Raw genomic sequence first — 144,179 nt, forward strand, 5'->3', positions numbered from 1 at the left:
CACTCCCAACCCCTAAAAGGGTAGCGGGCAATGGTTGTACTAGATCAGAAACCTTTACAGCTGTGCACAGAATAACTCCTCATAATTTAATCTTGATACTGTTAATGGTATAGGAAGGCATACAAGACGAACAAACGAATATTCATTTTTATACAAGGTGATTCCATGATGATGGTACAAACAAAGAGATGATAAAGAAAGGTAAATATATCAATCTTAGATAATGGACTATGGTCCGGAAACGACCGAGTCGAAAGTTACAAGTGAAAATCGTTCTGATACCTCTGATATTGGAATACATGTACCGGTACAGTCGTTGTTGAGATTGGAGGGTGGGGAACTACCACATGTAGTAGTATGGACGAAAACAAGGAAAAAATGTCATTAAACATGGGATCTGAAGTGTATATCTTAAGAGCTATGACATGTTATTTAGTAGAAAAGACGTGTTTCACAGTACCGATGATGGACAACTGCTCGTGGCGCTTAAGGTACGCATTGTATTATTTTCCTTGCTTTCCTCCATGCTCTCATCTCTGTAGGTTTCTTACAATACGACCTTAGCAACAATTGAACCGGTACATATATTCTACTGTCAAGGTATTTTAGCTTTAGACTTGGGTTCCTCACCTCAAATTGATACATGACCATTCTCCATTATCCCTGAACGTTTGTAACGTTATCACAGAACATCCTGTGTATTAGATAACACTGCACCTTACAGTACAACACACCGGCTGTCTTACCGCGCAGTGCTGTTTCTCGCGCACAGCTTATTACACGTAAAAAATAAAGACATTATGGTACTTGTAGCACAGTTGATTTAACTTTCAAATGCTATCCGGTAAACATCATAGGAAAGGTACGTATAACATAAGCAACGATGGACAGGAATTTAAAGTTTATCGAACTTTCAGTATTAAACTGAAATCATTATCTTGAGCTACCTGAAACAGTAACTGCGTTCTTTAACGCGACAGGTAGTAGCTGGCGGCATACTTTTCTGATACTGCTATCAGGTCCTTTATCCACGCCTTGTGTATTGAACGACAGCCGACTATAGCGACCCTTTTAATTACTGCCCCAAGCAGAGTCCGCCGCCGAGTACTACAGCAAAGATAAGGCCGCACTAAACGGAACTGCACGGCAGCAGACAGGGGCCGAAAGACGCGCCCCTATTTCGTACACCGTGTTTCAACTGCAGCGGTGCGACTAATACGTAGCAAATTTTGTATGTAAATCGTTCGGCAACCTCTGAGGAAAATGGACGAAAGTGACATGGATGTGATAATAATTTATTTATTGTGTGAGGAAAAAGACTATAAATCTATATACACTGAAGCGCCAAAGAAACTGGTATAGGCATGCTTATTCAAAGACAGAGAGATGTAAACAGGCAGAATACGGCACTGCGAACGGACACCCCGATACAAGACAATTGTTGGATCGGTTACTGCTGCTAAGATGGGAGCTTATCAAGACATAAGTGGGTATGAACTTTGTGTTATAGTCCGCGCACGAACGATTGGCCACAGCATCTCAGCGGTAGCGATGAAGTGACGATTTTCTCGCACGACCATTTCACGATTGTACCGTGAATATCAGGAATCCGGTAAAACATCAAATCGGTAAAACATCAAATCTCCGACATCGTTGCGGCCGGAAAAAGATCTTTCAACAACGGGCTCAAATTGTTCAAATAGCTCTGAGCACTACGGGACTTAACATCTGAGTTCATAAGTCCCCTAGAACTTAGAACTATTTAAACCTAACTAACCTAAGGACATCACACACATCCATGCCCGAGGCAGGATTCGAACTTGCGACCGTAACGGTCGCGCGGTTCCAGACTGAAGCGCCTGGAACCGCTCGGCCACACCGGACGGCCTGCAAGAACGGGACCAACGACGACTGAAGAGAATCGTTCAACGTGGCTGAAGTACAACCTTTCCGCAAGTTGCTGTAGATTTCAATGCTGGGCCATCAACTAGTGTCAGCGTGCGAAGCATTTAACGAAACATCATCGATGTGGGCTTTCGGAGCCGAAGGCCCACTTGTGTAACCTTTATGACTTCATGACACAAAGCTTTACGTCTTTACGTCTTACCTGGGTCTATCAACACCGACATTGGACTGTTGATGACTGGAAACATGTTGCCTGGTCGGACAAGTCTCGTTTCATATTGATCGAGCGGAAGGGTGTGTACGGGTATGGAGACAACCTCAGGAATCCATAGATCCTGCATGTAAGTAGGGTACTGTTCAAGCTGGTGGAGGCTCTGTAATGGCGTGGGGCGTGTGCAGTTGAAGTGATATGGGACCTCTGATACGCCTAGATACGACTCTGACAGGTGACGCGTACGTAAGCATCGTGCCTGGTCACCTGCATCCATTTATGTCCATTGTGCATTCCGACGGACTTGGACAGTTCCAGCAGGACAATGCGACACCCCACGCCTCCAGAATTATTACAGAGTGGCTCCAAGACAACTCTTCTGAGTTTAAACACTTCCGCTGGCCACCAAACTCCCCAGACTTGAACATTATTGAGAATATCTGGGAAGACTTGCAACGTGCTGTTCAGAAGAGATCTTCACCGCCTCGTACTCTTATGGCTTTATGGACAGCCCTGCAGGGCTCACGGTGTCAGTTCCCTCCAGCACTACTTCAGACATTTGTCGCGTCCGTGACACGTCATGTAGCGGCACTTCTGGACGCTCGTGGGGACCCTACACGATATTAGGCAGGTGTACCAGTTTCTTTGGCTCTGCAATGTATATGTAAACGTTGGATGAGCCTGGAAAGAACAGCCATGTGGTGATCTTTTCACAGTCAATTTTCATAATAAAACTGGAAACAAATACCTTGTATACCCTAAGCACGTAAGTTCGACTGCCTCATGTGATTGCTGAGATGAAGCTTTTATTTTAACAACCTATCTGATGAGACTTCATGATGGTACACAATTAGATGACCAATCAAAAATGTATACGGTTACAGACATAACAGAGCCCAAAAATTTTGGATTTACTATCGCACGATCTGTCTCAGTTTGGAACATATAGAGAAAGTGATTCATGCTACTTGTGTCTTGCACAATTTTCTCAGACACAATACAGACTGATGAGCTGATATAGGAAGCAGTTTCGTAACTAGTGCTAACCATCATCATAATCATCTCCTACCAAGGATTAGGTGTTGTAATCACCTCTTCCTGTCTCTACTATCCATCTATCCATCCAGCCATCCAGCCATCCATCCATCCATCCATCCATGCACTCATTACGAGGTCTGCCTAGTTCTCTCTTTCCAGTCGGCCGACAGTTCAGTACTTTTTTCTGGCAATCTATGTTCTTTCATTCTATGAACATGATCCTCCCATTTCCTTCTATTCTCTTCTACACTGTCATTAACTGAAAAGATTTTTAAATATGATCTTTTACTTTCATTCCTTATTTTATCCATGTTATTACAGCACCTTACGTATTCACAAAGTTCATTTCTGCTGCTTGTATACATGATTTTTTTGTTACTGTCCTTGAATCGGAACCATATACGAGAGTAGGTAAAGCCGTAACTTCGTAGAATTTCTTTTTTGTTTTTGTTTTTCTTCTTGTTTTTTCTTTTCAGAGTTGTTCCACTCGGTTCGCAGATATCTCGATATTTAATAATCTTCTTCTCAATGTCTTTTTCATCATTAAAACTAATATGACAGATAACTGAAGTGGGATACATCTTCTAAATTTTTTTCAGTTATCATTATTTTCGATCTGATTGGATTACTTCCTTTTAATACCATTATGTTTGTCTTATTTGCAGATATAATTAAGTTGTAATATACTGCGTTTTGGCTCAATCTGTATACTGTGCTTTCTAAATTAACTTTCTCTTTCCTGTATCCAGGTATGAGGTACAGTAAAAGATTATTTCCATCTCCTGCAAGGTAGTTTGTTATAGCAAAACTATCCAGTGAACGGTATATGTCGAAGAGAAAATTAGTAAAAAAATTCGTAGTAATCATGTAGTCATAAATAATAAAAACCTAATCGTCCGTTTCACAAAATAAAAAATGAAAATTCGCATGTATTCATACGTTACGTTTTCTCCCATTTTCTTGGTAATTTCTTTTCAAATGTTGCATTGTCTGGTACCTGCTAATCATGTAATGTTAATTTGTAATCCGTCGTCAGGCTACAAGTGGCCCATAGGAACCATCTGACCGCCGTGTCCTCCTCAGTTGAGGATGCAGATAGGAGGGGCGTGTGGCCAGCACACCGCACTCCCGGTCGTTAACGATGGTTTTCTTTGACCGGAGCCGCTACTATTCGGTCGAGTAGCTCCTCAGTTGGTATCACGAGGCTGAGTGCACCCCGAAAAATGACAACAGCGCATGGCGGCTGGATGGTCACCCATCCAAGTGCCGGCCACGCCCGACAGCGCTTAACTTCGGTGATCCCACGGGAACCGGTGTATCCACAGCGGCAAGGCCGTTGAACTTATGTTAATTTGAAGGTCATATAATTCTGGATATCCACTTGTCCTCGTCTAATGTCATTTTAGTAGACGGACTTTTGTTTCGCAAGTCAAAAGAGCTAAGATTTGAATAGCGAGCAGTGTCGCGACACTTTTTATATCTCACTAGCGGCAACGGAACTACGTGACACCGCATGGCGCGTAGTAGTTGTATGGATGCATGGTTACCGTCCTGTCGGACATTACAGAAGAATGGACACGACACATTCGTACAACTGATTCGCCTTTGATGGGCAATGAAACCATAACCTTCAGCGTCGATGCCCAGTACCGTTCAACCTCCGGCGGGAATCTAAAATTAGGTAAGATGTAGGACCAGGACGGGGACTGTGGATAGGTGGCGCACCGAGGTAGTCAGCGCAATTGCGAGTAACACTACGCCATTGCGTAGTAAGTAGGACATCGCGGGTTCGAAACACGGTACAGCGCGCATTTTCACTCGTCGCCGCTGTTTCCGTATAAATCCCCGATGCAACTGACATCAAAGGATCCTTCCCTTCCCATTTCCTGCTCCACCCCGCCCCCCCCCCTTTCCACATTCGATTTACATAATAAACCGTGTTAGTTGGCCAGTTAGTCAATTCTGCCTTATAATGCTGTGCCACGCAGTTCTGCTGCCGCATGATGAGTTCTGTCTCATTCTATTCCGTACAAACAATATTTGATCCCGTTGTTGTGGGCCGTTCTGCTGCAGCGCAGTTCCACTTGGCACGTATCAGCAAGACGACAATGGAGAGCTGTCCTACCGCTTACGACCTTGCGGCCAGCGAGTCCAATCATGGCGGCGTAGCGCCGCGTCAGCTGCGGTCAGTGGTGGCAACCTTCCAGCTACATAATTGCGCCCGCCGGCTCTTTTCCCCAATCAGAGCCAGGGCGGGATGCGGCCGGTGGTCGAAATTAGCCGGGCCTTCACGCTAGCACTGGCCGCTGCCCGCGCGGGACTTTGATTGCGAGCGCGTTCCTTCCGGCGGGGCGACGAGTCAAAGCAGCAGGTGGGGGCGGAAGGGGGGCGGCTGGCCGGCGAATTCCAATACTGCCGCCGTTCCGCGCTAGCCTCCCTTCTTTCGCGGAGGACGCCAAGCTTTAATTACGAAAAAAGAAATTGCCTTCGTAGAGCGCGCAGGTGACAATGGAGGGGTGGAATGCCGAAGTACTAAAGAATGACTCTTAACAACTTCGAATTGTTCCAGGTGCAGGACAGAGGGGGATGGAGGGGGAGAGAGAGAGAGAGAGAGAGAGAGAGAGAGAGAGAGAGAATGTTGGGGATGGAGAGCGTTACTTAGAGTAAAAGGGATTGGAGCAGCAGAAATAAGAGGGAAAAGGGATGAAATGAAAATTAGTAAAAATGATCAGAATAGAGGCCTCTGTTTTACCGTTTGCAATCTGTTGAAACGTTCACTGATTATTGTTCCCATATCGCTCATGCATACTTGTCTTCGAATCCTGATGATTGGTTAAATTTCCATTACCATTTACTCACTTGTAAATCCGCTTCAAAAAATCGATTTTTGTTATTCATCTTAAAACGATCCTTAAAGCTTTTTGAACAAAATAGTAGAAATTGAAATGGATATCGGGATGTTATTGAGAAGGCAAATTAAATATCTCTTGGTGTGCTGCCACACCCGTATTTCTGCTGCTTTTACACGTCGAACGTTGTCAGTAGATTCCCACTCGAGAAAGAGATACTGTACAATTGTTTCTCGAGTTGGAAACCCTCTTAGAAGATATGCTGTGCGATGGTTTTACGTGTTCCCTGGTATATTTTCGGTTTTCGAGCGTTGTTTTTGTTATAAACATTTCTGTACCTTGAGTTTATGCTATTCTTGAAAGTCGTTATGCCTCGAAAAATGTTTTGGCGGTTGAGTGTAGTTCTAGAGTTGCTAAGCAAATATTCTGGGTTCAGTATGAGGCAATTGCTGGTGGCATTTGGTGTCATCAGAGTGGCCAAAGCTGAAAAGTGGGTTCTTGAGGCAACTGAAGAGGCCAGAATAACAAGAAGAAACAAAGAAAGGAAGACAGGAACTGAGAAACACGTACACCGAGAGGATTGTGCAGCTGGAATGTATTAAGAACAACAAAGGTGTTCCATGGATAGAACACAACTCTGAAATGAATTTTCTTATAAATAAATTTTCTGATATGTTTATTTGAGCTAGGGGTTTGAAATTTTTTGGGATGTTTCTAGCTACTATTCGGGGTGAAGTAGAGTACAGACACGAATGTACACTAATAGAAAGAAAAATACATTCTGCTTCGTTATGGAAAAGTAACCTGAATTTTGTTTCTGAGGTGTAAATATTTGTAGAATAAAACTTCTGACAGAAATAATATGATGATAGTTTACTTTTTGGTTGGGCATATTGTAAATGTGTTCGTAAAATTTCAAGCATCTAAATAAAACATTTAATCAGTGCACAGATTCCAAGCATTAATCGGCAAATAGAACATGTAATTTACTGATATTCACAAAAAATGTAATAAAGCTAATATGTGATCTAGCGTGATTAGCTATAGACCAGTTGTTCAGCAACAAAAGTTCTGTTTACCTTTATTTTTTTTACTTAGAGCAACGAAAACTTTCTGAAAATAGTTATTATTTTTCCAGGCAAGTTACCTTAAGCACAGAAGATGATATTCTGAATCACTCCCACACAAGATAGCAATACTAATAGAGAATATTATCAATGATATCTATTCGCAAACCAGTGAAATTCTCCTAAAGTATCAGACGATTCATGTCAAAATGGTTCAAATGGCTCTGAGCACTATGGGACTCAACATCTATGGTCATAAGTCCCCTAGAACTTCGAGCTACTTAAACCTAACTAACCTAAGGACATCACACAACACCCAGTCATCACGAGGCAGAGAAAATCCCTGACCCCGCCGGGAATCACGATTCGTGTCCTGACTCAAAAATGCACTCGGCATCATCTCAACGATGCACGCAGCGCTGTCTGACGAATGTCTGTGGCACTAATAGTACGTGACGACAGTGATGGTACGTGATGTCGATGACAACGTTATATGATAAAACAGCAACAATGCTTGTATGCGTATGAAGATGAAAAGACCAAGAACTATGGAGACTTCGCATGCATGATGATTATGGCTATACCAACATAATTCTACATCTACATCTACATTTATACTCCGCAAGCCACCCAACGGTATGTGGCGGAGGGCACTGTCATTACCTCCCTTCCCTGTTCCAGTCGCGTATGGTTCGCGGGAAAAAAGACTGCCGGAAAGCCTCCGTGCGCGATCGAATCTTTCTAATTTTACATTCGTGATCTCCTCGGGAGGTATAAGTAAGGGGAAGCAATATGTTCGATACCTCATCCAGAAACGCACCCTCTCGAAACCTGGACAGCGAGCTACACCGCGATACAGAGCGCCTCTCTTGCAGAGTTTGCTAAACATCTCCGTAATGCTATCACGGTTATCAAATAACCCTGTGACGAAATGCGCCGCTCTTCTTTGGATCTTCTCTATCTCCTCTGTCAACTCCACATGGTACGGATCCCACACTGATGAGCAATACTCACGTATAGGTCGAACGAGTGTTTTGTAAGCCACCTCCTTGGTTGATGGACTACATTTTCTAAGGACTCTCCCAATGAGTTTCAATCTGGCACCCGCCTTATCAACAATTAATTTTATATGATCATTTCACTTCAAATCGTTCCGTACGCATACTCCCAGATATTTTACAGAAGTAACTGCTACCATTGTTTGTTCTGCTATCATATAATCATACAATAAAGGATCCTTCTTTCTATGTATTCGCAATACATTACATTTGTCTATGTTAACCCTTTGTTGCCTGACGGTACTTAAAAGTACCAGTAAGTTTTGACTCTAATTATTTTCTCGTGGTGCAGTTTCGTGATCTGAGAGCCTGTCGGTACGTAACAGTAACTCTGCTCTACTGTTTCATAAACGTTATTGTGCAATACATAGACCTCTCTGGCGGTCAGAGCTTGAAATTGTTTTTCGCGTGCTGCTGTGAAAACAGAAGATTGTATGTGCTTGTTTCCATGGTGTTGCCTGAATTTGTGCGCAGTTTATTGAAACTTCCGTTGAGTTTTCCATTGTATGTACTTCCCTTCTTTGTTTTTTTATAATAGTTTGAAGCATTACGTCACAAGTGAATGAGATAAAGTGGAAAATATAAGGCGGACTTATTAGTACCGTCAGGTTGTGCGAACACTTTGTTGCAGCAACAATGCGTTACCTCTCACTAGTTGTTCTGTCCAATTTTTCTCACACAGAAATCCGTAAATACATTTGCCTGTGGAACAATTAGAACAAACAGGAAAGGTTTGCCAGGGAATTTACCTAAAGAAAAATGTCTAAACCGTGGGGAATCAAATCACAGAGAGTCATCTTTAGACCTAACAGTATTTCAATGGAGGGAAAATAAAGTAGTGTATTTTGTGTCAAACTTCCATGGCACTGAACAGAGCGTAGTGACAAGGAAACAGAAAGATGGAACTAGTATGACTATACCGTGACCAGTTATTGTATGTGATTACAATAAACACATGGGTGGTGTGGATCATGCAGGCAGATTACGTTCAACTTATGGTCTTGACAGGCGATCAAAGAAATGGTGGCACCGTCTCGTCTGGGGAGCAATAGAAATTGCTTTTGTCAGTGCTTACGTCATTTTCAGTGATCTACATGGGGCACTGCCACTGCTGGAATTCAGGAGTGCTGTCGCACTAGGGCTAATGAATGAACAGCAAGTGCCAAATCTCAAAAAGAGAAACTCTGGTAAAGATGAAATAACTCCCCCAAAGAGAAGGAAGGATAAGTTTTCTGTTCCGAAGAATGTACGTCTTGGCAACCGAGAAAACCATTTTGAGGTGGTCATTTGTAAAAGAGGACGATGCGAAATGTGTGCGAAAAATAAAATTCAGTCGAGACCACATTCACAATGTAGTACATGTAAAGTGTATTTGTGCTGCAATGAGAAAAAGAACTGTTTCCTACAATTTCATGAGTTATCACTAAATATGTGATATGTATATACTGTCAAAAATGTATAGCTAAGTTACTATGTATTGTGAAGTTGCTCTAGAATAAATTTATGCGAAATTTAAAAAAAAATTCAGAAATATCATATTTCGGTTAATTAATTTTATAATGTAAAAATATTTAATATTTATGTGGAATAAGGTACAAGTTATAAAAATTGGAGCATTTTCCTGCGCATGTTGTGATTCTGTACATGGAGTCTGACGGTACTTCTAAGTACCAGGAGAGAAAAAAAGTTGTGAAAAATAAAATAAAATTTTACAAAAAATCCTACCGTCATTTGAGGCCACAATAGCATAAATTCCGCAAACAAAATGTTAAAAAGTAAATTTTTTCTTATGTCAGGAAACAAAGGGTTAAGGGCCAGTTGCCATTCCCTGCACCAAGTGCCTATGCGCTGCAGATATTCCTGCATTTCGCTGCAACTTTCTAATGCTGCAACTTCTGTGTATACTACAGCATCATCCGCGAAAAGCCGCAAGGAACTTCCGACACTATCTACTATGACGTGGATGAGAACGACAAAGCTGAGAGTGAAACTTAATGAGAATGAAGTTACTCATCGCCGTGTTCGTCGTCACCTTTACACATCAGGTTCTAATTGTTACGTACGCTGAGGTGACGGAAGCCATGGGGTAGCGATATGCACGGACACACATGGCGGTAGTATAGGCTACACAAGGTATAAAAGGGCAGTGCATTGTGGGAGCTGTAATTTGAACTCTGGTGAATGATGTGCAAAGTTTTCCGGCGTGATTATGGCCGCATGGCGGGAATTAATAGACTTTGAACGCGGAATGGTAGTTGAAGCAAGACTCATGGGACCTTTCCATTTCAGGAATCGTGAGGGAATTCATTACTACGAGTTCAATAGTGTCAAGAGCATTCCGAGAAAAGAAATCTTAGGCCTTACCTATAGGCAACGCTGTGTCCGACGGCATTCACTTAACGACCGAGAGCACCGCCGTTTGTGTAGAACTGTCAGTGCTAACAGACAAGCGACACTGCGTGAAACAACTGCAAAAATCGATGTGGTATGTACGACGAACGTATTTGTTGGGACAGTGCGAAATTTGGCGTTTGTGGGCCACGGCTACAGACGAGCGACGCGGGCGCTTTTGCGAACAGCACGACATCGATAGGAGCTTCTGTCTTGGACTCGTGACCATATCGGTTGGACCCAAGACGCCTGAAAAACGGCGGCTTGGTCAGATGAGTCCCCATTTCAATTCGTAAGAGCTGATGATAAGGTTCGAGTGTGGCGCAGACCTCACGAAGCCATGGGCCGAAGTTGTCAACAAGGCACTGTGCAAGTTGATGTTGGCTCTATAATGGTGTGAGCTGTGTTTGCGTGGATGGACTGGGTCCTCTAGTCCAACTGAACCGATCAATGACTTGCAGTTGTTATGATAGGCTACTTGGAGACCATTTGCAGCCACTTATGGACTACATGTCCCCAAACAACGATGGAATTTTTGTGGATGACAATGCGCCAATGCACTGGGCCGAAATGTTTCGCAACTTCTTTGAAAAACATGATTTGGCAACCCAGATCACCCAACATGAATTTCATCGAATATTTATGAGACATAGTCGGAGGACTGGGTGTTGTGTGATGTCCTTAGGTTAGTTAGGTTTAAGTAGTTCTAAGTTATAGGGGACTGATGACCATAGATGTTAAGTCCATAGTGCTCAGAGCCATATGAATCATTTGAACCATAGTCGGAGGTCAGTTCCTGCACAAAATTCTGCACTGACAACACCTTTGCAGTCATGGACAGCTATAGAAGCAGCATGGCTTAATATTTCTGAAGTTTCTGAGGGGACTTCCAACGACTTGTTGAGTACACGACACGTGGAATAGCTGCACTACGTCGGGCAAAGGAGGTCAGACATGATATTAGAAGGTATCCCCTGACTTTTGTCACCCCATTATATTCTAATACAAATTAGTCAGAGTTCCTCCACCTGGTTTTAAATCTCGGTATGTTTCTTCATCCTACTGGTTCATAATTGTATAATATTTCTGGCAGTCTGCCTTCCTCCATCCTTATAAAATAATCTTCCATTTCTTTCTATATTTTTTTTCATTTAGAGACAGAAATCCCAATACTGCTCATGTTTCTCTACATTGCTTTCCGTCTTGTCTATGCTTCTCTATGACAGAGAAATCTCGTTTCCACAGTCTGTATTCTTCTTCTTCTTCTTCTTCTTCTTCTTCTTCAGCATCATCATCATCTTCACGGAGTAGGCTTACAGCCCGAAGTTGTCTGTTTCTCGGTCATTGAACACCTCTCCTTCCTATTGGTTTATAAGTGCCTACTTGTTTACCCACTCTGTCTTCCACCATTCCGTTGAAATTATGTTTCCATTTTATGCAACCTTATTAAAATTCTTAGTGCGTCCTTTTTTATTTTTATCAAGGTTTCGCTACGATACATTACATCGTTGAGTAAGAGTACGCCGCGCGGGATTAGCCGAGGCGCTGCAGTCATGGACTGTGCGGCTGGTTTCGGCGGAGGTTCGAGTCCTCCCTCGGGCATGGGTGTGTGTCTTTGTCCTTAGGATAATTTAGGTTAAGTAGTGTGTAAGCTTAGGGACTGATGACCTTAGCAGTTAAGTCCCATAAGATTTCACACACATTTCAACATTATGAGTAATAGTACTTTGGAAAATTTCGTTGATTTCTTTTTCCTTGCTTTCCTTTGTAACGTCCGTGGTGAGTGTTAGCTTTGTATGCACGTCACCCGGCTAATTGGCAACGGAGAAGTACAATCGCAGCACGTTATACAATGAGGTGACAAAAGTCATGGGATACCTCCTCATACCGTGTAGGACCTCCTTTTTTCCAGTGTAGTGCAGCAGTTCGATGTGGTACTGACTCATCAAGTCGTTGGAAGTCCCCCGCACAAATATTGAGCCATGCTGCTTCTATAGCCGTTGATAATTGTGAAAGTGTTTCCGGTGCAAGAGTTTGTGCACGAACTCACGTCTCGATTATGATCCGTAAATGAACGACGGGGTTCATGTCGGGCAATCGCGGTGGCCAAGTCATTCGCTCCAACTGACCAGAATGTTCTTCAGACCATTCTCGAAAAATTGTGGCCCGGTGACATGGGGAATTGTTGTTTTGGAACGCGAAAGGCTGTAAATGTCTCCTAGTAGCCAAACACAACCATTCTCAGTCAATGATCGGTTCACTTGGACCAGAGCACCCAGTCCATACCATGTAAACGCAGCCCACACCATGGAGCCACCACCAGTTTGCAGAGTGTCATGTTGACAACTTCAGTCAATGGCATCGTGAGGTCTACGCCACATTCGAACCCTACCATCAGATCTTCCCAGCTGAAATTGGGACTCATCGGACCAGGCCACGGTTTTCCAGTCGTCTAGAGCCAGACCGATATGGTCACAAACCCAGGAGAGGCGTCGCAAGCGATGTCGTGCTGGTAGCAAAGGGACTCGGGTTGGACATCTGCTGCCATTGTCCATTAACACCAAATTTCGCCGCACTGTTATAACAGAGAGGTTCGTCCCACATTGGTTTCTGTGGTTCATGCAGTGTTGCTTATTGTTGAACATTGTACATGGTGAGAGGTAATGTCTGAAATTTGGTATTGTCGGCTCTGCCCTGACGTTGTAGAACTCGGAATACTTATGTGGTGTGCGTACTGTAAGACCTTCGGTACACACACCATCAGATTATTTCACTTGTCGCTCTAACGAAGTAGGCGAGTGTCAGAAATATGTCTCGTGGTCTTACTGTGGCGTGTTTATCTTCTGCCGTTAGGTCAGATGATAGAAATGCCACTTGCACACTTAGAGTAGCAGATTGACGGTGACTAACTTTACACAGAACTTGATTAATTTTCACACACTTTTTTAAAGTAATAAAAAGCATAGACATTAGGTAACTTGATTCTGGATGCTGTTTACAATTGACAATCTGAAGTTCCTTTGGTCTTGGTACGTTAATCTTATTCTCACATATCTCTGATACTTGACAAAGTGTATTCATTTATCTTCATGGCCATGTACAGGAATATGGTAATGACTAATCGGAGGTCTGTACACTCGTTATAATACCTCGTGCGTTCAGGTATCACTGCGCGAGTGTGATCTGCGAGGAGAAAAGGTTCTACATTAGCAGCAATCTCATTGGCTGAGTTACATGTTAATACGCGGATCGGCGTAAGCAGAATTTGGTCCGTCTCGAAGGCAGCGCCATCTCGTAGTGCGGAGACGGACAAGCGCTGCGCCTGCGCTGTTGTGCTTAGCGGGGCGCGCTCTAGTGGGAAAGTTGTGTACGCGCTGACTACGCGGAACTATGTTCACAACAATTTAATTCCTTAAAGATTTCCAAAATGGAATGTCCCAAGCGTCTAGTTACTTCTGTGTTCAGAGTTTTTTTAATTCCCCTTTAGGGTCCATAATCACGCCGTAAATCTTTCCATGTTAATCACCTGAACACAAATGACAGTTCCACCAATTCACTGTCCCTTCATACCTCGCCTACTAGGCACTACCACCATATCGCTTTACCACGAGTTTTGTCGCCTCAGTGTAGACTTTGGATGCGTTCCTATTTGCAGTACTCATTTCCTTAGGGGGTACGACGCGAACGAAGTGAGTAGCAGCCCGATCGACGGCAGACGTTACATTAGGCCAGACACGTGTTCTCCTTTAAAGTTGGACTTGTTGGCGAAGTTGAGCAGGAGGGACACGTGGGGGACAGCGGCTGAGCCCCCGGAAGCTGACACCCGCCGGCCTGCGGGGGCGGTGGCGCCCCGTGCTGCTGCTTCCTGGCCGGAGGGGACACCGGGTGGAGGAAAGGAAAGAACAGGGCGGAGTGCCGATAATCCGCACACGCTGCCTAGGGCCCCGCTGCCGCCGCCAATAACCTAAGGAGATTGCCGCATTCCGCTACGCTTCGCAGCGCACTGGCTTTCTCTGCTACCAGCCAGAGATTTTAACACGCTGTAGCCAGGTATGGGCTGCAGAGAGACTGTTAGTGCACGACAAATTGTGATAGCTTTTATCACGGCAGAAGCGTTACAACCCTGATTCCCTCTGTTACACACTGACATCTACACTATCTGATTAAAAGTTTCTGGACACCTGTTATTGGACATTAATACGAGGCGTGTCCACCACTCGTCTTTGTTACGGCTTCACCTCTGCTGGAAGCACTTTCAGTGACATATCTGAAGGTCTGGCAGCCCTTTCGTCCTTCAGAAAGGTGATAATGATGGACGCTGGTTCCCGGAAAGAAGGCATGCCCATGGTGTTCCATTGGGTTAAGGTCTGGAGTCAAGGCAGGCCAGTTCACTACAGGAATTTTATTATCCACAAACAGTTGCCTCACAGATGCTGCTTTGTGACAGGGTTAATTGCCATGCTCTTACATTCATCAGCTGTACGCAACACACAATACTTTCAAATATCTCCATATTCTTCCGCATTTAGCATTTTCTTAAGTGTGACAAGGGGGACCCAACATATAGCACGGGAAGCACAATCATACTGTAATACCACGTCCCCCGGCCTTCACTGTTGGTATTAAACATAAGGTTGTCAAGTTACCATGGACTATAGTATTGGTTACAAGTAAGTGTAGACTACGGTAGCATTTCTAGTAGGCTTGGTCGGTTAAGATCGTATCTGCATTACCTGTACGTTAAATATGTTACGAGGGCTGTTCGTAAAGTAAGGTCCGATCGGTCGCGAAATGGAAACCACAGTGAAACTCAAAAATTTTTTATTCGCAACGATTAGCCACACCTTCGAGCTACCTCTAAATAGTCTCCGTTCCAACTTAGACATCCGTCGTGGAGTTGTACAAACTTACCAGCGCCCTCGTCACATTGTCCCTGCAGAGTGCAGATGAGAATTGTCTTGAAGAAAGAAACGCAGCCCCTCCCGCCGGAAGTTCGAGTCCTCCCTCGGGCATGGGTGTGTGTGTTGTTCTTAGGATAAGTTAGTATAAGTAGTGTGTAAGTAGTGTGTAAGTCTAGGGAGCTATGACCTAAGCAGTTTGGTCCCTTTGGGATTCACACACAGCCGGCCACTGTGGCCGAGCTGTTCTAGGGGCTTCAGTCCGGAACCGCGCTGCTGCTACAGTCGCAGGTTCGAATCCTACCTCGGGCATGGATGTGTGTGATCTCCTTAGGTTAGTTAGGTTTAAGTAGTTCTAAGTCTAGGGGACTGATGACCTCAGATGTTAAGTCCCATAGTGCTTAGAGCCATTTTTTATTCACACACATTTGAACAATTTTTTTGAAAGAAACGAATGACATACGTTATGTGGGCTGCATAGATTCAAGCGAAATCCGTCACCAGTCCCCCATACTTGGCGGGAGACACTTTTGTTGTAGGCATCTCTTCGCGCTCACTGTGCCTCAGAACTGAATAAAGCGACGTGACGCGATCGACGTGCATACTAGACACACTTCCCAACACATCTGTGCAGAGATTCATTGGATTTCCACAGTGGTTTCCATTTCGCACCAAATCGGACCTTACTTTCCGAATACGGCTCGATCACTATGGACGTTACCTCATTTTCATCGCTTTGTTCGCACAAGCGATCAGTGTCTTACTACAGTACCCTGGAAACCGGAAGTTTCGAGTCGTCTAGAAACTGAGGACACGCAAAGCGCTGCATAACCTGCGAAACATTTTTGTTCTACTTAGTAATCCTCCTGCCTGTTACTTAAAAATAAACAGTATTTACAGCAAAACTAAAACTGCCAATGTTTAATTCAGTTTTTATTCGAAAATTGTTGATTTGTAACGTAAAATAAAGAGTTGTTTTCCACAAAAATTAGGTAACACTAAAAAAACCAAAAATAAAAACACATCAGAATCGCTTCAATACTTCGTCGAGCTTGTACGAAAATGTTTCTGTTATTCATAAACAGCTTTATCAGTCAATAATAAAACAAAGGCCGGCCCCGGTGGTCTAGCGGTTGTAGGCGCTCAGTCCGGAACCGCGAGGCTGCTACGGTCGCAGGTTCGGATCATGCCTCGGGCATGGATGTGTGTGATGTCCTTAGGTTAGTTAGGTTTAAGTAGTTCTAAGTCTAGGGGACTGATGACCGCAGATGTGAAGTCCCATAGTGCTCAGAGCCATTTGAAGCCTTTTGAAGCCATTTGAATAAAACAAAACTCTTGCCTTTGATCATGAAAAAAAAGCAATAGTAACATAGTTTTTACGTTTGTGCATGTGAACGTTTCTTGCATCGAAAGTAATTGCTTTGGTTGGATAAAACCGCAGAAACTACATGATCAGCTAATTTTTATTACTCATGTAACACTTGATGGAAAAGTACTCAACCATGTGCGGCTCTAGTTATGTGAAAAACAAACAAACACACAAAAAACAATCAGAAGTCGTCACTCCCAGTTTCTCTGTCACACATTCACTTATGTTCCTTTCCCTAGCATTAATACCGTTAATCCTACTATATACTATGTCGTTTATGTATTGTACAAAACGACGGAACCGCCGTTATGGTAGAGCGCAGCTCTAATCTCACGTGATGTTAGGTAACGTTCTGCATGCATTCGTCAAACCCAGACCATTCCGTCCGACTGCCACAGGGTATAAGCCGATTCATCACTCCGAATCACTTGTTTCCCATCATCCATTGTCCAGGGGCTTCGCTCTTTACACCACCTCGAGAGTCACTTAGCCCTGTCCACAGAAATGTGTGGCAGTTCGATAGTTGAACCCAATTCATTTTTAACTTCCTGCGCAGTCAATACGCTAGCCGAACTTCTTGTAGCGCTTTTGAACTCACGAGTGATTCTTTCGAATGATTGCATGCGACTTTGTTTTACAACTACCTTACCCAGTACTCGACGGTCCCTGTCCACCAGTACAGATGTCTGGTTGGCCTTGGTCCAGTTGTGATTGTTCCTTGGTATTTTTACTTCACAGTCACATTACGAAGACTTGAAGTGAGCGTCTTTAGAAGGGCTGAAATGTACAAGGGTGAGTCAAACGAAAACCTTAAATTTGTAATAACCAATCGAAATTTCGTGGCGTTATCCTGTACGCTGGTAAGCGTGCTACAAACAACGTGCAGAATGGCCTGTAGGTGGCAGCACAGTGTAGATGCACACATACCGTCACAGAATCAGTATAAAGATGGCCGCCCCACTTGAGACTTGCACCACCGAAGAACAGCGTTCTGTTATTCGGTTTTTGCGTAGTGAAGGTCTGAAACCTATTGAAATTCATCGACGAATGAAGGTTCAGTACGGTGATGCATGTTTGTCACAGCAGTGTGTCTACGAATGGAGTAGGAAGTTCACAAATGGTGTGACTTCAGTGGGAGATGCTCCTCGTCTAGGTCAGGCACAACGAGTTGTGACTCCACAGAACATTGCAGCAGTTGAAGCCATAGTGAAGGAAAACCGCCGAGTGACACTGCAGCATGTTTACAGATTAGTCTTTGGTCATCACACCACATTGTGCTTGATGTGCCCCACTTTCACAAAGTGTTTGTAAAATGGGTGCCACGGCAGCTGACTCCTGAAATGAGGGAACGACGTGTTGATGCTTGTGAAGAACTTCTTCGGAGCTTTGAACGAGAAGGTGATCGCTTCCTTGCAAGAATCGTTACTGAGGACGAAACCTGGTTTCACTTCCACCAACCGGAAACGAAGAGAGCGACAATGATTGGCGGCTTTCCTCATTACCAAAAAGAAAAAAAGTTTCGAACAGAACCATCAGCAGGGAAGGTTATGCTGACTCTCTTTTGGGACGAAAAATGCGTCATTTTGGAGCAGTACATGCCTAGAGGGACCACTGTCACCAGTGCATCACACACAGATCTCCTAAAAAATCATCTGCTGCCTGCAATCAAATCAAAGCGGCATGGATTGCTGTCAGCAGGTGTCCTTTTGCAACATGACAATGCAAGGCCCCACACTGCCCGTACAACAGTTGCAACAATCACAGACCTGCATTTTGAGTGTCTTCCTCATCAACCATACTCACCAGACCTTGCCCCGAGTGACTTCCATATGTTTGGACCACTCAAAGACGCAATGGGAAGAAAGAAGTTCTGTTCTGATGAAGAGGCACGCCACGCGGTCCATGAGCGGTTGCGCGGACTACCAAAAGAATTTTTTCCTAAAGGAATTTATGCACTTTGTAAACACTAGAGGACTTGTATTGAGCGTGGGGGAGATTATGTTGAAAAGTGATACAGCTCTGTACCACTTCTGCACAATAAACAATATTTTTAAAAAAATTTAAGGTTTTCATTTGACTCACCCTAGTACCTGATCGATTTATTCCTCAGGTGACATCCAATGACTACTCCACGACTGGGGTCACCTGACCGACACGTTCTGTTGTTTCTTCTCCCCACCTACTTTTATACTGGTGCGTCCGCCTTTCGTAACTTCTACTGATCAAGCTCCCTTTACATAGGGGTGTCCGGATACTTTTGATCACATTGTATATAACCACACTCTGCGAATCACCGTTAAGTGTTTACCGGTTGGGCTTTTTACTGTATTATACATTAGTACTTCGTCCAGTTCCATTCACACGTGTGGCATGGGAGGAATAAGTGATTACACTATTAATTACTAGATTTATTCTGCATGATTTCTACAACACAGACACAATGAAGCGTCAAAGAAACTGGTGTAAGAATACGTATTCAAATACAGATATATATACACTAACAGAATACGGCGCTGCGGTTAGCAATGCTATAATTTTCAATAGTAATATGCTGATTAAAATTCTTACAATTTAGATAATTATGTAACTGTAATGTGCAAACGTCTTCGGCATGTGCAAATAAACCAGTACATTAGATTCCACTGATGACAGGCGTGTGCGCGATACTGGTCCAACCTATTTCCAAGAAATTAACACTTCTTTTTAAAACTAATACTCAGGACGCAAATCTGTCTTTGACAATATACAGGGAGTTACAAAAAGGTACGGCGAAAATTTCAGGAAACATTCCTCACACACAAAGAAAGAAAATATGTTATGCGGACATGTGTCCGGAAACGCTTAATTTCCATGTTAGAGCTCATTTTAGTTTCGTCAGTATGTACTGTACTTCCTCGATTCGCCGCCAGTTGGCCCAATTGAAGGAAGGTAATGTTGACTTCGGTGCTTGTGTTGACATGCGTCTCATTGCTCTACAGTACTAGCATCAAGCACATCAGTACGAAGCATCAACAGGTTAGTGTTCATCACGAACGTGGTTTTGCAGTCAGTGCGATGTTTACAAATGCGGAGTTGGCAGATGCCCATTTGATGTATGGATTAGCACGGGGCAATAGCCGTGGCGCGGTGCGTTTGTATCGAGACAGATTTCCAGAACGAAGGTGTCCCGACAGGAAGACGTTCGAAGCAATTGATCGGCGTCTTAGGGAGCACGGAACATTCCAGCCTATGACTCGCGACTGGGGAAGACATAGAACGACGAGGGCACCTGCAATGGACGAGGCAATTCCTCGAGCAGTTGGCGACAACCCTAATGTCAGCGTCAGAGAAGTTGCTGCTGTACAAGGTAACGTTGACCACGTCACTGTATGGAGAGTGCTACGGGAGAACCAGTTGTTTCCGTACCATGTACACCGTGTGCAGGCACTATCAGCAGCTGATTGGCCTCCACGGGTACACTTCTGCGAATGGTTCATCCAACAATGTGTCAATCCTCATTTCAGTGCAAATTTTCTCTTTACGGATGAGGCTTCATTCCAACGTGATCAAATTGTAAATTTTCACAATCAATATGTGTGGGCTGACGAGAATCCGCACGCAATTGTGCAATCATCAAAACAGATTTTCTGTGAACGTTTGGGCAGGCATTGTTGGTGATGTCTTGATTGGACCTCATGTTCTTACACCTACGCTCAATGGAGCACGTTATCATGGTTTCATACGGGATACTCTACCTGTGCTGCTAGAACATGTGCCTTTACAAGTACGACACAACATGTGGTTCATGCATGATGGAGCTCCTGCACATTTCAGTCGAAGTGTTCGTAAGCTTCTCAACAACGGATTCGGTGACCGATGGATTGGTAGAGGCGGACCAATTCCATGGCCTCCACGCTCTCCTGACCTCAACCCTCTTGACTTTCATTTATGGTGGCATTTGAAAGCTCTTGTTTACGCAACCCCGGTACCAAATGTAGAGACTCTTCGTGCTCGTATTGTGGACGGCTGTGATACAATACGCCATTCTCCAGGGCTGCATCAGCGCATCAGGGATTCCATGCGACGGAGGGTGGATGAATACATCCTCGCTAACGGAGGACATTTTGAACATTTCCTGTAACAAAGTGTTTGAAGTCACCCTGGTACGTTCTGTTGCTGTGTGTTTCCATTCCGTGATTAATGTGATTTGAAAAAAAGTAATAAAATGAGCTCTAACATGGAAAGTAAGCGTTTCCGGACACATGTCCACATAACATATTTTCTTTCTTTGTGTGTGAGGAATGTTTCCTGAAAGTTTGGCCGTACCATTTTGTAACACCCTGTATAATTACAAGGTTTATCCTTCGTGGTTGATACAACGAAACACTTGCACGATTTAATTTTTGGCAATATTAGATCATTAAGAACACGCGCGACAATTTCAAAGCCGGCCGGGGTGGCCGAGCGGTTCTAGGTGCTACAGTCTGGAACCGCGAGACTGCTACGGTCGCAGGTTCGAATCCTGCCTCGGGCATGGATGTGTGTGATGTCCTTAGGTTAGTTAGGTTTAAGTAGTTCTAAGTTCTAGGGGACTGATGACCTCAGATGTTGAGTCCCATAGTGCTCAGAGCCATTTGAACCATTTTTGAACAATTTCAAGGCATTCAGTTGTAAGCTAATTCTCTCACAAAAGCAGTCAATGGTTTTATGCACTTTCCGACACGCAACATCAACAAATCAAGTTCAGATGAAATTGAAATTCGTGAATGATTCTGAAACAAGGTTCCAAAAAGGGAAGATAAGTTTACAATATTGAACATGTGTGGAGCATCAACTGTAGAATGGAATCTTCTTGAGGATAAGGTGAAATACAACCAGTCACCTGAATAAACCTTTCAATTTTGGAACTAACTGGCTGTATTTAACTTTATCCTCATGAAGATACGTAGCTGATAGCCAGCGCGATTAAGATTTGAAAGTAAACTTAGGCAATGTTACTGTTCCTGGCTTTTACAAATATGTACTTTCAGATATAAAAATAACAGAAAAGTCGAATATGAGCCGGCCGCGGTGGCCGAGAGGTTCTAGGCGCTTCAGTCCGGGACCGCGCGACTGTTACGGTCGCAGGTTCGAATCTTGCCTCGGGCGTGGATATGTGCAATGTTCTTAGGTTAGTTAGGTTTAAGTAGTTCTAAGTTCTAGGAGACTGATGACCTCAGATGTTAAGTCCCATAGTGCTCAGAGCCATTTTATTGAGAAGGAAAACTGTGTATTAAATATAGTGTTACTGACATTTATCTCATGCCAACTTCGAAGGAGTGATTTCCATAGTTATCGAATTTTATTGATGTATGACTATCAGTGGTATGGCTATGACGAAAGCAGAGAAAATTTATTAAGAATAGTATTTAAGATAAAGCACAAGGCGTGGTGACTCGCGAACATCGGAAGACTGTGCCAGCGCTTCGTTAGAAGATAGACGTATTGACCATCTGCTAAGATGGCGATGGTGCTGTAATGGCTGGGAGAGGATATCATCTTTGGGGGCTAAGACGACTAGATGACGCTGACATGAAGCCAGAATGTTCGAGAACCTTCTGGAAGAAGGTTTAGGAAGGCCTTAGGACAAATCAGGGAAAACATCTCTATGGGAGAAATTCTCACAGATGTCCCTGAAAAACCAGTATATACGAGCTTCGGACTCACTATACGAGTAGATTGACCTTTCAAATGCTCCTGCTGTAAATTTAAAAAATTTCCGACAACTATCCAGCAACAGTTATTATCTCGAGTTTTCTGTCAGCTATAAAGTATTGAGATTAGTTGAATGTGTCTCTAGTGTACTGCAACGAGTTATAGTTGGCATTCAGTATGTGTCAGAATAGAAAGAGGAACAAACTGTGTCTTACACTTGCCTCTCACTGTGGTTAACGTATTTGACAGACTATCGTCGGAACAAGTTGGAAGCAGAGCGGGAGTGGTAGAGTGTAATCGTTGATATGCAACGATATAAAGCCACTGTAAGACACCAACCCGAACAAAGGTGAACCGTTGGAAAATATGTTGTTCTGAATTTGGATCATAAAGTGTTTGATTTCTTATTCAGTTCCTACGGAGCCAACGAGTTCTCCTCTCCGTTCCAAAATCACCTCTGTTAAGCATCCTAGGGGACTTCCTCCCTCTCATTCCGTTAAAGGTAAATTAGCACACTTCAGCACACAATATCGTCAACGTCCTGGTTGCGTCACGCAGGCTACACCTTCATCCAAGTCGTGACGCGACATGTCTGCAGACAAAATATGAGAGGGAACTAAGTGAAAACGAGATATGGGTAAAAGGAGTTCTACATCTACATCCATACTCCGCAATCCACTATACGGTGCGTAGCGGAGGGTACCTCGTACCACAACTAGCATCTTCCTGTTCCACTCCCAAACAGAACGAGGGAAAAATGACTGCCTATATGCCTCTGTACGAGCCCTAATCTCTCTTATCTAATCTTTGGGGTCTTTCCGCGAAATATAAGTTGGCGGCAGTAAAATTGTACTGCAGTCAGCCTCAAATGCTGGTTCTCTAAATTTCCTCAGTAGCGATTCACGGAAAGAACGCCGCCTTCCCTCCAGACTCCCACCCGAGTTCCTGAAGCATTTCCGTAACACTCGCGTGATGATCAAACCTACCAGTAAAAAATCTAGCAGCCCGCCTCTGAATTGCTTCTATGTCCTCCCTCAATCCGACCTGATAGGGATCCCAAACGCTGGAACAGTACTCAAGAATAGGTCGTATTAGCGTTTTATAAGCGGTCTCCTTTACAGATGAACCACATCTTCCCAAAATTCTACCAGTGAACCGAAGACGACTATCCGCCTTCCCCACAACTGCCACTACATGCTTGTCCCACTTCATATCGCTCTGCAATGTTACGCCCAAAAATTTAATCGACGTGACTGTGTCAAGCGCTACACTACTAATGGAGTATTCAAACATTACGGGATTCTTTTTCCTATTAATCTGCATTGATGGTGTAATCTTTACTGTTTCAAAAGGTAATCGCCTTAACTGTTGATACATTGATGTCACTGTGAGGAAAGATTTCCAATGCCTTCATGGAAAAATTCTTGCAGTTGCTTGCGAAACCATGATTGTATCCCGGGGATACAGTTTTTCGTCCGAAGCAAATCGTCGGCCACGAATGTCTTTCGTCAAGACTCCAAAAATATGGATATAGCATGTGGAGAGATCAGCACTCTGTGGAGGATGTGTAAGGGCTTCCCAGCGAAACTTGTTCAATGTAGTCGAAACATCTTGGCTTTGCATCATGTGGGCCCGCCAACATGTTTCGAGTACGCTGCAGAAGTTTCGCTGGGAAGCCCTTACACATCCTCCATACAGTCCCGATATCTCCCCGTCATATTTCCATATTTTTTGAGCAATAAAGAAACACATTTGTGGCTGTAGATTTGCTTCGGACGAAGAGGTACATGCCTCTCTACAAACACATTTCCACAGGTAAACGAAAACATTTTTCTATGAAGGCATTGATCGTCTTCCCTCACAGTGGGATAAATGTATAGATTATGGCAAATACTTTTGAAATAATAAACAATTCACTTACTTTGTCCATGTGTCTAGTTTTCATTTGACTGTACCATATATACACCGAAACAGAAAAAGATAATACCAGATCTGTGACATGGCAGGATGAAAACAATTGTGCCATTGTTGTTGATTCTTTTCGTACTGGACCTCCAAATAATCAACTTTTTCACGAAAATTTAAGACTACTTTTCTTCCTGTGTGAAAGAATATTTTTTTTATGGTTAGTGCTATCCTAAAAAAAGCATCACAAGGCTTTTATAAATCTGGTCTCAAACCTTCATTTCGAATGCTGTTCAATACCCAGTTTTGAATGGAATTCACGCCACCCGTTGTCCCCGACGGAACCTGTAGCCATTCGTTCCTTCTGCTCTTTCATATACACTCTATGGAGTGGAGCAGTAATAAGACGCTGGATGCGCTTTAGAGAGTACCGTGGTTCTATATCCCGTCCCGCCATGCAGATTTAGCTTTTCGGTGATTTCCCTAAATCCCTTAAGATCAATGCAGGGATGCTTCCATTGCAGAGGACACAGCCGATTTCCTCCTCCATCCTTCCTAGTTGAAGCTTCTGTTTTCCATTCCTGATGAGCCCGTCGTCCAAGTGGCGTCAGACCATAATCTTCCTACCTTGACACTGCACCCAGTCAGGTGCGAGATGCTTCCACGAAGCGTGTGTATGCCAGCAGTAGTGCTCGGAAGTGCCATGCTTCAAAACCGGATGCGATTGCAGCTATGGCATATCATTCGTACCTGCAATGAAAAATTAAATACAGTGTAGTAAATCCCACTATCGAAGGGAACCAAATGGTTTTCAATACGCGATTACTTCTTAAGCAACAGATAAAAACTAAATATGATGAACTGCAACGCAGTAGTGGAAGTTACTTGCTCTAACCTGGTCGTTCGTTCGTTCATGAGCATTAAAGTGTTTGCCTGCATTTTACTCGAAACTGAATGTATTGTCTTCTGTTTTTCTTTAAAAAAAGTGTTTGACTATACTTCATTTCAATCTTTCCTTCCAAAATTTCCTCTCTTCCTTCATTTTCATTTAATATATTTTTTTACTAAGATACAAAAGTTTATAAAACACTAATATGAGAAAAAGTTGACAGGCTGAACTGTTTCTAGTTTGCAGCGGAATCTTTATTATATTTAGATTTTTGGAGGATTTCATTCAGTAGTTTGGAGGACCACATTTTAGGAGGAACAGGTGATACAGACATTTGACGTAGGGACGGTGTATATCATTTTAATCATTTCACTGCATCTAGCACAGCAGTCAATCGATCATTTGGCAACGGTTTTCCGTTTCTCATCTGGGAACGCATGTTATTAATTGTTATGAAACATACAGTCTCGCGTTGTTATAACGCATAACACCGTAATCAGCTGGTCAGATCGACGAATCTTATTTTTTATGATCATTCCACCCCCCCCCCCTCCCCCTGCAAAAAAGAATGTTGTTGATCTACGTAATCCATCACAATTAATCGGTTCCAGGGGAAATATTTTTTTCCTTGCAGTGTATGTTTAACGAAGTCTTCCCACAGGAATTAGTGGGTGGGGAGAGCGACTGGAATAAATTAATTATCGATCACACATTATTCCGCTCGTTCGTGCTAGGCGCCGACGTAACAACAACGCAATTGTGTTCGTCTGACGCGCTAGTGGGTTTCCAAACATTCGCCAGCCGTGGTGGCCAAGCGGTTCTAGGCGCTTCAGTCCGGAACCGCGCCACCACTACGGTCGCAGGTTCGAATCCTGCCTCGGGCATGGATGTGTGTGATGTCCTTAGGTTAGTTAGGTTTAAGTAGTTCTAGGGGACTGATGACCTCAGAAGTCCCATAGTGCTCAGAGCCCTTTGAACCATTTTGAACCAAACATTCGCTTGGCGACATGAACTACCTTCATCTGAAAGTTAGGAAGTCCGGAAGTGAGTACATTACCGGAACTAATGTCCTGTTACTAATCTTGTTTATGATCTCATTCTGCACATCTTCTCCGTATCGGTGATTTAATATCATGTAGTCCCATTCACTGCCTAACGTTTGGCATTCAAAACGCTCTAATTTTTCTTGTTCTTATTCTAGCCTCGATTACCGACTGCAAAGAATGATAGTTTTCATTTTGCATAATACGTCCTAAATGCGCTGTCTTTCTCTTCTTAATTGCACTGGGAAGTTCTCTGTCACTAGTAACTCGCTTGAAATCTGTTTCGTTTTTCATTCTCATATCTTCGGTATCTTCATACTCCGCAACTTGAAAGTTCGTTTTGTGATGGGATTTACTTTTCATGTCCAACTTTTTACTCCAAAGAGAAAATCTGACCAAACTTAACTTGTAACAAGATATGAACATATAATCAAGCTTACGTTAAGGACGCCTGTCTAACTTGTTCGATGAAGTGTTTTACTTATTTGTCAGATGCCCAATTCTTTCAATGGACATTGAACCGAATGTTAAGTTGCGAGATAAATTAGTCACGACCAATGAATGTGTCTTTTCATAATTGATATTTAGCCTCAATGATTTATTATTTTCTCCTGCTCTGTTAACAAGTTGTACGTCATGTATTTTATCAGCGATTATGACCATTAGCATCAGAATAGCGGATGGTGTTGGATCACTTCCAGTTTACCTTATCCCCCTTTTTCACATTATCCAAAGCATTTCGAGAAGTAGGTTTCCAAAGAATGTTGAATGAATCTGTAGACAGCACACAATATTACGTTACACTTCTCTTAGGTTCTGCAAATTTGGAAACCTCAGTATCTGATTTTACCTAAGCAATTCGGTTATGATATAAGTTTTCTATATGTGGGATACTCTTCTGACCCATACAAACTTTTTTTGAGGACTTGCACTAGTGTATGATGCTGCGCCTGACGCAGTAAATTATCATAGTCCATAAAGCATACGTCCACCTCCGAACCTGACAGATCACCGTTTCTGACAGCCGTGGGGATGACCTGGGTTAAGTTTCCGGTGCTGTCAAGGATAATTCCTTGGAGAAAAGACTGAAAACCGACGTAGTTAGGTTCATGATGACAACTGAGTAGCCGCTTGAATGAGAATATTGTAAGTGGAGACAGGTAAGCTGACAACTGCCACGAGACGTGTGTGCTAACCCCATGCCATTCGATACCGCATCCGAATGATACCATATGGCAGAGTACACTACTGCAGCTGTTAGGCGTCGCGCTCCTCCCCCCCCCCCCCTCCCAGGCGATGGTGTAAGAGACGCTGAAAGTAATAGATACGTTATGCTATTTCAGCAACAAAATAATTAGCAATGATTGAAGAACAGAGGATGTAAAATTCTGGCTGGCATTCCCTCTATGTGACGCAGAAAATGGCACCCATCTTTACTTTCGAGATTAATAGCCTTCTAATACATGCAGGCTTGGAGTTTAGAGCTGAATTAGCCCATATTTCTAAACGGAGTCTCCAAAACGGCAGCAAATGCATCGACTACGACTGCAGCGTCCAGTGTAACGTAGTGTCGCGTTCTTCTTCGCCGAACAGTACCTGCTGCCAGTTACTTAGTCCCAAATCCCGCCCAAACACTATGGTGAGCCTCCGCGTCTGGCACACTTCCGCCGCACGAATGTCCTTTTTTCCTGTCAGTTCCAGCACCTGGAACCACCACCAAGGAACATTAATTGGTCGTCTTCCACCCCCGGGTTTACATTAATAATTTAGATCCTCACGTGGTTCAGGACACAAAAAAATTAATAAATGGAAAGCACCAGTTTGCTTTTGTTCTACAATATTGTAGAACAAAAGCAAACTGGTGCTTTTCATTTATTATAATGTTGTTCTACCAAGAACCGACGGAAGATTCTGTTCATATGACAAAAAATATTAGTTACTTTCTTTGGTTAGTTGGTTGGAATGAAGACTAGAGGGACTAAACAGCAAGGTCATCAGTATACTTTCTTTGCCTTAGAAAATAGAATCTTATTGAGTTATGAATACAGTAGTATAAGAGGTTATGTAATAACCTAGAAGTTGTGTGTTTGAGTTTGCCTTTCAGGTTTTGCGCCAGTGACAGGTTTCTTGTCTGATCTTCGTCACGTTCGTGTCACTAATTCTTTGTTTGCTGCGTGAAAAACTCAAAGACGTACATCTTTGTGTCCTTGAACAGTATCAAGTAATACCTGGTAACTCTGTCAAACTATAACAGAAGTGTTACAAGTTGTTCGATATGATTCATTACTCCAAATCGCTCGTTTGCTGTGGAGCTGCTCGACCTTTGCACCCATTCTTTTTAACTCTTTGCTTTCCCCACACTCATTGTGAAGCTGGACTGCTCGTTGCACTTTGGAACTCAGAATTGATTCACTCCGCTGATTTTATGCGACATTTTACAACTACCTTCAACAATGCTCGACACCCCCTGTCCATTATCACATGAGGTCTGCTTTGTCTTGGTTTGGCCGTGATTGTTCCTCGCTCTTCCACTACACAACCACATGATCGGACAATCGAGTAGGTCGGCCTTATCAGATCTGAAATGCCCCGATGGATTTTTTGCTCAGGTGACATGAAGCGAATAGTCCACGTTCGAATTCACTAACCTCTCCTAACAGACCAATTCTGCTGTTACTGCTTGTCGTCAGAAAGAGCATCGGGAGAGCACCTACCAACAACATTGCCTTCTAACAATGCCGAACCTGTAGTAGAAACTGGAAAAGGCAAATAGAGAAAAGTAAGAATGAACCCTAAAAAGAAGAAAAAGTCAACACATCAGGAATTATTCCATTAAGCGCCATGTACACAGAGGTTTCGTAGCGTTATCTCCAATGATGCATAAAACGCTGCTGTATGAATATTTATCCCAGGCTGCAAGATGGTCTCGTGTCCATGCGATGCCTTCCTCTGGATCTCAGGTGGATTCTCCCGTCTTCTGCCTGCAGCCGCGGTTCCAGGCCTGCAGGCGTAATTGAGACGTTAGACCTCCGCAGTAAATCCACTAACGACTTTTCAATTTCCAGACGCGGAACGAGCAATCTCCGACGCACTGATAAATATTCATAGGCGGTAGTTGACACGCGAGGAATCGGGGATAGAGTTCACTGGCGAAGAAAAGAAAGGAAATGGAAGATGGCCGCTGACGATATTGCAAGTCCGAATTAAGAAAAAAAAAGTACTGCAGAAGGCGTACTACACATTTGCGATTTATGAAAGACGCAGACTCAGACGCATAACGGAAGGACGTTCAGAAAAGGAAGGCCCATCTTCGAAGCTGCTGAATGGAAAAAATTCACTCCAGATACTGGTGCAAATACGACTGAATTAGAAATATGGAAGAATTTTGTAGAGCTGCCATAACAATGCGGTGGTGACTTTAAAATATTGCGTCCATTATCACGAAGCACAACAAAGACTGACAGGGTAAGACAGGGATGTTGATTGTCCCTCGTACTTGTTAATCCGCACATTCAGAAAGTACTGCATCAATCAAGAGAGAGGCTACGGCAAACTCCTAAATAAATGTTGTACTAGAAGAATATTTTTGAATGTAGCGAGTTTCAGGTGGTACAAATGTCCGTTCTGGAACAGCACACTGACTACAGTCCATGCTGAATGCTGCGCAGTAGAATACGAGAATAAGACAGTTAGAAGGAAATGCCGACGCCAGCAGCACTCGAGCATCTAAATAATTGGATGGTGGCAGTTGAAAACTTGTGCGGGCCCGAGACTCGAACCCAGACCTCCTGCTCAAAACGAGCAGTCAGTTACCTTAACAGCTTCGGCTATCCAGACACTCTTCCTGTCCGACCGAAATTCTCAATTTACCTTACGCAAGTAGCGTCCACTATCAATTCACCTACTTGCTCGCAGCGAGCCCTGTATTCCAGCAAGAGGCTGGGGCCCTGTTGTTATCAAGGCAGTCACTTCTACAGTGTGTGTGAGTGGGTGGGGGGGGGGGGGGCGTATCTTCTGTTGGATATGACGGACAGACACATTTGTCTAGGTAACGCACACAAGTGATTAACACTGCAAGATCACAGGCTAATGGAAGTGCGAGATAAGCCAGTGGAAATATGAAATGCTAGTACATTAAAAACCTGTGTAATCACCAGACTATTGAATGAAAGCACGCAAACGTGCATACATTGTGTTGTACAGGTGCCGATTGTCAGTTTGTGGGATGGAGAGCCATGCATGCTGCACTTGGTCGGTCAATACAGGGACGGTTAATGCTGTTTTTGGATGACGCTGGAGCTGCCGTCCAATGATGTCCCACATGTGCTCGATTGGATATAGATCTGGTGATCGAGCAAGCGAAGGCAACATGTCGACACTCTGTAGCGTATGTTAAGTTACAACAACGGTATGTGTGCGAGCGTTATTCTGTTGAAAAACACCCTCTCGAGTGCCGTTCATGAATGGCAGCAAAACAGGTCGAATCACCAGACTGACGCACAAATTTGCAATCAGGGTACATGAGATAACCACAAGAGTGCTCCTTCTGTCAGAAGAAATCACATCCCAGGCCATAAATCTAGGTGTATGACCAATGTGTCAAGCACGTAGAAAGTTTTGTTGCAGGCCGTCAATTAGCCTTCTCTTTGCCACACGCGGCCATCACTGGCACCGAGGTAGAACCAAATTTCTTTGGAAAACACAATATACCTACGCCGTGCCCTCCGGTGAGCTCTCGATTGACACCACTGAAGTCGCAGATGGCGGTGGCTTGAGGTCAGTCGAATGCACACTCTAGGGCGTCTGGCACGGAGCTGTCTTTGACGTAACCGATTTGTAACAGCTGGTTGTGTCATTGTGGTGCCAAAAGCTACTCAAATTGCTACTGCAATTGCAGCACGATGCGCAGAGCCATATGAAGAAAACGCGATGGTTTTCCTTTGAAGCAGCACTACAAAGAACTGAAGAAATTTCAGGGCTGTGTGAGGCCATTAAGAAGAGGACAGACCTCTGCGTGAGGCACATTCTTAGACAAGGAACTCTCCTCTATAACGTACTGGAATATTTAGCAGAGGCTAAAAATGAACGTACTTCAGTCAAATAATGCAAAACTTTGGGTTTGGAAAATTTGTAGAAGTGAGAAGGACGGACAATGATCGTATTGCTTGTGAAGCTGTGGTCAATCAGTTGTAGGACAGTGAACTTAAAGATCGAACCAAAGTAACTGTGTAATTTTTTAGTTCATTTCGTACCTAATTACTGCAGTGCGGGCAATATCTGGTGATTATTTCATAAATTGTTGCTTCACACTCCGAATTAAGAATCCAAGCATCGACTACAAACATTATTGCTCGCTGCTCCCAGCTGTCCTAACTGAAATGATGTGCAACAATGAATCCTATTACTTCCTGGTCACCAGACAAAGTAGACACTGCATTTGTTTTTGTCCACTACTGGTGAAAGAGGTCTTCCTGACTTTTCCACGTATGGCGACTTCACTTTAGGACACCTAACTTCTTAGTAAACCAACAGAAGAAACGCTCGAATAGTTTCGCATTTAGTAAGGTGCAAATTCTGCAAATAAAATTTGTTTGCGCAACACAAAAAATATGGCTTAGAAGAGACGTTTATAGCTTTCATGTTTATTTGACTACGCTGCCAATCGGGTAGTTAGAATCATTGCGTAAATGATCAAATTAGCATTTTTTTTTTCGTACTGACGCAATTCAGTTTAAATGGAAAGTGAATAGGATTTTTTTTTCTTCTGACGTAGTTATGGAGATCAGTATTCCTTCTGAACTCCGATGTATTATTTATAAAAAACTTGCCAGCTGGAGTGGCCGTGCGGTTCTAGGCGCTACAGTCTGGAGCCGAGCGACCGCTCCGGTCGCAGGTTCGAATCCTGCCACGGGCATGGATATGTGTGATGTCCTTAGGTTAGGTAGGTTTAATTAGTTCTACGTTCTAGGCGACTGATGACCTCAGAAGTTAAGTCGCATAGTGCTCAGAGACATTTGAACCATTTGATTATAACAAACTTCAAAATGGCTCTGAGCACTATGGGACTTAACATCTATGGTCATCAGTTCCCTAGAACTTAGAACTAATTAAACCTAACTAACCTAAGGACATCACACACATCCATGCCCGAGGCAGGATTCGAACCTGCGACCGTAGCAGTCGCGCCGTTCCGGACTGAGCGCCTTAACCGCTAGACCACCGCGGCCGGCATAACAAACTTAATCATTTAAAATAAGTACTTCGAAAGTATAGTTAAAGTGCTAGCTCCTTTAACAGTTGTGTGCAAAACAGTTGCGAATGGCGATCACATATTTTTATGACACGCTATTGTTCAATGAAGGCCTTTTTTCTCAAAGACATACTGTGTCTGCTGATCTTGTCTATCTGTCCTTCACTAGGCTGTGGTCTAAGTTGCTTCTCATCACCATAAAGGGAGGGCTTCTATTTGACCCATAAACGGAATTTAAGCAACACTGTTAAAATCATGCACAAGGGGAAAATATTTTTTCATTCATTGTGATTTTTCAATTAATGTGCTAACGCCACGCCAGAGCACCGCATCAGCAATCAAGAAACGAGCACCGTAGAAAATTGGTACATCTTCTCCAAGTACACTGACGGAAGTAATCACACCACTAATAAGGAGTTGGTACGCGTGTTTCTACGTCTAAAAGATATTGCTTATTCACATTTCGCGCCAGTCACGTAAGAGTGGCTCTAGCAGCGCCACTAACAGGATGCAATTCGGGTTTGCTTTGTACAGACGCGGTAACAATCTTGAGCCTTAGTAACCTTTGAGACTGCACGTCGTGAGTAGATGTTGGACAAGAATGCATTGAAGGCGATAATGTCACCATTATCAACACCTCACTGAGTTTGAACGAGGTCATGGACACTCATTCTCATAAATTAAGGACAATGCTGATACGTGATGAAACAACGCTCTGGTGGACGGTCTGCGTTTTTAAATCACCTCAGGGTATGACCATCCGGTGCATTTGACCTGCGGTCGTCGCACGATGGCGCTGACAGCAGTCCACATACACAGAGTTGGTGCATGTCAGAGTACGGTGCAGCGAGTAAGTGAGCAGACGTTTTCAGACGTGTTAATAGTGACTGCGTGTTGAAAATGGCTAAAATAACACATATTAATGACGTTATGAGGGGTAAAATACGAGGGCGACTGGAGGCTGGTAAAACACAGCTAGTCGTAGCACGGACCCTCCATGTGCCACAAAGTGTGATCTCAAGATTATGACAACGATTCCAGCAGACAGGAAATGTGTCCAGGCGCTACAGTACGGGACGTCCACAGTGTACAACAGCACAAGAAGACTGATATCTCACATCTCACCATCAGTGCCCGCAGACGGCCACGGAGTACTGCAGGTAGCCTTGCTCTGGAACTTACCGCTGCCACTGGAACAGCTGTCTCCAGACACACGGTCTACAGACGGCTGAACAGACATGGTTTATTTGCCCGGAGGCGTGCAGGGTGCATTCCACTGACCCCTGGTCACAGGAGAGCCCTAAAGCTTGGTGTCAAGAACACAGTACATGGTCATTGGAACACTGGTCCTAGGTTATGTTCGCGGACGAGTCCAGGTATAGTCTGAACAGTGATTCTCGCCGGGTCTTCATCTGGCGTGAACCAGGAACCAGATACCAACCCCTTAATGTCCTCGAAAGGGACCTGTATGGAGGTCGTGGTTAGATGGTGTAGGGTGGGACTATGATTGGTGCGCGCACACCCCTGCATGTCTTTGACAGAGCAACTGTAACAGGTTAGGTTTATCGGGACGACATTTTGCACCAGTATGTCCACCTTTTCAGGGGTGTAGTGGGTCCCACCTTCCTCCTGATGGATGATGACGCACGGCCCCATCGAGTTCGTCTGGGGTGTTCTCGGTGGACGTATCGCTGCACGTCTTCAAACCCCTAGGACACTTCAGGAGCTCCGACAGGCACTGGTGCAAGAACGGGAGGCTATACCCCAGCAGCTGCTCGACCACCTGATCCAGGGTATGCCAACCCGTTGTGCGGCGTGTGTACGTGTGCATGGTGATCATATCCCATATTGATGTCGAGGTACATGCGTGGCGTTTTGTAGCACATGTGTTTCGGGACGGTTTTCTCAACTTATCACCAACGTGAACTTACAGACCTGTGTCGTGTGTGTTCCCAATGTTCCTATGCTATTAGCGCCATTTTTGCGTAGTGCCACGTTGTGTGGCACCACATTCTGCAATTATTCTTAATTTACGAGGATGAGAGTAGTTGAACGCCGGCCGGGGTGGCCGAGCGCTTCTAGGCACTACAGTCTGGAACCGCGCGACCGCTACGGTCGCAGGTTCGAATCCTGCCTGGGGCATGGATGTGTGTGATGTCCTTTGGTTAGATGGGTTTGAGTAGTTCTAAGTTCTAGGGGACTCATGACCTCAGAAGTTAAGTCCCATAGTGCTCAGAGCCATTTGAACCATTTGTAGTTGAACTACGAGAAGCTGGATGTTCCTTTTGCGATACTGCCGCAAAACTTGTCAGTAATGTAGCCGTTGCACAAGGGTGCTGGCAGTGGTGGTCACGAGAATGTAAGGTGGCAAGAAGACCACGCTCCGGATGTCCACGTGGCACTACCGAAAGGGAAGACCATCGTGTTCTGCGTATGGTTGTAGTGCATCGTACTGCATCTTCATTGGCAGTCTGACGAGCAGCTGGGTCCACAGTGACATACAAACCGTTACAAATCGGTTACTTCAAGGACAACTCCGAGCCAGACGCCCTGTAGTGTTTATTCCACTGACCTCAAACCACCGTCATTAGGACTTCACTGTTGTCAAGCAGGAGGTCATTGGAGGCGAGGTTGTACTGTGTTTCCCCATAAAAGCCATTTCTCCCTCGGTGCCGGTGATGGCTGCGTGTTGGTTAGGAGCAGCCCAGTTGAGGGCCTGCAACAAAACTGTCTGCGTGCTGGACATGCACCTAGATTTATGGTCTGGGAAGCAATTCGTATGACAGCAGGGACAGTCTCGTTGTAATCCAATGCACCATTACTGCAAGTCTGTACGTCAGTCTTCTGATTCCAGGAGGTGTTTTCCAACAGGATAACGCTCGCACACATACCGCTGTTGAAACCTAACCTGTTCTACAGTGTGTCTGTTGAACCACCAGATCTATCTCCAGACGGCACATGTGGGATATCATCGGACGACACCACCAGCGTCATCCACAAACAGCATAAACTGTCCCTGTTTAGGTCGACCAAGTACCGCAGGCATGGAATTCCACCCCACAAACTGACATCCGGCAGCTGTAAAAGACAATACACGCACGTCTACATGCTTTCGTTCGACATTCTGGCGGTTACACATGTTATTAATGTATCAACATTTCACATTTCCACTGGCTTATCTCACACTTATATGAACATGTGATCTTTCAATGTTTATCACTTGCATATGTTACCTAGACAAACGCATCCCCGAAATGTCGTTAGTCTACATTAATATTTTTTGGTGTCCTGAATTTTTTAATATCAGTGTATATATAATGATGTGATACTGGCTGTAAATTTCAATTTTTTTAAGGTAGTGAACATAAGGACACATGAGTTTTTGATGCTCAACGAAATGTTCCACTATAAAGTGTCTCTGTATAGCTCAATTGATGTGTTTGAATTTCATGACCGTCATGAGTGGCCGAGCGGTTCTAGGCGCTACAGTCAGGAACCGAGCGACCGCTACGGTCGCAGGTTCGAATCCTGCCTCGGGCATGGATGTGTGTGCCGTCCTTAGGTTAGTCAGGTTTAAGTAGTTCTAAGTTCTAGGCGACTGATGACAGAAGTTCAGTCCCATAGTGCTCAGAGCGATTGAAATTTCTTGTTTTGAGAAAAACAAACAATGAGTTGCCTCCTTCATCACTTTCCTCACCGCACCGTATGTGTCCACAGATAGTGTGGACAGCAGACGCGGTGGTCTAGCGGTTCTAGGCGCTCAGTCCGGAACCGCGCGACCGCTACGGTCGCAGGTTCGAATCCTGCCTCGGGCATGGATGTGTGTGATGTCCTTAGATTAGTTAGGATTAAGTAGTTCTAAGTTCTAGGGGACTAATGACCACAGATGTTGAGTCCCATAGTGCTCAGAGCCATTTGAACCATTTGACAGCAGACGTGGTTAGCGCTGTCAACCGCAGATTACAATGCTTCCGCTCTGTACTGGAGGTCATGGAAACTGTTCCACAGACAGGCACCAAAACACGACACACCACGGTCATTCAACCAATTCCAAACCAGCAGTTTGACAGTTCAGTGCTCGCACTCCGCTCAGTACAGTAGTCTGAAGACAACCATCCAACATAGCAGTCGCTACTAACAGAGTATTTGGAACCTGAAGAGCGTCTGCTGTCAATACCATCAGTTATATGAAAATATCGCCATCCTCTCTGCTGAGTGGTCAACGCTTCTGACCGTCATGAAACGGACCCTGGTTCGATTCCTGGCCAGGTCGAAGATTTTCTCAACTCGAAGAGGGGTGTTCTGTTGTCGTCCTCCTCCTGCTCCTCCTCATCATCATCATTGACAGACCAGCCGCCCATTGTGGCGTTCACTGAAAAAACTTTTAACTCGGCGGTCGAACTTCCCCAGGTGGGCATTCCAGGCCATCAATGGCATACGATCACATCATTTCATTTCACTGACTGTATCATAGATTGCCGAGATACAGCAAAATATATTTATATTTCACTATATTGGCTTTAGTACATCAAGTACCACGCATCAAATTGTGCTAAAGGTGTGTACCATTTTGTACCATACCCTTAATAAATGTAATGGAGGTCATTTTTATTTATTATTGCGTTGACACATTTCTGTTATATTGCGGCCCCGTAAAACATTTGTTTAACGATGTATACCATGGTGACACTCGATTTTGGAACCGATATTCATAGCATTTATTAAATAATATAACAAACAAATTACAAACTTACTTTAGACCTTTATTGTCAACCTTTAAGATTGTATTATTTTTTTAAGTAAAAGACTTGCACTAACAGGACGCTACACGACATTGACGGGAGGCCTTCACGGAGTGCAAAGGTGGTTGGTGTGAACACTGAACGCCACAATTTCAACCGAGAACAACATTTCGGAAACTGCCATTAAACTGATGGTACTATTTAACGTAAAATGTAGTGATATTTGAAAGAAATTGTTTTTAAGAAAATAGTGGCACTCTGAAGCAAGTCAAATTTTGGATAAAAAATCGTTATAAAAACTTGCTCTAAAAAGCGAAATTAAAATATATCGCAAAAATCCTAGGAACTACAGAAGAAAAAGCGCCGACTCACGAGGTACAGTAGGGTACAATGGAATTGCTTGTGTATTTTATAAGTTATAGCTTCCGCTGACTTTAAAAAACAACCGTTAAAAGCATCAGCTTTTATTTTTTTAACACTGAAATTGAACAGACTTTTAATCAGCAATGCCAGCGCCATACAGTTTCTCTTTTTTTCACCTATATCGAAACTTTCTCACTTTGACGCATCGATATCGAGTAACTGCCTGCCGCTAACCAATCCAAAAGTATTTTGCACAATTGGGATTATTTTCGAACCTTTTCTATCGGTATAAATACTTTGGTTTGTCATTTTCAAGCACTCGTATTTTACTTCGTATGAAAAATAGGCGAAATGAGAAGTTAAACAGACATGAGAGAAGGACGTGCTTTGACTGTTTACCATAAACTACTCATGTTACGAAGAGAAACCTTGTTGAGAATACTATTTTAATTGATACTAATCACCTATTTAATACCATTCGAAATCAGCAGAGCCTCGGTGACTACAGTATTATACACTCCTGGAAATGGAAAAAAGAACACATTGACACCGGTGTGTCAGACCCTCCATACTTGCTCCGGGCACTGCGAGAGGGCTGTACAAGCAATGATCACACGCACGGCACAGCGGACACACCAGGAACCGCGGTGTTGGCCGTCGAATGGCGCTAGCTGCGCAGCATTTGTGCACCGCCGCCGTCAGTGTCAGCCAGTTTGCCGTGGCATACGGAGCTCCATCGCAGTCTTTAACACTGGTAGCATGCCGTGACAGCGTGGACGTGAACCGTATGTGCAATTGACGGACTTTGAGCGAGGGCGTATAGTGGGCATGCGGGAGGCCGGGTGGACGTACCGCCGAATTGCTCAACACGTGGGGCGTGAGGTCTCCACAGTACATCGATGTTGTCGCCAGTGGTCGGCGGAAGGTGCACGTGCCCGTCGACCTGGGACCGGACCGCAGCGACGCACGGATGCACGCCAAGACCGTAGGATCCTACGCAGTGCCGTAGGGGACCGCACCGCCACTTCCCAGCAAATTAGGGACACTGTTGCTCCTGGGGTATCGGCGAGGACCATTCGCAACCGTCTGCATGAAGCTGGGCTACGGTCCCGCACACCGTTAGGCCGTCTTCCGCTCACGCCCCAACATCGTGCAGCCCGCCTCCAGTGGTGTCGCGACAGGCGTGAATGGAGGGACGAATGGAGACGTGTCGTCTTCAGCGATGAGAGTCGCTTCTGCCTTGGTGCCAATGATGGTCGTATGCGTGTTTGGCGCCGTGCAGGTGAGCGCCACAATCAGGACTGCATACGACCGAGGCACACAGGGCCAACACCCGGCATCATGGTGTGGGGAGCGATCTCCTACACTAGCCGTACACCACTGGTGATCGTCGAGGGGACACTGAATAGTGCACGGTACATCCAAACCGTCATCGAACCCATCGTTCTACCATTCCTAGACCGGCAAGGGAACTTGCTGTTCCAACAGGACAGTGCACGTCCGCATGTATCCCGTGCCACCCAACGTGCTCTAGAAGGTGTAAGTCAACTACCCTGGCCAGCAAGATCTCCGGATCTGTCCCCCATTGAGCATGTTTGGGACTGGATGAAGCGTCGTCTCACGCGGTCTGCACGTCCAGCACGAACGCTGGTCCAACTGAGGCGCCCGGTGGAAATGGCATGGCAAGCCGTTCCACAGGACTACATCCAGCATCTCTACGATCGTCTCCATGGGAGAATAGCAGCCTGCATTGCTGCGGAAGGTGGATATACACTGTACTAGTGCCGACATTGTGCATGCTCTGTTGCCTGTGTCTATGTGCCTGTGGTTCTGTCAGTGTGATCATGTGATGTATCTGACCCCAGGAATGTGTCAATAAAGTTTCCCCTTCCTGGGACAATGAATTCACGGTGTTCTTATTTCAATTTCCAGGAGTGTAGTATTACATCGGTTGCATTCGGACGCTCGGATGCACCAGACGACCTTGCGGTAAATAGTGGTTTTAGCATATTTTAACATTTATGACACACTTTATATGAATAAATCTTAAAAACAGACAGTTTAAGCCAATAAAAAATTAGGCTCAAAAAAAATTTCTACTCTGGCGTACTTCCTCAATCAGCGATCAGCTACCTTTAAGGAACTACACGATGGAAAACAATTTCTGCGAGCGTGTATGTTCGGATTGAACTAATAGTAGCATCCAATCACTGAATTCGCAATACACATGATTCGCGGCACTCCTCTATTGTTCACAAGAGCGCAGATTTCTTTCGACTCTCTCGAGCAGTACGGTAAAGTTAGGCGGCACGTATAACGACTTCTGCTTCGTGGTCCGTTAGGCCCTGAAGTGCAGCCAAAACCGCGTGGAGAGCGTTTGTCACACACGCACTTCGTCACATGACCTGCCATGTCCCGGTGCCCTGTTCGAGGGCAGCAAGCGTGAAATGGAGGCGACAAGTGTCATAACAGTGCCTACCATTCGCGGTCCGCTGCAGTTAGGCAGACGGCCAACGTGGGTGCGCCCACAAAACACACACACACACACACACACACACACACACACACACACACACACACACACATAAGTACGCACGCAAAGAGGTACGGTCCGCAGCATTGCAATTACTGCACTTCATTTAATAATGTCATTATATCTCAGCAAACAAAAGCATATACGAATGAGGCTTCCTTGACAGCTTATACGGGGTGAACCAGAATTCCAGCGCCGAACTTTCAGAGGCTGTTCACGAACACCAAAAAAATTCAAATGTGTGTGAACTCTTATGGGATTTAACTGCTAAGGTCATCAGTCCTTAAGCTTACACACTACTTAACCTAAATTATCCTACGGACAAACACACACACCCATGCCCAAGGGAGGACTCGAACCTCCGCCGGGACCAGCCGCACAGTCCATGACTGCAGCGCCTGAGACCGCTCGGCTAATACCGCGCGGCTCAGGAACACCTTCCGAGTATTTTGGTGTAAGTGACCGATGCCCACCGTCCGCTCCTTACGGATTTATTGAACTTCGTTTGCATTTTTTGCCCCAGTTAGCTCTGTATCTGTTTGGCACTGAAAACAGAGCACGACAATGAAAATGTCGGCGGTATGTGGCGTGTGCCTTGTTTCCCGTTTCTCACAGTACCTGGTGCTGAAAACAGTAATGCACTCAGTAAATTTTTGCCTTAAAGTTTTCATTCAGTAGTGTTCCGTTATGTCCTCGGTTTTGCTGTCAGACAGTGTTAGTTCTTCATTGACAGTGGTACACGGCAGTACTACGAAGAGGTCTACTGATGAAGAGGTGACTCCTATGCATCTCGTTTATGGATTCACTGAATACAATGGAAGAAAGCCACAAAGACGCAAAGTTGAGCTGTGCCAGCCACCACCGACGCAAACTACGATGCACAGCCTACGTAAAACCAAGTTTTGTGTTTTTTTTATGTATTTCGTCAGGAACGAAGTTAACTGGGTTAACAAATCGAATATGTTATAATTGCATTATTACGCTGTAACGTTCCGCCGGAGACCATGGATCCCTCATACCAAAATACTTAGAAGGTATTCTTGCGCAACACAAAGTTTGCCCGTCAAGTTGTGGTTTACCGTGTATGTGAATACTGCTGGACTGGACATTAAAAATTCAGCAACATGAAGACGATTGTAAAATACGTTAAACTAGCACAAAGTTTACTACATGCTTCGATATAAAAATGATTGGTAACAAAACTGTAGTTATTACTAATCTGTTTATTAATGTGAATGGCGGTGGGGGTAGGAAGTAGAATAATGAATGAATATTGTTATGTTTATTAACTGAATACAGGATATCGTGAGAACTGGAGTTGTACAGACAGTGAATTATTCTCTCAGGCGAATTTTGTAATGTACTACTAGCCAGTTTATGGGACTGGAAAAATAAACAATTTACAATAATTCTGTTGTTCAATGAGTGAATTGTAGGAAGGTATTTTGATATTCGAGGAGATTCTAAATTTCCTCATTTTGCAGTTTGTTCATAAAAGCCATAAAGCTGTGATTCGTCAAATGTAAAAGAGGTGGAATTGTGTGGTTTAATAGTAATATCGGATTGGCTATGAAGTATATCAATCAGACGACAGTACGTTAGTGAGTATTTTGTGGACTAAAGAACTGGCGTGCGAAGTCTACAGTTCAGTTTGGAGCTCAGTCATCATTATTATCGGATGTGAATATAAAGAGGTTTGAATAGATATGTCGCCGCCCGAAGTGGCCGTGCGGTTAAAGGCGCTGCAGTCTGGAACCGCAAGACCGCTACGGTCGCAGGTTCGAATCCTGCCTCGGGTATGGATGTTTGTGATGTCCTTAGGTTAGTTAGGTTTAACTAGTTCTAAGTTCTAGGGGACTAATGACCTCAGCAGTTGAGTCCCATAGTGCTCAGAGCCATTTGAACCATTTTGAATAGATATGTCAGTTTTCAGAATAATGATTAGAGTTTGATCGTGGAGTGCCACAAAGTGAATGTGTACTTGTGAGGAAGACGAACACGTGAAATCCTGATTTTAATATGTAAACTGTGAATTTTGAATAATCCGCGTGGCACATTATACAAGCCGCGCCCGCAAACAAAAAATTCGTACTGGTCAGATTGTGTAATATTTCAGCGAGCACTGCTGACGCAGAAATGTGTTTTGTAATGGGTTCGGTTAATTACTGTAATAAGGTTGTTATGAGTGTTTGTGATTACGTGTGAGTGTGCCGAAAGTATAACTTCAGATTTTGGAGCTGTTTTGTATGAAGCGAGGTTCAATATACTGAAGTTTTCACTAACTATTAATCGTTTAACAGATCAGGTAACGTGATACCAGCGAAACATTTGTTGCGCCCGTTCGACTTGCGTATTGCTACTGGTTCTACTGCAGCTTTTCCTGTAGAGACTGCAGAAGAAGAAACCACCACAGCGTGAGTGAACATTATTTATAGTAACTGTGAAGTTGGAAAGTGAGTTGTAAACTTAATCTAGCAACTGATACAATACCTCTAGCTACAACAGTGACTGAGTAAGCAAAAACTCTCATCGCCCCCTACAACTAGCTGAAGCCACAGTCAAGTGAACAGATATAAGAAATGTTGAGGTCTGATGAGGGCAGAATTCTGCCAGACAATGGACGTTGCTAAAGCCAATGCCACTGCTGAAGACATGGCGTAACGTTGCGTCGCAACGAAATTTTTCGAGGAAAACTCAAAAATTCAATCACGTAGTTGTGAAAAAGGATGTGGTGGAAAAGAAAGACAAAAGAGGTAGAAAAAGAGAGACAAGAAAAAAAGAGAGCGAAGAAAACAAGCAGCCTTAATTTTTCGGAAGAAATTCGACGCGGAGTGAAATAAGGAAATTAAAACGAGACCACGCCGCAGGAAGGAGGAAAGAAGTGTAAAATTCTGACGAAATCTTCATTGAATATGCTAACACAATTTATTTTCTGTGTTTCTTTTCCATTTGCTGCCCTCTGCGGCCGTAGCGGACCCTCAACCCACCCGCAATGCTCCTCCCGTGTTATTGTTAACCGTGCAACTCTCAGAGACTAATTAATGCTGATTCAATAAAACATCACGGCGAAGACTTAATCAAAGCCACGCTACACAGTATACATTTGTAAGAAACTAGACCCAATTTCAATATATTTGCATGATAGTCCGCATTAAATTGAATGTCAACAGTTGTGGCTACAAGTCATTGAATTAAGAGAGGAAAACATCTGGAGCTGGGATGAAAATTTAAAAAAACTCACAGCTTCTTTACTGGGAAACATCATACATAATGTAAAAACACGTTTAATACTCAGTGCAGTATTTCAAGATTTTGATTGTTGTTTGAATATGTAGGCATTACACTTGGCTTCTCACAACACTGAATAAAATGGCTTCGTTGGCATAAACTGACATTTACACAATATCCAATGCGTCTTCGTCTGCTATTATAAGTGTTTTAAGACTTTGTGTTAACAGAAATATTCTACAACTACATTCAAAATCTAGTTAAAGTATGTGCTAGAAGTGTGAATACCGTAACTGTAATAAAGGATGGGTGCAAAATACTGACATCAATTACTTAAAGAAGAATGGATAGACTGGTAGAAGGTGATTTCGGGTAAGCAGTTCGCTTGGACGACGGCGTAACTAGATACGACCATCGTGTAACAAGGAACGCGAATAGTGCGAACAGGTGACACGTATCCATTGAGACACTGTCTGTATGACCCTATGCTCATTGCAGTCGTAATTGACGATCTCGTTGTGTCAACATGGGAGTAGGAACGCGTGTTCGTCATCTGCTGCGGAGCCCCGTGATCAACAACACGCGTTGAACTGTTGCACCGAAACACATGTGCCGCCACCAGCACTGTACTTTATTGTCAGATCTACCACAGATCGCCTCCTGTCCCGGTTTAATGAGCAGGCAAGCATCCGAACTACACGTTCTATGATGAGGCTCGGACGTCGAAGGCCTTGATGACTACTCGTGGTTTCAGCATCCTTCAACCACTTTCCAAAGATGTCCACGTCAGCAGCATGCGAACAGCCAACCAGGTTCGCCATTTCCGAAATGGTCGTTCCCAGGCGCTGGGTCATTTGTGGAAGTATCTTACGTCAGTGGATTTCCTTTTTGCGGTCCGTATCGTCGCTAGAATGATCTTCATTCTTCACTGCATCACGTTCCCCCAACTCCACCAGGTGCTTTCAATGCCGCCGTGGGTAGTGGTCATTATGATGGACACTCCAAACTGTATACGCCGCAAACCACCTGGTGGTGTAAGGCGAAGGGTACTTTGTGTACCCCACTTTCGCTTCCCGCCTTTCTTGTTACAGTCGCGAATGGTTTGCGGAAAAAAATTCCCTAGCAGCTGAGTTTCCTCTCAGCAGGTCACATGCTGGATGTCGCACTATAACCTCACTTACGAACATAAGCACAGTTTCACGTTACGAAACTTTTTCTCCAAAATTTTCATATTCTTTGTGCTAATTGCTGTGCAGCTCTTTTTTTTTTGTCACTAGCCGGAAATATTTTACCGAAAACTGTGAATTAAAGTCGTCACTACTGTGTGTCCACTTTACGTCTCTTCCTACTTAGTTTGTTTACGTACATGTTTCCAACCTAACGAAGTATGTGTTGGAAACTAACTTCACTTCTGTTCTCTTTATATGTGTATGTGTGAGATCCATCTTTATACAAAAGACTCCCTGACAACCCCTTCCCAACCCCCCCCCCCCCACACACACATACACAGAGAGTGAGACGGAGATAGTAGAGAGGGGAGAACATGCATTAGTGTTCAGCATATACTTCGTTATGTTGGCAACATGTACATTAACGAACGAAACAGGATCAGGAGAAAAGTGAAGAAACTGTAACTACAACTTGAAATTACACTATTGGTTAAAATAGCTACAGCTAGTGGCAGAAAACTAGCAGCACAAGGAACATCAAACTTGTGAAGAAAAAAGGTCTTAACGAGAAAATGTGCTTATGCTTCGTAAGTGAAGTGCGACCTACAACATGTGACCAGATGAGGAGATACGCAGATGCCAGCCAAAACAGCCAAATACCCAAATAACTGTAAGTTGTCACTTACGTAAAAAATAAGACGAAGTGTTTTGTAATCTACAAATATCGAGAACCAAAAGAAAACTGTATCATTCAAGAATCCAAATATGATGCCTTAACGTAAAAGCCGAAATGCATCCGGAACAAATAAAATACACTACAGGAAGAAAAAGGTGTTTTTTGTTTACAAAACGAATACTCTCCCACTATTTGAGAGTGAGAACACTTATTGACTTCAAACAAACTTTAAAAATAACTTCAAACCCTTCCGAAAGGTTTGTCGCTGACCCCAATCACGGAATGACGGAAAGAAAGAAATTTACCGCTTACTACGTTTTCGCTCCACATGCCGTAAAACTTCAATATCAAATGTAACGTTTTTATTTATTACTTCTTTATTACAAACTGTACTCGCATGACATTTTGCAAACATTGTCTACATACACCACTGAATATACCTGCAAAATTGTATCACTATAGGACACACCGTTCAGGATATATGACGCCATAAACTATCAGATGCATGAAAAACTAGCTGTTCTTAAATCGAAGCTGCTTCAAACATGGGAGCTCGATTCTTTATGGAATCGGGAGTTTTGGCGGTGGGGATGGTGGTGAGGAAGAAACCCTCCGTTACTCGCGCGATAGTTCTTAGGAATGTTTTATTTAAATGTAAATACGAATAACACAATAAATACACAAATACAGTAAGGTATACACTAATTGATAAATCTTTTGGCAACTGTTCGTAAACAGCTCCAGTACCTCCCTGACAGCAGCCAACGCGTCATACCCATTGCGAACATCTCTTTCAAGAGAGAGACAGCTTATGTATCTGAAGTGCAACCTGAATCGTTTTCCACTCATGCATAAGTAGCCTCATTGAAGTCCGTTACCATTAGTGTTATTCCACAACTTTGATAAAACCTTTCTAGGACGTCGGAGAATTGCACACAGATATTACAAGCCAATGAGAACTTTGATCCCTGAAAAATTTGTTTGTTTAGCTTTCCTATACCTAGAACAGTTACTACGAAGTTCATTGATGTAACTATTAGTACATATTGCAATGCGGGTATTATACTTCCATTCAAAAATAACATTGTAGTATCTGTTTCTGTCTTTGTTATATGAGCTTCATTTCTGGGTCCGGTTAAGTACGTAAAAAAATTAAAAAGCCTTGTTCTAACATTGGTAGGATATTTGCTTTTCCTCCACTTAGTTATTCTACCTTTTTCTAAAGAAATCCGTTATTCTGAATTACTTCTTCCTGTGCTTAGTGTTCATCATTTTCTTACACTTCTTTTTCTATTCCGAAAAATGAACACTTTCATGTACCGGGTGATCAAAAAGTCAGTATAAATTTGAAGACTGAATAAATCACGGAATAATGTAGATAGAGAGGTACAAATTGAAACACATGCTTGGAATGACATGGGGTTTTATTAGAACCGAAAATGTCCGACAGATGGCACTTCATCTGATCAGAATAGCAATAATTCGCATAACAAAGTAAGACAAAGCAAAGATGATGTTCTTTACAGGAAATGCTCAATACGTCCACCATCATTTCTCAACAATAGCTGTAGTCGAGGAATAATGTTGTGACCAGCAGTGTAAAGCATGTCCAGAGTTATGGTGAGGCATTGGCATCGGATGTTGTCTTTCAGCATCCCTAGAGAGGTCGGTCGATCACTATACACTTGCGACTTCAGCTAACCCCAAACGCAATAATCGCACGGACTGAGGTCTGGGGGGCCAAGCATGACGAAAGTGGCGGCTGAGCAAACGATCATCACCAAACGACGCGTGCAAGAGATCTTTCACGCATCTAGCAAATGCCCTCCGCTTCACTAAATCGCCAGGTAACAATTCATGATGCCGATGTATTTTGTACTGATATAGTCGGAGGGTACGCCTCAGTGTCAACCAAATAGTAGTGTATGGAATGCCGGTGCGACGTGCGACTGCGCGAGCGCCGACTTCCTCGTGCATAGACTAACCCGCTACAGTCTTCATTTCTTCCTGAACTGTCTCAGCAGCATTACGCCTTGTGCTCGGTCGGCCACTACGGGGTCCATCGTCTAAACAACCGATGGCTTCGAACTTCGAAATCATTCTCGCCACAACTGCGTTTGTCAATGGACCTTTACCCGTTCGAATCCCCTTCCTACGGCGATAGGATCGCAGCGCTGAGCTAGAACATTCCCCATTCTGATAATACAGCTTCACTAAAAGCGCCTTTTCAGGTAACGTCAACATGCTGCAACTGCTGGCGCATCTGATTCTCTCTCTCTCATTATAGCTCCTTTTATACACGATTGTCATGCGCTGTCACTGACGTTTTGCTGTCCAGCGCCATCTGTCGAACATTTTGTGAACTTTGGTTTTTTCTTTTTGTTCTAATAAACCCCCATGTCATTCCAAGCATCTGTGTCAATTTTTACCTTTCTATTTACATTATTCCGTGGTTTATTAAGTTTTGGAATTTATACTGACTTTTTGATCACTCGGTACACAGTCCTCGTTCTGTGAGTCAGAAATATCACTCTCATGGTCTTCATCGCTCAGCTAATGAAACTATTCCAGCCATACATCAGGATCTCTGCTAAATTCTGTCCTGGGTCTTTTCACCTTTAACACTTATTCCACTAAGAGTATAGAGAATATTTACTTTTCGACGGTAAGTATTCTAGGTAAAAAGCAAATTGATTTGAATTAGTTCCGATATGCCTAAAATTACGTGCACGAAAGTCGTATTGAATGTAGGAAAACAGTATAGTAACATACACATATTTTGTTTCAGATTGTAACAGTAGAGCTCACACAGATGACCAGTGTCCTTCATGCTGTAATAATATGTCATAAACAGTGCAATCCTAGGTTTCTGAGAGCCAGTGATGGCTGAAGCTAACAGACGGAAAGTTAATTGAAAAGTACTGGAAATAGCACGAACTCAATCCAGCTCAGTCAGACAAAATAGAGCGAGAAAATCATGTGGATTGTTACGTCATATATATATATCAGGTGAATTTTTCTTTTGTTAGAGCATGATTCTTTCTCTCAGGGATATTATCTTTTCTTATCGCTTTTACTTACGTGCATAAGTAAATATGAAACGGGTTCTTGAAGGGCCGCTGTTACTCATGTACCAACGTTAGATTTTGGACGTGATGACTAAAATATAGTTGCCGTTATCTGAATTGAATGTAATTTTGTTAATTTCTATTTATTGATTGCAAAGCAAGGCTCAAGAGAATTTCGATTGTTGCCGTGGAGCGGCCAAGATAAAACTTACTGAACTCATGGAATCTGTATAATTTAAAAAATGAACTTTAACGTAAATTAATCATCTGTTGCAATTTAGAAAGGTTCTTACAACCAAATCTCTCGCATTTACGTTTACTGTTAACACACTGAAAAATAAATTAATACTTCGGCGTGTAATGGCCGACCAGAGGCTACATCGAAAGATGAGCTTCCCGCAGCGTAAATTACTGAATAAAAGGCTTATTAAAAATAATTAGCAGCTGCGATCATTTGAGGTGACAACTGTTACAAAGAAATTCATTTTGCAGTAACAATAATTAGTCTAGTTTAGCAGAATACCGAATAACTTACACAAAATATGTGTAACATCTTAATGGCTGCCTTCTGTATCGCGAAACAAAACAGTGTGGGTGCGCCATAAAGTGCGTCCTTCCTCCTCGGCCGTACGTACGCGTCTCTTTACGATCCTTTTTTATTTTCATAGACATGTTTTAAATAAATATGCTGCTTTTAAATTATCGCTGCATATCAGTTGTTTCAAGAAAATTAACTGTATCTTTTATACTAATTATGATAATAAAATACGTTAAATACGGTTTGCAAATAATTATTAGTTCACCCTTATCACTTCACAATATTGTTCACTGCTTACAACTGATGAAAATGTCAATATTTATGTGACGTACCGTCACAGGATGACAAGTGTAATCTGCGAGAGCAATAGAGGTTTATGTTATACTGATGTTCTCACATGCAAGTTACACCTTTTAAAGGACAGTGACCTTACAATCACCCACCGCTCTCAGGTACCGCCTTGTCGCCTTGTCACGTCTCGGAGCGCTTTACCGGTGAGTACTCCGATTACGAGGAGGATGGTCCTCCGCCTGCGTCGTGACATTTGACATGAGGGGACTTCAGTAGAATGGAAACGCGGAAGGGCACGTTAGAGATTGGAGGGAGAGCAGCTCGCGCCCGGAAAGGCGGGCTGTAAGCGGCTTGACACGAGACGGAGGTAGTCCGGCCGGGAAATCACCCCGAAGTGCACCTGCGCACCCTCTGGCTAGGGGGTGCGCTTCTTGCACTCAGGGAGGAAGGCGGGGGCGGCTGACCGGCCTAACAAGGAGTCCTTCCCGTATTACACTCTACCACTCACCTGTGAGGCAAGCTCGGCCACCCACACAGTCGGATAGATTACTTTGATGCTTGGACGAGTTCAGATCTTTCGCTTACGGGGTTGTTAATGCCCATACAAAATTTCTTGTTGGATCTGAGTTCTCAAGAATTTCAGTAAGTGGAGGAAGAGTAAAGAGAACAATAACGTCTGCTTAAGACTTTGTCATTCTATTAGAGACGAATAAGGACTTGGAAGATCAATCGAATGCAATGGATACTGCCTTGGAAAGTAGTAGTAGTAGTAGTAGTAGAAGAAGTAGATGATTTATTTATTTATGCATTTATTTTACCTCGCAAGGTTAGGGCCTTCAGGCCCTCTCTTACACCTAACCAGGCATACTCAGACTGAACGAATTTCAGTTTGTACAGAACATTATGGACATACCACGTGTTATACAGTATTAACGTTAAAGAAAAAAATAGAGATTATAACAGCAGTAGAAGTATAATTATAACAATCAAAAAATAGTTACAACAATCAAGAATAAGAATAATACGAGGGCTGTCCAGAAAGTAAGTTACGATCGGTCGGGAAATGGAAACGACTATGAAAATCCGATAAAGCTTTGCAAAGATGTGTTGGGCAGTGTCTCTAGTATGACTCTAGGTAGAATTATGCCGCTCTTTACATTCCTGTGCTCTTAGTGAGCGCGTAAATTTGTTTTAGAAAATAGTGTCTCCCGCCAAGTACGAGGGCCTGGTGAGAATTTTCGCCTGAAGCTATGCAACCAACATTACATAACTGTCGTGCGGTTTCTTCTTCAAGACAATTCTCAGCCTCATTCTGCAGGGGCAATGAAGACGTTCCTGCATCGTTTCAATTGGAAATGTTTGGTTACCCACAATACAGCCCGTAATTGTCTCCCACTGAGTTTCATGTCTGCTCAAACGAACTGCTGGCTATGAAGACAACATTTTGGCACAGACAACGAGCTTTAGGCCAGCGTAGAGAATTGGCGGAAAGCACTGGCGGCAGCCTTCTATGATGAGGGTATTGGAAAGTTGGTACAACGCTACGACGAATGTCGGAGGCAAAACGGCAGCTACGTAGAGAAGTAGCTGAAAGGTGTAACTAACTGTTACAAACGAAACATTTCTGATTTTCACTATGATTTTCATTTCGCGATCAATCGTAACTTACTTTCTGGACAGCCCTCGTAGTAATGACTATGTATATGAAAGTAAACATATTTTTCTTTTGTGAACGTCAGTCCTATTGTTAGTTGGGAATTTTCTCGTTATGTTCTTGCAGCTTGTGAGTTATTCACATCGAGCAGAGACATAAGACGATAGAACGGGGTGAAAGAGATATAGAAGAGGTAGCTAGGTTAGAGGAAGAGAAATAGAATGGTAAAATTCGAAGCTATGATGGAGAGGAGAAAGATAGAGATGAGAGGGGCACAACAGTGGTGGCTATACCGTCCCTAATATGTAAGTCTTGAGTTCCCTCTTGAATGATGAGTGGTTCTGGGTGAGACGCAGATCACAGGGTAGCGCGTTCCACAGTCGTATGGCTGAAATGGAGAATGACACGGAGAAAGATTTTGTGTTATGTATACGTACAGCCAAGATGCTAGATGTATCCAATCTGGTATTGTGGTTGTGGAATGATGATAGGTGTTTAATGTGAGAAGATAAATATTGGGGGCACCAGTGACTAAGAAATCGATGAAGTAAGCACATCGTGTGGAGATCACGTAGCTTATGTGGGCGTATCCAACCTAGCTGGGAGTATGAAGGACTGATATCATACAACCGTATATTGCACACGTACCTAACGCAAGCATTCTTCACTACCTCGAGGCATCTCGAATTTTCACTATTTGTGCCGTGTTAAACTACATCACAGCAGTAAAGATTAGGTAAAACTAGTGTTTGGAGTAATTTTTGCTTAACATGGGTTGGAAATATTTTTCTAAATTTTTGGATTGCATGTAGGGAGCAGAGCGATTTCTGGCAAGCTGTGACTGTTTCTTCTTCCCAGTTTAGGTGTTCATCCAAGATTATTCCAAGGTAGTTTTTTTTGGTATGGTAGTTGGGTACCATTGAGGAATATTTGGTGGACTGTTTCGCGGAAGTACCGGCTGATTAACTTTGGATGAGATAAAAGAATGACCTGGGATTTCTTGGGGTTTAGTTTCAGACCTAGGTTCTGTGATTATGATGATATTGTCTTTAGTCCGAAGATTGGTTTGATGCAATTCTCCATACTCGACTATCGTGTGCAAACCTCTTTCACTCTACATAATTACAGCAATCTACAACCATTTGGCCCTTCTTCTACGTCTATCTACATGACTCCTCTGCATTCACAAGTGAGTGCCTGTTAGATGGTTTATCGAACGACGTTTAAATTACTTCTCTACAGTTGCACTCACGAACAGCGCGATATTCCTGTGCGAACTCTGATTTCTCTTATTTTACATAATGATCATTTCTCCCTATGTAGGTGGGTGCCAACAAAATATTTTCACACTCTGAAGAGAAAGTTGATTGAAATTTCATGAGAAGATCCCGTCGCAGCGAAAACGCCTTTGCTTTAATGACTGCCACCACTGTGTATCATATCCGTGGCACTCTGTTCCCTATTTCGCGATAACACAAAACGAGCTGCCGTTCTCTGAAGTTTTTCGATGTACTCCACCAGTCCTATCAAATGCAGATCCCACATCGCACAGCACTACTCCAGAGGAGGGCGGACAAACTTAGCGTAAGCTGTATATGTAGTAGACCTGTTACATTTCCTAAGTATTTAGCCAATAAATCTCAGTCTTTGAGTTGCTTAACCCAAAACATTATCTATGAGGTCGTTCCAATTTAAGTTACTCGTAACGGTAATCCCTAAGTCTTTAGTTGAGTTTACAGCCTTTAGATTTGTGTGATTTATCATGTCGCTGAAATTTAGCGGAATCTCTTTAGTGCTCATGTGCGTAACCTCATACTTTCACTACTACTTCTGTTTTACTCGATGAGTTTCCATGTGTACGAGCCTTGGAGCGGCGCGCGGACCGTGACTAGGCGCCCGAGACCGGGCGGCTACCCCGCGCGGCAATTGACTGTTTCTTGATGCTTCAGTATTTGTCGTATCGCACAATCTCTGCCTTTTGTCAAATTATGCCAAAAACTTATTTTTCCCCGATCCTGTTCGATATCTCCCCTTCAGTTATTCGATATGCTCATCTAGCTTTCAGCATTCTTTTGTAGCAATGCATTACACACCTTTCACAAAATTCTATTCCCCTCATTTCAGAACCGCTTATTGTCTTCATTTCACTTCCCTACAACGCTACACTCAAGACAAATATCTTCAGAAAAGGTTTCCTAACACTTAAATTTATATTGCATATTAACAAATTCCTCTCTTTCAGCCGCCCGGTGTGGCCGAGCGGTTCTAGGCGCTTCAGTCTGAAACCGCGCGACCGCTACGGTCGCAGGTTCGAATCCTGCCTCGGGCATGGATGTGTGTGATGTCCTTAGGTTAGTTAGGTTCAAGTAGTTCTAAGTTCTAGGGGACTGATGACCTCAGATGTTATGTCCCATAGTGCTCAGAGTCATTTGAACAATTTGAACCTGTCTTTCAGAGATGCTTCCCTTGCTATAGCCAGTCTGCATTTTATATCATTTCTACTTCGGGTATCATCAATTATTTTGTTGCCCAGATAGAAAAATCATCTAGGCCTACTACTTTCACCAGTGTACAATTTCCTCATCTAATTTCCTTATAATGCCATTATTTAATTAGACTTCGCTCCATAACCCTTGTTTTGCTTTTGTTAATATTCATTTTATAACCTCCTATCAAGACACTATCCGTTCTGGTCAACTACTGTTGTAGATCCTTTATTGTGTCTGACGGAGTTACAATGTCAACAGCAACCACGAAGTTTTTATTTCTTCACCTTGAACTTTAATTCCCATTCCCAATTTCGCCTTGGTTTTTACTGACTATACAGATTGAATAACATCGAGTATAGGGTACAGCCATTTGTCACTCCATTCTCAACTACAGCCTTCATTTAACGCCCTTCCACATTTACAACTGCCGTCTGGTTTCTGTACAAGCTGTTGGTGTTTGGTTTTGTTCAGCCTAACTGGTAATGAAAGTTATAGAGTCAATATTCCCTGGTACGTTCCTTGCATTCTCCCTAATCCAAACCGATCTTACCTGAGGTTGGCTTCTTCCTGTCTTTGCAGTCCTTTGTAAATAATTCATGTCCACATTTTGTGCAGCAATTACTTGTTAAAATGGTTTGCTTTCTGGTTGATCGTGATACGAACAGCGTTGCTTATCTGACTAGTTGTTGCTTTGTTCTGTTAGATTCCTGATAGTCTTTGGAGGTATCGCCTGTGGACTTCTAGATTTTTGCCGTCCTTGGACAGTGACTTTGGTAGTATTTATTAGTTTTATTGTGGTACTAACTTTTAGATACTGATCACTGTTTCTTAATCTTGGTCGTCTTCATAATCTTGCAGTATGGGTAGTGGTACGGGGTACCTGCGCTCATGTCGAAGTCTTGTTTTGTAGCTGCTTATGGTACCTCGTACTAAATCAGTTTTATAGAACAGTCGCCGAGCTATTCCGTTGATTGTGGTTTTTAGTGGTGTTATGTCGATTCCTTCATGTAATGTAATTTTGGTTATGGAGATAGTCGCAAGCTCCAGTGTAGTATTGTCTTTTGCAAACATTGTAATGCTTCATCCTCCTTTGTCTGAATGTTGCATATGTGGTGTAGCCATACCTAAGTGGTGGTAGGATGACCGACTTGTGGAGTCGGCGGTTTTGTATCCCCGCGTAAATCTTAACTTAAGAAGAAGTGATTTAGTGCCGTTGTCAACTTTTCTCCTTTGTTTACGATGTATTCAGCATGTTTACCGGAAAAGAATTTGTGATCTGATGTTACTCGTGACGTATTGAGGTATTCTATGTATGGTTTCCACGGAGTTCTGATATTTTTGGTGGTAAGGATGTCTCGTAAAATAGTCTCCTCTTCTTACAATATGCTGCACTTGCTTTTTTTCTTCGTTTAGTGCGATTTTGCCCACCCGGTATCACTTGACAGTTTTATCAATTTGTCCTTTGAGATGATTTTTATTTCGAGTTTACTTGTTGTATTTTGGTAGTTTCATCTGCCAACTGCGCTAGATGGGAGCGGGAACTTCTCAGGTGCATGTCAGTGACGTGGGTTTTATATACAATGAGTGAAGGTGCAGATTCTTGCGGTGTTCGGCTGTCATTGCTTTGAGAAACGATCTTGTCCTTTGTTTGCCTTCTAGGAAAGTTCTATATTGCAAAAATATGATCCATTAATTTCATGTAGAATCCTAGCGTAGACGTTTGTCTCTCGTGTTTTGTCGTAGACGTGTTGCAGAACTAGGAAAATTGTTGCTGCGCAGCTAGTCTGTCGCACGGGTCATAGTTAGCTCCCTTCAGAGCCGTCACTCAGCAAGCAGTGAGTGACGGGGTCAGGTAGCGTGGAGAACAGAGTGACGAAAGTCTGCCAGTTCCAACACAGCTGGGCGTCGGCTGCTCTCACACACACACACACACACACACACACACACACACACAAGGGGTTAAGAGGCGACAGCGAAAGGCGACGCCGGCGCGCGGCGCCTGCCAGATATAGCAGCGCGAGGGCGACCGTGGAGGGGGTGGGTGGAGGAGGGGAAGTTAGTAGGGGGGGGGGGGCGGGGGCGACCTCGGCGCTGGATGAGTCACCACGCGGCGTGCAGATCGATGGCGCGCCGCGGCCGACACACCAGCGTCACCGCCGACGGAGTCTGCGAGCGCCGCTGCAGCGCCACCGACCACCGAATTTAATGAGTCGGCTCCGTAAGGCACCAACACACGCCAAACTCTCACGGCTATCTTTATTTCGTCGCTTAGAAGAGAACAGTAGAATTTTACCCGGTTCACATGAAGAAAATAATAATACAAAAAATGTGCCCCCTCCAATGTCCCCACAGCAAATACCCTCTACCACGCACCAATTAATCATTTTCAATCAAACCGTCCACATTCATTCTCTTTGGAAAAGTTATCTGATCTGATTTTCTCGTAATATATGCGGCGACAGCTCGTCGACGCCAAAATATTTTCTAGTGCGTTTATTCTTTGAAATAACAGAGATGCATATATGCATTCTTCATGGTTGTTAGAGTGGTAACTAGGACAGCTTCTGGAGTATCTGTTGAGGGATTGACGTGTTTCTGAGAGATGCATATTCTGCTTTTCTTCTCGTTAAAGCGAGCCAATTAACATTTGTGCCGCTAGCGGTTTGTTTTGAAGAGAAAGAGATTGTAAAAGGAAAATAATTAAGGCGTGGAATCACCGGAGATCTTGACATGTGATGGAGATGGATTTAATACACGATTTCCTCCATAAATAAGGTTTAAGACTCTTTTGTTCTGGAGTGAATGAACGAATGAGTTTTTTCTGAATCATTTGTTGATCAAGTTGGTCCTGTAATTAGTGGGGAAGTTTCAGCTGTGTCGAAGAGAGCCTGCAATCACTGAGTCTGTGTTAAATCGTCCAAAAATGCTTCGTACACATCTGGAATTCGCAAACTTTCGTAAAAGGAATAAATTGTCCAAACGATTGATTCTCCCGACCGACTGCAGTGTTTAACAGCAATAATAAATGTAAAGATCTCTTACAGCAAGCCAGCCGCTGATTACCAAGACGAAGGACTCCACCAAAGATTATATTTGGCTGATTCTTTTTATCACTATACCACGTAATAAAATCTTATATTAAAAACTATACATAGATAAAGGAGAGAAAGAGAGAGAGCGAATGAAAATAGAGATAATACTAATAATCCTCCATTAGTCTTTTTTCGCCTGTCTTATCACGGATCAGCCAAGAACTGGGAGGGCCTTACTTTACCGTATAGACTTGTGTGTGAAGGTGAAAGGATCTTAAAGACAACAGATAAACGTCTATACAGACAAGAAATTACACAGATAGCGGCTAGCTGCATTGATCATCTATTCTTAGATTAGAGAGACAGCAAGTTATTATTCGAACATTAAAATGTTAAACCCCCTTAGCAACTAACCAAAAGAATCTCCAAGAAAAAACCAGTATTAGTTAATGCCAAAATATGACATTGCTGAAAGTCCTATGTGCCTCAGAATTTCATGTTATGAACAGAACAGGTATGCATAGTTTGTTAGATACGTGAGTGGCTTTAATAGGTTTTAGTTAATAGAACGCAGTACATTGTCCTGGAGAGCGAGTGTTCATCGGAGACAAAATTATTCTCACAAGTGTACCAGGGAAATGTGATAGAGCGACTGTTCTTCTCTACATATGTAAACGTTCTGACAGATAAGATGACCAGACATCTTTCACTGTTTTCTAATGACGCTGTGGTGTATGTGAAAGTGTCGTCGTTGAGAGTAATAGGCTATAGAAAGACTGGTAAAATTTCCATTTGGCCTCATGACTGTCAGGCTGGTGTCAATGTGGAAAAATTGAAGTTAATGCAGAGATTTACTAAAAGCAAACCCGTTCTGTTTGACTACGGTATGTGTGGTATGAAGCTAGACAGTCTTTGGTTAACGTACCAAACCGATTTGAAACGAACGAAGAAGACGTTTCGCGGATTTCAGGGAAGGCAAATGGTCGATTTCGGCTTACTGGAGAATTTTAGGAAAGTTCGGTTCGCCTTTAAGAGAGACCGTTATAACACTAGTGCGACTCTTTCTTGAGTATTGATCCAGTGTTTGCGATCCCCATCAAGTCACACTAAAAGGAAGACTTCGAAGCAACATAGAGGCGGTCTGCTAGAACTGTTAACAGCAGCTTCCGTTAACACGTGAGTGTTCTGGAAATGCTCCGTGAACTCCAATGGAAATACCTGGAGGGAGAACTATACTTTTTCAACAGTGGTTCACGAAAAGAATATAAAGACCCGTAATTTGCAACAAAATGCAGAACGATTCTACTGCCGCATTTCATGTAAGGACCGCGGAAATAAGATAAGCGAAATCAGTGCTCTTACGGAACCCTGCAGGAAGTCTTTTCTCCTTCGCTCCATTTGGGAATGGAACAGGAAAGGAAATAACTATCCGGATAGCAAGTTGCCTTTCGTATTATAGTGGCTTGCGGAGTCGTGCAGCGGGTGGGCAAAAATGTGTAAACACCAAAACCACGACACATTGCCATACACAATATGGTGTAGGAAAACAGTTGGAATTCAAAATAGGTCCCAAAAAGTTGTTTGTGTGGCCATCATGCGCACCAAGCACAGAAATATTCGTTTTGTAAATAAAAACTGCCTTTTATTGCTGTAACGTATTTTATTTCTTCCGGACGCGTTTCGCCTTTTATTTTAAGGTATTTTAAAGGCGAAACGCGTCTCGAAGAAATAAAATACGAGGCGTGTTTTTTAAGTAAGTACCGTTTTGAAATTAAAAAAAAAACGTGCTAAGATATCTCAATAATTTTCTTTTTACATGAAAGCATGACCTTAATCTACTTTTCTACATAATTTCCGTCAATATTGAGGCACTTGTCATAACGTTGTACCAGTTTTTGAATACCCTCCTCTAACAAGTCTGCCGCCTGACTTGTTAATCACAGCATCACCACTGTTTTGACTTCGTCATCGTCTTGCAGACGCTGACCGCCCAAGTGTTTCTTCAAGATGAAACATGGGTGGCCTGTGTCACACCAGAATCAAAGCAACAGTCCATGGAATGGGGGCATTCAGATTCACCCAGAAAAGTGAAGTTCAAGCAAACAATTTCTGCCCGGAAAATCATGTGCACAGTTTTTTGGGACAGAAAAGGAGTATTGCTTGTGGAATTTCTGCCTCGTAATGAGACAATCAACGCAGCAGCTTACTGTAAGACACTGCACAATCTGCGCCATTCAATTCAGAAAAAAAGGCGTGGCAAGTTGAGCAAGGGCATCGTTTTGCTGCAAGACAATGCCCGTCCGCATGTGGCGAATCAGACCAAAGATCTCATTACATCTTTTCGATCGGAAACTCTAGATCATCCTCCATACAGCACCGATCTTGCGCCCAGTGATTACCACCTGCTCCTGCACTTGAAGAAGCACCAGGACGGTCAGCATCTTCACGACGAAGTCAAAAAAATGGTGATGCAGTGGTTAACAAGTCAGGCGGCAGACTTCTATGAAGAGGGTGCCTCAATATCGACGGAAATTATGTAGAAAAGTAGGTTAAGGTACAGGCTTTCATGTAAAAACAAAATTATTGAGACGCCTTTTTTTATTTTCAAAGCGGCACTTACTTAAAAAACACGCCTCGTATATTGCAGCAAGAAAAGGCTATTTTTTATTTACAAACGGAAAATAGGTTCCTGTTATCTCAGATTGGTATATAAAGGTCTGTATGGTTTTCAAGGAAATCTTGTAGAAGTCTTTCTGCAAAATAGTGACAACTTCAGACAAAGATAATCGGGGTGGATAGCGATCACACATCTTTCTCTCTAAATTAGAACACAAAGACTCAGTAATACTGAGATCTGGCGACTGTGGAAGAAAGATGCGACATTTGATCCATGGGCTCACAAACCCGATCCTAGACTATGAGATCTGTGTGAATAGGGGTCTTGTCATCTTGGAACACAGCGTCACCATTGAGGAGCAGTCGTTGTAGCAGGGGATGGACCTGAACAGCCAAAATGGTTACGTAAAACTTGGCAGTGATGTGACACACAGAGTAACGGAATATCACTATATGGTCGCCCAAATCATCACCGAACGTAAACGTAGCCATAAGTTGGAAATAGTGTGAAGCACGACTAATCTGAACAAATTACTCCCTTCCATTGCTCCATGGTCTAGGTTTTATGGCTTCGGTACCACGTTTCCTTGTTACCGGCGTGGTTTTGGAATTCCACGTCGCCCTGCCCTTCGTTGCTTACGCGTCTCCCTACGTGTTGTTTTGGTGCTCAGAGACTCCGCGAGTGCGACATTCATTTCTGCAGTGACTTCTGCAACTGTCGTCGTCGTCGTCGTCGTTTTCGTCACAATCATTTTCAGTGACTATCTCTCACGGTCACTCAACACACACTTTCGTTCGCGGTATGACTTAGCGGATGACGTTTCTCTACTTTCCCAGTATGTGACTTGGTGCCTCTGGAAACACCGAACACTTCAGCTACCGTACTTACGGAAAAAAAACCACCATACGAAAACAAACAATGTACCCAAGTAGGAAGTCACATAGCTACGACATAATGCGCTCACAACCGCACAGAACGCTGTTCTGATGACGAATGACACTTGCAACGTACTGAGGACGTTGCACAGGTTCTGATCGTAGCTAAACACAACAGTGAAACTTTCAAGCTCGGCTAGCACCTGCATAAATGTTCAAGCATGGATTTCTTGTAATGCTTTCATATTTTTGTTCAACCCTGTACCCGTAAACTAGCAATAATTTAATTACATAATTGTGTCCAATTTCTACATCCAGATGTAGACTGAATAATTAGAAGTAAGATACAGGCAGACCTTGAGGAAAATGTTGCATTCAGGAGACGACACGATTATGAACTCTATAAATGTACAAAGTAACACAGGCGCCACTAGCAGGAGAACTGTTTTCTACGGCATTACCCATATGAGTTCTACAAGGCCAATCTGTCTGACCTTCAGTTACTTTATCAATAGGAAAAAACAAGAAAGCGGGGTTACAGAGATGGAAAAAGAACTGTAAGGAGTTGGTATAACACTGGAGAATATCTACGAACGCAATCCGCTCGAGAAGAAACTTGAAGGACATCTCTGTTCCAAGGAAATCCAAACTTAAAAGATGGAAAATCATGGGCTGAAGTGCTGAAGGACCAGCATAGGAAACGAATACTGGAACACAGTGCTAAAGTTAGGGCCTAAGTGTACGGAAAATGAAAAATGCAGTAGAAGTAGTAGGGTCCGGAGGAGGACAATACGAAAAGAAATAGAAGGCGAAGAAGAAGGAGAAGAAGCAGAAAAAGAGGAGGAGTAGTGACAACACATCGGAATGGACAAGTTGCATATTTTACGAATAAGATTTTGTCAGCTGTCTGTGCTCTGGTCTTTATTTTCTATACGTATTTGGAAGGGAAATCTGCGTCATCAAGGTTTATAAGACTCACCTGCGGCCCTTGTCGTATCATGGTGACTCATAATTTGTAAGAATTTGTTTAATTGTTTGTCCATGATGAAAGTACCTTATGTTTTATAATTTTTTTTTGTTATACTCACATAGCCGGCCGGGGTGGCAGAGCGGTTCTAGGCGCTACAGTCTGCAACCGTGCGACTGATGACCTTAGAAGTTAAGTCCCATAGTGCTTAAAGCCATTTGAACCATTTTTTTTATTCACACTGTGGGGCGGCGAATAAGTTGTAAAATTTATTTTGCTGTATAAATGCTTGCAATACAAATGTTTGAATGTTGAATCAGTTTCAGGCTTTTAGAATGTTGTTAATGCTGTCTTTCGCCGTTCTCAACACTGGCTCTCTATTTACTTCTTAGCACCCAGAAAGTGATTTAACAAAACGTGAAGCCTGTAATTAGAGTTCCTAGTGCCCACTTCATCTGAGAATACCATTATAGCTGCAGCTTATAGCTCTGAGGAATTAGGAGATTGTCCGGGATTTCTAATCAAAAACGATTTTCCAAAATAGTTGAGTATATTCTGAAATTCACTGATAAAAAACACAAGTATCCCTACAACCTAACTAACAGAGCAGTTCAGAGTCTAATGCGCTGATGCAACTATAAATGTCCGAATTAAATGTTAAAAAGAATTCTCGCCATAATTTGATGAGAGTATTTCATCAAACGCCTCGCTAAATAATTGGTAGAATGTCTGTCCCGCGACGGCACGTGAAAATACGACAATACGCAAACTGAAGCTAGATAATGAAAATCATCCCAGAATTAATCCTTCACTTGAAATGATTTCATGGTTCCGCGTATCTCTAGTAACTTAATACGGCACCCGAGGCTGTTTGTAGCAGTGATACCGATGCGACGCGACTCCCGACACAGATGGCGCGTTATTCAGCGTCTGGAGAGAACTGGGGCCTTGCCTCCTCGCGCAGCGTTCCTATATACACCCCTGGAAATTGAAATAAGAACACCGTGAATTAATTGTCCCAGGAAGGGGAAACTTTATTGACACATTCCTGGGTTCAGATACATCACATGATCACACTGACAGAACCACAGGCACATATACACAGGCAACAGAGCATGCACAATGTCGGCACTAGTACAGTGTATATCCACCTTTCGCAGCAATGCAGGCTGCTATTCTCCCATGGAGACGATCGTAGAGATGCTGGATGTAGTCCTGTGGAACGGCTTGCCATGCCATTTCCACCTGGCGCCTCAGTTGGACCAGCGTTCGTGCTGGACGTGCAGACCGCGTGAGACGACGCTTCAACCAGTCCAAAACATGCTCAATGGGGGACAGATCCGGAGATCTTGCTGGCCAGGGTAGTTGACTTACACCTTCTAGAGCACGTTGGGTGGCACGGGATACATGCGGACGTGCATTGTCCTGTTGGAACAGCAAGTTCCCTTGCCGGTCTAGGAATGGTAGAACGATGGGTTCGATGACGGTTTGGATGTACCGTGCACTATTCAGTGTCCCCTCGACGATCACCAGTGGTGTACGGCCAGTGTAGGAGATCGCTCCCCACACCATGATGCCGGGTGTTGGCCCTGTGTGCCTCGGTCGTATGCAGTCCTGATTGTGGCGCTCACCTGCACGGCGCCAAACACGCATACGACCATCATTGGCACCAAGGCAGAAGCGACTCTCATCGCTGAAGACGACACGTCTCCATTCGTCCCTCCATTCACGCCTGTCGCGACACCACTGGAGGCGGGCTGCACGATGTTGGGGCGTGAGCGGAAGACGGCCTAACGGTGTGCGGGACCGTAGCCCAGCTTCATGGAGACGGTTGCGAATGGTCCTCGCCGATACCCCAGGAGCAACAGTGTCCCTAATTTGCTGGGAAGTGGCGGTGCGGTCCCCTACGGCACTGCGTAGGATCCTACGTTCTTGGCGTGCATCCGTGCGTCGCTGCGGTCCGGTCCCAGGTCGACGGGCACGTGCACCTTCCGCCAACCACTGGCAACAACATCGATGTACTGTGGAGACCTCACGCCCCACGTGTTGAGCAATTCGGCGGTACGTCCACCCGGCCTCCCGCATGCCCACTATACGCCCTCGCTCAAAGTCCGTCAACTGCACATACGGTTCACGTCCACGCTGTCGCGGCATGCTACCAGCGTTAAAGACTGCGATGGAGCTCCGTATGCCACGGCAAACTGGCTGACACTCCTCTGAAGATCGATCGGCTGAAATGGTCCCATGTATTGGCCACCAAGGTGCTCGGACCCAGATTGTAGTCTGTGGGGATGACTGGAAGGCGAACTCCACAAAGAAAAAGCAATCTCCAGAGGATAATTAATAATTCTGATTACGAATATTGCTTCCCTCGAGAAAGGACTCAAAGACCTCGACTACAGGTAATGCTGTCACGATAACTTAAACGTGTACTGTGGCCAGAAATAGAATTTATGTGTATCAACTTCGAACTTCATCATTTGGCTTTGCTTGAAACTGAATATATGTTTCTCTGCCCCATTGTAAGAACAGTGCCTCTACAAGCAGTTTAAAATGGACATTACTTATTCGGAATGTTGAATTAGTTTTAAAATACTGACAATTCTTTTTGAGACACCTTACATGCTTCGTACTGTTACTGTGTGCCTCGTGCTTGTAGTCACATTTTGCGGTAGCTGTAATCCACAGCCTCTTAGTACCTGAAAGGAAAAAGATGACCGGCAAGAAGTCGGGCTATAACTACCTACTCATGACTAGTTTCAATAATCTTATCGGTACGCAAAGGACAACATGCGCTATCAATACGCTAAAAAAAACGCCGTGCATAAAAACGTGATTTTTCTTTCGCTTATACCTCGTGTTCTATTGGTGATACAAAAATACGGTCAAGTGATTTGGATAGCCTTTGGGGTAGGGACCATTTGTATACCCAACAGAAGGATCGTCTTAATGTCACTATCCTACAGCACAGGAGCAAAATATGAATATTACACATTTCCTCCTGCTTAGGCAATTCGAGAGAATCGGTGGTTTCGTTTTGCATTTAATGTGGTCTACGGTGGGCCTTAAGGAGCTTATGAAAGCAACATTAGTTCATGGGCGGTTCCATAGGAAACTACACAAAAAAGCATTTTTTTACTATTTTTTCGTACCGCCACCGAGCCGCAAGTTCCAAGACGGTTATGCACAGTAAATAACTGAAATGTTTACGATATTTTCCTATGATCTAAATCTCTAACAACCTTGACAATTTTCTTCATATCTTTATCCCGTTTAGAGATTGGAAGTTATCCTACGTGTACATGCAAAATACGCACTTGAAGTCCGGTGTGAGGCGAGTAAGTAGAAATATGCTGCAAAGTACGTATGTCATTATCAGAGGGGTTCTGGGAACCCCATGTTCTTCTATGATGTGCATCCAGAATATTTGTGCACATGAAATCCGGTCTGAGGTGTTTTACCTATAAAGTTCTTTTCATGTCAGTGGCATGCCCTGCTGTAGCAGAGAAAAGGCGAATGTGTTCCTGTCTAAAGGACTCTGACTGGAAACTGGGAGATCAGCTACTTCATTCTACCTTCTTCATCACCCCCTTTAAAATTTTAGCATGCTAAACATATTTGGACTTCCAAATGAAGTTTTCACTCAGCGGAGGAGTGTGCGTTGATATGTAACATCCTGTGAGATTAAAACTGTGTGCCGGAACGAGACTCGAACTCGGGACCTTTGCCTTACGCCGGAGAGCTTCTGTGAAGTTTTGAAGATAGGAGACGCAGTACTGGCGGAATTGAAGCTGTGAGGACGGGTCGTGAGCCGTACTTGAGTAGCTCAGATGGTAGAGCAGTTGCCCCCGAAAGGCAAAGGTGCCGATTTCGAGTCTCGGTCCGGCACACAGTTTTAATCTGCCACGAAGTTTCATATTTGGACTTTTTATGCCGAGAGCGAAGTACATAATGGCAATGCGAGAGAAAGAGAAGGACACAGTGGTAGTGGAATATGGTTGGCAGTGACAGAACAGTGCTAGAAAAACAGTGAAGGAGACAGTGCTGTTGGGTGAAGAATAAAGAGAAGGAGAAAGTGGAAGTGGGTGAGAGCCAAAGGTAACTAGAGACAGAGTCTTTGACAATGACAACGAGGAAAAGGGAGCTGGAGATAGTGGGAAAAGACAGCAGCAGTAGGGAGGAATGATGATAGTAACAGTAAGAGAGAGAAAGATGTAGGTAGTGACACGACAGAACGAAGGAGCCCATGGCTGTGAACAGGAGACAATGACAGAGAGAAAGAAAGAGATAATGACAATGACGTAGGCTAAATGAGTGAATGAGAAAGGGCAACTGAGAGTGGACGGGTATGAGCGGGTCACAGCGATGGACTAACGGGTGTGTGAGCGTTACAGTTAGGTGAGCTTCTGCGTCTGTGGCAAGAATTTCATGTTAAAAAGAGAGCGAATATCTTCACATGCTGAAATTTTTGGGATAAATTTTGAAGGTGATGAGAAAGGTGGAATGATTGAGTTGTTACCCCACTTTTCAGTCAGTGTCTTAAAGCAGGAGCATATTAGCCTTTTTGTGCTCCGATGGGAGCATTTTCCCACTGGTCGTCGTATGTTCGACTTACTAAATCCAAATATTGATTCAGTTAGTGTACATAAACTACATAATTGACGACATCCAAAGACTTATACAGAAGTTAGGCAAAGAAACTTACATAATGAAATGATACTTGGGTTCCTAGGGTTGGCGTCGTAAGTATTTACAATGTGGCATGAAACAGACCCTCGTTAACAGAGCGTATCATAATACTGAAAAACGTGTAAGTAAATATAGATCCGCAGACAAGACGTTTGTGAGACTACTGTTGTGGTTACGAGCCGCCACTTACTTGAGTATGGTAATTTTCTCTAATAAGTGCAAATGCATAAATGGAAACTTTTCGGTTAAATTCCCTCAAACTGGGTTCATATTTCAACCATGATATGTCTGCAGGCGTCTGCTTAGCGAAGAAGGTGAAACAAGTAAGGACGTCTCTGCTGTGCACCACCTCTTAATACCTTGCATTCTCCCTCCGTGAAATGTCTGCACAAGTTTTCGCGCTGAGTGGAGAGGATTAACCAACCACTGATATCCTTTTCTCTAATTACAGACCTCGTTACATATTCTCTGGCTGTTCCAGCTCTCTTGCATTCCTATTTGCATTTGTTCTGCTGCTGACAACCTTTCTTGCTGTTACCAAATGAGGCCCCATAGTGGCTATTTACTGCACTTGCATTTTGGATAGCAGCAGTTCAAATTCCCGTCCAGCCATCCGGATGTAAGTTAAAAGTTTCGAGTGTCTGGCATCGTTTCGCAAATTCCGCTTTGCGAGTACTATCTATAGCAGACCGCTTCGGGGAAAGATATGAGCTGCGAATTACTGACTGTGATTACCGCCTGTCATTGGTCTCGTGGGCAGTGTGTAGTGTCCATGTGCCTTCTTCGCTGGGACGCTAAAACTCTTCTTGCACACTATTCATTGGACCTGGGAGGGACTTGCTATCTTCGTGTCACGGGCACACTTTACACGGTGGGATCCGGCATGCTTCATGCTTAAATTCGGGCTATTCATTTATCATATGAGGCTTCTTGCTTTTAGTAGTTCCCTTGAGAGCTTAAGGATGAATAACCGTGCTGTGATACCTCTTTTGAGATCCCAGGTAGGGTAGACAACAGCTTCATTTCACTAGCAACTTTTAGTTAAGGATCGTATGGGTGGTGAGATCCAAGCCACCCTCTAATACCCATATTAGTCTCACGCTCATACAGACGCCTTCAAAATATCAAACTGCCAACCAGACAAATGAAAGCTATACTTTGCAGATCATCGACCTGACTTCTGCGTTTTTTGACGATTCATGCGCAGTTACTTGTGTTCGTAGTTAGTGTCCACGTAGTACGGTCACTCTTTTATTTTACAAGTGAATCATTCTGTCACCCATGAGAGCGCCTTCACAGCGCAAAGAAACTGTGATTCTTCTTTTGCAACATAATGACACTATGTTGGGGCATATAGCCCACCTGCATGACAGGACAGCACCGCGGGTAGCCGAAACTAGAAATCGTAGGGGTCACGGCGGTGAGAACCAATCTCTTTCTCTCTCTCTCTCTCTCTCTCTCTCTCTCTCTCTCTCTCTTTCTTTCTTCCCTCAGAGGAAACACCAACGCCAGCCGCTATCGGGTATCGAAATAATTCGATGGTGAAAGTTTAGAATTTGTGCAGGACCGACACTAGATCCCCGATCTCTCTCTCTATCCTTTCAGACCATGTTTTTCCGTCTACAGCCGATTGTTTCATTTCTTGGCTTGTGCACAGCAGGTACTTTTGTATCCACCCTTTACGTCTCCAATAGAAGCTGTCCTGTAGCAGCTCCATCTTGAACTATTACATATGTTTCCAATCTTAGCCATTTTTGTATGTAGTGAACGATTATTTCGTTTTCAAATTGTGGTTAACTTTGTCTCTATAGTGCTCGTTTTTCGCATGAATTTGATACAGAAAACTGTCCTGTTCGTGTTAATACCCTGTATTGCGATAATAGTTAAATTCATGTATTTATTTTCATAATTATTGTGAGCTTTCCTTTTGACACCACTGCGGCTGTAAGGGCAACACGAGTAGCTGTAATAGGTGGTTATAATTCCAGTTCCACACGATATAGTATAGGAGAATAAAGTAAGACGAAATACTGTTATACCTTTTGGAAGGGATTTCTTTTGATGTGGACTCAGACTTATAGCAGCATTGAAAGCGGATATGATGTGTTAGCTGAAGACAGTTACCTCGATTTTCGAACGAAAAAATCATTGCATTATTTGAGAGAGTGAGAGAAAAGATCCATTAGCAAAAAAATGTAAAACTGTTGTTCCAGTTGAAAAACAGAAGCAAAAAATCTACCAACATATGGCACCTCAAGGCACTGTGTACGCCGTAGCACAAAGAAGGAACACCATGGAAGCCGATAGAAGTGTGCTCTCGGTGAAGTGCGTAACTGCAGAAAGGAACTGCACTTTACCTTATCTCCAAAAGTGACGACATATCACGCACAGTGGCTCCATCTGAAACCACCCAGTATGTGTTTAGTTAATGTATGTAACACTTACTTCTCACATTGCTCTGTTCTATCATAAAAACAAGAAAATTCAAAAATATTTATTCTTAATATTTTTAGTCTGAAAGGGCTAACGCCATCAATTGTGTTGAACGCCTCGGTCATCCGGACACGCTTCCTGCCCGCCCCAAATTCTCAACTTGTCACGCGCTAGTAGTGTCGACTGCCCATTCGCCTACTTGCTCGCACCAAGTCCTGTATTCCCCCAAGAGGCTCGGTCCCTGACGTACATCTGCACTGCAGTTATCAAGGCAGACATTCATGCAGATTTACAGATTTTCTAGTTCTCTCTCTCTCTCTCCCCCCTCTCCTTCTCTCTCTCCCCCTTCTCCTCTCTCTCTCTCTCTCTCTCTCTCTCTCTCTCTCTCTCTCTCTCTCTCTCCCCCCCCTTCTCCTCTCTCTCTCTCTCTCTCTCTCTCTCTCTCTCTCTCTCTCTCTCTCTCTCTCTCTCACACACACACACACACACACACACACACACACACACACACACAAAATTATACAACAGTTCCGATTGACTGACAGGCGGTAGCCACACGGACCCTTCGAGGGGCAGCCTGCACATATCTATTTGCTTCCACCCTACCACATACTCTCAAACAGCATATTCTTTCACTGGAGAGGTCACGCCGTCAGTGCCAGGCAATATGAGCCAACGCACATAGAGACCGCCACGTTACGAAGCCAACCTCTAGCTGCCTGCCAACCACCAGAAAGCAGCACTGCGACTTTGGACTCACAGAACACTGCCATAAAAACTCTGGTATTCACTGGCTTATTATCGTATTAGTGGTCCTTTTCCGGACATAGATGTAACATTCAGTGAACTTCTTTAGTTGCGGATAGCTAATTGAAGCTCATCACAGACTTCTTACATGTAAATAACAGGCAGTTTACTATGCCAACAAGAATTTTACTTTCGTCGAATTATTGGCAAGTCACAGAGCACTGTGAAGTGTTATTTTATGTCTTTTACAATAAATGTTTCCTTGTTCCTCGTCTATCTGGTAGTGAATTCTTGCTTACCGAGCTCTAGTCAGGACACTTCATAAACATGTATAACTATCTTCTTGCAACAACTACTTTTCATATAAACAATGGCCTCATTAGCACACATCCGGGACCACTCGTATTTCACCACAGTGCGTCTTTTATTTTAAGGAAAATTCCTTTTTTAGCTTAATAAGGCAAGATGGGGATTGGGCATCCACTCACCAGCCACGTAAGCTACGTGTTTAGTTTCCTGTCTTTCACGATCTAGTCCTGTACTGCAGCCTCCTGTGAGCTTAGACACGAAAGATTAATGATACAGACTGCACAAACGTGTGTATTGCACGGGTTTATACCTATATGGGAACCATAATCTTCACAGAGGTTTAGTGTTGTGCAAATCTGACTGAACAAAGTTGTGTGTTTCCTCGTATGGTCACAAGGCTATTAAACGATGTTTACGGAAGTATCGAATTAGATTTGTTTTCATAGGAGTGCTTCCACATGCCGGGATTTAGCATAAATAGACAGAAAGCTTTAAAAGTTTTCCATGATTTCCGTAAATCGTTCAAGCTGCAAGGTTTCTTCGAAGTGGATAGCCTCTTCTGTTGCTCATCCTACCTCAATTCGAGACTGTGGCGCATCTAATGTCATCGTCATGAACAGGACGTTTTACCTCCACCTTCCTTTTTTTTCCTTTTTGATATTTTCGCCACGCTGTTCTTCTTGCGCAATGTGGCTGGGGCATTTGAAGTCTGCTGTCTTCACAGGTCAAACACATTTCAAAATTCCCACTATACATTTTGGTCTTCTGGATCGGTACATGCCAAATCCTGTTTGTAACTGCCATCATACAGCGTTGCATTGCATCCAAGTTAAATGTTTGTTTATCTATGGTGGCTACAAAACTGGAAATGATGGAACGATTAAAATTCACTTATTTATTATAGACACAACTCGTTCAACTCTTATGAGGAATTTCAATATACAATACACAAGTTCACTGATACTCAGTTGGATGCCAAGCCAAAAAAAGTTAGAAGTTCCAAACAAAGCAAGCTATTTATCCCCAACTTCTAAGTCTGATTTAGGAGCAACACCTTACGGAGCGTCGTCCAGTCTGTAAACACACGTAGACAGCAACAGATAAATTCTTCATTTGTGTGACCATATTGTCCATAGACGCTTTACAATTCTGGAGGGTAGTTCCTTTCTGTCACTGCAACTTGTCCGATTCTGTTTTCGTACACGTGATGTGATGAACCTTTTGAATTTCTTACTTTTATGTTTTCGTTTTCTTTAAAGGCAAAGAGAAAAGGTGAAGCGGTAGCCCAGCGTAGAGCCTGTGCCTACCGTCATGTACGAGGGCTATCCACAAAGTACATTACATTTTGGAATTAAAAATAAATAAAGCATTGGAAAAAATTGTTATTATATACAGATGAAAGCCACACTTAAATACTACTTTTCTACATAGTTGCCATTTAAATTAAGGCACTTATCGTAGCGATGGACGAGCTTGGAAATTCCTTCGTCGTAAAATTCGGCCGCCTGCGCCTTCAACCAAGTGGTTACCTCTTCTTTTGGGACAGAAAAGGTGCGATTTTTGTGGACTTCCTGGAATGAGGCACTACAATAAACTCTCAAAGGTATTGCCAAACTCTGCACAACCTCAGAAGAGCAATACAAAACAAGCGCAGGGGAAAGTTGGGCTCAGAGATCTTGCTGATTCGCGACAACACCCGGGCCCACACGGCAAATGCCACTCGTGAAGTTCTCGAATCTTTTAAGTGGGAGTTGTTTCCTCATCCGCCGTACAGTCCCGACCTGGCACCGAGCGACTTCCACTTATTCCCAGCAATGAAGAAGTGGTTGGCTATGCAGCGTTTTGATGACGACGCACAGCTTCAAGAACAGGTAACCACGTGGTTGAAGGCGCAGGCGGCCGAATTTTACGACGAAGGAATTTCCAAGCTCGTCCATCTCTACGATAAGTGCCTTAATTTAAATGGCAACTATGTAGAGAAGTAGTATTTAATGTGGCTTTCATCTGTATATAATTAAAAAAATTTTGAATTCTTTATTTATTTTTAATTCCAAAAAGTAATGTACTTTGTGGATAGCCCTCGTATTTTTTATTTTCAGATGTTTAAAAACATAAGACGTTTTTCCTGTTCCTCAGTAAGAGGAAGGACTTGCTCTCTGCTGGTGAAGGGAGGTAGACGCAAGTTACCCAAGAGCGTAATCGTAGGCCGCCATTTTGGGCGATGTGAATAAGTGAAGAGTATGTATTTTCTATGTGCATCGAACAGAAAAATATAGTATTATTTTATTAACTGAAAGATTGCATGAGTTATTATTCCAAGTAGTAATGTGATAAGAAGAACTGAAGCTCACCTGTGTACTTAGGAAAATTTACGAAGATCCGATTAACGCAACATGGACACGGTCAAGATTTTGTAGGTAGATACGGCGATCGGGCATAATATTATTAATTGGTAAGCATAAATATACCACAAGAGAAAGACTATCTACGTGGAACTAATATGAAAGGATTATTTACCCGTTTCCACGCATAGCCCAGCTTATTGTGCTTGTCCGAGTGCCGAAAAATTAATCTCATTAATCCAATTTATTAAAAAATATTTCTTATTACTATTAATAACTTTTTTATTGTGTTATAGCGACCAGTCTAAGGAAGTATTGTGGCGACTTTGGCGCCACCTGCATCGACATTGTCGCTGTTTATCCAAGTGTTGCCTTCCGCAAGCCGGATGGTAAAGATGTTTATATGATGGTGACATCTGCCGAATAAGCAACCTGGCAGTGTTCTGTGTGAGGGCATAAGCCTGAGGATACAGGAAAGTCTTCATAACAAATACAGACTCGTTTAAGAAATTTATTGCCATTATTAAGAATTGCCGAGGAGAGTGATAACACATTGTCAGCTTCTACATCTACATCGAGATCTACATTCACACTCCGCAAGCCACCACATGGTGCACGGCGAAGAGCACCTAATAACGCTGCTACATCCTTCCTCTCCGGTACTATTCGCAAATGAAACGAGGGAAATGCGACTGTACATAGAGCTTTGTATAAGCCCCAATTTTGTATATGCTGTTTTGTACTTCTTATGCGAAATTTGCGTTGGCGGTAGTAGAATCGTTCTGCAGTCAGGCGCAAATGGCAGTTCTCTAAATTTTCTCAACAGTGTTTCGAACGAAAGAAAGTCATCTTCCCTTCAGGGAATCCAATTTGGGTTTCCGAAGCATCTCCGTAACACTCAGTTGTTTATCGAACCTACAGGTACCAAATCTAGCAACGCGCGTCTCAATTGCTTCACACGTTTTCCACTTATCCGACCACATGGGGATCCAAAATACTCTAGAGTACTGAAGAATGGGTCACGCTAGTCTTGCATACGTGATCTTCTCCCATTCGCTACTCACCTCACGTGCGCATTCCATTTCATTTCTCTTTGCTACTTTACGCCTATATACTCGTATTTAATCGACATGTCCGCCTCAAGCAAAAAAGCCCCGCTATTGTATTCGGATATTAGAGGATAATTTTTGTACTCATCAGCATTATCTACATTTTCTATATTTAGAACAAGCTGAAATGCGTCATATAAAATAGAAATTCTCTATAAGCTGTCTTGTACGCTCCTAGAGCAGCTTTCCTATACACTACAACGTCATCAGCGAACAGTCGCAAGCTGCTATCCGTCAGATCGTTTATATATAAAAAAGTTTCTGTTTTAAGGACACACTAAGCCCTTGCCTCCGTGTCGGTGCTTACACACCCGCATCGTAGTTGCCCTGGGTTGTGTATATGCTGTGGCAGCGCCCTCACACGGAATCGCCTCTTATACAGGATAATTCAGGTGCCCCCATCCCTGAGTTTTATGCAACACGCAATGCCTTCAGATACCATGTGCAAGAGCTTCACATTCTCTCGCTCGCTACGAGCAAACTACTAGTCGTACAGAAAATTAATGGGACCGTTTTGTACAAAATTTAATATTGTTAATTCTAAGACAATGGCCTCCAGCGAAAACATATCCCACTACAAAATTTAACTAACTATTTTTTGAGTAGGTCTAATAGTTTGCACATAACGAGCCGCAGAATATGAAAACCTTACACATGGTATTTGAAGGTGTTGCGGGTTGCATATAACCCAAAGATTAGGGGCAGCTGTATCGCTCTTTATACGAGGGTTGGAACTTTAATAGTGGCAACTATTTATTTACTGCTCGTACAAAATAGATACGTGTTTCAAAGTTTTACTGATCTTCAAAGTAGTCACCAGCATTGTGCATAACCCGTTGCCAGCGATGTGGAAGTCGTAGGATACTCTTAGCAGTCCCAGTTGTGTTGACAGTTCGAGCGACGAGGTCTATTGCCCGACGAATTCGTAGCAGTTCTGAAACGAATGGCGTGAAGTGTTTCCTTCAGTTTAGAAATCGAGTTGAACTTACGAGGGCTTAAGTCAGGGGAGTGCAGAAGGTGGTATAGCACCTAGCAGCCAAACAAATCAGGAACAGCTTTCAATGTACGTGCTTGAGCATTGTCCTCCATAATGATGATCAGGTCCTGCAGAAAGCGTCATCACTTCTGTTTTTATGCTGTTCATTTTTGGAACACAGCCTACGACCAGCTTAGAAACAGAAGTGATGACACTTTCTGCAGGACCTGACCAATTTGCAGGGCAATGCTCAAGCACATACAGTGCAAGCTGTTATTGATTTGTTTGAGTGATGCGGCTGCTAAGTGCTATACCACCTACTGCATTCCCCTGAATTAAGCCCTCGTGAGTTCAACTCGCTTCAGAACTGCTACAAATTCGTCGGGCAATAGGCCGTGCCTCTCGAACTGTCAACACAACTGGCACTGTTAAGAGTATCCTACGGCTTCCCCATCGCTGGATAGGTTATACACAATGCTGGTGATTGCTTTGAAGGTCATTAAAACTTTGAAGCACGTATCTATTTTGTACAAGCTGTAAATAAATAGTTGCCACTATTAAAGTTCCAACACTCGTATGTAGAGACGAAGGACAGACCTACCACATTTCCTTGGGGCGCTTCCTTAGGATAACTTCTTTCCATCTCTGTGACTGATGGCATAACCTCCACAGCCAGAACTGTGAATACCCAGTATAGCAATCCAGTGTGTATAGAGGCTTTATTTGCCATCGAGACTCACCCAGCGTAGAGACGGACCGGTCTGCCTCGGGGTCTTTCCTCCGCCCTCTCAACACGGACACACAACCCCGCCACCCCCGCCTCCGCCCCCGCCGGACGCAGCCGGCGCCTGGCGCCTGCTGGCTACTGGCGGTGGCGGTGGCGCGCTACGACGCACATTAAACGCGCCGATAAATCGCCCCCATTCCGCAATAACCACCCCCGCCGCCGCCGCCCCACTAATGGCGGACCTGTGTCACAAAAATCTCGTTAGCCGCGTCAGGTGCACTACGATGCGATGCTGTGCGGGAGAATACTGCTGTCCAAAGTGGCCTGCCCTGCCAACAGCCTTAATGAAACTACCACTTACCTACCTCAGTCCAAAGTCATTTCCGAAAGTAATTATCTACTTTGCTTCTTCCTGCTTCGCCAGTGGAGCAACCTCAGCATAATGCAATAGACAGAAAGTACATAGCTATGAAAGATCCGCATAGTCACAAAAAAAATCGATAATGTAGGGCTATTCAGAAGTATCTTTGGTGCATCAGAACATTACCGCACAAAAACTATGATGGATACAGCATCTCATCACGTTCTTAACTCACCTTACAGGTGCCCAGTATGAGCACCATTAGTGTGGTGGGAGACTTCAACATTGCATGAATAGCGTGTGTAAACTGAATTGACGAAAGTCATTGAATAGCGATATGTATATGCGCAGATGGTGGTAGTACACAAAGTATAAAACGGCAGTGCATTGGCAGAACTCTAATTTGTATTCAGGTGTTTCATGTGGAAATTTTCCCGAAGTGATTATGGCCGCACGACCTTCATCTACATCTACATCTACATCCATACTCCGCAAGCCACCTGACGGTGTGTGGCGGAGGGTACCCTGAGTACCTCTAGCGGTTCTCCCTTCTATTCCAGTCTCGTATTGTTCGTGGAAAGAAGGATTGTCGGTATGCTTCTGTATGGGCTCTAATCTCTCTGATTTTATCCTCATGGTCTCTTCGCGAGATATACGTGGGAGGGAGCAATATACTGCTTGACTCTTGGGTGAATGTATGTTCTCGAAACTTTAACAAAAGCCCGTTCCGAGCTACTGAGCGTCTCTCCTGCAGAGTCTTCCACTGGAGTTTACTATCATCTCCGTAACGCTTTCGCGATTACTAAATGATCCTGTAACGAAGCGCGCTGCTCTCCGTTGGATCTTCTCTATCTCTTCTATCAACCCCATCAGGTATGGATCCCACACTGGTGATCAATATTCAAGCAGTGGGCGAACAAGCGTACTGTACCCTACTTCCTTTGTTTTCGGATTGCATTTCCTTAAGATTCTTCCAATGAATCTCAGTCTGGCATCTGCTTTACCGACGATCAACTTTATATGATCATTCCATTTTAAATCACTCCTAATGCGCACTCCCAGATAATTTATGGAATGAACTGCTTCCAGTTGCTGACCTGCTATATTGTAGCTAAATGATAAAGGATCTTTCTTTCTATGTATTCGCAGCACATTACACATGTCTACATTGAGATTCAATTGCCATCCCCTGCACCATGCGTCAATTCGCTGCAGATCCTCCTGCATTTCAGTACAATTTTCCATTGTTACAACCTCTCGATACACCACAGCATCATCCGCAAAAAGCCTCAGTGAACTTCCGATGTCATCCACCAGGTCATTTATGTATATTGTGAATAGCAACGGTCCTATGACACTCCCCTGCGGCACACCTGAAGTCACTCTTACTTCGGAAGACTTCTCTCCATTGAGAATGACATGCTGCGTTCTGTTATCTAGGAACTCCTCAATCCAATCACACAATTGGTCTGATAGTCCACATGCTCTTACTTTGTTCATTAAACGACTGTGGGGAACTGTATCGAACGCCTTGCGGAAGTCAAGAAACACGGCATCTACCTGTGAACCCGTGTCTATGGCCCTCTGAGTCTCGTGGACGAATAGCGCGAGCTGGGTTTCACATGACCGTCTTTTTCGAAACCCTTGCTGATTCCAACAGAGTAGATTTCTAGTTTCCAGAAAAGTCATTATACTCGAACATAATACGTGTTCCAAAATTCTACAACTGATCGACGTTAGAGATATAGGTCTATAGTTCTGCACATCTGTTCGACGTCCTTTCTTGAAAACGGGGATGACCTGTGCTCTTTTCCAATCCTTTGGAACGCTACGCTCTTCTAGAGACCTACGGTACACCGCTGCAAGAAGGGGGGCAAGTTCCTACGCGTACTCTGTGTAAAATCGAACTGGTATCCAATCAGGTCCAGCGGCCTTTCCTCTTTTGAGCGATTTTAATTGTATCTCTATCCCTCTGTCGTCTATTTCGATATCTACCATTTTGTCATCTGTGCGACAATCTAGAGAAGGAACTACAGTGCAGTCTTCCTCTGTGAAACAGCTTTGGAAAAAGACATTTAGTATTTCGGCCTTTAGTCTGTTATCCTCTGTTTCAGTACCAATTTGATCACAGAGTGTCTGGACATTTTGTTTTGATCCACCTACCGCTTTGACGTAAGACCAAAATTTCTTAGGATTTTCTGCCAAGTCAGTACATAGAACTTTACTTTCGAATTCACTGAACGCCTCTCGCATAGCCATCCTCACACTACATTTCGCTTCGCGTAATTTTTGTTTGTCTGCAAGGCTTTGGCTATGTTTATGTTTGCTGTGAAGTTCCCTTTGCTTCCGCAGCAGTTTTCTAACTCGGTTGTTGTACCAGGGTGGATCTTTCCCACCTCTTACGATCTTGCTTGGCACATACTCATCTAACGCATATTGTACGATGGTTTTGAACTTTGTCCACTGATCCTCAACACTATCTGTACTTGAGACAAAACTTTTCTGTTGAGCCGTCAGGTACTCTGAAATCTGCTTTTTGTCACTTTTGCTAAACAGAAAAATCTTCCTACCTTTTTTAATATTTCTATTTACGGCTGAAATCATCGATGCCGTAACCGCTTTATGATCGCTGATTCCCTGTTCTGCGTTAACTGTTTCAAATAGTTCGGGTCTGTTTGTCACCAGAAGGTCTAATATGTTATCGCCACGAGTCGGTTCTCTGTTTAACTGCTCAAGGTAGTTTTCAGATAAAGCACTTTAAAAAATTTCACTGGATTCTTTGTCCCTGCACCTGTTATGAACGTTTGAGTCTCCCAGTCTATATCCGGCAAATTAAAATCTCCACCCAGAACTATAACATGGTGGGGAAATCTACTCGAAATATTTTCCAAATTATCCTTCAGGTGCTCAGCCACAAGAGCTGCTGAGCCAGGGGGCCTGTAGAGACATCCAATTACCATGTCTGGGCCTGCTTTAACCGTGACCTTCACCCAAATCATTTCACATTTCGGATCTCCGTCAATTTCCTTCGATACTATTGCACTTCTTATCGCTATAAACACGCCTCCCCCTTCACTGTCCAGTCTGTCTCTGCGGTATACATTCCAATCTGAGTTTAGGATTTCATTACTGTTTACGTCTGGTTTCAGCTAACTTTCTGTCCCTAGTACTATATGGGCGTTGTGACACTGAGACTTTCAATGCAGAATGGTAGTTGGAGCCAGACGAGTGGGACTTTCCACTTCAGAAATGGTTAGGAAATTCAATACTCCGAGATCCACGGCGTCAAGAGAATACCGAAAACACCAACCTTCAGGCATTACCTCCAACCACGGCCAACGCAGTGGCCGACGGCCTTCACTTAACGACCGAAAGCAGCGGCCTTTGCACTGAATTGTCAGTGCTAACAGACAAGCAATGACAGCAGACTACAGAAGCAAGTGCCTTTGCTAGTAACATGACACCGCCTGCTGCATCTCTCCAGGGTTCGTGACCATACTGGTTCGGCCATAGACTGCTGGAAAATTGTGGCTTGCTCAGATGAGTCTGGATTTCACTTTTTAAGAACTGATCGTAGGGTTCGAGTATGGCACAGATCTCAAGAAGCCATGGACCCAAGTAGTCAACAATGCACTGTGCAAGCTTGTGGTGGCTCCATGATGGTGTGAGCTGTGTTTATATGGAATGGACTGGGTCCTCTGAGCCAACTGTACCGATTATGATTGGAAATGGTTATGTTTGGCTACATGGAGACCATATGAAGCCATTCTTGGACTTCATGTTCCCAAACAACGATGGGACTGTTATGGATGACAGTGCGAAATGTCACAGGACTACAATTCTTCGCAACTTGTCTCAAGAACATTCTGGACAAGTTCAGGGAATGATTTGGCCACCGAGATCGCTCGACATGAATGCCATCTAACATTTATGGGACATAATCTAGACTTCAGTTCGTGCACGCCATTCTGCATCGGCAACACTTTCGAATTATGGGCAACTATAGAGGCAGGGGACATCCAACGACTTGTTGAGTCAATTCCACACAACAGCTAGTGTCCCGATTCTCTCTTTGCTAACAACTACCATTAACACTAGCAGACAAGGCACACACTGCCCGGTAATAAAAAGTGCTAAAGCACACCCAATAAGGAGCGCCTACCAACATTCCATTTGCCCCTAAAGAGTGACGACCGCCGACTGGATGTGACTGACTTCATCATCAATATAATATTTGTTCCATTACTTTTATTTTTTAAATGAACTCTGTGAGAAAATGTATCAGACTAAGTTTTGTGCAAGGTAACTGAAATCAAGCTAGTTGTGATCTAAAATTGGTATTTTTCGAGGAAATAGGCTTTTTGTTTTATTTATTGTTAATTTTTACTGCCAGTTTTCTTGCTTTATTTGTTATTAATTGTTAATGCTGCAAACAAGTATTTTATAATTGACAAATGTGTTCATTATTAATTGGCACAACACGAGGCTTAACTAAATTCACCCTGCAACGTCATCGGCGCAACGGTATCAAGCACATAATGAAGCTCACAGCACACTGTTTCAAGACTTCTTACACGTCTATTCCAAATAGCGTTAATAAACCCTACAGAAATTACACGAGAATGACCTAAACGACGAGTGAACAACAGAATGTTCTTTAACGAATAAATGGTTCGTGTGTGTGACGTATTGTTGTTATACGTTTGTCAGTGATGTTCTGAATACCCTGCGTAGTTCTGTAGGGAATAATAGTCGAGTGGCTCCAATAGAGCTGCAAAAATAAATGTCCCATGTAATGGACGACTCTCTCAAAGCATTTGGTATTTAACACACGACATTCAGACGAAGTCCTGTAATCGCATGCTATATTATACTGCTGAGACTACTTATCAAGCGGGCCAAAGTCTGGAGACCAAAAATTCCTTCATGAAGAGAATTAGAGCCTAACTGTTGGTATTGCTGTGCACTGAGCACTGCAATGGAGCCGAGTCTGCCCTAGCAGAGGACTGCTTAACTTAAGGCTAGTGGACTCTCCCCATATACTAGGGTAAGGTTATCATCGCCAAGTATGAACGCGAAGGCTGTAACATTTTTCACGGGGCACTTATTTCACGGAAGCAGATATTGGGCAGCAGCAGTAGTTGGCTGCAGCAGCACGTGGCGGCGCTGCAGTCGCTCCGCATGCGAGCGCTGTGTAATTATCTCCGGAGGATGACACGTCGCGTTTAATTAAACCACGTGCCGCTGGCGGCGCCACTGTTGCAATCATGGCGGGCCGGACCTCATGGCCGGTTTGTGTGTGTGTGTGTGTGTGTGTGTGTGTGTGTGCATCGATTTACTGGGTTCTGTCACCTTCCGTGCTCCCAAAGCTGTGAGGCCTAAGGCGAAATACTATTTTCAAAGACATATTGTAGAATTTACTGCTACCGGAACACGTTTGCTAATTGTTTGTCAGCTGTGAATTTTAGAAAAATAGCTTGAAAGGCGCTTGTAAAATGCAGCAGACTAGTTCGTAGGCATTTTTATCGTGTTGACTGTTTAAGCACTATTTTCCGCCTTCCTATGCGAGGGTCCTTTATACCAAAATACTCAGAAAACACCCCGGAGCAATTTCCGAATTGCTGACGGTGGAATACCCCCAGTCGAAAAAGTATTCGGACAGCACGTAACGGCGCATAATTTTGCAGTTTGCCGCATGAAGAAATACAGAAATTGCAGTTTGTAATGTATTTGGGACTCTGGGTACGATGTCGCAACGTGAAACACGCGTCAAATACGAAGAATTGTGGTTGGACATGCGTGTGTTACGTAATATTTCCTGAAAACGGCATGGGAAGGTGCAACAAAAGTATTCGGACAAAGGCGGACAACGTGAGAGAATAGTTCATTCCGAGACGCACAGTGGGTTCAAATGGCTCTGAGCACTATGGGACTTAACATCTATGGTCATCAGTCCCCTAGAACTTAGAACTACTTAAACCTAACTAACCTAAGGACAGCACACAACACCCAGCCATCACGAGGCAGAGAAAATCCCTGACCCCGCCGGGAATCGAACCCGGGCACACAGTGGGTGAAGCGACTGCAGTGTGTCCGACATTTCCGCGAGATGATAGCGATGGTTGGTAAACACGTGTCGCGCGCCTCTGCAGGTCGAAGTGGGACGCAGAGGGAAGTGTTCTACGTTCGAGCAAAGGCAGCTTCTCGTTTATCATCACGCGAAGGGGAAAACATCCTGGAAAATTGCCGCAATAGTGAACATGAAGAAAAGTACAGTTCACGACATTATTAAACGGTTTGAGAAAGAAGACCGATTGGAATTCCGTTGCAGTAAAGGACGGCCACGGACATTCTCACAGAGAGATGAACGTGTGATTGTGCGAAAGGTACAACAGACTCCGAAAATATCTGCAACACGAACTGCAAGTGAGGTGGAGGGAGACCTTGGTATAAAAGTTCATCCCGAAACCGTGCGGAGAGTATTACGACGATCGCAATACCATGGTCGAGTGGCACGTCGAAAGCCATTCATAAATGCAGTGAACCAGAAGAAACGTATGCAGTTTGCGAGGGAATACGCCGAATACGATCAGGCTTGGTGGAATCGGGTGATATTTTGCGACGAAAGTAAATTTATATTATGGCAAAGCGACGAAAAGGCAAACGTGTGGCGAAAGACCAATGAAGAGCTGAATCCCAGAAACCTCAAACCAACAATAAAGTTTGGAGGAGGGAGCATCATGACGTGGGGGTGCATGTCCGGCAATGGTGTGGGTGATTTAGTGTTCATTGATGATACGATGTACAAGGAAGCGTACTTGAATATACTGCGAGGACATTTGAAGCAGAGTGCACGACATCTAGATATTGCAAACAACTTTCATTTTTACCAGGATAATGATCCCAAGCATACCACGCATATTGTGCAAATGTGGTTGCTCTTCAATTGCCCGAAAGTATTGCACCCCCCCCCCACCCCAATCACCAGACCTTAACGCACTCGAACATTTGTGGGATAAATTGAAACGGACCCTCCGCGCCGACAACATCTATACGAAGAAGACCTTGAAAGAGAAACTGTGCCAAGAATGGGCAAATGTAGGCCCAGATTTCACGAAAAAACTCGTGGAAAATATGCCTAGTAGATTGGAGGAGGTATTGAAAATGAAAGGTGGACCCACAAGGTATTGACATTTTCGTCGTACAACTTATGAACATTTACTGGACAGTGTCCGAATACTCTTGCAGCAGCAGGGTGTGCAGGATGTTTCACTTTTGTTGTTAATTTTTCTGTTATTTATGTTTTGGAAACGAAATAATACAATAATTCTTTTGTAATTAATGTTGTTACGGATATATATTGCTAATAAATATGTTTGGGTTTCATAGTCAGTGTTTCTCGAGTACTCGTTGTGAAACTTCCCACTGTTCGAATACTTTTGCGACTGAGTGCATGAGTTTACACTTTACACAAAGCGAGGCAGCGCACTGTTGAAACAATGGCCCCGTATTCTCGGGTTTAAATCCCTGACCAACCATACGAATTTATTTTTCCTACATAGCTCAAAGCAAATGTGGGGAGGGTTGCCATTAAATGTACGCAGGTGACATTGTTTTCCTATCCGAGCTTGTGCTCTGTTTCTATTATTTCTTAATTCAACTGTAGACAGTTTTCATTGTATAGATGTGGTCAGTTATATACAATTTAAATTATACACATGAAACAGATAGACATAATTTAGCAAAATGCAAAGTATTACTCTACGACAAATACCCTACAACCTAAAATAATAATAATCCTGAAAGAGACAGAAATATGGGTAACAACACTCTCATGACAACACGGTATTCGCATGCTCACCTTCACAATTTCAGAAGACTACGCTTTCACCATCACATTTCAGTAGTGTACACGATGGACTGAGTAACCTCTGCCGTCTTACAGTCTGGCAGCCTCACTTTATAACAGCATGTCTTTCAAAACAACAAAGAAGGCGAAGCGGCAGCATAATAATTCTCATACAATAAGACAGTACATACATTTTATGTTTGAGCTTACTGGTTCGTGGATATACATTTTACGATGACCTCCCTGCTAGAAAAAAAAGAAAAAAGCACTGATACTGTTTAGCTTCTAGGTATTCATTTAGATTACACACAGCTAAGGAGACTAAATAACCTTTCATTTCTGAAAACAGATGACTTTTCAATGCTTTTTTATTCTAGACGGCAATTTATTGTGTAAAATGCGCCCAGCAGTTACAAGATATTTTTTGGATAACTTGAACCGCTTACTGTGTAGATGACAATCATCCCTGCATCTCGTATTGTAATTGTGTACATCTCTATTGAACTGGATAGTGCAATTTACTTTCACGTGCACAATTGTTTCAAATATGTGTAGTGAAAGGACTGTCATGACATTAAGTTCTCTGAATTTATTTCTGCAGGATTGTCTTGGTGTCAGATTTGCAATGTACACTCCTGGAAATTGAAATAAGAACACCGTGAATTCATTGTCCCAGGAAGGGGAAACTTTATTGACACATTCCTGGGGTCAGATACATCACATGATCACACTGACAGAACCACAGGCACATAGACACAGGCAACAGAGCATGCAAAATGTCGGCACTAGTACAGTGTATAACCACCTTTCGCAGCAATGCAGGCTGCTATTCTCCCATGGAGACGATCGTAGAGATGCTGGATGTAGTCCTGTGGAACGGCTTGCCATGCCATTTCCACCTGGCGCCTCAGTTGGACCAGCGTTCGTGCTGGACGTGCAGACCGCGTGAGACGACGCTTCATCCAGTCCCAAACATGCTCAATGGGGGACAGATCCGGAGATCTTGCTGGCCAGGGTAGTTGACTTACACCTTCTAGAGCACGTTGGGTGGCACGGGATACATGCGGACGTGCATTGTCCTGTTGGAACAGCACGTTCCCTTGCCGGTCTAGGAATGGTAGAACGATGGGTTCGATTACGGTTTGGATGTACCGTGCACTATTCAGTGTCCCCTCGACGATCACCAGTGGTGTACGGCCAGTGTAGGAGATCGCTCCCCACACCATGATGCCGGGTGTTGGCCCTGTGTGCCTCGGTCGTATGCAGTCCTGATTGTTGCGCTCACCTGCACGGCGCCAAACACGCATACGACCATCATTGGCACCAAGGCAGAAGCGACTCTCATCGCTGAAGACGACACGTCTCCATTCGTCCCTCCATTCACGCCTGTCGCGACACCACTGGAGGCGGGCTGCACGATGTTGGGGCGTGAGCGGAAGACGGCCTAACGGTGTGCGGGACCGTAGCCCAGCTTCATGCAGACGGTTGCGAATGGTCCTCGCCGATACCCCAGGAGCAACAGTGTCCCTAATTTGCTGGGAAGTGGCGGTGCGGTCCCCTACGGCACTGCGTAGGATTCTACGGTCTTGGCGTGCATCCGTGCGTCGCTGCGGTCCGGTCCCAGGTCGACGGGCACGTGCACCTTCCGCCGACCACTGGCGACAACATCGATGTACTGTGGAGACCTCACGCCCCACGTGTTGAGCAATTCGGCGGTACGTCCACCCGGCCTCCCGCATGCCCACTATACGCCCTCGCTCAAAGTCCGTCAACTGCACATACGGTTCACATCCACGCTGTCGCCGCATGCTACCAGTGTTAAAGACTGCGATGGAGCTCCGTATGCCACGGCAAACTGGCTGACACTGACGGCGGCGGTGCACAAATGCTGCGCAGCTAGCGCCATTCGACGGCCAACACCGCGGTTCCTGGTGTGTCCGCTGTGCCGTGCGTGTGATCATTGCTTGTACAGCCCTCTCGCAGTGTCCGGAGCAAGTATGGTGGGTCTGACAAACCGGTGTCAATGTGTTCTTTTTTCCATTTCCAGGAGTGTATGTAACCGCCTTTCCCCAAGCTGAAATGCAGTAAGGTAAGTTGAGATAGACTATATAGCACATTGTTAATAATGTGTCTGTATTTACTGTCCACGACATCTTCCTTATTTCGAATATTTTGGTGGTTGGTTTTCAGTATATTTTGCTAGTATGTTCGTCTCATGTCAAATGCTTGTCAACGGTGGCACCCATGAATGTGTGAATCCTTACTTCTTTGAGAATTGCATTACCCAGTTCAAGGGAAATATTATCAGTTTCTGCAGTTTTATTCGCTTGTAGTTGTGTATATGTTGACTTATTCGCATTTAAAAACGTGTTGTCTCCACTGAAATATTTGTAAGTCTCACTTAGAAGCAGAAGCACATGATCCTAATTCTTTTACCGATTCACTTGCACTGTGAGTGAAGTGTCATCTGCAAACATTACTACACTGTCGCCTGCTGCTGATGTATAATTTGAGTACAGAATGAAAAGAAGGGGGCTCAAAATCCATCCTTAAGGTACAAAATACTTGTTGTTGGTGTGGTCTTCAGTCCAGAGACTGGTTTAATGCAGATCTCCATAGTACTCTATCCTGCGCAAGCTTCTTCATCTCCCAGTACCTACTGCAACTACATCCTTCTGAATCTGCTTAGTGTATTCATCTCTTGGTCTCCCTCTACGATTTTTACCCTCCACGGTGCCCTCCAATACTAAATTGGTGATCCCTTGATGCCTCAGAACATGTCCTACCAACCGATCCCTTCTTCTGGTCAAGTTGTGCTACAAACTTCTCTTCTCCCCAATCCTATTCAGTACTTCCTCGTTAGTTATGTGATCTAGCCACCTAATCTTCAGCATTCTTCTGTAGTACCACATGTCGAAAGCTTCTATTCTCTTCTTGTCTAAACTATTTATCGTCCACGTTTCACTTCCATACATGGCTACACTCCATACAAATACTTTCAGAAACGACTTCCTGACACTTAAATCTATACTCGATGTTAAATTTCCCTTCTTCAGAAACGCTTTCCTTGCCATTGCCAGTCTACATTTTATATCCTCTCTGCTTCCCCAAATAGCAAAACTCATTTACTACTTTAAGCGTCTCATTTCATAATCTAATTCCCGCAGCACCACCCGATTTAATTCGACCACATTCCATTATCGTCGTTTTGCTTTTGTTGATGTACATCTTATACAAAATACTTAACTGTCTGAAAATTAGTGTACGTTTACAATAGCGCCATTCGTTTCTTGTTTTACTTCTACACATACTCTGTGTTTTCCCACAAATGATTTTATGATGGCAGCCGCATTTCCCCTGATAACTTAATAGTTCAACTTGTGAACTGTTTAGAAGTGATACACAATCAGACGCTTTTGAGAGATCAAGGAAAATACCACAGATTCCAACACACAATGTGTCACGGATAAGCGAGGCAAACACGCCTCCCTCTTGTAACATCCACGAGATAAATTTTAGCTACAGTGCAACGAGAGGAAATTATGCCTCTAACAGTTATAATATCCGACATACGAAAAAACAGTGAAAACAATGATCATATTAATTATGTATATAATATTTTAATATGTAATTGGACATATCGATGTGTATCATACAAAGTCAATGATAATTGTAAATTCCTTTTATGATCTGCGGTTTTCTTGCTTTGTTTTTACCTTTTGTTGGCTGGCTTTTGTAGGTTGCGAACGCAAGACACATATCAAACAGAGGTCTGTTAAGAAATTGTTATTATCTGTTAGTTATTACTTGAGAATAGAGTTAATTATTATTATAAATATCAGTGAATAATTATTTGTAACTTTAATTCCTCTCTCAATAAGCATTATCTGTGTTAATTATTTCTTTCGCTGCAAGGAGCGGAGCCATTGATGATAGCGATTTGTATCACGTTTTTATCCATTTTCTCTTAGAAAAAAATCAAAGGTTTGCTTGTTGAAAATTATTCTAAATTGTGCACAATATGAAAGTAAAAGTCTAATAAGCATTTCAAATACTTATCCTGGTTAAAGGAAATTTACTCTAACATTAGAATGTCTCTATCAATTGTATGCCGCCATCTTAACAATTATCTCAGCGGCAAATTCAAATTACGCCGAAGGTAATAGAAATGTGTAAAAATAAATGTGCACCGGTGGTCCCGAACTCATTTTAATGAAAATAATTCGAATCAGACTGGTTCTTTAAAAACAGTGCTCATAGCACGATCCATATAACAAACTTTTCTAGCTGATGTATGGAGCCGAAATTAATTACGCACGAGTTGCGAAGAATATTGTTTCAGGTAACATACGTCAGTGTTGTGCGCGGCTGATATTCGGTGGTTTTAATGATCATTTTGCTGAAGATAACTGTTTCCATCATAATCAATAGTTGTATAGATTCTGTTGTATGAACTGTGATTTAGTGACACTTACACAACTTACAGACAACACTTTAACACAACGTTAACTTGGAGTTCTTTAGCAACTTGACGAAATCTTTAGTCGGGAGAAAAATTATTTAGTAATTACTCACTGTAATAAAATAAGATTATCATTTTCATTTACAAATTAGTTAAATACCAAACCACTGACTAACACAGCGAACGCCACACTCTGCTGTCCCTGACCGGCGCTGATGTATGGACGGCGGCTTTTGCCCTGGATGCTGAGATGGTGCCCTGCGATCCGAAATTGGAGCCCACGGTAGGTCAGCGACCTCTAGAGGACACGGACGTTGACTTCACCAACATCCTACTTCCCCTAGTGACGTGGAGCCCTGGCGGCCTTTCTCTTCTCACGCGTCACTGCGGCAGCGCACGGAGATGTCTTTGCGTGAGATCCCCGACTTGTTGCCCTCTGGCAGGAGTCGGATGGTTGCTGGTGCTGAGGATCCAAGCCCCACCAGGAACTCACCATTGGCGGCAGCGGGTACACACGGTAGGTAGGCTGCGCTGTGGCACCAACTGCCATGAAGCTCTTAGTGACCATTGGCAGCTGGCACAACTCAGTCTCGAACCCGTGGCTGCTGCTGGCGATGCCCAGTCGCCTGGCTGTCCAGCGTCGCACTGGAGTCGGGTTGGTGTTGTTACTGCTTCTGGATGCCGGCCACGAGAATAGCTCAGTTCCTCAAAATTCACACTTATTTATAACCTCTGGTGTACAAATGATTACTTTCGGCACCTACTGGCGGATTTTTTATTGTGGAGATTCGAGATTAAGCTTTAATTACAAGAAAACCAATAGGCATATCGCAAAATGAGTTATACCAAATAATTTTAATAATTATTGTGTTTATACTGGTCGCTGGTGAGGAGGAAAGTTAGTTATTACTACTTTATTAATGATCTCATTCATAAGCAGCGCCGGCCGAAGTGGCCGTGCGGTTAAAGGCGCTGCAGTCTGGAACCGCAAGACCGCTACGGTCGCAGGTTCGAATCCTGCCTCGGGCATGGATGTTTGTGATGTCCTTAGGTTAGTTAGGTTTAACTAGTTCTAAGTTCTAGGGGACTAATGACCTCAGCAGTTGAGTCCCATAGTGCTCAGAGCCAACCATAAGCAGCCATATCACAGTCATTACAGTCGCTCAAGAAAGTTATAATTAAGTTTTCCTTGTTTAATCAGAATCGGACGATGACTCTCCTTGTCCGCAGTCTCGATGATTCGAAGCGATCTGCAATCCTGTGTAAATAAAATGTCTTGGTTTTCTGGCGTTGCGTAGTCAGTCCGGAAACCTCAGATCAAGCGGAAAGTTTGCTTTGATAGAGTTTAATTATCCGATGAAATAATGGAGCTCTTGAATCTAATAATTGCAGGTTCGTTTCCAATTCATCGGAAGTTCCCTTCTGATTACCAACGAAATGACACCTCCGTGCAAATTTCCAATTATAGAATACATATATAATGAAATACCTTACACACCTTCGATGTAAATGCTCAGTATACATTTTCTTGAGTAGGATGCAAAATATTTTCAATCTCTTTCTTCCAGTAATCTCGATAGGAAAATTACAATTATTCAACGCGGCTATTCGGCACGGAGAAGATCCTAGAAGTTCTCTCAACACACCAGAGAGAATATTACAAAGAGTAATTATGCGCGCATGGAATAGAAATAGTACTGTACTACTTTGCGCATCGATTCTGCGAGTATATAGATGGTCAAGTAGGAAACGTAATTCACTCATAGAATTGTGCAGGGATAATTAGTAGAATATAAAGAGATACTAAAACCAATATTTTTCTTGTTAGGCTACATGGAGTTCAATATATGTTTTTTATTTTAGACTGTAGTAAGTATTTTCCGGTTTTAGACGACGTCGCAACAAACTGATCACTTCAGAACTATATAGCTTGAAATGTATTTGTCCGATTTGAATAAAATTCTAATACGTTATACGGACATAAATTGGAAGTGTAGATCACAAGTTACATAATTTTTCCAATCTCCCTCAGAAATGTTCTTATGATTTTTCTACAGTAACTTTGTCTCAGCCCAGGACGAACGCTCAACAGCAAGCTTGGTTTTGTTTCCAAAGTGTCTTTCGTTGTAAGGATCTGCAACGTCTGTGATCATACAGACTGATATGGATTTTATAAAGAGTGGTACTTAATACTGATTCTGTGCGTGGTGGATCTCGGGATTAACAGCATGCCGGGCTGTGAAAATGGATCTGTCGTTGCAGTGAACTCACAGGCTGATGGAGAACGGTTTGCTTGTGACTGGCAACGTAGCACCTGACTCCGCAAATTCGACCACTGTTGTTGGAAAGATCCAGCAAGCACAGAACCGGTTTTAAATATCACCATGAAATCCGTATCACACTGTACGGTCACAGATGTTTTAGGTTCTTGCAACAAGAGAGACCTTCACAACAAACCCACGCTTTCACTTATATGTCTGACCTGGGCTGAAGTAAAGATACTTTAGAAATATCATAGGCACTTTTCTTTGGATGACTGAAAGATTCTGTAACTTGAGATTTCCACTACTAATATATGTGCCTATAACCTATTAAAATATTAACATCGGCAAATGCATTTCGAGCTATATAGTTTTGAAGTGAGCAGTTCGTAGCAAAAATGACGGAAACGGGACAGTCCTTACTACAATCTAAAACAAAAAAATTTCGTATATCGTACTTTAAGACCAAATTGCTCCATAAACCATAACGCAGAATAAAACGAGAAAAAATGTTAGTATAATTCATTTTGCGATAGGTCTAGTGTTTCGCTTGAAATTAAATCTTAATCTCGAGTTTCCATAATACACTCCTGGCAATGGAAAAAAGAACACATTGACACCGGTGTGCCAGACCCACCATACTTGCTCCGGACACTGCGAGAGGGCTGTACAAGCAATGATCACACGCACGGCACAGCGGACACACCAGGAACCGCGGTGTTGGCCGTCGAATGGCGCTAGCTGCGCAGCATTTGTGCACCGCCGCCGTCAGTGTCAGCCAGTTTGCCGTGACATACGCAGCTCCATCGCAGTCTTTAACACTGGTAGCATGCCGCGACAGCGTGGGCGTGAACCGTATGTGCAGTTGACGGACTTTGAGCGAGGGCGTATAGTGGGCATGCGGGAGGCCGGGTGGACGTACCGCCGAATTGCTCAACACGTGGGGCGTGAGGTCTCCACAGTACATCGATGTTGTCGCCAGTGGTCGGCGGAAGGTGCACGTGCCCGTCGACCTGGGACCGGACCGCAGCGACGCACGGATGCACGCCAAGACCGTAGGATCCTACGCAGTGCCGTAGGGGACCGCACCGCCACTTCCCAGCAAATTAGGGACACTGTTGCTCCTGGGGTATCGGCGACAACCATTCGCAACCGTCTCCATGAAGCTGGGCTACGGTCTCGCACACCGTTAGGCCGTCTTCCGCTCACGCCCCAACATCGTGCAGCCCGCCTCCAGTGGTGTCGCGACAGGCGTGAATGGAGGGACGAATGGAGACGTGTCGTCTTCAGCGATGAGAGTCGCTTCTGCCTTGGTGCCAATGATGGTCGTATGCGTGTTTGGCGCCGTGCAGGTGAGCGCCACAATCAGGACTGCATACGACCGAGGCACACAGGGCCAACACCCGGCATCATGGTGTGGGGAGCGATCTCCTACACTGGCCGTACACCACTGGTGATCGTCGAGGGGACACTGAATAGCGCACGGTACATCCAAACCGTCATTGAACCCATCGTTCTACCATTCCTAGACCAGCAAAGGAACTTGCTGTTCCAACAGGACAATGCACGTCCGCATGTATCCCGTGCCACCCAACGTGCTCTAGAAGGTGTAAGTCAACTACCCTGGCCAGCAAGATCTCCGGATCTGTCCCCCATTGAGCATGTTTGGGACTGGATGAAGCGTCGTCTCACGCGGTCTGCACGTCCAGCACGAACGCTGGTCCAACTGAAGCGCCAGGTGGAAATGGCATGGCAAGCCGTTCCACAGGACTACATCCAGCATCTCTACGATCGTCTCCATGGGAGAATAGCAGCCTGCATTGCTGCGAAAGGTGGATATACACTGTACTAGTGCCGACATTGTGCATGCTCTGTTGCCTGTGTCTATGTGCCTGTGGTTCTGTCAGTGTGATCATGTGATGTATCTGACCCCAGGAATGTGTCAATAAAGTTTCCCCTTCCTGGGACAATGAATTCACGGTGTTCTTATTTCCATTTCCAGGAGTGTATAAAATCCGATAGTACTCGCCCACAACAAGATACTTACCTCCATGTGGTGAGGTCGACCCCCGCCCCCCCCGCCCCCCGCCGCCCCCACCCACAAGTACTACCACCACCACCACCACCACCACCACCACCACCACCACCACAACCCGCTCCTCTCCTCGCTGCGGTCATTTCCGCTGTGCGGTGCAGTTTTCCGCTGAGCGCAGCTAGCTTCGTTTCGCAATTCCTTTACGTGCACGTTATTCTCACCCACACGTCGCCATGCTGCGCCTGCCTGCGGCTGCCAGTACAATGCTACACGGCGGCCTCCTCACTACAACTTACACTGAACAGCCAGATCGTTATGGCCAGCTACCTAATAGCCGGAATGTCCACCTTTCACACGGATAATAGCGGCGAACTAATTCCCGTAAATTCTGGGGAGGGTGTCGATGAGCTCTGGCGCCACGTTCAGTCCCATCCCAGATGTGTTCTATTGGGTTCAGATTTGGAGAGTTGGGAGGTCAGCACATCAACTGGAATTTGCCACTGTGTTCCTCGAGCCATTCCATCATACGCCTGGTCTTGTGACATGTCGCACTATCTTGTTGAAAAATGCCACTGTCGTCGGGAAACATGATCGTTACCAAGGGATGTACGTGGTCTGCAACCAGTGTACAACACGAGGTAGTGGTAGAATTGAAGCTGCGAGGACGGGTCTTGAGTCGTGCTTGGGTAGCTCAGTTGGTAGAGCACTTCCCCGTGAAAGGCAAAGGTCCCGATTTCGAGTCTCGGTCCGGCACACAGTTTTAATCTGCCAGGAAGTTTCATATCAGCGCGCACTCCGCTGCAGAGTGAAAATCTCATTCTGGAAACATCCCCCAGGCTGTGGCTTAGCCATGTCTCCGAAATATCCTTTCTTCCAGGAGTGCTATTTCTGCAAGGTTCGCGGAAGAGCTTCTGTGAAGTTTGGAAGGTAGGAGACGAGGTACTGGCAGAATTGAAGCTGTTAGGACGGGTCGTGAGTCGTGCTTGGGCAGCTCAGTTGGTAGAGCACTTGCACGCGAAAGGCAAAGGTCTCGAGTTCGAGTCTCGGTCTGGCACACAGTTTTAATATGTCAGGAAGTTTCAGTGTACAACACTCTTTGCCCGACATGGTGCCTCGCACCATCTCGACTGGAACCATGGATGCCCCACGTGATTGTTACCCATAGTATAAAGGAGCAGCCGCCAGCAATACAAGTGTCAAGGAGCTGTCCGCCTGGAAGACGACATACTCGCGTCCTCCCATCAGCGTGGTGAAGAAGGTAACTGGATTCATCAGACCATGCAATACACTGTTACTACGGCAACCTCCAGTGCCGATGGTCACGTGTCCATTTCAGTCGTAGTTGCCGATGTCGTGGTGTTAACATTGGCACATGCAAGGGTCGTCGACTGCGGGGATCCATCAGCAGGGGTCTTCGCTGCACTGTGTGTTCACTCTTGTACTCCGCCCAGCATTGAAGTCTGATGTTTGTTCTGCCACAGATAGCAGACTGTCCTTTTTTACCAGTCTGCCCAGCTTACGACGTCCGACATCTGTAAGGATGGCTTGCCGAACAATTCCACGACCTCTGGACGTGGTTTCACCTTGGTTTTGCCACGTGTTGAAGACACCACAGCCCTCCTCGAACATCCGAAACGTCGTGCAGTTTCCGAAATGCTCGTGCCAAGCCTCGGGGACATCACAGTCTGCACTCGGTCAAACTGAGATGGATCGCCTACCTTACCAATTCAACACAAGGACAGCAGGCTCACTGATACTACATGCACCGCGCGTGTTCCTGACCAGCTGTCATTCCTCGCCTGGTGACGCTGCTATCACCTGGATGGGTTTACATAGATATTAGGTCGGTAGTCATAATGTTCTGGCTGATCAGTGGTTTTAGCTAAAAACTTCGTACTGACATTACAGTACGAAAAAGACCCAGAAACATAACAGATTCACCTCCGGCCTGAAGTGTGCTCTCTACACACAGTGAGCTCAACTGCTCATTTGGCCATAAAGCACTTAAGAGTTTTATATCATCTGAAAAGTGGCAAATAACGACTCATCGAACTACACTACATTACTCGGCTTGAGTGAACTGCTTTCCGTTTTCTGTGTTGTTTCATTCACTGGAGGTGGACAACAGCACGTGCGACTGAAACAGCTGTTTCAAGCACAGAAATTGGTTTTCGCTTGTTTAGAGAATTTTTAGTCTCTAGTGTTGACTTAACTATGGTTGCTTCACTTTTGTATGCACGCAGGGAGTTTAAAATATATGAAGTTATATTCTTCGAGGAAGGCAATATAGGCTGCCATTTTCATAAAGCATCCATAGGCGATAACCTGTGTTAAGCACTACCTATAAAATGGTAGAAAACGGAGAAAATGAATCCAACCACAGTACCTCACATTCGAGCATGTCAGAAAACCATATAATGAAAGAGAACTTTCAAAACTCAACATTTTTGTCTACCATTTTCCCTGTTTGTATTTTGTGTCGCTTAGGTGATATCATCAGAAGCCTCTTCCTGGCAACACATCACGCCACTCAAACGAAGCTAGGGAGCAGTTGATGGCAGAGAGAAATTTGCATTTTCTCACTGCTCATATCACTATTTCAATCAACTAGAGATATTTGGATAGTACTATGTCCACGGTTTACCTAGTGTTTTTGAATTTCTTTACGTTTGTCTTTCAAGAACACTACACTCAAGTGGAGAGACATTTTATATGCTGATGGTACTCTGATAATGTGCTCAGAATTGCTTTCAAATAGTGTGTGTTTCTACAGAGAGAATTCAAGATCATCCGCACCGATTACGGCATGGTTTTCGGCGGTTTGAGCAACAGATTCGTAATACTGGCCAGCTATATCGGTTAAATAACCACTTTTCTAAGAAACCGTCCACTAACATATTTCACACGATGGTAAGCCAATTTCCCTTGACCAACTAGTCGTTCAATCACACTGCTCTGTAATTGCAGATCTGGTTCAGTACCGGCAGTGGCTGCTTTCTTTCCACTGTTTTACTCGCCTTCTTTCTGTAGTATGGGGGAGGCTTATAAAAGTTGAGAGTAAAGAAAGATAGCGAAAGGTAAGGCCTCTCTCTCTTAAGAGAACACGGCGGAGTTTTAAACTTACTCAGACCTAGAGTGTGTTTCACGAGGTGGCGAGAATGACATTCACAGGACGCCCCAAACCCATATGTGACGGACGGTACAAAATTCGTTTTCTCCGGAGAGGCGCAGCATACTGGAAATAGGCCCTTTACAGACATATAAGACTTCTGCACAGGGGCTGCTTCTCTTGGCTCTTCATGGGACACATCGTTTATAGCCATGCCCGCTAACGAGTTCCTATTGGCTTACACTTTCTTTCTCCAAATTTCACTTGCTTATGGGTTGGAACTTACGTGCCAAGTCTGACATTCGTCAGTTTCAGAATCATGTAATGAAGTGGGAGAAGCCTCCTGAGCTGGTAACACGAGCCTTGCTGCCACTAGAAGAATGGCTCTGAGCACTATGGGACTCAACTGCTGAGGTCATTAGTCCCCTAGAACTTAGAACTAGTTAAACCTAACTAACCTAAGGACATCACAAACATCCATGCCCGAGGCAGGATTCGAACCTGCGACCGTAGCGGTCTTGCGGTTCCAGACTGCAGCGCCTTTAACCGTACGGCCACTTCGGCCGGCGCTGCCACTAGAAGGGTGTTTGTACTTAAGTGTTAGTTACAAAGAGAGGGCGAAGATCAAATTTTGCAGGCGCTGCTGCCGCCGACTTCCTTATTTACGCTCCACGTGTTCCGTAACATGCGTCATCGTTGCACCGGCCAATGCCATTCAGACACAAAGTTAATCCATTTCCTTCAGGAGCCAACCATCCAGTTTTAAAATCACGCACGCCGTTTGTTGCTCTCAACACACATCATGGAAATTTTATGGTGTTCGCTCCTATCTTTCCGTGTACTTTCTACATTTGATTAACAACTTAAACAGTCACTACCCATGCCCACGAATTATTAACGTAACTGTGAATCATCCTCTCCACCCACCTGCCACACGACTATGCCTTAGATTTGTAACCAATTGTCTGTCTGTATAATTATTTTTAATATCAATGGGCAGTTTTACTATTTAAAGACAATAAATCTAATCGTTGTCGTCATCATCTGTTTTTATTCATGGCTAGAGGATCCCTCCTCCTATTAATATGCCTATGTGAGTGGTGAGGTACCCATTTGTTTCATGCTTAACTGGCCATCCCTGTTAATATTTACTTAAATACGCCGTTTCCACTGTGTGACAGTGTCCTTGTTTTAAATTAATTTGCATCATCATTTAGGGTGGTTCCTTACGCTGTAGGTCACCAAAGTTTGATACTGTGCATCATAGGATATGCAATCAACCACAACCGACACACCACAATACATTTTTTATTCTCCGCAAAAATATTTATTTCGTATGTAAAACATAGCTTAACTAATCTTAAAACTGATGCTGAGTGATGGGAGAAAAGCGACAAGTGGAAAGAATTGTTTTTTTAATACTTGTGTGAAAAAACTGCTGCAAAGGTACTGCAGAGAACGTCAGACAAGCCATTCAGCTTCGCTTTCTATGGAATGAAGTACCTTCGAGAAAGATTTCAGTACAGTGGGGCGCAAAACAATGATGTATAAACAGTCCACAATGGACCATCGTTTTGTCAAGAATAAAGACGCTTACGACACTGTAAATATATTTCTTACTGTTTCCATTCTGGTCTGATCGGTTTATAGTTGTGTAACGACAGCTGCCAGAGCGATAGAATTAATCACTGACTATTTTTGAAGCTGTTAGGGCAGTTAGTTCTACGAGGCGTAGTGCCTCTAGTGTTGTTAAAAGAATATATGTATTCTTTAAATCGGTAATCGATGGTTTCTTTTTCACATTAACCGACGTGAAAGTGTATTCTATTTATTTCCCAATAATTTTGTTTAGTTCCCAGCTTTTGTATGATGCGCTAAGCTTTATTTATGGCTTGGATTAACGCTTTGTGTTCGACTGTGTTTTTTTTTTTCAGCGACACCCGTAAAGGCGCAACGTTTTATTACAGTCAGGTGCTAAAATAAAGAGCCCCAGTCATGATTTTTTGTGCTGGTAACTTAATTTCTACAAGGCTCTTCTGTATATTCAGCTTACTGCAGTGATTCCCCCTAGGAAAATTTTAGGACGAACATACGCTTACGTCGAACAGTAGCCCTAGGGATTTGAGACTCTTAAATAACATTTACACAAATTCAGTTTTGATTATAGGAAAGGGAGCCGCCACAGAGTGTATCGGACTCTCAGTTCTATAAAGTACCTTTGTAGTGAGATTGAGATGGTAAAATTACGGATATTTTCACTGCAGGAAATCTCACCCAAAATTTAGTATGCACGTAGGTTCTGCAGCAGAGGGTTCTGCAGTGAGCGAAAGTAACGTTTGTATATTTCTAGCGATAATAATTTATGTCCGCATCAAACTGACGTTTGTCACCCGTCAAACGTAGATGACAAGAACATCATTCTGCATTTTGTTTCAATATCCAAATCAACACTTTAAGACTGTCATTCTGTCAACTGGTGATATAAATTTCAGATCTATTGTCGAGGTAAATATTCAAAGTGATTACTGTAAGCTTCACTGGTTACGTTAGCAAGACAACCAGCAGGTCCGGAACACAGATTCCTAAATCTTACCCATCTTAAAACTGTCAGGTGTTACTCTTTTACTAGCATTTAAATGATGATCGGTAATCGTTTCCTCCAATATGAACTGACAGAGTTGCTAGAAACTGTTTCACTAACAACACGATTGTTAATGTTTTCCCAAATGAGATAGAGGTCCAGACATTTTTCCTTTTTCCAGGTGTAATTTAAATATTTTTTCTTCCTTGATGCAATGGTGGAGGGGGTCAATGACTTGCCCATTACGTTCACCAGGTTTATCTTCCCTGATTACCTATTTTGGGTATGTGTCACAGACACAGTGCATTAACTGTGTCTTACAATGCAAGATTTTAAGATAAATATACAGACTTCTGGAAGTAAGCTGGTCGTTCTCAGGTGCAGACATATTTCTGGTTACTCAAAGCGCACACGTGCAAACATCAAAGTGCGGAGAATAAGGTGGAAACCATTTTGAACGTGGAAACTGAAACACAAAAATTTCGTATTTTCTCACAATTTGTTGTAAGTCTCTCTCTGTGGTCTTTTAACACATTCATTATCCTGAAAATTTTATTTTTCTTCTTCATCATTGTTCAGGGGGTCAGGCCCAACAAGAGTGCTTTGATGTCACTGAAACAACTCAAAAAAAAAAAAAGTTCAACACAGATTCTCTGTTTTCAACATTACAAACATTTGTTCCTACACTGAGGTGACAAAAGTCGTGGGATACCTGCTAATACGGTGTCGGACGTCCTTTCGCCCAGTGAGGTGCAACAGATCGACGTGGCATGGACTCAACTCACTGCAAGTCCCCTGCAGAAAAACTGAGCTCCTTTGCCTCTAGAGCTGTCCATATCTGCGAAAGCGTTGCTGGTGCAGAATTTTGTGCACGAACTGACCTCTCGTTATGTCCCATAAATGTTCGATGGGATTCATGTCGGGCGATCTGGGTGGTCAAATCATTCGCCCGAACTGTCCAGGATGTTCAACCAATCGCGAACAACTGTGGTCCGGTTACACGACCATTGTTGTTTGGGGACATGAGGTCCATGAATGGCTGAAAATGGTCTCCAAGTAGCCGAACATATCCATTTACAGTCAAAGATCAGTTGAGTTGGACCAGACGACCCAGTCCATTCCCTGTAAACACAGCCTACACCATTACGGAGCCATCACCAGCTTGCAAACTGCCTTGTTGACAACTTGGCTCCAGGGCTTCGTGGAGTCTGCGCCACACTCGAACCTAAACATCAGCTCTTACCAACTGAAGTATGGACTCATCTGACCAGGCCACGGTTTTCCAGTCGTCCAGGGTCCAACCGATGTGGTCAGGGGCTCAGGAGAGGCGCTGCAGGCGATGCCATTAGGCAATCGTGTTGGTTATCTGCTGCCATAGCCCATTAATGCCAAATTTCTCGGCACTGTCATAACGAATGCGCTCGTCGTACCTCCTGCATTGATTTCTACGCTTATTTTACGCAGTGCTGCTTGTCTGTTAGCACTGACAACTCTATGCAATCCCCGTTAAGGGAAGGCCGACGGCCACTGCGTTGTCTGTGATGAGAGGTAATGATCGAAATTTGGTATTCTCGGCACGCTCTTTAGACATTGGAGCTTGGAATATTGAATTCCATACCGATTTCCGAAATAGAATGTCCCATACTTCTAGCTCCAACAACCATTCTCCTTTCTAAGTCTTAATTGCTGTCGTGCGACCATAATCACGTCAGCACTGTAACGTCTCCTGGATAAGTTTAGTGCAAAATATATGTGAATTGCGTCAAAATGACGTAAAAGAGACAGACGCGGGCTACAGCAATCTTATCGGAGTTTCTAAAGGGATACACTAGTTGCACCTCTGACGCAATCACTCAAAGAATACTTTAAGAAACTTTTTTGTTTTTTAATGAAGAGACTACGGTTTCTTCGTGATCATTTTGCTTTGTGTGTTAACGCTGTGCGGCTGTAATATCTGGCTACTCTTATTTTACGCCGGCGGCGGTGGCCAAGCGGTTCTAGGCGCTTCAGTCCGAAACCGCGTGACTGCTACGGTCGCAGGTCCGAATCCTGCCTCGGGCATGGATGTGTGTGATGTCCTTAGGTTGGGACTGATGACCTCAGATGTTAAGTCCCATAGTGCTCAGAGCCATTTGAATCATTTTCTTATTTTGCTCGATTGATTAATGGTCTGTACTGCTGGAAATTATGGATAGGTTATCTTTAGAATATACACTCCTGGAAATGGAAAAAAGAACACATTGACACCGGTGTGTCAGACCCACCATACTTGCTCCGGACACTGCGAGAGGGCTGTACAAGCAATGATCACACGCACGGCACAGCGGACACACCAGGAACCGCGGTGTTGGCCGTCGAATGGCGCTAGCTGCGCAGCATTTGTGCACCGCCGCCGTCAGTGTCAGCCAGTTTGACGTGGCATACGGAGCTCCATCGCAGTCTTTAACACTGGTAGCATGCCGCGACAGCGTGGACGTGAACCGTATGTGCAGTTGACGGACTTTGAGCGAGGGCGTATAGTGGGCATGCGGGAGGCCGGGTGGACGTACTGCCGAATTGCTCAACACGTGGGGCGTGGGGTCTCCACAGTACATCGATGTTGTCGCCAGTGGTCGGCGGAAGGTGCACGTGCCCGTCGACCTGGGACCGGACCGCAGCGACGTACGGATGCACGCCAAGACCGTAGGATCCTACGCAGTGCCGTAGGGGACCGCACCGCCACTTCCCAGCAAATTAGGGACACTGTTGCTCCTGGGGTATCGACGAGGACCATTCGCAACCGTCTCCATGAAGCTGGGCTACGGTCCCGCACACCGTTAGGCCGTCTTCCGCTCACGCCCCAACATCGTGCAGCCCGCCTCCAGTGGTGTCGCGACAGGCGTGAATGGAGGGACGAATGGAGACGTGTCGTCTTCAGCGATGAGAGTCGCTTCTGCCTTGGTGCCAATGATGGTCGTATGCGTGTTTGGCGCCGTGCAGGTGAGCGCCACAATCAGGACTGCATACGACCGAGGCACACAGGGCCAACACCCGGCATCATGGTGTGGGGAGCGATCTCCTACACTGGCCGTACACCACTGGTGATCGTCGAGGGGACACTGAATAGTGCACGGTACATCCAAACCGTCATCGAACCCATCGTTCTACCATTCCTAGACCGGCAAGGGAACTTGCTGTTCCAACAGGACAATGCACGTCCGCATGTATCCCGTGTCACCCAACGTGCTCTAGAAGGTGTAAGTCAACTACCCTGGCCAGCAAGATCTCCGGATCTGTCCCCCATTGAGCATGTTTGGGACTGGATGAAGCGTCGTCTCACGCGGTCTGCACGTCCAGCACGAACGCTGGTCCAACTGAGGCGCCAGGTGGAAATGGCATGGCAAGCCGTTCCACAGGACTACATCCAGCCTCTCTACGATCGTCTCCATGGGAGAATAGCAGCCTGCATTGCTGCGAAAGGTGGAAATACACTGTACTAGTGCCGACATTGTGCATGCTCTGTTGCCTGTGTCTATGTGCCTGTGGTTCTGTCAGTGTGATCATGTGATGTATCTGACCCCAGGAATGTGTCAATAAAGTTTCCCCTTCCTGGGACAATGAATTCACGGTGTTCTTATTTCAATTTCCAGGAATGTACATTAACTGAAGTTTGTTAAAGTGATACATTATTTTTTTTAAAATTAATACCCTCTCTCTGAGAATTTGGAGAATTTGTTTCAGACGGATATTTTCATTGGTGGCAGCCATTACTGCGGGATTACTAATTTGTATAAATACGGCAGCAGTGGCTACCTTGTACGAAAAAAGCTACGTCGTTTCTCACGACGACTTATTACGCAAGTACTACGATTAACATTTACATGAATTTCAGCAAATTTTAGGTGCATCAGACTACAGACTTCCGAGTACGTTCAAGCACTGACGCAACTAACACCTTTATCTCCTGTTAAAAGTATTAAATGTTCCCTTTAGGTCCAAGCAAAAGCTAGATCACATCGGCAACACATATAAAGGATCATATTTTCCCTTTAAATAAGAAAAATGAAATGAAATGATCGTATGGCATTGTTGTCCGGGAGGCCCCATGCGGGGAAGTTCGACCGCCGTATTGCAAGTCCTTTTTAGTTGACGCCACTTCGGCGACTTGCGAATCAATGATGATGAACACACAACACTCAGTCATCACGAGGCAGAGAAAATTCCTGACCCCAGCGGGAATCGAACCCGGGACCCCGTGCGCCAGAAGCCAGAACGCTACCGCAAGACCACGAGTTGCGGACTTTAAATAAGAGAACATCTTGCTCTTGACTGAAGAACTGCTGTTATGTGAAGAGAGCAACGTCTCACTTAGATCATTGCTAGCCATTCTTTAGGAATTCGTCCTTGCTGTGATACGAACAGTATTACATTAGTAGTTCATATAATGGCGCTGTAATTCTATCTCTCTTACAAGAAAGTGGGCAAAAACGGTTGGCACTTCGTGTATAAAAAGCCGCAACTGGAAATAACGTTAAACGACACTACGAATGTTATTTCGTATTTTATACATTAGTAAAATCCTTTATAGAATAATAACACCTTTTCAAATGAATCACCTGACAAGGGAACCTCCCCATCGCACCCCACTCAGATTTAGTTATAACTTGGCACAGTGGATAGGCCTTGATAAACTGAACACAAATCAATTGAGAAAACGGGAAGAAGTTGTGTGGAACTGTGAAAAAATAAGCAAAATATACAAACTGAGTAGTCCATGGGCTACATAGGCAACATCAAGGAAAACGTGAGCTCAGAAGTGGCGTGGTCCCGTGGAAGCGTGAGCAGCTGCAGAAGGAAAGGTCCTTGGTTCAAGTCTTCCCACGAGTGAAAATTTTACTTTCCTTATTTTAGCATAATTATTATCTGTCCGCTCATTCATTGACGTCTCTGTTCACTGTAATAAGTGTAGTGTCTGTGTTTTGCGACCGCATCGCAAAACCGTGCGATTAGTAGACGAAAGGACGTGCCTCTCCAATCTGAACCGAAAACATTTTATCGCAAGGTCATAGGTCAACCGATCCCTCCACAGGAAAACACATCTGATATATTCTATACGACACTGGTGACGGCATGTGCGTCACATGACAGGAATATGTTGTCGACCCACCTAACTTGTACACTTGGCGAATGGGTAAAAAGATTCTTCTACCTTGCCCGATTTAGGTTTTCTTGTGGATGTGATAGTCACTCCCAAAAAAGTGATGAAAACATAAGAGTTTGTCACATAAACTAAAAATAAAAAATTAAAGTTTTCACTCGAGGGAAGATTTGAACCAACGACCTTTCGTTCCGCAGTTGCTCACGTTACCACGAGACCACGGCGCTCCTGGGGTCCCTGTGTCCTTGATGTTGCTTATCTACCCGTGAACTACTCAGTTTGTATATTTTGCTTATTTTTTCACAGTTCCACACAACTTCTTCCTGTTTTCTCAATTGATCTGTGTTCAGTTTTTCAAGGCCTATCCACTGTGCCAACTTATAACTAAATCTGAGGGGGGTGCGATGGGGAGGTTCCCTTGTGAGTACGAATGACAGCTCCGCCAATGCACTATCCTTTTGTACCGTGTGTGTACGCGATGCTTCCGCCATCTACATAATATGTGCACATCGCTGTCCCATGAATTTTGTCACATCAGTTTATACATCCGTTTCAAATCTTAAAGTAGATTTCTTTTCAGCGGCTTCTATACAGTTAAAAGTTCACCAGTCTAATCAGTATTATCCGTCTGTCTAAAGGGCGTTTTACGCGTAAAATCTCGGACGCAAGGATTTAGAGCAAAAATGGCAACGTGGCAGATGTGAAGCACCCTCTACTCAGAACAATAGTCAACGTTTGCATGAATGATGATGTACAGTGACAAATGATTATCCATCGGTATCTTACAGGGTCTGAGCTATCTCTATTTGTGATCCCAGCTGCACAGATAGGATGAGGGGCGTGTGTTTACAGGAAGCATCGCAACCTGACCTGGCTCACTAATTAGATCAGCGAGGTGGTCACTGCCCCAAGCTTTCTTCCCCTCTCTTTGTGTTCTGCTGATATTCGCATCAGTTAACTGTCAGTTTCAGATTACGATTTAGTCAGGTTTAACATAGGAAATAACAGTTTAACGGAAATGTGTGTATGCTTTTTACCACGTAGTCACCATACCAGAGTCTTACAAGTCGTCTTATACTATTAAATAGTTTTCTGACGTAAGGCTTGCTCTCACGCTCAGGTCCTGCAGCACCCGACAGTCCTTTCGTAAGTTTGTCGTTGGCATACTGCAGATTGTGGAGCAGCACTTCTTTGTTGAATCGACTCCTTTACCAGACAAGGAATGCTTGGACATTTTTTAAATTCTGCCCAGTCTGAAGGCTAATAATAGACGCTTAGATTTCATAACCATTTCTTCCTCCTAATCCCACAGTCGTGGAATAACCTGCCAACTTATTTCTCGTGATTATCTTCGTAAATTACACGAAAAACGACCACTTCACAAAATACGTGAGCTAGAACTTAAATAGTGGCAACTGTTTATTCACAGCCGATACAAAAGAGTTACATGTTTGCACCACTTACGGTCCTTCAAAGTAGTCACCAGCGTTGTGTAGAACCCGTTGTCAGCGATGTGGAAAGCGTAGTATACCGTTAGCTGAGCTTGTTCTGTTGATGGTGCGAATGGAGCGGTCTGCTGCCTGTCGAATGGAACTGTTCTGAAGCGAATTCCTCGAAGTTGTTCCTTCATCTTCGGAATCAAATCAAAATCACAAGGACTTAAGTCCGGGGAGTATGGTGGATGGTACAATACGTCCCAGTCCCATCGACCTAACAGAGCAGCCACAGCTTGCGTTGTATGCGTCCGCGCATTGTCGTGCAAAATTATGTGTGGGTTGCGCAGAAAGGGTCGCCGCTTCTTTCGCAAAGCTGGTCGCAGGTGATGCTCCAGAGCCCCAGTATGGTGACAGTTATGGTGATTCTCGTGTACGACTGCGATGGTGTTACCCTAACGCACTATGTTCCTCCACAGCAGACCGTCAATGCTCGGTATTACTGTTCGTTTTTGGAGCATCACCTGCGACCAACTTTGCGAAAGAAACGGGGACACTTTCTGCGCAACCCACTCATCATTTTGCATGACATTTAATAATGTGAACATTATTAGTTGAATTTAAGTTGAAAGCATGAAATGAAATTGTTATGAATACTAATGGAATAACGAATGTACCTTTGGCTGGTAGGTGAAATTTATTTTTTTATGCGAAAAAGGTAGCATTTAGTGAAATAAATATATCTATAAACAGAACTCCCTACATAAATGTTATGGGAGTGTGGAAAAGTGTTGGAGTCGAATACCAGTGACAAAATATGCCTAAGATATATAATGTGACAGCATCTATTTACGACGAAAAGACTAGATTTTTACGAAAAATTGTAATATTAATGTAGACGAAAACCGAATAACTTGAAATGTGAGGATTTGCATCAGATAATTTTTATGTATTGTAGATAATTTTGAGTGATTTTCTAACAAGAAATGTACCTGCAATAATTGATATAAAAGTATACACGGAGGAGACACCACAAAAGTTTATTTCCAGACTGATGTTTCGAAAGAGATAGTCTGTGACCGTTTTAAGTAATTCTCGAGAAAAATTAAATTAATGAACGTTGAAAACAGCGTCGAGCTATAAATTGAAGATAATGATATCGCAATATAAAGCTGAGTAATTATCATCTAATGGAATTTAATTATTCAACATTATTATCCAATCACTGACATGATTTGCTGTAATGATGGTACTACATCATAACAACTCACTGGCTGATTGTAACGACCGTCTTTACTACTGCTACATCACTGAAGAGCCAAAGTAATTTGTACACCTACCTAATATTGTGCAGAGCCCCCGTGATCACGCAGAAGTGCCACACCACAACTTGGCATGGACTCGACTAATGTCTGAAGTAGTGCCGCAGGTAATTGACACCATGAATCCTGCATGGCTGTCCTTCAATCAGTAAGAGTACGAGGGGGTAGATATCTCTTCTGAACAGCACATTGCAAGTCATCATCAGAGATATGCTCAATAATATTCATTTCTGTGGAGGTTGGTGGCCAGCGGAAGTGTTTACACTCAGGAGAGTTGTCCTGCTGGAATTGCCCAAGTCATTCGGAATGCGCAATGGACGTGAATGGCTCTGAGCACTATGGGAATTAACATGGACGTGAATGGATGAAGGTGATCAGACGGGATGCTTACGTACGTGTCACCTGTCAGACTCGTATCGAGAACTATCAGTGGTCCCGTGTCACTACAACTGCACACGCCCCCTTCAGTCCGGAACCGCGCGACTGCTACGGTCGCAGGTTCGAATCCTGCCTCGGGCATGGATGTGTGTGTTGTCCTTGGGTTAGTTAGGTTTAAGTAGTTCTAAGTTCTACCCCCTGATGACCTCAGATGTTAATTCCCATAGTGCTCAGAGCCATTTGAACCATTTTTTTGCACACGCCCCACATCATTACGAGTCTCCACCTGCTTGAACAGTCCGCTGCTGACACGCAGGGTCCATGGATTCATGAGGCTGTCTCCATACCCGTACACGTCCATCAGGTCGATACAATCTGGGACGAGACTAGTCCAATCAAGTGCCGTCCGTAGTGGCCGTGCGGTTCTAGGCGCTACAGTCTGGAACCGAGCGACCGCTACGGTCGCAGCTTCGAATCCTGCCTCGGGCATGGATGTGTGTAATGTCCTTAGGTTAGTTAGGTTTAATTAGTTCTAAGTTCTAGGCGACTGAAGACCTCAGAAGTTAAGTCGCATAGTGCTCAGAGCCATTTGAACCATTTGAAGTCCATCCAGGCAACATATTTCCAGTCATCAACAGGGCAACGTCGGTGTTGACGGTCCCAGGCGAGGCGTAAAGCTTTGTGTCATGCAGTCATCAAGGGTACACGAGTTGGTCATCCGCTCCGAAAGTCCATATCGAAGAAGTTTCAAATGGTTCAAATGGCTCTGAGCACTATGGGACTTAATATTTGAGGTCATCAGTCCCCTAGAACTTAGAACTACTTAAACCTAACTAACCTAAGGACATCACACACATCCATGCCCGAGGCAGGATTCGAACCTGCGACCGTAGCAGTCCCGCGGGTCCGGACTGTAGCGCCCAGAACCGCATGGCCAGCACGGCCGGCGAGGAAGTTTCGTTGAATGGTTCGCACGCTGACACTTTTTGAAGGCTCAGCATTGAAATCGGCAGCAATCTGCAGAAGGGCTGCACTTCCATCACTCTGAACGACTATTTTCAGTCGTCGTTGGTCCCGTCCTTTCAGGAACTTTTTCCGGCCGTAGCGATGTCAGAGATTTGATGTGTTACCGGATTCTTGATATTCATGGTACACTAGTGATATGGTCGTACGGGGAAGTCACCATTTCATAGCTGCCTCGGAAATGCTGTGTCCCATCGATCGTGCGCCGACTGTAACGCCAGGTTGAAACTCACTTAAATGTTGATAACCTGACATTGTAGCAGCAGTAACCAATCTAACAACTGCTCCAGACACTTGTTGTCTTATATAGGTGTTGCCGGCTGCAGCGCCGGATTCTACCTGTTTACATATCTCTGTATTTGAAAACAAATGCCTACACCAGTTTCTTTGGCGCTTCAATGTACTACTATATTATTATTATTATTATTATTATTATTATTATTATTATTATTATTCGGATGAGATGGAATGTCAAAATCCTAATATGACATAGTGACATTTACATTACTGAATGGTAAAAACTCTCTTTAAGAGAGATAACCATAGGCTAAAGATTTAACACATTAAGGCAAGTATTGTCAGAAACCGTGTACACGTCCTGAGGCGGCTTAACGTAACGGCGCTCCAATTACCCCGTTTATACTCATCCAGTATTCGATAATGAGAGCCCGTGAGACTTGCAATGAACTTTATGGATAATTTCAGATTCCTATAAAATTGTTTCTCGCTGACAACTCCCACAAAATTTTCGCTATTCATGAAGTAGAACTGCCGCATGAAGCATGACGTTTAAATTTACTACTTTTTCGTTGCTAACTGAATTCGCGATACATTTTGCAGACAATATTCACATACATCACTATTTTTACTATAAAATCACTTCATTGTACGATAGTTAGTTCATGAGGTATGACGCCTTAAACTAGAAGATGCGTGAGAAACTGGTGCGTCATGTATGATGTTTTAATTTATTACTAACTGTGTTCACAATACATTTCGTAGACAGTACGTACATATGCCACTGGATGTACTTGCAATATTATATCATTGTACAGGATATACGATATCATAAAAATTGATTTGCGTGACAATGAAACTGTAGGATGAAATTCGCTGGATCTAGAGGTGAAACATATGTACAAACAAGCGTGAAATATTGAAATATATTTGACTTTTGCTTATGCAGAGACAGCCATGGAGAAAAAACTGATCCTAAACCCCTGGAACGATTTCAGTGAAATTTGGTACACAGGTAAATCACATTGTGGAAAGAAATACTGTACAGAAAATAACCACCAGCCTCCTACTGGGGTGTACATGCTAACAGGGAGAGAGAAGGAAGGATGAGGAGATGGGCAGAAGGCGAGGGGGAAGGAAACACAAAAAGGAGTAGGAGGAAAACAGTGTTAGGGAGGGGGTAATGGATAGAGGTAGGTAGAGGAAAAAAGGAAAAGGAAAGTGTAGGATTGGGTTGTTTGGGGAAGGAGACCAGACAGCGAGGTCATCGGTCTCATTGGATTAGGGAAGGACGTCGGCCATGCCCTTTAAGAGGAACCATCCCGGCAAAGTGTAGGAGGTGGAGAGAAACAAGTGGAGGTAGTTACAAAAAAATGGTTCAAATGGCTCTGAGCACTGTGGGACTTAACTTCTAAGGTCATCAGTCCCCTAGAACTTAGAACTACTTAAACCTAACGAACCTAAGGACATCACACACATCCATGCCCGAGGCAGGATTCGAACCTGCGACCGTAGCGGTCGCGCGGTTCCAGACTGTAGCGCCTTTAACCGCTTGGCCACCACGGCCGGTGGAGGTAGTTACAGGCAGAGAGACAGATGAGGAGGAGATGAAGAGACATCGGGGGAGGAGGAAATAGAGAGAAGAGGGGGGAGGAGAGGATGGACACAGGAAAGGGGGGTGAAAGTGATGGACAAAGAATGGGCGGGGGAGAAGGTGGACAGAGGGATGGGGAGCTGTAAATGGACGGACAGAGGAGGAAGGACGAGACTGGAATAAGAAGAAGATTCGCATAAATAAGAACCCGCATCATGCCGAGTACTCTCCCGCCAGGGTAGCCGACAGCGCTAACGCGCTGCTTCCTGGACTCGGGTAGGCGGGGCGGCCCAGATCGAATCCGCCCGGCGGATTGACGACGAGAGCCGGTGTGCCGGCCAGCCTGGATGTGGTTTTTAGGCGGTTTTTCACATCCCGCTAGGTGAATACCGGGCTGGTCCCCACGTTCCGCCTCAGTTACACAGCTTGCAGACATCAGAACACATTCACACTATTTCATGGATGCCGCTAGACACAGACAGCTGGGGTACACTAATTCCGTCCTGAGGGGTACAGGGTGGCGGCAGGAAGGGCATCTGGCCACCCCTTAAACTTAACATGCCGCGTCTGATTAACCATGGACGACCCTGCGTAACCGCGGGACAAGGCGCAAGCGATAGAGTAATGCCGAGTACTGAGCGAATGTATATACACTCCTGGAAATGGAAAAAAGAACACATTGACACCGGTGTGTCAGACCCACCATACTTGCTCCGGACACTGCGAGAGGGCTGTACAACCAATGATCACTCGCACGGCACAGCGGACACACCAGGAACCGCGGTGTTGGCCGTCGAATGGCGCTAGCTGCGCAGCATTTGTGCACCGCCGCCGTCAGTGTCAGCCAGTTTGCCGTGGCATACGGAGCTCCATCGCAGTCTTTAACACTGGTAGCATGCCGCGACAGCGTGGACGTGAACCGTATGTGCAGTTGACGGACTTTGAGCGAGGGCGTATAGTGGGGATGCAGGAGGCCGGGTGGACGTACCGCCGAATTGCTCAACACGTGAGGCGTGAGGTTTCCACAGTACATCGATGTTGTCGCCAGTGGTCGGCGGAAGGTGCACGTGCCCGTCGACCTGGGACCGGACCGCAGCGACGCACGGATGCACGCCAAGACCGTAGGATCCTACGCAGTGCCGTAGGGGACCGCACCGCCACTCCCCAGCAAATTAGGGACACTGTTGCTCCTGGGGTATCGGCGAGGACCATTCGCAACCGTCTCCATGAAGCTGGGCTACGGTCCCGCACACCGTTAGGCCGTCTTCCGCTCACGCCCCAACATCGTGCAGCCCGCCTCCAGTGGTGTCGCGACAGGCGTGAATGGAGGGACGAATGGAGACGTGTCGTCTTCAGCGATGAGAGTCGCTTCTGCCTTGGTGCCAATGATGGTCGTATGCGTGTTTGGCGCCGTGCAGGTGAACGCCACAATCAGGACGGCATACGACCGAGGCACACAGGGCCAACACCCGGCATCATGGTGTGGGGAGCGATCTCCTACACTGGCCGTACACCACTGGTGATCGTCGAGGGGACACTGAATAGTGCACGGTACATCCAAACCGTCATCGAACCCATCGTTCTATCATTCCTAGACCGGCAAGGGAACTTGCTGTTCCAACAGGACAATGCACGTCCGCATGTATCCCGTGCCACCCAACGTGCTCTAGAAGGTGTAAGTCAACTACCCTGGCCAGCAAGATCTCCGGATCTGTCCCCCATTGAGCATGTTTGGTACTGGATGAAGCGTCGTCTCACGCGGTCTGCACGTCCAGCACGAACGCTGGTCCAACTGAGGCGCCAGGTGGAAATGGCATGGCAAGCCGTTCCACAGGACTACATCCAGCATCTGTACGATCGTCTCCATGGGAGAATAGCAGCCTGCATTGCTGCGAAAGGTGGATATACACTGTACTAGTGCCGACATTGTGCATGCTCTGTTGCCTGTGTCTATGTGCCTGTGGTTCTGTCAGTGTGATCATGTGATGTATCTGACCCCAGGAATGTGTCAATAAAGTTTCCCCTTCCTGGGACAATGAATTCACGGTGTTCTTATTTCAATTTCCAGGAGTGTATAACGCTCTGGTGATTTCATATCAGTACTCCCAAAGTAACTATATGATCAAATTAGTGTTGAACACAAGGAAGACACCGAACGAGCTGCTCCATTTTTAAGAGACCAGCCTTGTATTTTGGAGCACCCGATCCTACTGACTTACGATTTCCGGGAATTTCCTTATATTGATTCAGGCAATTGCCAGGGTGGTTCCAGCTTTAAGGTCACGGCCGACTACATGGTACATAATTGACGAACTCCGAGTCCAGTATCCGCATAAAGGTGAAGAATGGAACAAGTACTGCTACCACTACCACTTCTAGTTGGAAGGGAGTATCCAGTGTGAGAGGCAGACAAGCGTTTCTTCCCACGGGACATCGGAATCCTCTTCCGAAATCCGACGAGGCGCTGCTGCTCCCCCCTGCTCGTGTCGCTACACGGCAGCCGGAGGAGGGGTCTCCCACACTCCCACACCCAGGACACACACGCGATCGCCCCTTGTCAGAGGCCCGCCGTACAGCGTGATTAGGCGTGCGAGAATACGATACCGGCCGTCCTGCTAAGCCTGGCGGGCTTCCCGAGCCCCGCGGCGGGCGTTAATGATTGATAAGAGCGCATCCGGCCGTCCGGCGCTGCAGCGGCACCCCGTTCCGGGACAAATTGTCTGTCGCGGAGGGCACTCGAGCGCCGAGCTGGCGACGGGACGGGACAAGACCGGGGAATTAATTAAGCAAACTCAGGCGTGCGCTGTGACAGTTTGTTAAGTGTGCGGCGCAGTCCGCCCCCACAGCCCGTTATTAGCAAACACGCCCCCACTGTGGTTTGGCACTCTGTCCGCGGACCGTCGTCCGCCGCAGTGGCGCCGCCACAGGCTCTTTAGGGAATTACTCTGCTCGAGTTAGCGAGAAACTAGCGCACTTACTCACGTTGCCACATAATGTAACCAGTAATTTAGAGCGGCGTGTAAGAAGGAGGCGGCATACATAAAACAAAGTAAACTGAAGCTGTCTTCAACTCGACGCATGGTTTGAATGCCACGGTGCTTTACTAGGCATTGTCCTACTGGACGCCCCCCTCCTTCGATCTTTGGAGAGACTTTTCCAGCTAGTCCTAACTTTACATTCCATATCTTTTAGCCTGAAAGGGTCCTACACATGTGCACGTGCGTCCGTATAAATTTTTCCAAGATGGCTCAAGATTCAAAACTTGCTAGTACTTATACCAGATGGTTATAATGAAAGTGCAGCCAATCATGGAGGTCCAGTGAGGGCTGTGCTCATTGGCGACAGCGGAACTTGGTCAATACACTAATGTATTATTGCGGAAACGATTAACGCTGGAAAAGAATTAGTTCCAATTTTCGACACACCTTGTCTGGCCTTGTACAGCATCTATTGAAGAAATTGTGTAAACAGCGATACATAATAAAAGTCAACATTATGCTTTTCTCATTTGTTTGACCCCTTCTGCCCACATCCCTTTACTAACGTATGGGGACAGTTCTGCACGTCTTCCTTGTATTCAAAGCGCCTTATCTGTACTTGCTGGCCGAAATTGGAACTTTTTTTTCCAGCGTAATCCGGATCCACGTTAATGTTTTAGTGTATCAACCAAGTTTCGCTGCCGTACGAGGATTGCAGCCCACACTGGACTTCTTTGAGTATCAGCACTTTAATTATAAACTCCTGGTACAGCGGATGTGGTGAATTTAAAAACTAAAATTGACAGGATATATATGCTAAAAGTATTGTATCTCAAACAACTCACAGTTACAACTTAATAATTTTTGAAGGTACGAGGACTATTCTGGAAGTAAGGAACGATAGGTCGCGAAATGGAAACCACAGTGAAAATCAAACCTGTTTTATTTGCACCAGTTAGCTACAACTTCCAGCTACTTATCTCCATAGTCGCCGATCCGACTTCGAAGTTTGTCGTAGCGTTGTACCAACTTTTCACTACCTTCGTTATAGAAGGCAGCCGCCAGTGCTTTCCATCAATTCTATACGCTGGCCTACAGCTCGTTGTCTGAGCCAAAATATTGTCTTCATAGCCAGCGGTTCATGTGAGCAGAGATGAAACTCAGAGGGAGACAATTACGAGCTGTATTGTAGGGGGCCGGCCGGAGTGGCCGTGCGGTTCTAGGCGCTACAGTCTGAAACAGAGCGACCGCTACGGTCGCAGGTTCGAATCCTGCCTCGGGCATGGATGTGTGTGATGTCCTTAGGTTAGTTAGGTTTAAGTAGTTCTACGTTCTAGGCGACTGACGACCTCAGAAGTTAAGTCGCATAGTGCTCAGAGCCATTTGAACCATTTTTGTATTGTGGGTAATCAAACATTTCCAATTGAAAATGATGCAGGCGCATCTTCATTACCCCTGCAGAATGCGGCTGAGAATTATCTTGAAGAAGAAAACGCACGACAGTTGTGTAATGTTGGTTGCATAGCTTCAGGCGAAATTTCTCACTAGGCCCTCGTACTTGGCGGGAGACACTATTGTTCTAGGTATCTTTGTGTGCTCCCTGTGAGCTCAGAACTAAAATGAACGACGTAATGCGATCAATGGGCATACTAGAGACACTGCCCAATACACCTGTGCAAAACTTCATCAGATTTTCACTGTGGTTTCCATTTCGCGACCGATCATTCCTTACTTTCCGAATAACCCTCGTTATTTTAGTGAAATTATGGTTAATTGAAGTAGTTCTAGCCTTGCATCCATATTGTTGCAGTTAGTGCCTTGTAATAAAAACTGAAAATCTAACCCTCAAAAAATTTATTATGGTGATACAAGGTAGTTTCTTCGTAAATCAGTACTAACGAAGAGGGACCGAACCTTCATAATCTTTCCGGACAATGCCGCGGCTGGAAGACATTTTTCACTCTAGAATACAGAAATGGTAGTCCAACTCAGACGTATCTCTGCTAGACCCGACCTCACTCAGAATGTAAATCTCCTTCAAAAGGCTGGGAACGCCACGTCTGCTAGCAGCAGCACACTCGGCGGCGCGAGAATTAATCTCCCGCCGCGCTGATGTCACTACTCCTTGATTTATTGTTCCATCTGTTGCGAACAAGTGGGCAATAATTGAGAAGTTTATGATCCCGCTGTCATATTACCAGACACTGCTGACAAGCGGGAAAGAATGAGTCGGATGTGAGGCACACATTTAATTATTTTCTTTTGTTTTCTCCCCCCATCGCTGTTTCGGGGAGAGGCAAATGCGAAACAATGAGAAACAACTGCACCCGCTCTCCCATTAGCCATTGTCTTTCCCGATGACGCTCGCAGCCCATTGTCCGTTGAATAACCTGCTCTCTATCGGAAGGTAAGCACCATTTGTCCCCTGCGGAATTCCGTTCCGTGGAATGCTCGTACAGAAATAAGTACGTGTTTCAAAGTATTGTAAACATAGCAGGTTGCGCTGACGTGAACCGTTTACTCTGCGAAAAAATCTTTCTCGCTGAAAGGCTGTCGGGATGCTTTATAGCGTTCTACAGTTATTTGCATTTTGACCTCTTGCCTCGTGGGCTGAACATGGCTTCATGTTTCTACTAGTTGATGCTATCGTTGTCTGTGTTTATTTATAATCTTTCACGTTAGATCGATGTGCGCCCTAACAGCGCTCAGTAACGCCCTCAATTCCTTACTATTGCTCCCCGATATCATGAAGAATTAGCATTTGTTGACTAATCTTGCCGACCCCCCCCCCCCCATCATTTAGCTTAATTGATATTTCAGGAATGAATATAGCAAAAATATGCACTGTATAATCGATACCAACGCTGAGGCGCTAAAATTGACTTTGTGTGTGCAAAATATGGAATAGTTACATGAAATCAGAACGGGTCTTTCAGAAGAACTGCGCTTCTCAAGGTTTTTAAAAGTAATTTCAATATCCGTTTCAGAGAAAAGAAATACAGGGTTATTATAAATGATTGAAGCGATTTCACATCTCTACAATAACTTTATTATTTGAGATATTTTCACAATGCTTTGCACACACATACAAAAACTCAAAAAGTTTTTTTAGGCATTCACAAATGTTCGATATGTGCCCCTTTAGTGATTCGGCAGACATCAAGCCGATAATCAAGTTCCTCCCACACTCGGCGCAGCATATCCCCATCAGTGAGTTCGAAAGCATCGTTGATGCGAGCTCGCAGTTCTGGCACGTTTCTTGGTAGAGGAGGTTTAAACACTGAATCTTTCACGTAACCCCACAGAAAGAAATCGCATGGGGTTAGGTCGGGAGAGCGTGGAGGCCATGACATGAATTTCTGATCATGATCTCCACCACGACCGATCCATCGGTTTTCCAATCTTCTGTTTAAGAAATGCCGAACATCATGATGGAAGTGCGGTGGAGCACCATCCTGTTGAAAGATGAAGTCGGCGCTGTCGGTCTCCAGTTGTGGCATAAGCCAATTTTCCAGCATGTCCAGATACACGTGTCCTGTAACGTTTTTTTCGCAGAAGAAAAAGGGGCCGTAAACTTTAAACCGTGAGATTTGACAAAACACGTTAACTTTTGGTGAACTGCGAATTTGCTGCAAGAATGCGTGAGGATTCTCTACCGCCCAGATTCGCACATTGTGTCTGTTCACTTCACCATTAAGAAAAAATGTTGCTTCATTACTGAAAACAAGTTTCGCACTGAACGTATCCTCTTCCATGAGCTGTTGCAACCGCGTCGAAAATTCAAAGCGTTTGACTTTGTCATCGGGTGTCAGGGCTTGTAGCAGTTGTAAACGGTAAGGCTTCTGCTTTAGCCTTTTCCGTAAGATTTTCCAAACCGTCGGCTGTGGTACGTTTACCTCCCTGCTTGCTTTATTCGTCGACTTCCGCGGGCTACGCGTGAACTTGCCCGCACGCGTTCAACCGTTTCTTCGCTCACTGCAGGCCGACCCGTTGATTTCCCCTTACAGAGGCATCCAGAAGCTTTAAACTGCGCATACCATCGCCGAATGGAGTTAGCAGTTGGTGGATCTTTGTTGAACTTCGTCCTGAAGTGTCGTTGCACTGTTATGACTGACTGATGTGAGTGCATTTCAAGTACGACATACGCTTTCTCGGCTCCTGTCGCCATTTTGTCTCACTGCGCTCTCGAGCGCTCTGGCGGCAGAAACCTGAAGTGCGGCTTCAGCCGAACAAAACTTTATGAGTTTTTCTACGTATCTGTTGTGTGTCGTGACCATATGTCAATGAATGGAGCTACAGTGAATTTATGAAATCGCTTCAATCATTTGTAATAGCCCTGTATTATCATGTGTCAGTTTTGAACACTGGATCATCCCAAACATCTTGCTGCTATCACCTTACCAGTGTCAGATGGACGTGACTGCGATGGCCGCACAACTTTTCAATGAGTAGGTAAGAAAAAAATTGATTAACAGAGGAAACTGTGGTGTCACCGCCAGACGCCACACTTGCTATGTGGTAGCCTTTAAATCGGCCGCGGTCCGTTAGTATACGTCGGACCCGCGTGTCACCACTATCAGTGATTGCAGACCGAGCGCCGCCACACGGCAGGTCTAGAGAGACTTCCTAGCACTCGCCCCAGTTGTACAACCGACTTTGCTAGCGATGGTTCACTGACAAAATGCGCTCTCATTTGCCGAGACGATAGTTAGCATAGCCTTCAGCTACGTCATTTGCTACGACCTAGCAAGGCGCCATTATCAGTTGCTATTGATCTTGTGATGCATGTACAGTCAAGAGCGACGCTCATCATTAATGGATTAAAGTTAAGTATTCCATCAGCTACGTCCATTTTCTAAAGTCTAATTTCCCTTTCCTGTTCCAGAACTCACGCCAGCCTGCGTGAGCTAAAACGCGTGCCTTTCGGCTTCCTCTAGTATTCCTGGGTTGGCTCTCCTGCCAATCCTCAACAGAAACAATTATAGCTGTTTCCAAGACAAGTTTAGAATGCTTCAGAACAAACCAGGCACTGTGTGACTTCTTTATCTAGCAATAAAAACCATTGATTTAAAATAAAAAGATGCATCAGTAGCGGAAATCTCGTTCTTAATAGAGAAATCATTTTATACAAATCTACGAATAAATTCAAGGGGTATAATGTTGTCAAGTTTTCTTTTCTCTAATGTAACGCTAACGACCGTCAGTAGACATAGCAAGTTGGTTACTGTACGCTTGTTCGTCCACTGCTTGAATACTGCTCAGCAGTGTGGGATCCATACCAGATAGGGTTGATAGAAGAGATAGAGAAGATCCAACGGAGAGCAGCGCGCTTCGTTACAGGATCATTTAGTAATCGTGAAAGCGTTACGGAGATGATAGATAAACTCTAGTGGAAGACTGTAGGAAACACGCTCAGTAGCTCGGTACGTGCTTTTGTTGAAGTTTCGAGAACATACCTTCACCGAAGAGTCAAGCAGTATATTGCTCCCTCCTACGTATATCTCGCGAAGAGACCATGAGGATAAAATCAGAGAGATTAGAGCCCACACAGAAGCATACCGACAATCCTTCTTTCCACGAACAATAAGAGACTGGAATAGAAGGGAGAACCGATAGAGGTACTCAAGGTACACTCCGCCACACACCGTCAGGTGGCTTGCGGGGTATGGATGTAGATGTAGATATTAAGATACTGATACCCTATTACGGTCGCGTGGAGAGAGGTACAACAAATCACTAGTTTGCGTTAAAGGAACTTCTGCAACTGGACATAAAAACTACTTCTTGTGATAAAAAAATATGCACAAGCCTGAGGAAAAGATAAAAGTTTGTCGAGTTGAAAATATTAAGAGAACAGTATCAATTTTACGTGTATTCACCCATTAGCTGCCTCTGTATAAACTTTTGCATTTTTATTGATGTTTTTGAATTTTAGGCCTCTGAACAGTGTCTTCGGAATTTCATTTCTGAATCACATACAATGAACTTGAAAATAGCCAAGTACTAGACTGAAATATCTCCACAATTATGAATACGGTAACAACAAACATTTACGTTGCATTTGTCAGAACGTTTTTGAGATGGGTTGTTTTTGTACAATCTTTTTGTTGAGGCCGGCCGGAGTGGCCGAGCGGTTAAAGGCGCTACAGTCTGGAACCGCACGACCGCTACGGTCGCAGGTTCGAATCCTGCCTCGGGCATGGATGTGTGTGATGTCCTTAGGTTAGTTAGGTTTAAGTAGTTCTAAGTTCTGGGGGACTTATGACCACAGCAGTTGAGTCCCATAGTGCTCAGAGCCATTTGAACCATCTTTTCGTTGAGCTGCAATAACTCAGGACAGGGACTTTTCCTGCAAAATTTGTTTAAAGGAAATGGTGAGTTTCAAGCATGGTTATCATAATGCACTCAGAACACGAAAATGAATAAAAGACATTTGTTATTTTTGTTGTAACTTTTCATAATTAATTGCCACACATGGTATTTATTTCTCAAGGAGATTGAGTGTGATCGAAAGCTTGCCATCACACATCAGTACAGTACCGTGTCGTATTGGCACTTTTTTCGTTTTAATTGTTCTACAGCTCCGCCACCAGCAACAATAACATAAAAAAGGTTATGCTTTAAAGTATTTTAGTCCATGGAAAATCACAATGAATAGCGACGGAGAGACTCGGATGCGATGTTTCGGTTCAGCGTACAATGGTCAACGCTGAATACAACGCGGCAATAAAAAGCTGGGCGTTAATTAAAAAAAGCATTGAACAGCAGCGGCGGCAACACACGCACTGGGAGGCGACGGCTAAATTACGCCAACCCCATCGGCAGGCCACGCGCGCTTGCCGCACGAGCCCTGCGTAAACACGCAGCGCGAGATAGCTGTGGAGGAATGGTGGCGAGGGGAGGGTGTGCTGTTTGTCGTGGGCCACTGGCTGTCATACGTGGGCACTGCTCAGAGCCGCGCTTATTTTCGCACTCATTATCACGACAAATTGTAACGTTTATGGTTCTCGCCGTAGATGTATCCAGTAAAACTCCGATTCTTTAATGCATCGAAGTCCCGTACATAAATCAGCATCAAATGTCTGACTGCTGTACAAATGAGTTAAATACACTGTAAGACAGAAGAAAAACGATGCACCACGAAACATAGATCGGAATGGGACGGACATCGATAGATATAACACACAAACGCAAACAAACAAATGATTACAATTTCAGAAAAATTGGATGACTTATGTAGGAGACAGAGCTTCACAAATCGAGCAAGTCAATAGCGCGTTGGTCCATCTATGGCCCTTATGTAAGTTATTCGGCTTGGCATGCAATGACAGAGTTGTAGGCTGTCCTCTTGACGGATATTGTGCCAAATTCTGTCAAACTGGTGCGTTAGATCGTCAAAATCCTGAAGTAGTTGGAGGACCCTGCCCATAATGCTCCACACGTTCTCAACTGGGGAGAGATTCGGCGATTCGCTCATCAAGGCAGGGCTTGGAAAACACGAAGACAAGCAGTAGAAACTCTAGCCGTGTGCGGATGGACATTATCTTGTTGATATTTAACTCCAGGGTAGCTCACCATGGAGGACAAGAAAATGGGGCGTAGAATATCGTCGACAACACTGTGTGCTGTAAGGATACCTCGGTTGACATCGAAACATGTCCTGCCATGAAAAGTTATGGCACCCCAGACCCTCACTCCTCGATATCGGACAATATGACGGCCGACAAAATGGTTCAAATGGCTCTGAGTACTATGGGACTTAACATCTGTGGTCATCAGTCCCCTAGCACTTAGAACTACTTAAACCTAACTAACCTAAGGACGTCACACACATCCATGCCGGAGGCAGGATTCGAACCTGCGACCATAGCGGTCACGCGGTTCCAGACTGAAGCGCCTAGAACCGCACGGCCACACCGGCCGGCGATGGCCGACAGTCAGGTTGGTATTCCACAGTTCCCTGGGGCCTCTCCAGACACGTCTAACCTGGTCATCGCTGGTCAACTCGAAGCGGAATTGACTGAAGGCAATTCTACTCCAGGCAATGAGTTTCCAGACCGAAAACGTATCTTGAGACGCCCCAGGCAGCTGTCGGAAACCAGCCGGCTGTCGCCCGCCATACGGCCCGATAACTGGGATTGGGTGTCTGGAGTGTCATTTCTTTTCATACCAGGACCTCTTTTATTGTCATATCCGGACCCTTACAGCACGGCGGTAAGTCGACGATGTACCACGCCCGACTGTATTGCCTTCCATGACAAGCCATCCTGCACTTACATTTCAGCAAGCTAATTCCCGTTCGCACAAGGCGAGAGTTTCTACTGCTTGTCTTGATGCTTGCCAAACCCCACCTTGGCCGACAAGGTCGCTGGATATGTCCCCAACGGAGAACGATTGGAGAATTATGGGTAGAGTCCTCCAAACAACAACTTTATCAATCAATTTAATTTTATCCATATTCTGCAGCTTCAAACGCGACTGTATTCAATACAATGAAAGTGTGAATTAAAAACCGCCTTCAGTCACGACATTCCGCGTTTCATTAAATACACGATGCCAGAATGAAATTTTCACTCTGCAGTGGAGTGAGCACTGATATGAAACTTCCTGGAAGATTAAAACTGTGTGCCGGACCGAGACTCAAACTGGAAACCTATGATCTACCAGCACTAGCCAACGAAATGCGAAGGTCCCGTGTTCGAGTCTCGGTACGGCGCACAGTTTTAATCTGTCAGGAAGTTTGAAATAGATGATGTATTTCCAACCCTGTGGCTCCATCATCAGGTGTAATTTGTCTTAATACATGCTTTATTTTTGCTTTGGAGACAAGAGAACCACTTGTATGAACATCAAGAGCACAGATGGAAACCCAGTTCTAAGCAAAGAAGGGAACGCAGAAAGATGGAAGGAGTATATAGAGGGTCTGTACAAGGGTGATGTACTTGAGGACAATATTATGGAAATGGAAGAGGATGTAGATGAAGATGAAATGGGAGACACGATAGTGCGTGAAGAGTTTGACAGAGCACTGAAAGACCTAAGTCGAAACAAGGCCCCCGGAGTAGACAACATTCCATTGGAACTACTGACGGCCTTGGGAGAGCCATTCATGACAAAACTCTACCATTTGGTGAGCCAAATGTATGAAACAGGCGAAATACCTTCAGACTTCAAGAAGAATATAATAATTCCAATCCCAAAGAAAGCAGGTGTTGACAGATGTGAAAATTACCGAACTATCAGTTTAATAAGCCACAGCTGCAAAATACTAACACGAATTCTTTACAGACGAATCGAAAAACTAGTAGAAGCCGACCTCGGGGAAGATCAGTTTGGATTCCGTAGAAATACTGGAACACGTGAGGCAATACTGACCTTACGACTTATCTTAGAAGAAAAATTAAGGAAAGGCAAACCTACGTTTCTAGCATTTGTAGACTCAGAGAAAGCTTTTGACAATGTTGACTGGAATACTCTCTTTCAAATTCTAAAGGTGGCAGGGGTAAAATACAGGGAGCGAAAGGCTATTTACAATTTGTACAGAAACCAGATGGCAGTTATAAGAGTCGAGGGACATGAAAGGGAAGCAGTGGTTGGGAAGGGAGTGAGGCAGGGTTGTAGCCTCTCCAGATGTTATTCAATCTGTATATTGAGCAAGCAGTAAAGGAAACAAAAGAAAAATTCGGAGTAGGTATTAAAATCCATGGAGAAAAAATAAAAACTTTGAGGTTCGCCGATGACATTGTAATTCTGTCAGAGACAGCAAAGGACTTGGAAGAGCAGTTGAATGGAATGGACAGTGTCTTGACAGGAGTATATAAGATGAACATCAACAAAAGCAAAACGAGGATAATGGAATGTAGTCGAATTAAATCGGGTGATGCTGAGGGAATTAGATTAGGAAATGAGACACTTAAAGTAGTAAAAGAGTTTTGCTATTTGGGGAGCAAAATAACTGCTGATGGTCGAAGTAGAGAGAATATAAAATGTAGACTGGCAATGGCAAGGAAAGCGTTTCTGAAGAAGAGAAATTTGTTAACATCGAGTGTAGATTTAAGTGTCAGGAAGTCATTTCTGAAAGTATTTGTATGGAGTGTAGCCATGTATGGAAAAGAAACGTGGACGATAAATAGTTTGGACAAGAAGAGAATAGAAGCTTTCGAAATGTGGTGCTACAGAAGAATGCTGAAGATTAGACATAACTAATGAGGAAGTATTGAATAGGATTGGGGAGAAGAGAAGTTTGTGGCACAACTTGACCAGAAGAAGGGATCGGTTGGTAGTACATGTTCTGAGGCATCAAGGGATCGCCAATTTAGTATTGGAGGGCAGCGTGGAGCGTAAAAATCGTAGAGGGAGGCCAAGAGATGAATACACTAAGCAGATTGAGAAGGATGTAGGTTGCAGTAGGTACTGGGAAATGAAGAAGCTTGCACAGGATAGAGTAGCATGGAAAACTGCATCACACCAGTCTCAGGACTGAAGACCACAACAACAACAACATTTTTTCTCTTTACTGAGATGAAATGTGTATTCCTGTCATGAAAAGATGTGATGTCAGGTTAAGAATTTCGTAAGTCAACTGCGGAAAATATGTGCGAAATAGTGGAAAAATGGCTCTGAGCACTGTGGGACTTAACATCTGAGGTCATCAGTCCCCTAGAACCTAGAACTACTTAAACCTAACTAACCTAAGGATATCACACACATCCATGCCCGAGGCAGGATTCGAACCTGCGACCGTAGCCGTCGCGCGGTTCCAGACTGAAGCGCCTAGAACCGCTCGGCCACACCGGCCGGCATAATGGAAAAGATGAAAAGTGTAAACTTACCACTGAATGCAAGACACAGATAGCACTCTCACTGATACTACATGCACCTTGCGTCTGTCTGATTAGCAGTCACTCCTCACCAGGTGACGCTGCTATCGACTGTACGGGTTTATATCGATAGTAGGTCGGTGGTCGTAATGTTCTGGCTGATCATTCTATCTGAATGTAATCAGAGTTCAACAGAACAACTGGCAGCTCACACGTCGTACATTGCAAATGAGTGAAACACATTACACGAATATCCTCCTGCAACAACTCAGTGAGAAATGGCAGGCACAATCAACTTAGGTGAACAGAGTGCTTTACGCAGAGGAAGTGCCAAAAAAGTGGATGCTGACAGTGCCTGGCTCCCATTAGTACATTTATAGTGGGGGGAGTCCATTTCGCCAGGTTTTCAAATGCCAGGTATTTTTAGTAGGACTTCGAAGTACATAACTGATACTGAAGGGTCTCGCAGTGACCTTCACCTCCGTACAGGATGGGGTTTTTCTGTATTGTTGATGCTTCGTCCCACTTAAAATGTAACTTACAAATTGAGAGCCCGAATGTGACCTGCATTAAGATATACTCTAACGTGTCCTGGTACATGTGTGTTAAGTAGCCGCCTTTCCGAAGGAATACGAATCAAAAACTGCTCGTCTGCAAACATTGCAACACAGATCAGTGAGCATGGAGAAAATGGACAGGGACTGTGGAGAGGTGGCGGTTGGTGGGAATGTGGGTCAACTGTGAGGCGGGCCAAGACAGTCCGCGCAGTTGCGGTAACATTGTGTCCCGGTTTGCTCAGTGGTTAATGCACCTGCCAATTAAGTAGGAGATCCCAGGTTCGAATCCCAGTCCGATACACAATTTTCACTTGTTGCTGCTGAATCCGCGTTATGTCCGAAAGAACAGACACCAAACATTCATATAACTAACAAATACTCGTATATCTTTTTCTGTCTCGCCTAATCTCAATAATATTTCTGCTGATTGGGGTTTGACAAAATCTGTCCATTGCACTCACTAACGTATACAGATGAATGAATTTGCTCTTCATCGCTCGTAATGCTTCATTCCAACAAAGGCTCAACCTGTTCGACGACGAATTTACACATTTTTTTGAAGTTCCTTATGATAAATGAGGCTGAGTAATGAACAGCAGCAGTACGTGGGATCGACAGATATAGAACCAATGATTACCAATCGCAATTGCATGCACAACAGATCTATAAATCAGAGGTTAGCCATTTCATCTTACTCAGGTGATGTATTCTTGACCTGATAACTTTTCTCTCGTTAAATGAATCACGTTCCGTAGCAACGGTCTTCGATACAGCTATTGCCGCTAAGCGAAACAGTACGGGAGGAATCTGTGCATGTGAAGCAATTTGCCAGTTGATGATACAAATGCAGACAAGCTAAACGGCTGAACACTCGCTCGTCGGCAGAACTGCGGACGAAGCTATGCACTGCGGCCAGCGGTATAGTATACCTACTCAGGGGTTAGGTGCACCGGGCATGCGGCCAAATCGTGAATCGGGCTTCCCAATGAAATTTCATACTTGCGTGTAGTCTGTATCAGGCGCCACTGAAGTGACATGAACTGCTAAGCTCCACTTCGTTTCCGGTCCTACAGCTCGATATCGTTTCTAAGGCAAGAATAAATTATTGTCCGGTAATCACTAGTATTGGACGAATTTATTGCTAGCTCACACATCTGTGTATTCACAGCTGCAGATACTCTCAGGCAGCGGTCGTCGTACATTTTTGCTCATTAGCAAGTACTGACATTGTGAGGCGGTACCTCGGGCGACATATGCACGTATCTTATTAGTAATTGGTACCCTACATAAAGTAGTATGTTATGAACCCCCAATAGACTAATTATAGTAGGTGTGTACTATAAGTTGGCTGCCGGCACGCACATACTAATCGTTAGAAGCTGGTAGTATTAGCAACACTTTGTATCGACTGTTTTCTGTTTCAGAAACATCGAAGTTGTAACTCTCTAACTACGTGGCGAAATGTTGATGAGTTTTCCGCGTTAACAGATTATTACCTGAATAATAACAGTAATTTTAATTATATTTAAATGCATTAGCAATATGAGAAGCGATAAAAAATGTTTACTGGATGTTTTGGCTATCATTTTCATTATACTCATTTAGCTGTATTACAACAGCCTAAATTTAATTTCATGTTCCTTGCCAAAAATATGAACCACGTATGAAGATGACTGTCTGCACAAATGCCTGTTACTTCCGCTTGAAATTTATGCCACAGCATCTGATCGCTACGAGACACACAAGCTATTGAGTTGTCAGCACTGGAAGACAAACAAGAAAGCATCCCTCTGTCATGTCCCCTGACCCTGCAATGACAAATCTATCTGTCGCTGCACCCAGCTTCGCCTTCCGCCCCCCTCCCCTCCCACACCCTGAGGTGCCCAAGTATAATTTGTGTTGTGGATTGGCAAGACAGCCAACCCACTATGAGAGGAAGCCGAAAGGCACGCTTTTTAGCTCACGCAGGCTGGCATGAGGTCTGGAACAGGACAATGAAATGAGACTAACAAAAAACGTACGTAGCTGCTAGAATACTTAACTTTAATCCATGATTGGTGAACATCGCTCTTGACGGTACATGTTTTACAGCATCAATAGTAACTGGTAATGGCGCCGTGCTAGGTAGTAGCAAATGACGTAGCTGAAGGCTATGCTAACTATCGTCTCGGCAAATGAGAGCGTATTTTGTCAGTGAACCATCGCTAGCAAAGTCGGCTGTACAACTGGGGCGAGTGCTAGGAAGTCTCTCTAGACCTGCCGTGTGGCGGCGCTCGGTCTGCAATCTCTGATAGTGGCTACACGCGGGTCCGACGTATACTAACGGACCGCGGCCGATTTAAAGGCTACCACCTAGCAAGTGTGGTGTCTGGCGGTGACACCACAATTTTCACCCACCTACTACAATTCCCCCAGTATATTTTTGATTCGGCGAAGGATCCGTGTACATCCAAAAGTTGCAAGTGGTAAGCATTTATTCTTTACTGGCTTCGAATTTATCCTTCTTCTAAAGGTATTAAACGTTTAAGAACAGTTGCAAATGGAAATGTATATTCGAAACCGGTAAATAATAAATACTTGCCTTTCCCAGCTGTTGGCTCTAGCTGCCTCCTTCGTCGAATAAAATTATTGTGTCGTTGCTGACGATGATCATCGATGACCTCGTATTCCTGCTTTCACGATGGTCCATAAAGTGAGCTTTAAGCTGTGTGTCATGTTGAAATTCGATTCTATCATTTATCAAATGAGTTTTACGAGACCAATATCAGCAGACTATTTTTAGGTCACTATGTTTCATAAGCCAAGGTTCTCTACGTGAATGAAACAGTCTCAATTATTTCTAACGTCTGCAAAAAGTTTTTTGTTTCTTCCTAATATTATTTGAAACAGAACGCCATGTCACAGTAAATACTTCCGGCGACAGGTAAGTGTGATCGGAGCATAGCATCAGCTGCACAAGTAGACGAATTATTTGAAGCTCATTTATATAACGTTGCAGTTTAGCTTCAAATGCAAATATTGTCAAAAATGGTGAAGTTTACTGAATTTTTGTGTGATATCAGACAGAATAGCTGTAAGTACTACCATTATTATAAAATATAGCTGAGAACCACAGGTAGAACGAGTTCATATGGTTCAAATGGCTTTGAGCACTATGGGACTTAACATCTGAGGTCATCAGTCACCTAGAACGTAGACCTACTTAAATCTAACTAACCCAAGGACATCACACACATCCACGCCCGAGGCAGGATTCGAACCTGCGATCGAAGCGGTGCACTTCGTCAGTTTGTATCCTGTTTGTTATTCAAAGTGAAATCTCAACAAAATTATCTTCAATAACTAATATTTAATTTTCTCAAATACGTATTTCCAAATTAATGTGCCTAATTGGGCTGGCGACCGTTCATTTTTTTCATTAATTTATGATTTACCACTTTCGTTAACTCCCAAGACCAAAGCCTGTTTGGTTTTTCTGTTAATTTCACCAAATTCGAAATTATAGTCCGATACCTTTGTCCATTAGACACACGCGCGGTCAAACTTCGAAATCCTCTCGGAGGGTGACATCAGCGTGTTTCACGGCATGTTAGTGTTATGTGCCTTTCCAGTGACAGGACTAAAAGGTTCAGTTATTAGGGAATAGTGTTATAGTCTCTTTATGAAGAGCTTCGTATTTAAAGAAAGATTCTCGTTTTTTTGTTTTTTTTTTTTTTTCAATGTAATTCTACGTATATATTGGGAATGTCTGTGTGCGCCGGCCGGAGTGGCCGCTCGGTTCTAGGCGCTACAGTCTGGAGCCGAGCGACCGCTACGGTCGCAGGTTCGAATCCTGCCTCGGGCATGGATGTGTGCGATGTCCTTAGGTTAGTTCGGTTTAATTAGTTCTAAGTTCTAGGCGACTGATGACCTCAGAAGTCAAATCGCATAGTGCTCAGAGCCATTTTTTTTTGTCTGTGTCCTTCAGCGTCATGGGTTAAAATGGCTCTGAGCACTATGGAACTTAACTGCTGAGATCATCAGTCCCCTAGAACTTAGAACTACTTAAACCTAACTAACCTAAGGACATCACACACATCCATGCCCGAGGCAGGATCGAACCTCCGACAGTAGCAGTCGCGCGGTTCCGGACTGAAGGTCGAACGAGTATTTGATTCGCGCCGCATATGGCACGTGGGCCGTAATCTTGCGACCACTGCTCTAAGGTGCGCACTGATGAGACAGAACGTTATCATTTCTCCTTAATAGCGAGTTGGTCCGTTACTGTATGGTAGTACAGCAGCGATTCTGTTTGTCTTAGATTCGTCAACTCCTTGGTACGTTTCCGGTGGTGAGTTGCACTAGATTCCGACGCGCAACTTACGCATCTCCCGTAATTTACAAGCTGGTGGTATACGAGCGGGCAGATGGCTCCCGATAGCGCGCTAGATTTGCCCTGCCGGCAGCAGATCTAGCGACATCAACGCGAGTTTAGTATTACGCACGTGAAACAGCTGTAGAACGATTCTGGCCTTGAGAAAATGGTAGTTATCGTCCTGGAAGATGCCACGGCTCTCGGAAAAGACATCCGCATGAAGAGATGCCGATAGTCCGCAATAATGTTCACGTAGGTCCAGCTGCCAAATGCCTTCTATTACTGCCTCATGTCCCATGAAATGAAGCCTAAGTGAACGCCCCCCTCCCCCCCCGGCCTCCCCCCCTCCCCACCCCCAATGTCATAATACTGTCTCCACTGGACTGCATTTGTGATGCTGTACACGTTTCGATCAGCCATTCACCTGGATGGCAGCAATGATGCATGCGGACACGACCACCGAGCTGATGTAACGAAAGACGAGTTTCATTCTTCCAGGACACATGTTCCCATTGATCCACGGTTTAATATCGATGATCACGTATCCACACCTATCGTAAATGGCTCTGAGCACTATGGGACTCAACTGCTGAGGTCATTAGTCCCCTAGAACTTAGAGCTACTTAAACCTAACTAACCTAAGGACATCACAAACATCCATGCCCGAGGCAGGATTCGAACCTGCGGCCGTATCGGTCTTGCGGTTCCAGACTGCAGCGCCTTTAACCGCACGGCCACTTCGGCCGGCTCACCTATCGTAGTTGATGTTGTTGGATCAGCACGGAAACACACAGGGGTCACCTGGTGCGGTGCCTCGTGTTCAACAATGTGCTCTGAACTGTGTGTTCCGAATGTATTCGTTATCGCCATACTGGCGTATCACCCGGCGTGATGATAAGGAGTGCCACTGGTTACACGTCTCGGTCACCTCTTGTTCGCATTGACGGCACTTTGAACAGTGGACGTTGCATTTCAGATGTGTTACGACCCGTGGCTCTACCCTTCATTCGATCCTTAAGAAATCCTACATTTCAGCAGTATAATGCACGACCGCATATTGCAGGTCCTGTACGGGCCCTTCTGGATACAGAAAATGTTCGACTGCTGCCCTGGCCAGCGCATTCTCCAGATCTCTCATCAATTGAAAACGTCTGGTCAATGGTGGCCGAGCAACTGGCTCGTCACAATACGCCAGTCACTAATCTTGATGAACTGTGGTATCGTGTTGAAGCTGCATGGGCAGCTATACCTGTACACGCCATCCAAGCTCTGTTTGACTCAATGTCCAGGCGTATCAAGGCCGTTATTACGGCCAGAGGGGGTTGTTCTGGGTACTGATTTCTCAGGATCTGTGCACCCAAACTGCGTAAAAATGTAATCACATGTCAGTTGTAGTACAATATATTTGTCCAATGATTACCCGTTTATCATCAGCATTTCTTCTTGGTGTAGTAATTTTAATGGAGAGTAGTGTACGTAGAATTACTTTGAAAGAAAAACAAGAATCTTTCTTAAATTACTAGGCTCATCATAAAGAGACTGTAACACTATTTCCCAATACCGAACCTTTTAGTCCCGTCACGGGAAGGGCACATAACACTAACGTGCCGTGTAACACGCTGATCTCTCACCAATTGAAAACTTCTGGTCAATAGTGGCCGAGCAACTGGCTCGTCACAATACGTCAGTCACTACTCTTGATGAACTGTGGTGATTTCGAAGCTGGACAGCGCGTGTATCTAATGGACAAGGGTATCGGATTATAATTTCGAATTTAGTGAAATTAACAGAAAAACCAGACAGGCTTTGATCTTGGGAGTTAACGAAAGTGGTAAATCAAACGAATGAAAAAAAAATGAACGGTCGCCAGCTCAATTAGGCACATTAATTTGGAAATACAAATGGTTCAAATGGCTCTGAGCACTATGGGACTCAACATCTTAGGTCATAAGTCCCCTAGAACTTAGAACTACTTAAACCTAACTAACCTAAGGACATCACACACACCCATGCCCGAGGCAGGATTCGAACCTGCGACCGTAGCAGTCCCGCGGTTCCGGACTGCAGCGCCAGAACCGCTAGACCACCGCGGCCGGCTGGAAATACATTTTTGAGAAAATTAAATATTAGTTATTGAAGTTAATTTTGTTGAGATTTCCCTTTGAATAGCAAACAGGATGCAAACTGACGAAGTGCACTCTGTACTTTGCGTAGCAGCAGTTACCAATAACGCACACACCAGTAAATTATAGGGAGCAAATTTGCATGAAGTTCATACTAATGACAGCCACACTCGAGAGCATTACCTAATCAAATACTGAAAAGTCACTACATGAAGTGCAGAACTAAATTTGGACATGAGGGGCTTCTATCTTAACTACCATTAAAAACAAATAAAGATGAATAACATCGTAAATACACTACTTAAGCACCTCTACAGATGTCAGTTTTCCTTAGCAACAGTAATAGTTCTATTCTTTTCTAACAGGTAAGAAAATGATGGGGGACCTATAAACTAGTATAGTTTCATTAGTCAACGCTCTTTGATTATTACAATAGTAAAAACTAATTTTAAAAAAACCAATCATTCACATCACTTAGAGTAGTTCATAAATTACTTTGCAAGACAATAAGATACGACTGTGGGCTAAATTAACTTCAAAAAGGAATCATTCATGATAGAAACTAAAACCACACTATTTTTGAAAACGGGCATAACTTCACTTCTATGCTATCGTAAATCTGTTAATTAAAGATTTGTATGTATTTACCTTTTAATCACCTGTGAAGCAGATATTCTAGACAATAATATTTACACAATCTTACACTGTAAACCTACAGAACTATATTTTGTAATAAACTAAGGCTACTTCAGAAAAGCCTATCCAACTTCACTTTTGTAGTTTTAGCTTTAACTTTTACTACTCCTTTCACTTTAGTCAAAAAATCACTTTTAAACACATGAATTCAAGAATTGTTCATTTAAATCAGGATACTCAGTTTTAGTAGCACTTAGATGAGCACCCCGCGTAGGTTCGAGATCAGTATTGAAAATATGGTTCCGGACACAGATTTATGTTTAATGTGGTTATTATTGAAACAGCACAGAAATTAACTGGTCCATGTCCATATACCTTACGTAACTGAATGTATGAAGTTTGTGAAGTAGTGGCGAAGGTTGGTGGCAGGCGACATGGCAGCTAACTGTACTCACGGCTCTTGATGTACGAATGTTTAATAAAATCTCTTCTCGTCATCGGATTTTCAACATATTAGAGCCACATAATACCCAGATCCACATCAGAGGCAAATCCTTTATAATGCAGCTTCCAATTGCCTCTCTTGGAACCGTCGAAGTGTACCGTGCTAAGGCTAGCCACATACTGCCTGTCGTTCACACAAAGGAGCCGCTCTGTTCGACCGCCAAGCCCACCTTTTACATCGCGCCATGCCACTTCCGTTGCGGAGGGACTTCCCTACAGCTTATACATTTTACAAATACAATTGCCCTAAGCATGAACCAGTTTTCCACGAACATATTCTATTAAATAAACATATACACATTATAATAATTCAAAATTTCAACATATTCCTTTCCTTCTTTGATATATACATTACGAAACTAATTTTCTTGCCACAGATCAAGGAGTTTGAACAACACAGAATACACACTTCATAAATTGCAGATACACAGCTACATAAAATAAACCTACTCCTAATCGATATTTTAATTTCTTACATACATATCATAATCTGTGTTTCGTCTTACGAACGAGTTATAACATTAAAACGCTAAAATTTACAATGGTCGAAGAGAGACTAATAGTGCCTTCTGAAACGAACGTGCCTCAAAGATTTCCTGTAGGGAAGGTGGATCAGACAAATGCTTCAAGTACGTTGTTCTTTACACGGTCACGAGATACTTACTGAGAACATGGAGAAGTTTAACAAGTTGCCCTGTTGTTTACCATTTGACTACAGCACTGGATATTTGTTACGAAGAAACAGGAGCATATTATTTGACATGATGGCTGGCAGTTTCAGACCGCCATCTAGTGCGTCCATCAAAGTGCGCGGCAGGGAGCGAGAGACTATATCGCCTCTCCCCGCGAATCATATATAATACCTGTTACGCTCCAGACCACGCGAGACTATAAGATGTATGGAGTGGCCACACCAGAGGGGCACTTTCGCAACTCCGGGAGAAGAAAAACAGCGAGAAAAAAAGTTTTCGGGAGAAATACTGTATCGCTTCTCAGATATACGGCGAGAGCTTCTCTCGGAACAGCAGGTGCTGCATGCTAGCCTACTATGCCACCTCGAGGTTCAGGTCTTGAAGTAGAGAGCTTTGCCACGTGATGATTTGTGGTACAGCACCCAACAAAAATGTTCATTGATTTTAGTTCATTTTTTGTTCTCGCATGACTTTATTAGTGACAGTATGAAAATTAGAGCCGCGCGGTATTAGCCGAGCGGTCTCAGGCGCCGCAGTCATGGACTGTGCGGCTGGTCCGGGCGGAGGTTCGAGTCCTCCCTCGGGCATGGGTGTCTGTGTTTGTCCTTAGGATAATTTAGGTTAGTTAGTGTGTAAGCTTAGGGACTGATGACCTTAGCAATCCCACAAGATTTCACACATTTTGAAAATTAGAATTTCCTTTTAATGCAGTACTGAAGTGGACGTCAAACGTTTTTGCTAAAAAGGCAATAAAGACATTATGGGGTGTTTCCTCGAGGAGACACCGATCTTCTTATAATCTGGCAACATACATAAATTAGTATGTTACGAGCCCCGAAGAAAGTAACTATAGTAAGGGTGCGATAAGTTGGCCGCTGACCCCTATCCCCCTCACCCCCCCCCCCCCCCACCCCCATCCAAGTACTGATTGTTAAAAGTCAGAAAAATTTGGAGCATTTCGGGTTCACTGCGGTGTGGTTCAGACTGCAGCAAACCTCATCGATCTAACAGTTGTAACATTATAGTTGCTTGATGAAGTATTGTTGGTTTTACTATGTGTTCAAATGGTTCAAATGGCTCTGAGCACTATGAGACTTAACATCTGTGGTCGTAAGTCCCCTAGACTTAGAACTACTTAAACCTAACTAACCTAAGGACATCACACACATATCGACGCCCGAGTCAGGATTCAAACCTGCGACCGTAGCAGCAGCGCGGTTCCGGACTGAAGCGCCTAGAACAGCTCGGCCACCGCGGCCGACTTCCTATTTGTGTAAATGACGGTGTAATAATTGCATTATTGAATATGAGACACACTCACAGATGTTTGATAAATGATTTAAATGCTACTTTTCTTCTACCCACTGCACGGTAATACAACAGCCTTAATTAATGTTCCTTGCTACAATTAAGTATCGCACTTTAGGGTGACAGTCACTGTAATGTGCATTCAGGAATACATGTTAATTCCGTGTCAAAATTTATACCATGGGAATTAATGCGTATGAGTTGCGCACCCCCGTTAGTTGTCAGTACCGAAACACAAACTATAAAACATTCACCCTCTCCCGTCCTCTGACCCTGCAGTGACCTCCCTACATACACTTCATCCCCCGAGAGAAGTGGTCAGTTTCACTTATGTGAAGACCTAGTTCAACAGTGTCAATAAAAATTTACCATATCTTTGAATATTACTGTGTATGTAAATATTTTTGTTTTTAGTGAGCAGGAAAACTACTGCCCTGAGGAGCCCTTGACGTCTTCGGTTTCAGCTGGAAGTTGCTTGATGCATCCATACATGTTATAAAAATGGACGTATGTTTGTTCCACGTCTCCTCCTGAACCACTGGACCGATTTCAACGAAACTAGGTACACTTATTACTTACTATCTCGAAAGAATCGCTGTCGAGTAATAACCACCTAGCTATGAAACGGGGTGGGGGTGAGGGGGTTGTGTGGAAAAGTAGTGTAACACACGGCGCGGAATACCCAGACTTTATTCATCCAGTATTTGAAAATGAGAGCACTTACCAACTTCCGACAAACTGTACTCACAAATTCAAACCTTTTTCAAACTTTTTGAAGCTGTCATCCACCACAAAATGGTGAAAGGAAAAAGAAATTGATCGATTACTACGTTTTCGCTGTTCACGCAGTAAACCTTCAGTATCAGACATGACGCTATAATTCGTAACGTCTTTACTACGTACGCTACTGGCGATACGTTTTGCAGACAGTGTTCACTTACACCAGCGAATGCGCCTGCAAAATTACCAGGGTTCGAACTTACAAAGTGGCAGCTATTTATTCACTACCGATACGAAAGGGTTACATGTTTGCACCTGTTACTGTCCTTCACAGTAGTCACCAGCGTTGTGTAGAACCCGTTGCCAGCGATGTGGAAGGCGTAGTATACTGTTAGCATATCCTGTTCTGTTGATGGTGCTAATGGAGCGGTCTAAAGTTATGGTGATTCTCGTGTACGCATTACGTTCCTCCACGACAGACCGTCAATGCACAGTATCACTGTTCGTTTTTGGAGCTTTGCGAAAGAAGCGACGACACTTTCTGCGCAACCCACCCATCACTTTGCGCGACAATGCGAGGGCGCATACAGCGCAAGCTGTGGCTGCTCTGTTCGGTCGATGGGACTGGGAAGTACTGTAACATCCACCATACTCCCCGGACTAAAGTCCTTTTGACTTTGATTTGATTCCGAAGATGAAGGAACCACTTCATGGCATTCGATTCAGAACTGTTCCAGAGATTCGACAGGCAGTAGACCGCTCCATTCGCACCATCAACAGAACAGGCTCTGCTAACGGTATACTACGCCTTCCACATCGCTGGCAACGGCTTCTACACAACGCTGGTGACTACTTTGATGGACAGTAACTGGTGCAAACATGTAACTCTCTTGTATCGGTTGTGAATAAATAGTAGTCAGAACCCTCGTGAATCATTGTACGACACACAGTTCAGAAGATATAATGTCATAAACGTTGAGGTGCGTGAAAACGAAACTGCAGGACGAAATTCGCTAGAGATGAGGTGAACTGTGTGTACAAATATAGGTGAAATGTATTCAATATATGTGAACGATGTGACATATTCGCACGTGCGTAAAGCTTCTCCTAAGCCCCCGTACAGACTTGGTACATATATTACTTACTAACTGGAAAAAATATTGTACGGGAAGAACCAGTAACCTCGTATTGTGGTAGGGCTGGAAACGTAGGCAGGTAAGGGGTAAGCAAGAGATGGACAGAGAGAGGGAAGAGGAGGGGATTGAGTAAAAGTGGGGGAGAAGATGGACAAACAGGGGCGAGAAGGAGATAGACGAAGAGACGAGGAGACGAGGAGGAAGATGAGATGAACTAACGGCGGGTACTCAGCTAGTATTATAAAAAACGGCTGGAAACGGCGGACAGCACTAAAACTTGATTCGGACCCCGTCTGGGCAGCGGACCATAGTTTAACGGGGCTCTCATTGTACTGTACTGAGAATATAATCTGTATTTCGAAAGATTGTAACAAGAGAGATGTTGAGCTGCATCAACTATGAATACACAATGTGAGAGAATTATTATTAAGTGTTCTCGTGCGACATACTTTGGTAGTGTATATGGAGGTAACAATTTGTGCACTAAATTTTGGTCTAGCACGGTATGTTGTGAAGAATAGTGCAACAAGACGGCAGTGATGAAAACTGGAATGTACGCTTTTGTGTATTCCACTCACTTTTTCTTACCTGCCAGCTGATAACCAGGCACGGAGAGGATGACAATGCCTTTTTAATATATGTCGTGGATTGTTAAACATCAGAAACGGCCCAGATCAAAACATTACTTCTTATACAAAGCAGCAACGGAAGATGTGTCGGAAATTCCATAATATCGACTGGCCGCGCGGTCTCAGGCGTCCTGTCACGGTCGGCGCGGCTCCCCTCCCGCCCCACCCCGCAGGAGGTTCGAATCCTCCCTCGGGCTCTCGGGCATGGGTGGCGTGTGTCGTCCTTAGCGTAAGTTAGTTTAAGTTAGATTAAGTAATATTAAGTAATGTGTAGGCTTAGAGACCTAGGACGTCAACAGTTTGGTCCCATAACTCCTTACCACAAATTTCCAATATCGATTGATTTGCATCTACGGAGAAGAACTGTTTTAGGAGCAAAACAATAAAATACACTGACTCGAAATATCGGAATACCCGTTAAGAAATTCTGAGCCTGCCATGTAAAGACTAAATTGCGACAAACGGCTATTTTGCGAGACTAGGATTCGGAACGGGATATTCTGCTCATTGCGAGTGATCCCTTAAAGCATCTAGGCCGTCCCAGTACACCTCCAGGGCCGATTAGGATTTTCAGTCTAACTGATGTTCCAAATATAAAGAAACAGAGATAGTCTCGTCTGGCAATATAACCCCCAATTCGTTAAAGCGAATTTCATTCACTTTGTTTATCTTGACGGCAGGGTAAGCTGCAGCCGTCTGAAGTATTCGACACAGAATTTTACGAGATTCTTTGATTGATACAACACTGAAATAAGTCACAGTAAAAAAGTGAATTGCCCGCATCTCGTGGTCGTGCGGTAGCGTTCTCGCTTCCCACGCCCGGGTTCCCGGGTTCGATTCCCGGCGGGGTCAGGGATTTTCTCTGCCTCGTGACGGCTGGGTGTTGTGTGCTGTCCTTAGGTTAGTTAGGTTTAAGTAGTTCTAAGTTCTAGGGGACTTATGACCACAGCAGTTGAGTCCCATAGTGCTCAGAGCCATTTGAACCATTTTTTTAAAAAAGTGAACTAGTTCGTAAATTGCCCCTGCCGAGTCAAAAGCTCACTAGAGTCCCAACTATAACCAAATAGTGTAATCATAATCCACAAAAGGTTGGAAGTCAAGTCGTTTTATCAAACATTAAAGTTCTGTTTCGGGGCACCTCTATGTGTACCGTTGTTGACCCAACGACATATTCAGTTACGACTGCGGTGACCAGAGGATCATCGAGATTTAATCGTGGATCAATGGAAACGTGTCACACGGTCAGATGAACCACATTTCTTTTTAAGGCAAATCGATGGTCCAATAATGATACGCCGTTATTCAGGAGAACTGGTACTACAAACATGCACCGCGCCACTGATGTAGACCGTTTGAAGGTGATGTTGATGATGATGATGATGATGATGATGACGACATTTGGTTTGCGGGGCTCTCAACTGCTCTGTTATCAGCGCCCGTACAAATTCCCAAATTTTGCTCAGTCCAGTCTCGTCACTTTCATGAATGATGAAATGATGAGCAAAACACGAACACCCAGTCATCTCGAGGCAGGTGAAAATCCCTGACCCCGCCGGGAATGGACCGCGGGACCCCGTGCTCGGGAAGTGAGAATGCGACCGCGAAACCACGAGCTGCAGACTCAGACCGTTTGAGGCAGCATTATGATGCGTGAAACATTCACTTGAGCTTCCATGTGACCTGTGGTTGTAATTAAAGGCAGCGTGGAAACTATAGACTACTTTAACGTTACTGTGGACCACCTCAATCCCTTTATGCTTGTCTTCCTCGACGCTGAAGCCATTTTCTAAGCGAATAGCTGTCCGTGTCACAAGGCCACAATGGTTTGAGGAACATGATACTGAACTCACGATAATGTGTTGGCCAAGAAATTCACGTAATCTTAATACAATGGAGCACATCTTGAACGTTATCGAACGCTTGTTGCGCGCCTACAAACATGGCTCAAATGGCTCTGAGCACTATGGGACTTAACTTCTAAGGTCATCAGTCCCCTAGAACTTAGAACTACTTAAACCTAACTAACCTAAGGACATCACACACATCCATGCCCGAGGCAGGATTCGAACCTGCGACCGTAGCGGTCGCGCGGATCCAGACTGTAGCGCCTAGAACCGCTCGGCCACCCCGGCCGGCCGCGCCTACAAACCACCGTTTCATAATTTACGGGAATTGGTTGAGCTGTGTGTAGGCGTCTGGTGCTCCATATCTGCGGAAACCTATCAAGGATTTGTGGAAAACACACAAAGCATAATCGCTGTTCCAAGCATTCTAAAGGTGGACCAACACGCTATAAAGCAAGCAGTCACAATTTTTTGGGTCGTCAGTGAATGAGGTATTGGTCTAGTTACATACAGGCACCAAGTCAAATTTTCAGGAATGCTAATACGCTCTTTCGTCTCTGCATGTTGCTGTACATTCTAAGCAGTATATCACTGGGCAGTTTTCGATAGGAACGTTCCAGAGCAGGTCGCAGGAAGAAGCAGTAAATCTTGCAGGAGCCACCGGTATTCTCGTCGGCTGTTCCGGTTCTCTGCAGTAGCGACGTCGCCCAGGCTATTAAACATGAAACCAGCAAGCCATTATCGCGCCATTGTTACTGCATAGCCCAGACAAAGGTGCCCGTTCGTTGTCCACAGATCGAGTGCGGAGTTCAAGCCAACGCTGCAAATTATGGGTCTTTGAATACCTACAACTACGTACATAATCTTCAAACCCGTGTACAGTGCATGGCGGAGGGTATAATGTATCACTATTATCTATTATCTGTCCTATCGTACTGGAACATTGAGACATGGAAAACCTACTCTGTCTGTGCGTCTGTATATCTCCTTATGTGCCCTACCTTATTCTCATGACCCCTACTCGCAAACAGGTTCTTAATTTTCACAACAGCCTTTCATTATAACTTCGTCGTCTTTCTTCCAAGGATTCCCATTTATTTTCGCGAGCACTTTTTTTACAATTTTGAACTGAGTTATGACACCACCAGTGCATCTCTGAATTCATTCGGTGTCTATTAACATTATTCCTATCTGGTAAGGACTACAAACTACGGACGAATTCTTAGAATCGGGGGCACTAGCGACATTTATGCGATTTCCTTTACTGATTTCCTTTCCATTCTATGCAATCCTCCACTCGCTTTGCTAAATACTGATTTCATGTGATCGTCCAATTTCATAAAGGGTGTTAATATTACCCTAAACATACAGGGTGTGCAAAACTAAAGGACGAAAGTAACTTTCGCATGACGCGTCATTGCCAAGTAATTTAGCTCGACGAAACTTTGACTACACGCGAAAATAACCGTTATACTATAGTACAGAATGTGATTGAAAGAAAAAACGCAATGAGAGAAACAGGAATGATACTTTCACTCAAAGATAATAATTTGTGCTACGGTGATGTATGATGGTCATCTAGACACCAAAAAAGGCTGGAAATGGTTCTTAATAGAGTCTGTGGTCACCACTAGGTTGGTAACGAGTTCTTGTGGTACCCCGTTGAATTTCTCAGCCAGCGCCGCTGGATGATCGAAAGTGCACGTGCACGTGCAGCAGCACATCTACACGATGCATTCCACACGTGCACTATGGGATTTAAGTCGGAGGAATGGGCGGGCAAATCCATTAGCCGAATACTCTCTCGTTCCAGGAGCTGCACATCAGCTCTTTTCGATGTGATCGCGCTCCTCGTCCATGAAAATGAAGTCAGGGCCGAATGCACACCTTAAAAGACACGACGGAAAGGGTAAAATGTTACAATAACGCTAAGTGATGAATGCACCGTGCTCAAAGACTCTGAGTTTACTACGACCACGTAACATTATGCCTCACCAAAACGATTGTGTTCGACAAATCTGGACATACCATCATACGGCGAGACACGGGACAAGGAAATCTACCTAGGAGAACACTAGAACATGCCCGTTTTGGCTGTCCTACCTAGTGTTATAGTGGGGCGTACTGATCTCCAAATCTTTGAACACAGCACACTCACCGGTTGACCTTCTTTGTGACACAGTACTCCTTTCATTTATGCTTGTATCTAGGGGTGAATTCGGCTCTTGACTTCATTTTTATGAATGACAATCCGCGAAAGCATCGAAAATCGCAAGCACATGGAAGAGATTTTGGTACGAGAGGATATTCAGCGAATAATCTGTACTGTACTGTCCGTCCGCCCCCCCTCCCCCTCCCCATTCGCCACAATTAAACCTCGTCGAGCAGCACGTGTGGCATGCATTGGGAAGACATATTGCGACACGTACACATTCACAAACGACGATCTAGCAGACGTCACCCACTCTCGTGAATTAATGGAACGCACTATCACAAGAACACCTAATCAGTCCTGCGGTTCGCATGGGACCACGTTGCAGAGTATCAATTTCCGCACGTGGTAATCACACATCCTATGTAGAACTATGTTACACTTTTTGTGATGGCCAGAGTAACATCTTTGACTGCAGTGACTTCAATGTCATTAATGATTATTGTCTCTGAATAGAAGTGTCATTTCTCTTCACCTCGTTGTGTATTTATTTTCAGTTACCTTCTCTACTACACTGTAGCAGATGTTTGTATGTATGTTCCAAGTTTCTCGAGCTATGTTACTTGGCAGTGGCACATCATACGAAAATTACTTTCGCCCTTAGTTTTGCACACCACTGCATTTCCATCAAACGTCTAGATGTGACGTATCACGTCATGAGAAACAGCGTTTGTTACAGACACAATGCCTGCTGACACTTCCCGGGTGACGCTGGGCTTTACTATTGTTACGCCCCTGAGAGTCTGTAGGTTATATTCACTCTGCAGCGTGCATATGCAGTATGTGTTGCCTTTAATCTAGTCATCCGCTACGTCTGAAACGGGTAGGCCGCAAAGAAGTAACGTTCCTGATTCGCTTTTAAAATACCTTTCTCCGCATATAGACACTCACTCTTAAGGTTTTCTAGTAGCAAACCCCTCTATCAATTTACTAGGGTAGGTAGTATGGAGAAACAGCACACCTGGTTGGTATACCCGGCTTTTTACGGACTTAACCAACAGCCGGCCGTTGTGCCCGAGTGGCTCTAGGCGCTTCAGTCTGGAACCGCGCGAGCGCTACGGTCGCGGGTTCGAATCTTGCCTCGGGCATGGATGTGTGTCATGTCCTTAGGTTAGTTAGGTTTAAGTAGTTCTACGTTCTAGGGGACTGATGACCTCAGATGTTAAGTCCCATAGTGCTCAGAGCCATTTGAACCATTTTGAACCACTACACAATGCTGCAAAATATTTTCATACCCATCCGCGATTAAGTACAATAAGGTAACTACACACCAACCACGAAATATACGTCAATACAACAACACCGTCTTCTCCATGCTTGACTGTCATTACACATAATGGCCGGTAACGTCGTCCAGGCGTTCGCCAAACCCTTCTATCGGATTGCCATAAAGTATAGTGTGCTTCATCACTCCGAATAACTTGTTTCTAGTAATTTGCTCTTTACACCATCAAGCATGGCTCAGCATAGACTGCAGGAGTGTTTGGCTTATGAGAAGCTGCTGGACCATTGCTCTTATTCTTTTTAACTCTGCAAGCACAGTCATTGTGCCGCCTGGTTTGCTGGTAGCACTTCGGAACTCACGAGTTGCTAGCGATTCCTTCCGCTGATTTCATGAGATTTCTTACAACCACCATCCGCCATGTTCCACGGTCGCTGTCCGTCAGTATGTGAAGTCCACCTGGTCGTGGTTCAGCTGCGGTTGTACACTCGCTTTCCCACTTCACTATATCATCACCAGCAGTCGACGTCGACAGCTTTAGAAGAGCTGAAATGCCCCTGATGGATTTGTTACTATAGTGACATCCAATGAGCAGTCCAAGTTCGAAGTTAGTGAGCTCTCCTAACTGACCCATTCTGCTGTTACTGCTCCTCTGGTGACAGCCGATATTCCCCACCTCCCTTTAAAACTGCGGATCCACCTTTCCTGACATCTTACTGTCTATTTCGCATTACACGCGGGTATAGTGGTGCATTTGATCAGTTAGTGTACATATCGTGCAAACCACTGAAAGTGAACATCACGCAGTAGATTGCATTGTACCCCATGTAAAAAAAAATTTTACCGTTCCAAGCGCGTATGCAGTTCAGAAACAATGACTAGTTAAACAGATCTGTGAAAATGAAATAATCGTATGGCATTGTTGGCCGGGAGACTCCATGCGATGGATTTCGGCCGCTGTAGTGCAAGTCCTCTTTAGTTGGCGCTACATCGGCGACTTGCGAGTCAGTGATGATGAAGGACACACAACACCCAGTCCCCTGCCGGGAATCGAACCCAAGCCCCCTGCGTGGTAGGCAGTAACGCTACCGCTACGCTACGGAGGCGTGAATGTACAGTTAGTCTAATGTCTTCATGGCCCTGACGCTAGTGATACTTAGAGAACTGAAGAATGTCTCTTTCACATTACACTGGTTCCTGACACTCTGGAACATGTAGTTCGTAAGGCAATCGTCCGCTAATTCAAGTCTGTCAGCGTTCTCGTGGCGCTCTGTCGTGTGAAGAACAAATTTCTAATCATTCGTGAGACCCTAATTTTTATGCTTTCAATATGCTTTGTTGAACTTATTTGATACAGGTCCCACACATGTGAGCAATAATCTAGGATGAAACGTGCAAGAGATACGTAAACAGCCTCGTTTGTACACTGACTGCACCTTCCCAGTATCCTGCCAATGAACCGAAGTCTAGCGCTTGTCTCACTTCCGACTGAGACTATTATGGTTCAAATGGCTCTGAGCACTATGGGACTTAACTTGTGAGGTCGTCAGTCCCCTAGAACTTAGAACCGATTAAACCTAACTAACCTAAGGCTATCACACACATCCATGCCCGAGGCAGGATTCGAACCTGCGACCGTAGCGGTCGCGCGGTTCCAGACTGAAGTGCCTAGAACCGCTCGGCCACACCAGTCGGCTGAGACTATTAGATCATTCCATCTCGTATTCCTACAAACTTATACTCTCAGGTACGCTGTCCAGTCACATTAACGTGACCACCAGTCAAAAGCCTGAATAACCACGTTCTGCATCACGGGCCGCTGCAACACGTGCAGGAAGCGAGTCAGTGAGGTTCTGGATGCTACCGAGAGGGATGTGGAGCCATGCCGACTCCAATGCCGTGGCCAGCTGGGCTAGGTTTGCCGGTTGACGAGCCATGGTCCGAACAGCTCGATCGAGATGGTCCCACAGATTCTCGATTGCATTTAAATCTGGGAATTCTGATGGTCAGGAGAGTACGGTAAGCTCATTTGGTGCACTTTGGACCAGGCGCATGCACTGCTGGTAACTGACACCGTTCTAAGGAAAAACAAACAGCATGCAGGGTTCAAATGGTTCAAATGGCTTTGGGCACTATGCGACTTAACTTCTGATGTCATCAGTCGCCTAGAACTTAGAACTACTTAAACCTAACTAACCTAAGGACATCACACACGTCCATGCCCGAGGCAGGATTCGAACCTGCGACCGTAGGGTCCGCGCGGCTCCAGACTGTAGCACCTAGAACCGCTCGGCCACTCCAGCCGGCAGCATGCAGGGGTAGACATGTTCTTCAAGGACACATGCATGCGTCTGTTGATCCATTATGCCTTCCATAACGACGATATCTCCCGGAGGGTGCCACGAAAACATTCCCCAGACTACAACTCTCCATCCTCCAGCCTGAACCCTTCTGTCCGATGCAGCATAAGACTTGACTCATCTGAAAGGGAGAGGTTTCGCCACTCAGATGACGTCCCGCTGCAGTACTGGCGAACAACTTCCAGTCTTCGTCGACGACGACCAGCAGCCAGCATGGGTGCACCAAGCAGGCGTCTGCTGTGGAGGCCCATACGCAGCAACGTTAGCTGTCTGGTTGGGGAGACGCAGTTGGCAGCCCCTTCATTTATCTAGGGGCTCGGTTACTTAACAGTTGCACGTCTATTCGGCTGTACCCATCTCTGCAGACGTCGTTCCCCTCTGTCATTTATGGCCAGTTGTGTACCATCGTTGCCTCGGCGCCGGTTTTGGATGATACCGCAGTTTTTCCATGCACGGTATGCTTTAAGCACGGCGGCACTCTAACAGTTTACAAACTTAGCCATTTCCGAAAACCTTCCATCCTTGTACCGAAAGCCAATAATCATGCCCTTTTGGACGCATAATAACTCGCTCCGTTTCCGCATTAGCAGGACTGCACTGTTTTTCGTGTCCCCCTCCCCCCCCCCCCCCCCCCCCGACACGCTTCATAAACCCTCCACTGCTAGTGCTACCACCTGCCGTTGTAGGCGGTTACTTCACGTTAAAATCTAACACAGGCGGTGATCACGTTAAAGTGACTAGATCGTGTATTTGTATGAGATGACTGATTCCCAGGGTGACTCACTGCCTCTATGACCATAGGATATTCTCTCCGTGAAATGGAAAATGTTACAGTTCTGATCATTTAAAGGTATGTGCCACCATTTACGCCACTTCGAAAACTTATAAAGATGTCTTGGACGGTTTTTTCAGACGGTGCTTCGTTGTATGACTAAATAATTGCATCAGCTGCGTAAATCCTGATGCTACTATTAGTATTTCACTGCCTTCGTACGGTTGACCACCGTATGGGACACACTGGTTCGATTCCCGGTACTACTAGCAATTTGTTCTTAATTTGAACACTGGTATGGTGTGCACTCTGAGGGCAACTGAGGTGCTACTTGACTGATTAGTTGCGATTCCGAGGTCAAGAAATCCGAAAAGGATGGGAGAGCGTTGTGCTGACCACGTGCCCCTCCATACCGCATGCGATGACGCCATTGGCAGAGGCCGGTCGGGACCGATTCATCCGTCAAGACTAGAGCGCCACACTTTATCTTTTACCTTAATACTAGTATTTATATCCAGGTTACTAACACACGATACGAACAGCAAGGATCCCAACACAATTTTCTGTGATACGCGTCAAGTTACGTCTACGTCAGTAGATGACTCTCCATCGAAGGTAACGTGTTTCGTTCGCCCTGACTCAATCCAGAGACAAATTGCGATTGATACCCCATATGACTGTACTTTCATTAATAAGCGTTGGTTTGGTACCGAGTCAAAACTCAGGAAATACCGCATCCACCTAAGTGGCTTCATTAGTGGCTGTCAGGATGTCATGTGAGAAAAACGAGAATTGGCTTTTGCATTACTGGTATTTTCGAAAACTGTGGTGGTTAGCGAGGAGGGCGTCGTTCTGTTCATGGTACCTCATGATGTTTGAGCTCAGAATTATCTTCTAGGATTGTACAACAGAAGGACGCCAATGACGCAGGAAGACAGTTTTATGTATTACTTCTGCTACTCTTCTTGTAGACTGTTACGAGCTGTGTTTCCTTCTACAAACTGGGCACAGATTCTACGGTATGATTACTTGACATCGTCTGTGGAGCAGTAGACAATCTTCTATATTTGACAGTCTCTTATACGTTTAAAACACTATTACCCAGATCGAAGTTCTGTTGTATAGATAATCAGTTGCAGCCAGTTCAGTGGCCATTTCAGATCTCTAAAGGTTTACAACGAAATAGAGATCGATACATCGTTATTCAAACCAAAAATGTTGTAATACGATTAAGGGGTAAAACCACATTAGGAGGCTGTTTGACACATATTTTGGGAGGGAAGATTTAATTAGAATTTAACAAAATTTTTTACATCATTTAATTCATATTTAGAACAGTTTTTGTGAACTTTTTTGAATAATTTCAACCAAAAATAACAAAGTTACGATGTGATGTCCGCTAAAGGTTGT

At 44.3% G+C, this 144,179-nt stretch overlaps 1 protein-coding gene across 1 annotated transcript; it reads right to left on the bottom strand.

Moving 5' to 3' along the window:
• Positions 1 to 14,237: 14,237 nt before the first annotated feature.
• Positions 14,238 to 91,231, bottom strand: LOC124709037 (class E basic helix-loop-helix protein 22-like). The gene is made up of 4 exons (XM_047240684.1): positions 91,101 to 91,231; positions 74,290 to 74,362; positions 27,893 to 28,000; positions 14,238 to 14,483 (listed from the first exon to the last, which is right to left on the bottom strand). Exons 1-4 carry the CDS (start codon positions 91,229 to 91,231, stop codon positions 14,238 to 14,240), a joined length of 558 nt encoding a protein of 185 aa, XP_047096640.1.
• Positions 91,232 to 144,179: the final 52,948 nt, after the last annotated feature.

This window comes from Schistocerca piceifrons, chromosome 7 (genome assembly GCF_021461385.2).
Source record: "Schistocerca piceifrons isolate TAMUIC-IGC-003096 chromosome 7, iqSchPice1.1, whole genome shotgun sequence".
In the NCBI taxonomy this organism is placed as follows: domain Eukaryota; kingdom Metazoa; phylum Arthropoda; class Insecta; order Orthoptera; family Acrididae; genus Schistocerca; species Schistocerca piceifrons.

Bases quoted from the DNA above. Each gene is read 5' to 3' on its own strand.
- LOC124709037 (XM_047240684.1), bottom strand. From the start codon at position 91,231: ATGACCGCAGCGAGGAGAGGAGCGGGTTGTGGTGGTGGTGGTGGTGGT. The intron at 74,363-91,100 runs GTAAGTATCTTG...TTTGTGACACAG, and splicing joins GTCGACCTCACCACATGGAG to GTCCGCCATTAGTGGGGCGG. The intron at 28,001-74,289 runs GTGCGTCGTAGC...TGGTGGTTCCAG, and splicing joins GATTTATCGGCGCGTTTAAT to GTGCTGGAACTGACAGGAAA.